This window comes from Dipodomys merriami, unplaced genomic scaffold (assembly GCF_024711535.1).
Source record: "Dipodomys merriami isolate MVZ:Mamm:240054 unplaced genomic scaffold, mDipMer1.0.p SCAF_8, whole genome shotgun sequence".
Classification (NCBI taxonomy): domain Eukaryota; kingdom Metazoa; phylum Chordata; class Mammalia; order Rodentia; family Heteromyidae; genus Dipodomys; species Dipodomys merriami.
In genome coordinates, this window is record NW_027206401.1 from 58,904,050 (window position 1) to 59,048,228 (window position 144,179).

Consider the following 144,179-nt stretch of genomic DNA (forward strand, 5'->3'; position numbering starts at 1 on the left):
TTGATTCCTGGAAAAAGTTAGTCTTTGTTTCTGAGTACTGATGACATGTTTGTATCATACAATGGGCAAAAATGTCATTAGTCACTGGAATTCCAGAAAACTTGTGGCAGGTTTTCATTATTAAAACTTAAACACACTTGAAGATATTTGTGCACAAGGGTGTGTGTGTGTGAATATGTTCAAAATAACCTGGTATTAGTAAAGTTAGTACAGTGGGTATGTAATTGAGTTAGCTATTGTTCTGATCTAAAGATTTTTTTTTAAGGCCACAATTAATACACTGTAAAACCAGTATCCCATTCTTTATGTCCATCTATAAAAGTAATTGATTGTATACTATTGTTTGTCATGTTTTTAATGACATAAAATTAACTAAGGCTAATTTTAAGGTTCACTTAGTGTTTATGTCAAGGTCCTTCAAATGAACAACTTTTAACTAAAACGGCTATTTTTTGTAGTCTAACTATGTCTGTTTCCCAACTATGTAAGATGCCTTGGCTACAGAGCTTGGATACAGAACCACAGAGGGACAGATGACTCTTACATGTTTGTCAGATTTAACTTCAAGTCTTAATAAGTTCCACTTAATAAGTTCCTGCTTTACAACTATTTCTATTGATTTCCTTGTTGCTTAAATTAGAAATACAAAGGTCTATTGGCACTGACTCTTACCCAAATTGTCCATCCCCCTCCCCCTCCAATGTGGGATTTAGCCAACTGCAACATGTCATCACAGCAATGAGCAAAAATGCCATCTGGGACATTATCCAAGCAAGGAGAAGACACCCACTGGGGCAAGGCCTGTCCTGGCAATGAGGGATTGTCCAGAAGCAGTTGGAAAAACTGCTTGCCCTTTCAAAACTAAAGCCAGGAGCTCATCAGTAAATAGTTCATAAGTATGTCTATCAAGTGCCCATAGCTGTGTGCCTTCTAACTGGACAGGAACTTATATCTATCAACTATCATGTCTATTTATAGTAAGTCCCCCCAAAATTCTAGGGTTGATAAATGGGGGATACTTTAAAAATTAACAAAAACCCAACCACCAGTAATTTCTCAAGGCCTAACTGGTAGTACATTTTATTCTGGCACCAGCCACAGGTGAAGAGGTCTTCATACAAAGCTATACAGATTCTAAATGCTTTCTTGGTATTACTATGTCCACGCAGACACTTTTAAAAAGGAGGTTTGTTGGGCTACTGATAACTTCCCAATAAACATGGACCCGAGATTTTGTCCCTATTAAAAGCTATCTGGAAACCTTCACAGATAACTGTAATATGTTGTGAGGGTCAGCAAAGATCAGGTTCCCCAGTCAGACAAGAAAATGCTTTTGAAAACTGGAGTGCTAAACAGGCTATACTGGCCTGCTGTATAAAAATGACTTTTACACTCCTTCAGATCAACTTTTGCCTAGATGTAAGGGACCCTATGCAGTTTATCTCTATACTCCTACAACTGTAACTCATTTTTACAGTGGCTCCCAACTTTAACAAAGCCTGCACCAATGCTAGCATTACAACATAGGTGGACTAGGTCTGTTTTCCCTCTGGTATGATCACCTGGCTCTGTCTCCATTTCATCTGCTGGACAGGAGGATGTCATATGGCATATGACATTTTCCAGCAAATACATCCAGTAAGCCTTCAATGATACTGCCAAGGGATCTCTTTGATTAATTCAGAGGTAAAAAAAAAATGATGAGACAAACTGTCCTTCAAAATAGTATGGTTTTAAGCATCCTTACTACAGCCCAAAAAGAAACTGATGCAGTAAAAAGTTAAATGTTGTGTGTATATTCCAGAAACTCAGAAAATGTCCCCTGAACTCTTCAGGATCTGAATACTCAGGTGAACACTGTATCTGCTCTTGGTTTAATAAGTTCCTTTCCTAATGGTTTTTCATTTTGGTACTAATATATGGGGGAATATTGACTGGTTGTTCCTTACACTGTTTCTGTTTCTTGTTATCCTCCCTAATTTCTCAGATAGCTCTCTTTCCAGTTTGGAATGGGAAAAAAATGCACCTAGTGACATCTGATCCTGGCAATCCAACAGATGAGTTTCCCATGTCACCCACTGGTAGTATAAAACTTCAAGTCTCTGGCTAGGCAAGGCCTGTACCCTTACTCACCTTAAAGCAGTTACAGAAGATGGATCTTTGCTCATCAACTTCTGTTAAGATTGAGGGACTAAAGTCATGTTTTTGGAAAAATGAGGCAGGATAGATTAGGAAAAATAGGCATGAGAAAACACTGGTGACAAGTGCAAACCATCTTGAATAGGGAGATAGCACTTACGAGAGATGGTTACAGGCCCAAGCCTTCTGTGTTTGCCCAGAAAAATTCTAGCCTTATTGGAGGTAATCTAACTACCAAAAGTTTGTCACCCTGTTACATTGTCCAGAGCATCAAATTCTGGTAGCCCAAGGAAATCACACAGCCAATGCCACTGCTGTCTTAAAACCAGTGGGGCCCCCTAAATTGACTATTCCAGTCCCAGCCTGTCATCCAAGCCAGCATACTCAGAAGAACAACTTTCAGCCAAGAAGTTGGGAGGAGAACAAAACTCTGAAGTGTGGTGGGTCTTACCTGACGGTAGGATTTTCTTACCCGAAGCTCTGGGCAGAACCTTGAGCGACCAGGTATACAAGCCACTCACTGGGGAACAAACTAAGACTGTGAGCCATCTAAAGGGACACTACTTTGTTCCTAAATTAGAACAGATAGCTGAAGTAATAACCTGTGCAAAACAGGGTAAAAAGACACCTCAGGAGTAAGGAGGGAAACATTCCCAAGGAGCACTGGGAGACTGACTGAAGTTAGGCCCATACCTTAGGTTTTAAATAACTCCTAGTTTTCATTGACCCCTTTTCAGGGAGGGTAGAAAAACTCAGTATACTTCCTATAAGGCGGGATTTACCCGATTCAAAATAATGTTTGGAATCCCCTCTCCCTTACTCCTCAGGCTTCTCTCTAAAATATTGGCTAGGGGCTGGGAAAGTGGCTCAGTGATAGAGTGCTTGTCTTGCATGTATGAGGCCCTGAGTTCGATTCCTCAGCACCACATAAACAAAAAAATCTGGAAGTGGTGCTATGGCTCAAGTGGTAGAGTGCTAGCCTTGAGCTGAAGGGCTGAGGGACAGCACCCAGGCCCAGAATTCAGGCCCCATAACCAACAACAACAACAGCAGCAGCAGCAAATAATAATAATAATAATTAATAAATAAAAATAAAATACTGGCTAAACTTAACCTTACTTAAGTTTCTGCAGATCTTACAGAAGGTGCATAAACAGGCCTGGGATATACGGTGACTGCCCAGCTCAGATCCCCATCCAATTTGGAGATTCTGTGTGGGTTTAAGATGGCCTCACTTGCATCTGAGAGGGAATCTACACATCACTTCAGATTCACTGAAACTAAGACTTTCGCATCATGCTGACCGTGATGCAACTCCCCAAAGCCTTCTTTGCTTGACATAGATTTGTAAACCTTACCCAGCCTGACCTGAGATAAGGTTGCTGGCTATGTTTAGGTTCAAAGCTTCCTTATTTATATGGGTATTGGTCATAGTGAGCCAACTCTGACTGCTGGAGACTCCTCAGATTGCAGTTGGGATCGGCGCGGGCAAAACCAAAGGGGGTTGCAGCTTCTGTTTCTCCAACAGGGTCTCCGCACAGCATGTTTTTATGCTAATGAAACCGATTTAATACAGGAGAGCCTCCCTGTGGGAAGACAAAACATAGAAATAAGAAAGCAGAGTTTGGAAATTTAATTGGTCTCCATGGCTAACAACTGTGATATCTGCAGCCATGGGGCTCTTAATTCTACTTCTCCTATGTACCCAAAGACCCAGGTCTTCTCAATTGCTTTATAAACTTTGCTCAAAATTATAGTAATCCAGTTAAGCTCATGGTCCTAAGGGCCCAATACTGTCCTCTCACTGATTTGATTTCATGTACATCAAACCAATGGGGAAGGAAAGATGGATACTGAGTCCAAGTAACATCATCTTGTCCTCACCACCATCCTGGCACCTTCATAGATGAGAACTTTCACCCAGTTCTGAAAACCCTAGAGGTAAAATAGGTCATTCTTTGAATTGCAGATGTGTCATGTTGTTTAGCTCCAGAAAAGTTTTGCTCCCTGCCCTTAGTTGTCCTTGTTTTTTCCCCCCAGATCACTGGTCCTTGATTGTCCCTGATTGTTCCCCCTAGATAGCTTGCTTGGCTTCTGTGAAACATGCTTTGCTAGTCCCCATACCATGTGACATCTGTCTTGATGTGGTTTTTGCCTTTATAAGCTTGGTAATAACTGCGTTCGATGCTACAAGTTTTGGTGGGGGAGACATGAGTCTACTTGCAGTTGCTGGCTTTGTAATAAAGACACCTGATTCAACCTCTCACTGTGTGGCTTCTCTGTATCTCATTGATTAAATTCCCATATAACATTATCTCCAATTAACCAATTGAAAGTTGAAAGTGCAAATGGGGCTTAAGTGGTAGAGCACCAGCTGTATCAAGCAAAAAGTAAGAGGCCCTGTGTTCCAGCCCCAGGACGGGGGTTGGGGGGAGGGGGGAGAGAAAGTAAGGAAAGTAGAAAGGAAAGAATGAAAAGACAGGCATAATACCGTGTGCCTGTACTCCCAGCTACTCCGGAAACTGAGGCAGGAGAATCACTGGAGCCCAGGATCCTGAGGTCAGGATAGGCAATATAGTGAGAGACCCTATTTCAAAACAAACAAAAATCCCCCAAAACATTTAAATAATTGAGTTTAAACTTTTTAACCCTTTGAAATCAGGATAATGGAAGAATCATTGGTATCTCCACACATGTGCATTGGGCCCTGGAGTTCTGCTAATGTGGGTATAATGCAGAATCCGGAAAAGGAAATGACAACAATGTTGCATTGACTTCCGCTACTCATTTCTTAAGTACAAATATTGACTTGTAATATCATGTACTTGGCTTACCTATACAATATACTCATGTACCATGATTTAATCTTTCCATACCCTTGTTTTGAGACTACACACACACAGCTGCCAAGACTCCTCAGCTTCTCCTCAGGGGATTCCCAACCTTCTTGAGCTTTCTTTCCATTCCCCACATGGTGGTGTTATATAGGAATTCAATCAGCTAGAGACAGAGAAGTGAAGCATTGAGAGGTCAAATTGGGAGTCTTTATTACAAAGCCAGTGACTGCAAGCAGGCTCATATCCCAAAGAACCTGCCACCCTGAATGTAGCTAGTACAACGTTTATACGGGCAAAAACCACATGGTTGAGGTGGGGAACTAAACCTAACAAAGGTGATATACATAAGTAAAGCAAATTTCTAGGGGAAACATGGGGGGAAATCAAGGGCCACTTACCTGGGGGAGGGGGCGGAGAGAGACAATCAAGGGCAAGCATTCCCTGGAGCAAACCTTTCCTGGAGCTAAACAACATGACACATCTGCAATGCAAAGAATGACTTATTTCACCATTAGGGTTTTTGGAACTGGATAAAAGTCCCTATCGCTTATGAAGATGCCAGAATGGCAGTGAGAACGAGATGGTGGTACTTAGACCCAGTTTCCATATTTTAACAGTAACTGATCGAAAGATAGCATGTTTTTTGTCACCGACTCTGAATTAAGAAACCTCTCTCCAATCTCCTACCACAGGGCACCTGCTGCACAAAATACCTGGGGATATGAACATCATTGACATCCAATCTCTGATGACAAACATCCAATTAAGACTGTATTTGCCAGAGAAATGGCATGTTCCTTTGTGTTGCTTTCAACAGTGCTGAGTTTGCACAAGGCTGTGGGATGTGGGTGTTAGAGCTAGTATTTCCTTAGCAGTGACCAAAGCTCTCACTATTTTTATATCCTTTGCTTCCACTTCATCTCTCCCACACATTGTGATTTTCTTTTCTTTCTTGTTTTTTGGTCGGTCATGGGGTTTGAAATTGCAGCTTGGGCTCTATCCCTGAGCTCTTTTGCTCAAGGTGAGCACTCTACCACTTGAGCCACAGCCCTACTTTTGGTTTTCTGGTGATTCATTGGAGATAAGAGTCTCATGGAGGGTTGGGAAGGTGGCTCAGTGGTAGAGCACTTGCCTTGCATGCATGAGGCCCTGGGTTCAATTCCTCAGCACCACATAAGAAAAAAGAAAAAAGCCAGAAGTGGTGCTGTGGCTCAAGTGGTAGAGCGCTAGCCTTGAGTTGAAGAGCTGAGGGACAGCGCCCAGGCCCAGAGTTCAGGTCCCACGACCTGACCCCCCCCCCCCCAAAAAAAAGAGTCTCATGGATTTTCCTGCCTGGGATAGCTTTGAACTGCAATCTTCAGATCTCAGCCTCCTGAGTAACTAGGATTACAGATATGAGTCACCTAGTGCCTGGCAATGATTTTAAAAAAGGAGGGGTGGGGGGAGAAGATACTGATTCAGAAGGTATGAAGCCATGCATAGGTGAGGAAAGTAAGATCCATTAAATTGCTGAGATTATACCATAGATGATAGCATCAGATTGCGGATGGCCTTCATCTCTCCTTACTCTTTGGTTTTGTTTTTAGTTTGCATTCTCAATTTTCATGTCACATTTCTCTCAAGATCTCTTGGCAGGTTCTTGCGTACCCAACTCTACTGGTCTTGGTCATGAACACGACAGTTTTCTGACGCTGTCCCACTTTATTACCTGACCCAAACCAATAATCACTGACTGCCAATCACCTGACTGTGAATCAGCAAACACCCTAGACTCTGAGGTCACTTCCTGAACCACCCCAGTCACACCTCCTTGGAGCAGTGAGAAGTTCCCAAGGCTCTGAGGTCACGTCTACATCTGCTGTGGTCACACCTTCCCGCCTTTCCCTATATAATCCCTCCCAACTGTAACTTCCCTCTCTTCCTCTCTTCTCTTCTCCCTCTGCACACCTCCATGTCAGGTGGGCCAACAGTTTGCTCTCCACTCAATAAACTCTTTTCTTCCTGAGCCATGTGGTAGTTTCCTTTTTGCCAAGCCTCACAATTAGAACTGCATGTTTTGCAGCAGGACACTCAGCTGTGCACATAAAAATCTTCTGAGATTGGGCTGGGAAGGTGGCTCAGTGGTAGAGCGCTTGCCTTGCATGCCTGAGGCCCTGGGTTCAATTCCTCAGCACCACATAAGCAAAAAAGAAAAAAGCCAAAAGTGGCGCTGTGGCTCAAGTGGTAGAGCACTAGCCTTGAGCTGACGAGCTGAGGGATAGCGCCCAGGCCCAGAGTTCAGGCCCCACGACTGGACCAAAAAAATCTGAGATGCATTGTACTCACATACTGACACTTGGAAATAAAGCCCCTTTGTACAACTACTCAAAGGTAAATTTGTACAACTTCTCAGAGGTAAATTTTTTAAAAATTGGTTTTCAACTAGGGGCTTGTGGCTCAAAGCTGAAATCCTAGCTGTGCAGGAGGCTGAGATCTGAGGGTCATTGTTTGAAGCCAGCATGGGAAAGGCTGTGAAACTTATCTCCAATGAACCACGGAAAAGCTGGGTGGAAGTGAAGTTGTGGCTCAAGTGGTAGAGTGGTAGTATTGAGCAAAAGAGCTCAGGGACAGGGCTCACACCCTGAGTTCAAGCCCCAACAGCAAAGAAACTGGGAAAGAAATTGAACAAGACTCGGCATATTAATTAGGGCACCTCCAACAACACATAACAAGATACATTTCAACATGGCTCACAAAAGTGTTGCGATTATTCTTGGCGCTATTACCTCATACACCAAGTGACAAAACCAACATGTGGCAGGTCAGTGAGTGGTCCACAGGTGTGGGCAATCAGCATAGAACCACTTTTCCCAGCCCCCACTGAGGGGGTGGGGTGGTAAGAACCCAATGAAGGGCTGGGAAGGTGGCTCAGTGGTAGAGCACTTGCCTTACATGCCTGAGGCCCTGAGATCAATTCCTCAGCACCACATAAGCAAAAAGAAAAAGCTGGAAGTGGCACTGTGGCTCAAGTGGTAGAGCACTAGCCTTGAGCTGAAGACTGAGGGACAGCTCCCAGGCCCAGGGTTTAGGCCCCACGACCGGACTCCCCTCCCCAAAAAAAGAACCCAGTGAAGCACAGAGGGGAAAGGGCTGCAGGGCTGGGGGAGTTGGGGGGGAGAGACGGAAAGCAGCAATTAGTGTCTGAAGAAGCAAAGTCCTGGAAAGCTTCACCTAGAACAACGTGCACCAGACGAAAGTATCTGGAGCTATCTGAAGAAAACCCCCAAGGAAGAGAAGAATGGAGCCAGGTCTGGGGATCACATTTGGTAATCACAGCTTGGCTCCAGGATACAGAGGTAGGAGAATGATCAATTCTAGGACAGCCTAAGGAAAGGGCGAAAAAAATCCATATCTTCTGACCAGCAGAATAAAGAGAATAAGGCACATTTATTTATTTATTTTCATGCTAGGAAAATAAAGCTACCTTCAATGAATTGTTTTTCTCCTCTTTTTCTAAAATGCTAAAAAAAAAAAAAAAAAAAAAAAACCCAGAGGGGTTACAGATAAGAGTCCATTTCCTTTTGGACACTGTCACCTCTTCTCCTGCTGTCTTCCAGTTTTTCCCTCCCATCCCCACCCATAAGTTGTTTAGTTCATTTTCCACATAATGTCCAGTGAGTACCACTACTTCAAGGAATTTTTTTTTTTTTTTGCCAGACCTGGGGCTTAAATTCAGGGCCTGGGCACTGTCCCTGAGCTTCTTTAGCTCAAGGCTAGCACTTTACCACTTGAGCCACAGCACCACTTCCAGCTTTTCCTGTTTATGTTGTACTGAGTAATTGAACCCAGGGCTTCGTGAATGTTAAGCAAGCACTCTACCACTAAGCCAAATTCCCAGCCCTTCAAGGAATTATTTTTAAGAGAAGTTTCTAGTCTATCTCCAACATTACTAATTCATTTTCTTTTCTTTTCTTTTCTTTTGGGGGGGGATGTCCACTCGTGGGGCCTGAACTCTGGGCCTGGGCACTGTCTCTCAGCTCTTCAGCTCAAAGCTAGCACTCTACCACTTGAGCCACAGCGCCACTTCTGGCTTTTTTCTTTTTGCTTATATGGTGCTGAGGAATCCAACCCAGGGCCTCATGCATGCAAGGCAAGCGCTCTACCACTGAGCCACCTTCCCAGCCCCTATGAACTCATTTTCTAAATAGTCTCTAAACTTTTCTCTAGGTTTGTCATTTTCCCTTTGTCTACTTTTCTCTATTTGTCATTTGCTCCTCAGCTTTCCAAGAAATCGGGGGTGTGGGGGAGGGGTGGAAATCAGTTCTGTGGTTGTGGACAGGGAGAGGGGAGGAGACAGCCTTAGATACAGGAGCTTTGTTGGGATGTCTGAGCAAAGCACTCAGAATTTGGGGGCCTTCAAACATTTGTTTTAATTTTTTTTAATTGCTCCAAACATCAAATATATTATCAGTGTTCTCACTCCCTTATTGTTGGCTATTCTTTTTAATATTTGAATGGTTATGTTCTGTAGTGTTTGACCTCCAGCCATAAGAGGCATGATACAGGGATGGTGCCAAGGGCAGGTCCTTTAGAGGCAGAGTGCATATGTGAGCCCCTGTCTGGTCCCCAGTGCCCCTCTGCCTACCACCAAGTTACTGAGCAAGAGACAGAGAGACAGAGACAAAGGGAGAGATGAAGGAAAGAGGAGGGAGGGAAGGAGGGAAGGAGGGAAAGAAAGAAAGAAAGAAAGAAAGAAAGAAAGAAAGAAAGAAAGAAAGAAAGAAAGAAAGAAAGAAAGAAAGAAAGAAAGAAAGGAAAGAAAGGAAAGAAAGAAAGAAAGGAAGGAAGGAAGGAAGGAAGGAAGGAAGGAAGGAAGGAAGGAAGGAAGGAAGGAAGGAAGGGGGAGGGAAGGAAAGGATGAACATAGAACTTGAAGTATAGGCCATGAAGTGCCAGGTCTGATCTAGAAATGGACCGATAGTGGTTTTTTTTTAAGTCCAGCTTTGCCAGCAAGTGTTGGGAGCCCACAGTAAAGCTCAAAGGTCATCTTGACCCCTGTGCTCACTTAAAGGCACATACAAGAAACTGGCTTACTTAAATAACACCAGGTGCCCGGAATTGCTTTGCTATGTCTGCAGAGTTTGTTTTACTTTCTGTCAGTTGACCTTGTCTTGTTTTTAACTACACTCTGTTTTTACTGAAAATTTCCTTGTTTTTCTGGACTACTGTAACCTTATGTTACCTCTTGACTTCTAATAGTATATATTAGGGAAAGTTAAAAATAAACACTGTTGCATTCTTGAGCTGCAGACCTCCCAACCCCATCCTTGGTCTTACATCTTTTTTTTTTCCTCATCCTCGCCCCCTAATTCAGGATTCCCTTTCGTTGCCTGCAGGCTCCAGCAAAACAAGAAAGGATCAGCCGGGTGCTGGTGGCTCACGTCTGTAATCCTAGCTACTTAGGAGACTGAGATCTGAGGATCGCGGTTCAAAGCCAGCCCGGGCAGGAGAGACTGTGAGACTCCTATCTCCAATAAACCACCAGAAAACCAGAAGTGGCGCTGTAGCTCAAGTGGTAGAGCGCTCGCCTTGAGCTGAAGAGCTGAGGGACAGCGCCCAGGCCCAGAGTTCAAGCCCCACGACCGACAAAAAAAAACAAGAAAGGATCACATCTTTAAAGTCAGAAAATCTCAAGGCCAGTTAAGTATAGGAGAAAATGCAAACTAACTGATGTTCATTGAAATTTTATTCCAAACCCTGTACTGTTTTTTTTTCATTTTGTTTTTACCATATTTAGTCCCCTATAATGACCTGTGACTAGATACAAAGCTGCTTTTTTTGCTGTTTTGAGGTTTGTTTATTTTTGTTGTTGGTGGTGGTGTGTGGTTTGAACTCAAGTCCTGGAGCTCTTTTGCTAGAGGCAAGCCCTCTATCATGTTGAACCACAGATCTACTTCTGATTTTGTGGGGTGTTTTTTTGGGGGGTCCTATTGTGGGACCTGAACTCTGGGTCTGGGTGCTGTCCCTCAGCTCTTCAGCTCAAGGCTAGCACTCTACCACTTGAGCCACAGAGCCACTTCCGGCTTTTTTTTTCTGCTTATGTGGCGCAGGGCCTCATGCATGCAAGGCAAGCGTTCTACCACTGAGGCATCTTCCCAGCCCATCTATTTCTGGGTTTTGAGTGCCTAATTGGAGTTAAGAGTCTCACAGGGATTTTTCTGCTGGGGCTGTCTTTGAACCACAATCCTCATGTTGTACAGTGAGAAAACACATTTTGAGAGGTCTAATTTTGAGCCTTTATTGGAGTGCCAGTGGTCTGTAGATGAATTCCTGTCACAAAGATCTGCAGCCCAGCTATGACACTTACACTGTTAGAAAACTGAGCCATGAGAACCACAGAGGAAAGAGGAGAAAAACCATACCAACAAAGCAGATCAGCTCCAATGGAGAGCTGAAGTGTTGACTAGGAGGAGCGCCAGGAGACAAAGAGCATGAACACAGAGACAGAAGGGCTGGCATAGCCGTGCCTGAGCTGGTCTGGGCCTAAATAGGGTCAGATCAGGGAGCAGGGTCACAGGGAGCTTGAGAGTTCATGACCCAACACTGGTAAGTCCAGTAACCTGCCCCTGCCTCGAGAAATTCTTCCTCCACCATGAAGACAAGATGGCGCCAGCTAAGCCCAATACTCTATTATCCACCACATGGCCAAGATGGCGCAGGCCAGACCTGGTCTCATCACTTATTTCAGATCTCAGCCTCCTGAGTAGCTACCAGCTTCCAGCTGAGATACAATGCTTTAGTCTGTAAAATGGGGATTTGAGCTGAGGCACTGAGCAGTTACATGACATTCCTAGGGTCACAAAGTGGCAGAATTCCAACCCAGATGCCACTTTTCCCATTAGAGCATCTTTATTAGAAAGTACTAATCAGACTGAAGTTTTATTGCAAAGCAGTAATGAAGATAACAGATATACAGACTTCTTGCTAAATGTCTGGCAACATGCTAAGCCTCTTTCAAGCATCATTGTATCTGCTCTTCAAAACAACCATGCTAGTTTTTATTACTACCACTTTATGGGTAAAAGAAGCCAGGGCTGTGAGCATGGTTCAAGTGGTAGAGCACTTGCCTAGTAAGTACAAGTTCCTGACTTCAAACCCCAGCATGGAGCTCCCAAAATAAAATAAAGCAAAATATTGAGTAAATAAGAAAAAACAGAATAAGCCAAGCCTATAATCCTAACTACTTAGGGGCTGAGTTCTGAGGATCATAGTTCAAAGCCAGTCCAGGCAGGAAAGCCCATGATGGGACTCTTCTTTTTTATTTTTTGTCAGTAGTAGGGCTTGAAGTCAGGGTCTGGGTGCTGTCCCTAAGCCTTTTCACTCAAGGCTGGCACTCTACCACTTGAGCCACAGCTCCACTTCTTGTTTTTTGGTAGTTCACTAAAGATGAGAATCTCATAGACTTTTTTGCCTGGGCTGACTTTGAACCTCGATCCTCAGATCTCAGCCTCCTGAGTAGCTAGGATTACAGGTATAAGCCACCAGTGCCTGGCTTGTTTGTTTCTTTTAATGGAAAAGACATTGTTTAAACAAACCAAAAATTAGACTTTTAATTAAAAATTGACTATTTAAACAAAAAATCAAAGATAAGATTCTTATCTCCAATTAACCAGCAAAATGTCAGAAATGGTGCTATAGCTCTGGTGGTAAAATGCCACACACAAGCCCCAGTTCAAGCCCCAGTACCAGCACACACACACACACACACACACACACACACACACACACACACACACCAACAAGCTTGGGCACTTTGGGTTTCCAGGTGTGTTTCCTAAACTTGTGTAATAATGGGAATACCTGATGCTCATTCTCAGGACCCACCCTAGATTCTAATTTAGAAAGCCTAGGGTGTGGCACTGGGAATCTGTTTTACACAAATACATCACCATTTCATATTATCAGGCCAGTTGTGCAAACATCTGGAGTAAAGGATAAGGACATAATTAGGCCTTGTAAGTGGAATACAAACTTGGATATTAGAAAAACCTCAAGAAGCATATCTTCTTTCTAGGGAAGCTAGATTCACAGGCATGAAATAAAGTCAATGTAAGGTAGACTGAGCAAGTGTGAAGGGGTAGATGCATTAGGCCCTAAAAGTCAAGAGTCCAGAATACATTCTGAGAGGAAGTTCAGAGTTAAGACACATCTGTGTTGCTAAAGATGCTCAGGACATGAGTAATTATGAGCTACACATGGGAGGAGCCCACAATGGCTGGAATGTCCAAGGAAAGGGAGTGGAGTTGCAGTTGATGGGATTGTGGAAGACCTGGAAGTCCAATGAGGTTAAGGATTAAGTTGGAACTCAGTCCTATAGGGAATGAGGAGTCTTCAATATTTGGGTGCTGAAGAGACAAATGATGAAACACTAGTGTTAGCAGGTGGATCTAGTCATCATGTTCCTCGGGGGTTTGGCCCCACTTAAATTATAGCATCCCACCCCCAAATTTCGGATACAGGAGGTCATGAAGCCTGTAAGAGTTTGCAAGTCTTAACAAGTTTTTAAATGAAACTTGAGACACAGGAGGGAAGGACGCAGGGGTTATACTTGGGAGTGTGTGTGTGTGTGTGTGTGTGTGTGTGTGTGTGTGTGTGTGTGTGTGTGTGTGTGTGTGTGTGTGCTGGGGCTTGAAATCGGGGCTTCTCGCTCTCACTTGGCTTCTTTCTCTGAAGGCTGGTGCTCTCCCACCTGAGGTGCACTTCCATTTTTAGCTTTTCTGTAGTTAACTGGGGAGATAAGCATCTCAAGGGCTTTCTTACTCAGGCTGGCTTCCAGCCAAGATCCTCAGATCTCCCCATCCTGAGTAGCTAGTACCGATGGCAACCACAGCACTGAGTTTAGTGTTGTTATACTGTATTACAGACCACTGTGAAGAGTGAGAACCGAGTGCAAGGATAAGGCTGGTGGTCTGAAAAGGGGCAGCACAGACACAAAAAGAAATCACCAAACCTAAGCACTCTGTTGTTGGAAGAGGGAAAAGAGGAGGTAAAAGGGGAAAACACCTAAAAGTTCAAACCTAACAGCAAGAACAAAGGGGAAGATTGCATGTAGTCATCCGGGAAGACTTTATTAAACTCGGTGTTCATCACAGTGAATTCCTGGTTGAATAGAATCCTTCCAGCTTTCGTCCATGTTGCTTCTGATGAGAGAAAATGAAGCAGCAAGGCCCAGCTGGTGAGGGAGGACAGCCTGAAAGAGAGACTGGCAGAGGTGCACCAAGAGTGCTGTGGGCATTCACAGGTTCAGTTGGGCAAGCTGTGATTGACGGTGCCATCCAATCTAACTTGACCCACTTACACGCCTGTCCCAGACTGAACCCTATAGCACTGTTTCAAATCAGCCATTTGCACAGACTCCACACCCAGACCAGAAATTCCTGCTCTCTGCACCCCCTCCTTCCCCCACACCCACCCTGGGGCTGGCTGGGATGAGAACTGGCAAGGTTGACTTACTAAGCCCCTGGCTCCCAACTCTGGGATGGGCCACACCCTCGGCACTTCTTGTCCTGACCGCCAGGGGGAGCCCTTTCCAGCCCTATGGAAAATCTGGGTAAAGCCAGGACTGGCAGTGGAGAACCATTCTGGTTTTGACAAGAGTCCTTGAGGACTGTCCAGCTGAGAGGGGAGCCAGGCCTCAGAGATGGTGACAGAGTGGAGGGGGAGGGCTACATCCGGGCCTCCTGTCCTCAGCCCTCCAGGATGGAGGGCATATACGAGCTCCAGTGCCCTGTCAACACCTGTGATTTGACTGCCATCGGTGATAGAGCCACAGATAAATCAACTGACCAAGTCCTTCTCCTTCTTACCACAGGAGGAATAAAACCACTGAAATAAATACTTGGAGGACAGGGGTTCAGTTTTATTCTTATTTTAACAGGGAAGTTCTTCATTTAGGACCATGCATCACATTGTATCTTTCTGGAAAAGCCAAGGCCTCATTCTGTACATTATCCACTCTGCCAAGGACATTGGCTGGAAAAAAAAAAAATGTGTGTGAGAGCCAATGTTTCATTTCTAGAATCTCAGAGTTGCAAGGCAGGCCATCTGGAAAGACCAGGCCTCATTCTTTTTGTTTGGAACATCAGAGGATTTTCTGATCTGCTCACTTATCGCTTCTCCATAAAACAATACACTTTATAACTTTTGTGTGTGTGGAGGGAGGAGGCAATACAGGGGCTCGAACTCAGAGCCTTGCAACTCTCACTTGGCTTTTTATCCCAAGACTGGCACTCTAGAACTTGAGCCATACATCCATATCCAGTGTTTTGCCAGCGACTTGACGATAGAATTTGTCTTGAATTTGTCCGCCCAGGCTGCCTTTGAACTATAGGCTCCTCAGATCTCAACTAGGATTACAGGCGTGAGCTACCTGTGCCTGACACATTTGATAATTCTTATTCAAGGAGAAAGAGTTTGGGGGAAGGGGAGAGGGATGTGGGAGTATGCTGGTATTGGGGCTGGAAGTTGGGCCTCTCACTCTTGCTTGGACTTTTCACTCTAGGCTGGCACTCTACCACTTGAGCCATATGTCCATTCCCAAGAAGGAGCTTTTCATTCAGAGATATATCAAGTACCAACTACGGAAGAGACATTGCACTAAGAACCATTATATGGTAGTGAAGAAAATAGGTAAGATGTTTCACAGACTGGAAGTGGAGATGAGGCTCAAGTGGTAAAGCTCCAGCATTGAGCGAAAAGAGCCAAGAGAGAGAAGGCCTGGAGTTCAAGGCTCAGTACCAGCACACACCACACACTCAAAAGGTTTCCCAGGTTGGTACCACCAGTGAGAGAACTGGTATTGCAGTCAATCACAGAGAAAATTGAAAAGACACATAGTACAAAAGCAGGAAAGAAAGAGGTTATGGAGCGTAGCAACCAGTCTTGAGTGGTAATATTACCAGTCTTGTCTGGTAATATTAAATGTACACTTGGAAGAAGAAAATGATGTTTGAATAAATGCTGGAAGGAGATGAGGGAAAAGGCCAAGTGACCACCGATGAATAACTATTCTGGAAGAGAGAAGTCTAGGAGCCACAGGCAATGTACCAGACACCTTCACAATACAGACCATGTGGCCGGCACGCACACCCTGAGCATTGCTTCCAGATTCCATGGGTCTGGATGGGGCAGAGGAGACAGGCGATCTGACTTGTGTTTGCACAAATCCCTTAATAGAATATTAAGTAAATACTAGAAAGCTCAAGGTTAGTCACCACCCTGAGGATGTTTTTAAGAGACAAGGTAAAAGTAAAATCAAACAGCATTTTTTTTTTAAAGCTAATCTCAGCCAGGTGCTGGTGGCTCACACCTGTAATCCTGGCTTTTCAGCAGGCTGAGATCTGAGGATCAAGATTTGAAGCTAGTCAGGGCAGGAAAGTCCATGAGATTCTTCTTACCTCCAATTGCCACCCCCACCCCTCCAAAGAAATCCAGAAGAGTAGCTATGGCTCAAGGGAGTGCTAGCCTTGAGACAAAAAGCTCAGGGACAGTGCCTAAGCCCTGAGTTCAAGTCCCAGCTAATCACAAATTGTTGGGTTTTTTTTTTTTTGGTAAGTTGTGGGGCCTGAACTCAGGGCCTGGGCACTGTTCTGAGCCTCTTTGTGCTCAAGGCTAGCGCTCTACAACTTAAAGCCACAGAGCTACTTTGGGCCTTTTTTGAGGAGTTTGTTGGAGATAATAGTCTCATAGGGACTTTTTTTTTTTTTTGCCCAGGCTAGCTTCAAACCTCTATCCTCAGAGCTTAGCCTCCTGAGCAGCTAGGATTACAGGTGTGAGCCACTGGCCCCTGGCCAAGTAAGTATATTTTGAGGCGTTAACATAAGCAGGCTTGAAACTGGTATCTTTTTTTTTTTTTTTTTTGTCGGTCGTGGGGCTTGAACTCTGGGCCTGGGCGCTGTCCCTCAGCTCTTCAGCTCAAGGCCAGCGCTCTACCACTTGAGCTACAGCGCCACTTCCGGTTTTCTGGTGGTTTATTGGAGATAGGAGTCTCACGGTTTCTCCTGCCCGGGCTGGCTTTGAACCGCAATCCTCAGATCTCAGCCTCCTGAGTAGCTAGGATTACAGGCGTGAGCCACCAGCGCCCGGCTTTGAAACTGATATCTTTAAGTGACCTCCTTGCAGGATTGGCCCATGGCTGAAGTCTGGGAGCTTGGGTACCAGTAGAGTTGCAGCTCCCTGTGCCTAGTCACTGCTTTCCTTCTGAGATAGGAAGTTCTGGTACAGGGAAAGCAAAGGGATCTGCATGACCAGTTCCCAATAAAAACGCCAGCTGCTCCAACATCACATGGGTGTGGGTACCAACAATGGGTGAGAAGCCTGTCCTTTGGAGAGCCAGTGAGAGGGAATCTTATGCAGAAGTGAGACGTACTAAGAATTCAGCAAGGTGGCTGGCTGCAAGTTTAAACAGTTCAAACCACAGAAACCTTGTATAGTTCCACAAAATAGCATCAAGAGGCTGGAGGCCCAGTAAACTGCCTCCTCCCAGCAAATAGCCGGGCCAGGTCCCTCTGCACGAGCCTTCAGGTGAGACCGCATGCACTCTGGAAATGGTCTGCAAGCCCCACGGAAGGCCCTAAACCAGAGGCACCACCTACCATGCGTTCATTACCCAGACCTGCAGAAACTGTGGCATCAAGCTTGTGGTTTTAAAGCCAATTTCTGGATTTCCTTTTGTGGATGGTGGGTAATGTTACGTAACAAAGGATAACTAAAAACCAGGAAGAATTAAGGGATCAAAGTATTAATGAAAGCTGGGCTCAGGACAACCGATTTCTGGGTCCCGTTGCTCATTCTCCTGAGTAGGCTTTACTTGTTAAATAAACTATTAACCCCTGATGATCCCTCCCCAATAAATGCAGGGTACACACCTGGGGAATTCTAGCAGGAGACTGAGATCTGAGAATCATGGTTTGAAGTCAGCCCAGGCGGTCAAATCCAAACAAAAAGCCAGAAGTAGAGGTGTGCCTCAAGTGGTAAAACACCAAATTTGAGAGTCAAATCTGAGAGCACCCTGGCCCTACATTCAAGCCCAAACACTTGCAAAAACAATATTGAGAACCCAGCAAGGTAAGTGCTACTGAGCATTTGCTAGTCTAGAAAAAACACCCAAGAAACCAGTCTGGAGGGGAGGAGGTCTGTCTTGCTGTTCCTTAAGATTCCTCATCATGCAGGTATGCGCTGGCTCCTGTCCTGGAATCCCAAGGTGCTTGTATTAACTTACAAGTAGAGACAGGAAGACCCGTGGTTGTCAGAGTTGGGGGTTAGGGAAAGGTACAGACAAAGACCAGAGGATTATCAAGACAGTGAGACCATCCTGGGACATCTGCCATTGAACTTGTCAAATGCTAGAATGTACAGCAGCAAGAATGGCTGTTGGGTGTTGAGCGTAGAATCCTGGATCATCACAAAAGCAATACTGTAGTACAGGATGCTGGCAGTTCTGAGTGATGGATGAGGTAAATACACAGGAATTCTGTATGTTCTGAGCAGTTTTGTTGTGAACATATGTAACTTTTCTTAAAAAAAAAGTCTAACGAGGAAACAGGCTGAGTGATCTATGTGGCAATGTGTGTGACTTACAAGTGCTTTGCCCCATTTTGTTCTGGTTTTGGAAAACCTGTATATACACAATGAAGTTCGTCAGGACAAGAACCATAATGAAACTTGTCTCATTAGACCCTACACACGTTATAAAATGTGTGTGTGTGTGTGTGTGTGTGTGTGTGTTGATTGCAATCAGTCACAGGGGCAGTTTTAAAATTTTCTGTGTAGGTGTGATTGTGTGTGTGTGAAAGACAAAATGGGCCCACGTTACCAAACCAAGCAGGCATTCAAAATATTCAAACCATGCCCTACACAATGTCCACCACAGAACCCAACAAGATTCTAAAAATCTTCCATGAATGCATTCATGAAACCAAGAAACACAACAAAGAATCACAGGCAGAACTGAAGGAGTCACATGAAGTCCTAAAACTATGGACTTCCTTAGTGCCACAATAGAACATCTATTTAGACAAACACTTTGGCAATTTCTTTTTAAAAGTTCTTCATATTTAATATAAAATTATACATATATATATATACATATACATATACACATATAGACTCCAAGATATGGAAACAAGAGATCTCTTTTTCTTTCTGTATTTTATTTTTTTGATGATTCTGTATTCCTTATATATGGTGTATTCATGTGTCTATCTCTGAGAGGGTAGAGAACTTGAGGAAAAAAGGTGGAAAAGTACAGCAGTAGATCTCACTGGACCCTTGTGGGTGGAGATAGGAGGGAGGGAGGGATTGGGAGTACATGAGAGAGAAGGGAAGACACTACACAAAAGGAATGCACTCATTACGTAATCACCGTTACAATAACAATGAAGTAAATTAATTAAAGTTTACTTAGTAAGGCCTAGTCCAGCTTTCTCTTCGTGCAACTTTTATTAAAAATTAGGCTAGCCTGTTAACAATATATTTGCTTTGAGAAAATAATTTTACCACTTTGAAATGTTATGGTCACTTTAGGCCACGAAGCTTTATTTACAGAGTCCTTCTGAATGTGTTGCAGTTGTGCACACATCAGTGTGAAATGCTGGCAAAGAGATTTGATTTACAGGAAAGCAGAAAAGAGGGAAATAAACAATTCTTTAATTTAATATATACAGTGCCATTAATGGCTGCTATTTTACAGTTTCCTCTTGAGGATAATCTACAGAATACTTTTTACAGTTCATAGCTCCGAGGTTCCAGAGTACCGTGGATGCACCCCACATACTTTATAGTGTTATCTGACAGGTTCTGAGTAGCTGCTCATCATTATTTTTCCCACTTTTTTTCACAAGTTTTAGATGACGAAGAATCATGACTTTCAGCACTATTATAGCGCTCGTATAAAGTCTGAAATGAAAAACACAAATCGGTTTTATAACTTTTTTTCAACGTAGTATCATATCCGTAAGGTAAAAACTGATGTATTTTAAAATCTACTAAGTTGTCTCATACAACTGAGAAATTACTTTATAAACCAGTGGAGCTAAGAATTCTCAACTTGGTCTTAAGAACTGGCTATCATAAAATGGTCCTCAGGATTTCCAAAAGAAAATATAGATATTCATAGACACACATGTAAATCTTCGAGGTCTTCTGAAGTTCCCTTACTTTTTCTTAAAGTTACTCTTAGAAAACTTCCTATATGGAAAGCATTTTCATTAAGAAACTTTGTATATTTAAACTAATAAGGAGGGTACTAAGTTATTACATACATAAATACAATTAGGTGTCAGGTGGAGTTGTCTGTTGTGTGTCTCCAGTATGGGATCCCCCTGTCCCCGCTCTGGACTCCTAAATCTGCAGAGGTTCTAGTCCTTTGATAAACTGTGTACTATTTGCACACATGCATGCACATGCACATACACACACATCCTTACATACTTTATGTCTAGATTACTAGATTGCTTTTCCTAATTAATACAATGTGAACATGATACAAATCATTTTTTTAGGAAAATAACAAGAAAACCTCTCCATGTGCAGTACACACGAGCTATTTCTGAACTGCAGCTGGTTGAATCAATGGATATAAACCCACAGTAAAATCTATGTAATTTTAAGGAACACTGAATGATAGCTGAGCCAACAGCTCATTTACAAAGATGGCTTATCTAACTTCAGTGATTCAAAGTGATCAAAATCCACCTTATTTATATTGATAAAAATATGGGAGGGAAAGGTGGCTCAGTGGTAGAGTGCTTGTCTCCCATGCATGAGTCCCTGGGTTCAATTCCTCAGCACAACATAAGCAGAAAAAGCCAGAAGTGGCGCTGTGGCGCATGTGGTAGAGTGCTAGCTTGAGCTGATGAGCTGAGGGACAGCACCCAGACCCAGAGTTCAGGCTCCCGATTGACAAAAAAAAAAGAAAATTTATATAAAATGCAAATCTAATAATGAATGTATAGTGATCTGGCTCAGAAAGGTATTCAAGCTCTTAGCACCTGTGGTTGACTATACTCTCTTAGCATTAAGAATGTTGTTAGCTCAAGCTTCCATTGTTTCAGAATGTTACAAATGAAACATATCAATTGATCAGCTGACCAATAAACTCTCACAGTGTTAACGTGTGTGTGTGTGTGTGTGTGTGTGTGTGTGTGTGTGTGTGTGTGTGTGTGTGTGTGTGTGTGTGTGTGTGTGTGTGTGTGTGTGTGTGTGTGTGTGTGTGTGTGTGTGTGTGTGTGTGTGTGTGTGTGTGTGTGTGTGTGTGTGTGTGTGTGTGTGTGTGTGTCCCCGTCCAAAATTGATGATTTAACAAGTTTTGTTTTTTGTTTTTGGTGTGTGTGTGTGTGTGCTAGTCTTAGAACTTGAACTCAGGGCCTTGGCACGGTACTTGAGCTCTTTTATGCTCAAGACTAGTGTTCTACCACTTCTGGTTTTTGCTGGATAATTGGAAATCTGAGTCTCAGGGACTTTGCTGCCTGGGCTGGCTTCAAACCACAATCCCTCAGACCTCAGTCTCTTGAGTAGCTAGGATTTACAGGCGTGAGCCACCAATAACCAGGTATTTTAACCCTAACGAGAGACTTGTGATTTGGAAAAAGTACCCATTGCTGTGTGGAGCTTTACAGAAGCCAGCATTATACCTGACAAATCCTGTTGTTTCCCTATGGTTTAATATGTATCAGTATGAAGAATGGTGTTGAGACAGAATGCTTTAAAAGATGTAATTCTGGATGAATTTAGTATAAGCTTTGACAGCAATCTTTCTTCCTCTTTCTTTCTTTTTAGGTCCAATTGTGGGACCTAAATTCTGGGCCTGGGCGCTGTCCCTCAGCTCTTCAGCTCAAGGCTAGCCCTCTACCACTTGAGCCACAACACCTGGTCCTGCTTTTTTCTTTTTGCTTATGTGGTGCTGAGGAATTGAACCCAGGGCCTCATACATGCAAGGCAAGTACGCTACCACTGAGCCACCTTCCCAGCCTCCCCTTTATTTATTTCTATTGTCTTTAACTAGCTGTACAAAAGGTTGTCAATTTATCATATCAGTTTATGAGTTCGATGCTGACAGAAATCTTTTGAATGGTCTTTGTAAGACCATGGACTCGAAACTGTGCTATACGTACAATGAGAATACAAATCAAAATGACCTGCAATTGTCAAAAAGCATCGTTAAATGTCTCAATGCGTAAATGCACATTACAATTGCTGTGATTGCTGGACCACTTTTCCTTTGGGTGACCTGTTTCTTTCAATGCCCAATTATATTGAGTGAACAAGTCGTTGTACAGAGCACACGCACTCACTTTAGCAGCTTTCAGGATGGAGTTAGGAGAATTGAGCCCAACAAGCTGACCCAGAAATTGCTTCATCTCATCAGTGCTGCCCTTCGTTACTTGGTTTCCTATAAAATAAACGAGAACATATGCAATCAACACACTGGCACGAGAAAGACAAAAATTCAGTTAAAAATAACACGTTCTGGAGGCTGAGACAGGAGGATCACAAGTTCTACTCGGCAAGCTCGATTTAAAACAAAAACAAAATCACTCACACAATATATACATTCAGTGGAACAGCACAATGACCTGCGTAGCCCTTACCTAGGCTAAGTAAAATGAAGAAAGACCATTTTATTTACTACTCGGCCTAACGGCAACTTCCTCAAGGAAGGAAGGAGGCAGGCAGGCTGCAAACAAGTAGCCAACCTAGCTTCTGGTTTTTGTTGTGACTAGCTGGTTGTTCATCTCAGTGACAAGGTGGAGCATTGTGTGGGCAGCAGTACCTGTGTGAGTTTGAATCTGGACGTAAGGATGTGCCAGGAGCTCGGCAATCGATATCCTCTGTTTAGGGTCTCTTATCAAGCAACACTATAAAAATAAAGATTGTTTTGTAAAAAGGTTTTCTCGTGTGATACCGGTATTTTTCTAGAACATATTACAGAAGTTGTATTATAGGTACCCCACTCAAACAATAAGTTTTGTTTTTTTTTAAATTTCAAGTCATTTGTGCAAAATTGCCAAGTAGTCGTTACATTTTTTAAAAACACCTTTAAATAAATAACGCTTTAAATTTCACTGCAGTCAGCAGTTCCCTTCAATAGCTGGTTGTATTTAATCCATTCATCCCATTCCAATCATTTCTACTAGTTCTTCTAAAAGAATTCTATGAAATGTGAAATATTATCTTTTGACTCTACTGTACTGTTGTTACCTTTAATACATCCTGAAGGTCTTTCTCTGGAATATCAGGAAATTCGATCTCATGATTAGGGTCGATTATGGCTTGTAATTTTACAATCTGATTAACTATATCCTGAAATGGAGTTTTCCCATAAGTCATATAGTACAAAATGCATCCTAAGGACCAAACATCACTTTTAGGGCTGATCTAAATAGGAAGAAAAAAAAAGAAAGTTGCTTTATTTTAATATAAAATATAAATGATATTTAAAAACGCAATTCCCATACAGTCATAGTTAAATCTCAATGGATGTGAAAGAAAGCACTAGACGATGCATGAAATAAAACATCTTGTTCTCATTACATGTGTTCTTGATGAAGGAAGGATACCAAGATGTGTTACAGTTTAAACCTTTGAACAAACTCATAATATTTCAAATGAAATAAAATGCTAAACTTTGTCAGCTTGTGACCATGGAAGACTGAAAAGGATAGCCAGAATTTTTTTCTGTTGTATTTTTGACTGTCTCCTTGTTATAAGCCCAGGCTGGCAACTCTCCAGCTTGAGCCTGCAAGTGCTAGGAGTACAAGCCCACACCCCCTGGCTTGGCACTGCAAACTCTGCTTTTCTCCTGAATTATGAGACTATAATAACTATAATAAATTTGTATATAAGGACACAGTATGTACAGATCTTTCTAAAGGTAGCTCAAATTGGACAACCCTAAACCTAACAACTGCAGAACTAGTTAGCAAGGCTTCTGTCCTCCCATCAGCAGCTGAGAATTACATGAGTCTGTTTATTCCTTTCTAAAACACGGGAGTAGATTCTAGAAGGGCACTGGGGGCTCTTAAGAAGTTTGGATCAACAGGATCAAGATTCAAAGCCAGTGGAGGCAGAAAAGTCTAAAAGATTTCATCTCCAAAAGTAATCAACAAAAAGCCGGGCTAGAAGCCTGGAAGAATGTAGCCAAACAAACAAACAAGCACAAAGCACCGAATTCAAACCTTGATAGCAAGAAAAAGAAAAGTACATTGTTGTGGGACAGGGGAGTCTAGCTCCATTTTATTGCACTTGCTAGCTTGTGCAAGTCCCTGAGTTCAATCCCTGGCACAGGAAAATAAAGAACATTAACATGAGCTCTAAATAACAATGAATACAGTTAATCACAGATAATAGTTTCTGGTAATAACAAGTACTCAATAAATACTATTACTAGTTTTTTCGCAAGTCAGTGCTGAGATGAAACCCCAGGTTCCAAGTATTCTAGGCAAGCACTCTATCGCTGTGCTACTAACAGCCAATATTTAGTATTCACAGCACTAAAACCACATTAGGAATAACCAAAGCAATATGGCTGCACACAGAACCTGGCAAGGCTGGACGTAGCAGGACGTCATTCGAGTTGAAGGGGTCCCTGGGTAACAGCCTGTGTGGTAGGCACTTGCTTACACTGCTGCTGCTGAGTTGCCCTTGAGAGTCTGGGATTATCTCTCATGACAAAATGGGCCCCTGATTGGGGGTGATGGAGGGTGGGGGCGGGGGAAATTGCCCAGGAAGCTCACACAAAGCTCAGAGACTGAAATAAGTCAGGGGGAAAGTAGACTGTGGCAGGCTAGGGAAATGACACGTGCAGCTATATTATGTGCAAATGTAGAATTCACAAATGAGTGTCTACAATGCAAAATACTAAGAGAGAAAACAAAAAAGACTTGAAGATTATTTTCATGTACCTAAGTCTGAGCTCATTTGTTAATATTTCCATGAATTTCAGAATTAAAAAAGAGATCTGTGGTTCCTTTTTCTTTTATTGGTAGGGCACACAGTGAAGGATCACAGTACCAAAGTAACAGTATTAAAGAATGAAAACATGTGAAACTGAACCCGTGACAACCTGCTTAAGAAGGCAACATCTCCCATGTCTGTACAATTTCAGAATATAAGGCTGAGAAGGCTACTGATGCCAGGTAAATTGGAAATAAAATTTATAATACCTTTGACGTGGATTTCCCCTCTCTTGAGGAAGACATGTTCTTGATTGCTTCTGGCGGCATGTAGTTAATGGTGCCAACCTATTTGCCAAGTCCCAAAAAACACAAACCAATGAAAATATGTCAATCTGCCTCAAATTGTTATAACATAAATAAATGCTCGATTTTTTTTGAACCTGGAGAATGACAGATTCAAGTGATATACTTGAAAAATTCAAGTAACTGCCAACAAAGTTAAGATATATATATCATATATGATCAAATTATAACTCCAACAAATTAAAACAACAAATTTAAAAACTGACTCGGAAGCTGGGCGCTGGTGGCTCACACCTATAATCATAGCGTCTCAGGAGGCTGAGATCTGAGGATTGTGGTTCAAAGCCAGACCAGGCAGGAAAGTCCATGAGACTCTTTAATTAACCACCAGAAAACCGGAAGTGGTGCTGTGGCTCAAGAGGTAGAGTGCTAGCCTTAAGCTGAAGAGCTCAGGGACAGCGCCCAAGTCCAGAGTTCAAGTCCCACGACTGACAAAAACAAACAAACAAAACTGACTCTTTACAGAATGTTTTGACTTTTCTATAATCGTATTAGGTAATTAGTAATAAATATCTGCTTTAAAAACTACCCAGGCTAAAATTTTACTATTAGTGGAAATCAACTTTGAGGGACTTCATTGTCTGAACAGAGTCAACATGTTTCATCCCTTTAATAAACAAATTAATATAAGCAAACAAAGAGCAATAGAAAAAGACCCAACTTTGTCTTCTGAGACTATTGGATCCCATGTGAACTGCTATGGGATGAGCACAGAGATCACACAGGAGTTTACAACATGCATTACACGGTGCTTCTTTTAAAATAAATGGTTCTGCTTCCAATAAATAGCACCTGTGCTTTAGTCTTGCTGAAGAAGTTATCTTCAAGCTGATTTACAACTCAATGCTTAGCCATACTTTTTTTTTCTTTTGTGTGCAGGTCCTGGGGGACTGTGCCTAGGATTTTTTGCTCAAGGCTAGTGCTCTATCACTTGAGCCACAGCTCTACTTCTGGCTTGGTGAGTAAATGGAGAGAAGATCTTCACAGACTTTCCTGCTGGGCTGGCTTCAAACCAAGATCATCAAATCTCAGCCTGCCAAGTAGCTAGGATTATAAATGTGAGACACTGGCACCCAGCTTGGTCCTATTTTTTATATAAAGCATAATGATCATTCAATAGAATTGATTTAAAGGCATGCTGTCCATCTATTCCTCTTCCTAAAGTCTATATTTACTCCAAGAATGGACACTTTATATTAGCTCCAAGGAAGATTATATTTTTTTAGCTAACCTGGTTATCATTTCCTTAGTTCTTATGAGGCAAGTTCATTACATTTGCTACTGCTGCCAAGTACAATATTTATTAAGGCATTTACACTCTGAAGACTCTCTTAAATTCTTTTTACAATTTGAAGGACAGGAAGAACTTTGCTTCTCTCAAAGCAGAGAAAGTTTCACTTCACACACAATGGAAACACATGTACATTACAATCCCCTTTTGTTGTGATCAGAAAAAAGAGCTAAATTTCAGGTCAATTTTAGAACATAACACAAACGATTTCCAAAGCAGGTCTTACTGCTTCTCTACCTAAGCAATGGCAAATCACTCAAAATTGCTTCATATATTTCTATCTAATCTTACCTTTCTTTTCTAAATCATACTGTCCATGATTTTCAATCTATTCATGGTTACAGTATCTATTCTTATCAAAAAGATTTCAAATGCTTTGCAAAATGACACAGTTAAGAATACTGACTAGCAAAATTATACTTAACTAAACTCTACTTTGTGGTATCAAACCACCAAATGTCTTACCTGAGAATCCTTAACAATGCTTGTTGCGTCTGGTTGCATTTGGTTTGCAATCCCAAAATCAATTAGCTTTAGCATTCCATCAACTATCAGAAAGTTAGCTGGCTTCAGATCACTATGAACAATGCCTTTAAAATAAACCCTCTATGTTAGATAATGTAAAATATTCTACACACAAAAGAAATTCACAATATACAGTTCAAGTCAACCAATTAAATATTCATTTATTATACAATCCATACTTTTGTAGCCCTTGCAGTCACCATTTGAAGTTTGTTGCTAATAATGAATTATTTCACCCTCAAGTGATATTAAGTAAGTACCATTATTATCCCCATTTTAAGGTAATGTTCAAGGTCACAAGGCCCAAGTGACAATGTCACAAGTTGAAGCCAGGCAGTTTGGCTGTAATCTATCATTACACACTGTGGTTCACTGCCCAACAGACAACACTGTAAATTACACTGCATCAGATGGTAATAAGCTTTTAATTTACAGGAAAAGAGACAGAGCAAGGGATATGTAAATTACCCAGGTTAAGAGTTTTGTTTTGGTAAGGTAAAGGCATAGAAAACTTCTTACAAGTATAAGGAAAAAATGTAAGGAAAAGCCAGAAGTTAACAGTAAAAAAATAAAATCTACCCTCACATAGGGCACAAGACACAGAATTATTGAGAGAATGAGGGAAATAAACACCTCCTATTTTTATGAGTCGTGAACCCTAACGTCTCAGATCTACTCCAAATATTTTAGAGATAAGGATCACAGATTATATTAATACAGAAAGACACAATTTACATTAGAGATGTAGAAATTTGAGTTCTCATATTATATCCTTTAGGATATAATTATATCCTTTAGAGTTTTAATAGCTGGCTTTGTTCCTTATATTTTCTTTAAAAAGCCTTCCAAGAAGTTAGTTCATCTAGTTAAAGATACCAGCAGTAAGATTATAGGTACCCTTCACTGAGATGACACTATTAACGCATATGTAACTTTACATATTTGAATACCATGCTGATGGATCGTGTGCACTGCTTCCAACATATTTTTCCAGTAACTCTTGCGTTCCCATGGATTAATGGATTTTTTCTTTTTCAGCCAACTGTTCAGGTCGATATTTCCACATTCCATTACCATGTAAATGTATTGGTCAGTAATTTCACTGTAATTAAAACCAAATAAAAGCAACAAAATCATAAGTGGCTCCATTATATTAAGGTTTACTCAATACTTATCTGAAATATTATAGGAAAAAAAAATTAAACAAAAAATGCTTACTAATCGAAAAGTCGGATGATCTTATCACTGTGCTGTTGCAGCTTATTCAAATAAGCTATTTCATTCCGGTAACTGTGAATAGTTTGGTTTTCTGCATCTTCTAAGCTCACATATTTTATAGCATATATCTGTTTCTTCTCATTCAGTACCTGAAATACCTATACAGGAAAACAATTTAGCATACATCGTTTACATATTATCACCAGGCTTCTTAGATTAATTTTATAATCTAGCATTCTGAAACACTGAGACTACATTGAGTGAAGAAAAAAAAATTGTGATATGAGAATAATAGCCCATTTCCCACCATCTTCAACAATGGACATTCAATAACTCAAAGGTTTTTGATATCAAGACAGAAGAAAAGCAATTTATTATCCCTTCCAAGGAGGGGGTAACAATGCTTGATAGGAAATGTACTCATTTCCTTACTCATGTAACTGTAATCTCTCTGTACAGCATCTTCACAATCAAATAAAAGTGTTGTTTGTTTTTTTTAAAAAGCAATTTAAATTTGCCATGTCCATAAATCTCTTGGTTAACCAGGTAAATTAATATAAAGAAAACTGTCAAATTGGTTAAGGCTGTGATAAATAGGTAATTCACTGTGCCTATGGTGTTGCTCCATTGTGTCTGGAGGTGCAGAGAAAAAAAGTGCATATACCAAACGTAAGCTGTGTATTCAGCTGTGTGTTCAAAGTGGACAAGAAAAAGATCCCAAGTGTATGGTCAGGAGTTCTAACATCAAAACAAAATGCACTGGTTATAATGAATTCTCTGTCTAAGTAATACTGACACAATGGAAAACATTTTATAAAGAAGAAAACATGGAAAATTGCCACAGTAAAAACATGGAAGGGGGGGTGATGCTTCAAGACTTCAATAATACAAATACAAAATGCCAATGTACACTGAAAAAATTACATTCATTTAACCCCTTTGTGTGTTAAAGTTTAAAGCCTTTGACTACACAGCAGATACTCAGAAGGAAGAGAAAGAGTCTAAGTGTACCATGTGTATATGGGGCTTGTGGGCTAAAGCCACACAAACCCCTAAGATCTGCCTCTAACTTTACATCCTAATGACAAAACTCCAAGTCAACGCACTCGTTTTACTTAGATACACAGCAAACTAGGAGACAAGACATGAAACATGACCGAGTAAGAGGCAGCAGAAAATGAAAACAAAGCAGATAATTTTAAAAACAGCAGCACAAAGCCATTTTGCACAGGGTAAAGTCTCAAAACTCTTTTTTGGGGGTCCGGTCCTAGGGCCTGAACTCTGGGCCTGGATGCTGTCCCTCAGCTCAAGGCTAGCACTCTACCACTTGAGCCACAGTGCCACTTCCGGCTTTTTTTTCTGCTTATGTGGTGCTGAGGAATCGAACCCAGGGCCTCATGCATGCAAGGCAAACACTCTAACCACTGAGCCACCTTCCCAGCCCAAGTCTCAAAACTCTTAATGAACACAGAGCGCCATGGCTGGGGTCCTGAAACCAGTCATCTACCCAATATGTATTCTCTATTTATTTCAGTATGAGGTGCTATGACATACCTTGTACTGTAATGAATGATAGAATGTAAAGATTACAGAAAAGACTGCATTCTCTCTTACACACACACACACACACACACACACACACGCACGCACGCACGCACGCACGCACGCACGCACACGGGAAATGTTTGCATCTGAATTCCAGGTCCGCCCCATCAGAGATCTAAGTTGGTCCAGTTCACCAATCTCTCAAAAGTAAAATTCTTGCTGGGCACTGGTAGCTAACACCTGTAATCCTAGGTACACATGAGATCTGATGACCGCAGTGCAAAATCAACCCAAGCAAGAAAGTTTGTGAGAATCTTATCTCCAATCTATCCCCAGAAAACCAGAAGTGGCACTGTGGCTCAAAATGGTAGAGTAAGAGCTCAGAGATAGTGCCAAAAATAAAATAAAATAATATTCTTAGTACCTACTACATAGAGTAGGAAGGTTGACTGAGGGCTGGGATATGTGTGGTATTCTACAGCATGTCCAGAGTATAGCAAAGTTTGTTAATCTCATTAAAAAACAATCAGACTCGAAAATTTTTAAATGTTGGAAGTTGTCAAGTATCTCAGAAAAAAAAATCGCAATATATTACATCTATACAAGATCCAAAAAGCAAAGGAAAAAATTTTAAATTGACTTTGTATGTATGCATTTCTCCCCTGGTGTCCCTAACACTGGAGAATTCTTGTAATAGAGTAATGTTTAAGAACTAGACTGGTTAAGGCTTACTTCTGTTTTGCAGAGGCCCAGGGTCAAGGGTTTGAGTTTTATTGTTTTTCTCTCCTTTTGTTTGGGAGGTGGCTCTCCCTAAGCTACCCGTCTAGCTTTGGACCCCTAGGCTCCAGCAGTCCTTCAACCCAGGCTACCAAGAACCTGGGATTATTTTGTTCTAAAAACCATTTTAGGTACCAGGGCTAACATCAATGAGGAAATCAACATCAGTATCTCCATGGAGTTCACATTTAAGTGCAAAGGGGCATACATAAATAAGTTAGAGAAAAAGCCGAGGGGGCTGGAGAATATTTCAGTTGGAGAGGTGGGAGTCACGGTTTCAAAGTGTTGTCAAGGGGAGTCCTGACTAAGATCCTGAGCAAAGACAGGAGCATGCCAGAGGAACAGCACTGTGGTAAAACAGACCAGGGGCGGAGGACTGAGTCAGGAAGAATTGTTAATCAGAAGGCCCCCGTAATAAACCAAGGGAAAAGATGAGAGCAGCTTTAGTCAAAGTTAGACTACTAGTGAAAAAAACAGATTTGGGAGATACTGAGCTAGAACAAATAAGACTTTGCTGATGGGTTGGTTGCATACATGAGAATAAGAGTAGTCCCTGGTTTGGGGCCTGGCAATTAGAAAACTGGAATTGCCATTTACTGAAGTGGGGAAAATTATGGAGGAAGAGCTGTTTATGTATTATATACAGTGTTTCAAATGCCTGGCAACCAAGATAAAATGATAAACAACCAACTAACACATGTTAAGTTCAAATTTAAAAGGAAAGTCTGAACTGGAAATGTATGTACATAGTGTTTAAAACTAGAAGATTGGAATACAATACTAGTGAGTCTGGATAGAGAATGAAAGATCACAAGTTGAGTGCTGGGACATTACACAACTGGGATCAGAAATGTAAGAAAGACTGAAAACAAGTTATCATATTGGGAGAATAAAAACAAAAGACAGTAGGAAAGAAAAAAAGTTTCAACACAGATGAATAAAAAAACCAAACTACTAATAAAAACCATAATTAAGCTAGGTGCTGCTGGTGGCTCACACCTGTAATCCTAGCTACTTAGGAGGCTGGAATCTAATGAGCTCGGTTTGAAGCCAGCCCTGGTAGGAAAGTTCATGAGACTCTTATCTCCAGTTAACCACTAAAATGTAAGAAGTGGAGCTGTGGCTCAAGTGAGGAGTGTCAGTCTTGAGCAAAAAGGCTCAGGGACAAGCACCCACGCCTTGCACCTGTTCAAGCCCCAGGACCAGCATACACACACAAAATGCATAATTAACTGTACCAAATACTCATTAATCTAAAATTCAAGGCTAAGAACTAGATTTCAAAAAAATATTGAGGTTTGTAATCTTGATTATAGAAAGCACAAGTGTGACTGCAAGATTTAACAATAGTTAAGTACTCCCTGGATCAATATTGCTTAAGGTCCTTTTTTCCGTAGAGAATCATATACATTTAGAACTCAGAGCCTGGAAAGGTAGCGTCAGTGGTAGAGCATTTGCTTGGTATATTCAGGCCTTGGGTTAGATCTCAAGCACAGAAAACAAAAAAAATCCTCAGGTGAATTTAGGAATAGTCTAGTATCAAAAACTCATCTGGTTCCTAAAACACTTTGAAAATTAAACAAACAAACTCAAACAAAATCCAGTAGTGAAAATCCTTGCTGAATAAGCACTATCAGTCAGTCATAAAGAACTCACATCAGGTTCTGACTGGCTTGTATAAAGATTCTTTCATGATGATACCTAAGGGTCACCTGGTAAATGCTCCAGAGAAGAGATCAGAAGTGGGGGGGAAGGGGCAGGGAGATGAAGCAGCTCTCATGGCACAAGGGCAGCACAGGAGCCTAAAAGCTAGGAACCATCACAGCTAAAAAGACAAAGAGCAAAGTTAAAAATAGTTTTATTCATTTCTTAAATGTTTAAGATACTTACCTTACTAGAACCTCCACTGCCTATCTGTTTTAATATGGCATACACTTTTCCTTTAACCGAAATGCATTCATTTGTTGAGGATCCTGAAAACTAAATAGTTACAATACATGAATAAAGATGCAAAGAACACACATAAGACACTAGCCTGGTATAATGGAATGTTCCCAGTTTGAAAACTACTCTAAATCTTCACAATTCCTTACTCCCACCTCCTGGGTATCAGGCAGGATTTGGACCTCTTTCCTTTTTCTATTTCTCCCTTACTTTATCCTGTCTTGCTAAAGAAATCCCAGCCCAACTTAAAAGAGAAATTATCTTAAATCTTAAGTGATGAGATACATTCTATTTTTAAAGGGGGAACTTGTACTTCCAATGAAAGAACAACAAGGCACATGCCTATAATCCTGACAGTAAGGAGGCTGAGACAGGTGAATTGAGGATTTGAGGCTAGTCTGGACCACATAGCCACCATGAGACTGTTCTCAATAAACAGCCAGGAATACAAAAATAATCGAAACAAGTGTTAAGAGATGACTACATGAACTTCTGTGATCTCTCCTTTAACTGGTTTTTCTTCTTATTGTCCAAAACCAAAAAAATAGCACTTCAATATTAAACACACAATTCCTAAGCTCTTGTTTTTCATCTTTTCCATCCTTTTTCCTTGTATCTCTTTCCTTAAGCAGAAACCAATTTCACTTTTTTTCTCATTATCATGATACTGTACCATAAGCAATGTGCATGATATCAGGAGCTCAAGAGTTATCAGATAAAGGCAAATTTTAGCATTGTATCCCCCCCCCCTTTGTGCTGAGTGATGTTTAGAAGTTGCTTAACTTCTCTGAACTTTAGTATCGTTCCCAGTCGACTTTCAACTGATGTACTATCATGAGAGCCCTTCATCCCTTCCTTAAGCTGCTCATCTGTGTACTTTCAGGTCCTGGAAGCAGATGGTATACTGAGAAGACCTGTGCTAACAGCTGAAGCTAAGAGGAAGGCTATCAGATCAAGAGGTAAAGAGCTTGTCTAGCATGCCAGAGAACAAGGTTCAATCCCCAGTACCAAAAGAAGAAAAAAAGGAAACAGCTTTGGACCAGCCAATTAGACCGAATCCATTTGGCAGAATTTCTCTCCTATAATCCTCAATTGAAATACAAGGAGATAAAGAGTCTAATTTGTTTACTATCTAGGATTAAGAGATACTTGGTGGGATTGGGAATGTGGTAGAGTGCTTGCCTACTATGCATGAAGCCCTGGGCTCGATTCCTTGGTACAACATATACGAAAAAGCCGGAAGTGGTGCTGTAGTTCAAGTGGTAGAGTGCTAGCCTTGAGCAAACAAAGCTCAAGAACAGTGCCCAGGCCCTGAGTTCAAGCCCCAACCCCAGGACTGGTAAAAAAAACAAACAAACAAGAGACACTGCTGGGTCATGAAATCCACTCCTGGGTCTTCGCTCTGCTTTCCCTTGAAAGCCCAGTTTGGTGTCCTTTCTCATGGACTGACTGCTGGCAGTACTTTTATTTTAGTTTAATTATTTATTCTGCCAGTCTTGGGGCTTGAGCTTTGTCCCTGAGCTTTTTTGTTCAAGGCTAGTGTTCTACCGCTTGAGCCAAAGCTCCAGTTCAGGCTTTCTGGTGATTAATGAGGGAAGAGTCTCACAGACATTCCTGTCCAGGCTGGCTTCCAACTATGATCCTCAGATCTCATCCTCCTGAATAGGATTACAAGCATGTGCCTTGGGCACTAGGCAGTGTTTTAAATAATTCCAGTTCATTCTAATTCCATGTAAGTCTTCTGCCCAGAACATCCTGTCCCCTCAATGTGAGGGGTTTTCAAGCTGCTAATCACACTCTCTACCTCCACTGCTTTAACCTCTTCCAGCTTCCTAGTCCTACCAGGGTAGAACTGGAGAGGCCCTGAAGAAGCTGGGTGTTCTGACCTTCCCTTCTGCACTCTGACCTTCCCTTCCGCGAGCTCCGCTGCACACAAGCCTCCTGACATGGGCTTCCTCTTAGACTGTTTCTCTAGGCATTTCTAATGCATAGGCAAATCTGATCACCTTTCTTTTTTTCTATTATATTGTTTCAATCCTCAATATACCCTCACTTCTTTTCATAGCTAATAGAAGCTTGTCAGCTGCTTTTATACATTATTTTAAGGTGTGGGAACATGTACATATCCTACACGGTACCATTTGACCCATCTTCAATACCATGCAGTGCTATTGAGTACATCCACGTGGCTGTCCAACCACCATCCATCTTCAGAACATTTTCCTCCTTCACACTAAGCAACAACTCCCTGTCTTCCATTCAGCTCGGTAACCACTCTCCTACTTTCTGTCCATTTTTTCATCAATTGGTTTTTATAGGTACTTGTTCTTTTTCTCCTGTTTCATTTCGGTAACAACTGCTAATCTTATTATGTTCTAAGTACCATGAGGCACAAATATTATTAATATGTTGCACTAATGTAACTTTACAGACGTTCTATGGGTAAGTAGCCTCATTTCACCATTTCATTAGGGTCATGAAATGGGTGTGAAGAGTTTGGGAAACTTGCAAGAGGTGAGGCCAGGATTCACATCCAGGGCCTGTGTCTACGAGGCCCATGTTTCTACCATTCTCAGGCTGCCTCCAAGAGGTGACATGAACTTACTGTATTGTTAGTGTCAAGTACTGGATTTCTTTATGGAAACAATGCAGTTGTCTCACCAGTATTGTTGTTGTTGTTAGTTTATAATATTATACTGTAGCAGTACATTTGGTTGCTGATAGTTTTGAAAGAGTTACTTTTCTAAATGAATCATTAATCAGCGAATGAAATGAAGCTGATTATGAATGGCTGGCTTGAATAAACAGAAGAGAAAGAAACCTCAAGAACAAGGGAAAATTGATCCAGAGGTTCACATGGAACGCTGGGTCCTGATTACCAAAAGCAGCCTCAATTCATGTTTTCAGTAAGAAACCGCTCACAATTCAGGAGTCATCCTTGGGTGGGAAATCCAAACGGTTTTTTTGCCTACTGGGAAGGATGGACATGTTACTAAGACCTTTCCTGACAACTTGATCTTATAAATACAAAATCTAGGAAACTGGCTATGCCTTCTGGTAAACATTATGAACAAAGCTCATCGAACCTGTAAGTTTTGTAGAGGAGTAGCAGGAACTTGCTGCTGGAAACAAGTGCGCTGGCCATAAGGAATCGATGACGGATAGGCCGGTGGCAAGTCATTCTTTACAACTGGAGTTCTAAAACTAGAATGATTTCTTCATTTATAAGTTGAATTTTTTTTTTAAAGAAAATAAGATTCTGATTAAGTTCACATATGTTTTAAAAGGCTGGTAGTAACTGAAAGTTCTACATCAGTCAGACCACAAGTTCGTTTTCATAACACAGCTGCTATATATTTATTCTAGTTTCTTTACCACCAAATATTTTAACTTAGGGAATTCTTTCTATAATGGTCGTCTAGAAATATCTGACAGCCAATGACATCCTCAGAGGAGCTTGGTCTCTGAGTCTGTATTTGCTCTACATTCATTTACATTGGCTTCGCCTTGTTTGCTATTACGCAAAATCTAATGCCACAAAAAATACCTGCCTTATTGTCTGGTTAGCAATCTTCCTTTAAAATATGTTATATACAGTAAAATAATGAAAATTACACTGAAATTGTATTAAGTAGATAAGGCCCTGGGCTTAAAATTTTATGACCACTAAACCATCTAGCTGAAGGTTATCCAGTTAACTGCAGGTTATTTCTGTTCTCTGGAAGGTCATTTATTTGCTTTTATTTTAATACTCCTGTGTTTTCTTTTAGTGAAGACTGACAATTTAACTTCTTCACTATCCCTCATCCCTATCCACTTAAGTCTTTAACTCCTTCAAACACTTTAAGAACTATGCGAACTATACAACAAAATCTTCCGTGGAATCATCACCTTCCAATGAACACCTCCCATGCTAAAATACTAAAAAGTATTTATCCACTTTTGTTTTACTCTCAGAATGCTAACCTCCTTTACTATCGTTTTCTCAAAATGAGATCTCCATCTAGCAATGCATGGTTGTTGGGGATTGCATCCATTGCTTCAGACTGTAAATACTGACTCCAACTAACACAGAAGACTCTATTTGTTGCAATCTTTAAAAACATGTATTACTGCAACTACCTTCACATGAACATTGCATAGATGGTAAAAGCAAATGCTGAGAAAGTGACCACTTGCGAAGTCTTTAAAGTAACAAACACATGCAGATCTATTTGGTCCCACAGCCTGTCTTCTATTTTACCACTCTGAGTTCTGAACAGGTGCAAAAAGTAATTACCAGCTCATGTAATCATCCAAGGTATCTCTACTTGGTGTTTTACAGATAGACTTTGGATCAATCCATTTAGGTGCGGATACTGATGGTGACTGCTTTGAAATGGGCAAGACAGGTTGTTCAATCGTGGCACGTTTCTGCTAAAAGAAAAATTTAAATGCTATGACCAAGTTTTCAGATGAGTCACACAACAGCTAGCAAACATAACCTTTAAAAGAAAATAATAAAACTATTATGAATACGAGAAGCATACTAAAACAGGTGGGCATATGTGTTTTGTTGACTTTCAATAACTTTTTAGTTCAATTCTTTTACTCCACATTCTTAAACCTAACAGACTGCTCAAATTGATTACGATCATCAGAAAAGCACACAAAACTGTCTTAACAAAATAGGACCTGAAGTCATCTCCTAATCAGATACATTATAATGTATATTGAACTTCTGTAACTAAGACAAATGGTTTCCTTCAATGGTACAACAGGTCTATTAGCATTGATGAGGACCTGGGTTCACTCCCCAGCAAAAACAGAGTTCCTTAGTAAAACTACTAATGTGATCAAATACTAATTATTTAGCAGAGAGAGAAAGGAGAGAAAGAGAGAAATAGTAGATGCCACTGTGTGCTCCTCTTGTGAGAGATACACAACCTGCAGATTTCAGCTTGTTACAAACCCCACATGATAATGAATGCACACTGTCTACAGCCTGGAGGCAGAACCTGGCCTGCCACCTATTTCTGTAACAGTTTTTGGAACAGGGCTATGTCCATTGGCTTACACAGTTTGTAACTATTTCATGCTCTGATAACAGAGTTGAGTAGGCGAAGCCTACCAACCCTCAATTTACCAATCCCTGCTCTACAGCATCTGAAATACTTTAGAGTGCTTAGTTAAACACTCTACATCTACAGATGTTCACTTTAATTTGGGGAAAATTTTACTCATTAAGTAGTAACTTGCAGGTAGTTTAAAAAACTGACTTCTATTGTAATTTCAACCCGTTTCCTCCATATGCTTTCAAGAATCACAATAGATAAATCTATCCTACTTTCTACACTGAAGTCCTCAGTTTTGAAGATAGTTGGTAAATCTCTTTTCCTGGGTAAATTTTCCCTTTAAGATGTGTGTGTACACATACATACATTAGAATTATGGTATGTGATTAAGAAACCTGTAGAAAGATAAAGGAAAACAAAATACATGGGTAAGAATGGGATAGTTGCATTTGATATTTAGCAGTCAGAAGTGAAAAATACAGGAGTGAATAGCTGATGTGAATGAAGGGAACGGTTGTTAGAAGGAAGAAGTTAGGGACCAGTGATACACAGGGTGTAGAAGACAGCAAAAACATGGCAGTGATTGGGCTTTGAGTGACCCACGGGCTCATTTCTTGATGGAATGAATAGGAGTTGCTAGGATTTTCAGGGGTGGAAGAACCAAGTAAGGAATATGATGATGTTATCTGGAGGGAAGATGCCTCAGAAGAGTAGGCTGTTTGCAAGAAAGGGAGAATGAAATAGGGTGGACAATAGGAGCTCATAGCTAGAAGGAAAGAGCAGCAAGACAAAAATAACCTCTCCATGAGACAAGATTACGGGACCAACAATGGATGCAAGAAACTGGTTGTTGTTTATTTTCTATATGCCCAAGAGTTTTCCTAGTCACCACTGTCTAACTTTAGAATCCTTTCGTCACCCAGAAGGCATCCATTTGCCCATTCCTCCCATTCTCCATTCCCCAACAACTACTTGTCTACTTTTCATGTCTATAGATTTGCATCTTTTGATTACTTATGCAAATAAGATTGTACAATACATGGCTTTTGCTGATGGGCTTCTTTCACTTGGCATGGTCCAAAGGCCCATTCATATTGGAGCCTATACAAGTACTTCAATATTTGTCAGTGAATAACATTCCATTCTATGAGCCCACCATATTACACACCATTAGCAGATATTTTGTCATTTCTACTGTAGGGCAATTATGAAAATGTCATAAGCATTTATGCACAAATAATGTGGATATGTTTTCAATGCTCTTGATTATAAACCTAGGAGTAGAATTAATTAGATCATGTGAGAACTCTGTGCATACCATTCTGAGTAACTTTCAGACTGTTTTCTAAACTGAATATATCATTTTCCACTCCAAGAGAATGTTATAACTCTCTAGATCCTCACCAACATGTTATTGTCTCTGATTACTACCACCCTCATTGGTATGAAGTAGTATATAACATAGTTTCAATCTGCATCTTTCTAATTACCTACTATGTTTTCTTTTCTTTTTTTTTTTTTTTTTTGGGGGGGGTCCGGTCATGGGGCTTGAACTCTGGGCCTGGGCACTGTCCCTCAGCTCTTCAGCTCAAGGCTAGCGCTCTACCACTTGAGCCACTGCGCCATTTCCGGCTTTTTTCTTTTTCTTTTTGCTTATGTGGTGCTGAGGAATCGAACCCAGGGCCTCATGCATGCAAGGCAAGCGCTCTAGCACTGAGCCACCTTCCCAGCCCCTATGTTTTTTTTTTTTAACACAACACCCCTTCTGTAAAGAACCGTATTTATACAAACAAGTTAGGGACTAGTTTTGGGCCACAGGCTTTAGTTTATCAACTCCTGTGCCAAACACATCAACAGTCTAGAAATACTACTGGAAATAAATTCAGTCTGATATGTTTTCACTATAGCTGCTATTTACCATTGTATTCCAAATGATTTTTTTAAAGGCATTTTTATAAGGAAACTATCCCACGATAGATGGCACATTAAGATTCACAAATGAAAACATTTAACCAGATCATCAAAATTCAGACATGCATATGAACAACAGCAAAGCTGAACTTTAAGGGAAAAGAAAGTTACCTCTGTGTCAAGCTTTGGAGTTGCTTCAGGAATATGCCGCTGATTTGAAAATACAGGGTTCTGGTTCACACATTCTGACTTTTTCATTGACTGCCACTGTTTCTTTGTACTTCCTATAATCTTTGGATCTTGATACTCTTTACCTTCTGAAATTAAAAAGTAAGAATAAGACAGGTGCCAGGGGTTCATGTCTATGATCCTAGACACACAGGCTGAGATCTGAGGATCACCCAGACAGCAAAGTCCAGACTCGCACCTCCAATCAACTCTAGATCAAAAGTGGAGCTATGGCTCAAGTGACAGATCACTAGTCCTGACCAAAAAAAACAAACAACAATAACAACAAAAGTTCAGGAACAGCACCCAGGCTCTGAATTTAAGCATCAGGACTAGCACAAGGAAGGAAGGAAGGAAGGAAGGAAGGGAGAGACAGAGAGAGACAGAGAGACAGAGAGAAAGAAAGAAAGAAAGAAAGAAAGAAAGAAAGAAAGAAAGAAAGAAAGATTGAAAGAAAGAAAGGAAGGAAGGAAGCAGAGAGACAGAGAGACAGAAAGACAGACAGACAGACAGACAGAAAGAAAGAAAGAAAGAAAGATTGAAAGAAAGAAAGGAAGGAAGGAAGGAAGCAGAGAGACAGAGAGACAGAAAGAAAGACAGAAAGAAAGAAAGAAAGAAAGAAAGAAAGAAAGAAAGAAAGAAAGAAAGAAAGAAAGAAAGAAAGGTAGGAGACAGACAGAAAGACAGACAGAAAGAAAGACAGAAAGACAGAAAGAAAGACAGAAAGAAAGAAAGAAAGAGAGAGAGAGAGAGAGAGAGAAAGGGAAGAATGTGATAAAAACATAAATAAGGCCAGGTTTGGTGGTATTCTGTAGTCCCAGTTACATGTCACAAACTCCCATCAGATTTTTGTTGTTAAAAAAAGGAAAGAAGCTGGGCGCTGGTGGCTCATGCAGATAATTCTAGCTCCTCAGGAGGCTGAGATCTGGGGATCGTGGTTCAAAGCCAGCCTGGACAGGAAAGTCAATTAGACTCTAATCTCCAATAAACCACTCAGAAAACCAGAGGTGGAGCTTTGGCTCAAGTGGTAGAACACTTGCCTTGAGCTGAAGAGCTGAGGGACAGGGCCCAGCCCAGAGTTCAAGACCCACAATTGACACACCAAAATAAAAAAAAAGGAAAGAATTTTTATCAGAGACCCATCTTTGATTTAACTGCTGATATTTATCAGTAAACAAATAAAATGTACAAATATAGATGTTAAAGTCTTGCTAATGAAAGGAAGATAATTTGCCTATAATTTATGTTATGTTACAAGGGCCTATAATTTACTTATAAGGGCATTATAAAAAAAAGGCTCAATATTATATTTATGCCATATAAATATGATAATCTTATTCCTTTCATGTTAACAGAAGAATTCTACATAAAATACTAGCAATTAGTATGCAAAAAGATGATAAAACTATATCCACATGGAGTATTCCTAAATTCAAAGTTTACTTACTTGAAAATCAGTGTAATTTGTCATAACGAAATAGGGAAAGAAAATGTATGACTAACTTAACAGATGCAGAAAAAGCAGTCACAAGTACTATTAGTGAACTAAATATAAGACAGAAGTCTAAAATTTACAGCAATCATTAAGATACATAAAATCTTCCCTTAAAATAAAAACACAACAATGTTAATTATCATCTTTTCCTTTTTTTGGGGGGGGGGTCAGTTGTGGGGGTTGAACTTGGGGCCTGGGTGCTGTCCTTGAGTTCTTTTGCTCAAGGATAGCACTCTACCACTTTGAGCCACAGTACCATTTGCAGTTTTCTGGTAGTTAACTGGAGATAAGAGTTTTATGGGCTTTCCTGCCTGAGAGGGCTTTGAACTGTGATCCTCAGATCTTAGCCTCCTGAGAAGCTAGTATTACAGGCATGAGACACCACTGCCCGGTTCTATCTTTTCTATATATCATTTTACTGAGGGTCTTAGCAACTACGGTAAGACAAAACCATATACCTACATGGAATTATCTAATTTATAACAATTCGAAGAGGGAAAAGGGTCTCTTCAATAAATGCTATTGAGCAAATGGATATCCACTGGGGAGGGGGAAAGAGTATTAAAACCTGATCTTACACATGTAAAGTTATTAAGTTCAAGTAAAATGTAAGTCTAATTGTGAAGTTACAGTGACATCTAAAATATATGAATGTATCTCAGAGCTGAGGAAAATTTGTTTAAAAACACAAAAAGTATCACGAGGCAAAGATTACTAAATTAAAATATATTAAAATTGGAACCTTCTTTCTATTGCAGGAAGTATGACTCAAGTGATAGAGGAAAGTACCCGCCTAGCAAGCATAAGACTTGGGTTCGTATGCCAGTATAGCAAAAAATAGAAAAATAAGTAATATGAGTGTTTGTGTGTGTATCAGATGTCTCTAGGCTTTTGTTGAGATGACTTCAGAACCAGTAAAGCTGTTGCCACTAATGAAGCAGAACAAACTACTATTATTGATTTTTCTATATATTAGTTATATATACCCTTACATCACAGCTCCTAAGTAATCTTTTTTTTTTTTTTCTCAAATTGTAACATGGTCTTCTTAACTAAAGAAATAAATCACTTTTACCTTCTAATTTAGTTAGAAGAGTTGGCTCAGTTTTATTCTTCAGGGTTATCGAATCAGTAAGAAATTCAGAATTCTTTTCATCTGATACTACAGGCTCCTTGGGATGGATATTTTGAACAGACTGTATATAAAATGCAAAAAAGAAAGATTTAGAGTACCATCAACAGTGAAAAGCAAAATTAACTATTGAGAACAAATGAGAACTACCTAAATTACTGAATAGAACAATAGCAAGATTATAAAGATAAATTTAGGACATTTGCATTGCAATAGACAATATTACTCAATTGCTAAATGTTTGCTACATATTATTTAACTTACAAGAAAAAGTATTAGGTAGTTAGTAAGAGTCTAACAGAATGCAGACCCATGACAACAAAACATTGAAGTATTTCTGTTTCCATGACAGTACTTTCGCTATGCCCTTTCCCACTCCCACCCCCAGAACTTGGTTATCTGACACTCTCACTCACTAACTGCAGCTCTACACCATCTGAGCCAGGCCTCCAATCCTTGCCTTTTTTTCCTTGTAATGCTGGGAACTGAGCCGAGGGACTTGACAGTCCCAAGCACTCTACCAGTGAGCTGTATTTCCCAGCCCAGATGGCTATTTTATTACTAAAAACAAGTACATTAATAAAAATCAACATTTGTATAACTAGATAGTAGCTATTCTAGTAGTAAACTTCTTACACAAGCCTATTCTCTATGAGAGCTAGAAGCACAAAAAAACAAATAAAATTTAATACATAGGTCACAAAAGCAAAAGGTATTCACACAGACTATAAAACTGAAAAGACTCATATTTCTATGTCAGAGTAAGTTTAAGCCAAGTATAGAAGATTCCTAGAACCCCTAAAAGAAAATAACAAAAAGCAGACAGTGCGTGTGGAACTAAAATAATTTTCCATCTGTGAACCAGTAAGTCAGACTTGACTACTTATGTCCCAACATACTCTCTAGTTGTTGTGTGAGATGTGGAAACACATCAGAAAACACATTTGGCAGTAACAACAGCTCCTCCAGCAGCTCCCAAACTCAAGTCAACTACTCCAGAGAAACACAAAGGCCTAATACATGCTCCTCATGGTCCCAGAGGTGATGGCTGACCCTTGCTCTGCGTCATTAACGGCTGAGGAACAGTGGAGGACCTGTGCCCCACTCGCCACTGGTGGTCTCCTTACAGTTTTGCCAGCACTGTTGGAAATACTTAAACCTCCATCCCTGTCCCCAAAGAAAACTGCACAAACCCTTCATCAGGAACCCTTGCTTCCTATCAAGATAAAAGAATCCAAATACCTTCAAAACTCTTGATTCATAGGAATCATTTCCACCAGGTTTAGATCCAGACACAATCAAATCTCGGCATTCTGATCCAGAATTCTGTCTGTTACACAGGAAATAAATCATTTCAATATTTAATTTGAAGTCAATATTTTCAATATATTTTTTCCCTCTTAAGCCTGTTTTTTATTTTGTATAAACTATAGGAACCGGGAATTTTAACTCTATGGATGATAGCAGACTTTATGCTTCATGTTGATTTTTTTTTTTTTTTTGCCGGTTGTAGGGCTTGAACTCAGGGCCCAGATGCTGTCCATCCTTATGCTCAAGGCTAGCACTCTAACACTTAAGCCATAGGGTCACTCCTGGTTTTTGAGTGCTTAACTGGAGATAGGAGTCTCATGGGACTTTTCTGTCCAGGCCTGCTTTGAACAGCAATCCTCAGATCTCAGCCTCCTGAGTAGCTAGGATTATGGGCATGAGCCACTGGCACCGGCTTCAATATTTAAAAAAAAAAAATGTTTCCTAACTTTTAAATAGTGCCTTTAATAAATACTTCCAATGAGTGAAAAACAAAACATTTCTCTACTCAGCTTTGCTTCATGATGGCACTTAGGAACTCAGAAACGTATTGCTGGGCATTGTGGCATATACCCGTAATCCTAGCATTCAAGAAGCTGAGGGAGGAGAACAACAAGGTTCCATACCACCCTGGATTACATAGCAAGAAAGAACAAAAAGAAGGAAAAAAAACCACAACAAAAAGAAACTCAATAACTTCTAATACTGAAGGAAAATTTAATCACAATTACTGTTGCTAAGTTAAAAATTAAAGACCATTCTTCCGTAAATCTTTAAACAAATTTAAAAAGTTAAAAGTCCAACATACCTTTTTTTAAAAGCTGGCACAACTGAGCTATCCATCTTCCCTTGATAATCTGGGCTGTTTAGAAGGTTAATTGGAACTCTTCCAAATGGGCAAGACTGAAATGGTTTGAAAGATTAAGTAACCAGTAACCAAGAGACAGGGATGTGGCAACTATCACCTTAATCAAAGCAGACTCAAAGTAACTTACCACTTTAGTTTTGTTAGTTTGCTTCAAAGGATTTCGAGGACCTATTTCTGCCTCTTGTGAGGGTATATTCTCTCTAAACAGAAAGAAAATGCCTCTACTTTTTCAAAGAATGTTAACATGCATTTCTTTACTGCTACACATCACTATCACATTTACAAGCAACTGTATCTGGAGATAATTTACATAAATTATGAGCATGCAAAGAATCAATGAGGTTTTCTTACCCATTAAATAACCAGGCTTTAGTGGCCAGTCCTCTGGAGTCACTGCCAATGTCCCTATTCGGCACATGTCCAAGAGAACCAGAGGAGGATTCTTGGGCTGTTAACATGGTAGAACCTGTGAAAACATCCAAGCTATGATCAAGTTTGTAAGGACATTAAAATAAAAGAAGAAATTATCTTACTTAATTAAGAATATTTTTTAAAATCAATATACAATAAATAACTGGCCTCATGCAAGATACATAGACAAGATGTTCCAAGATGATACTGTCCAATGACCTTGTCAAATCCTCAGTAAGTACATAATGGTCTCCCTTGAGGTAAAAGCAGGCTCTATATCTAAAAGGAAAAGGCCAGCCCTGGCTTCAACAAAGTTGCTTTTTAAAGTTTTACCAATGAAAGTGCGATCACACACACACTCAAAAATTCCAACAAGGGGAAGCCTTTTTAACTTCTAAAAGTCTTCTATCTTTTACTATCTGCAATTAACTTCTGTTTTTCTACAAACCACTATCCCGACTCCTTTTGCAACCCTACTTGCCATGGAAAGGCAGCAGCATACACTGAAAGTTACCTGACAGACTCTTCTTCTCCTCCTCTGAAAGCAGTTGCTTTTTTTTGAGGTTTAGGTTACATATGGCAATTTCCAGCATTTCCAATGGGACTGCTCCACTTTCCACAGCTTTGTGCAGAAGTTGTTTACTTTTTCTGAAATTACCTAACAAAGTTAAACAAAAGGAAAACCTGTTGTTTTATGCAGCATACCCCAAATATTTCATTAAAACCTAAGAAAAACTTATTTCTTCCAAGATTCATAGCAAATAGGAATGCCTCACTTCTTGTGCACATAATCAACTCTCTTTGGCTAACAACAATTCATGTTAAAAATAGTTTCAACAGCCAGGAGATGGTGGTTCATGCCTGTAATCCTAGCTACTCAGGAGGCTGAGATCTGAGGATTGCAGTCAAAGTTACCCCAGGCAGAAAAGTCCCCAAGAGACTCTTCTCTCCAATGAGATTCTTATCTCCAATTAACCACTCAAAAATCAGAAGTGGAGCTGTAGCTCAAAGTGGTAGAGTGCTAGCTTGAGCTTAAAAGAGCTCAGGGACAATGCGCAGGCCCTGAGTTCAAGCTCCACAACCAACAACAACAACAAAGAGCTCAACACGTAAGAATATACAATTGACCTATTGGTGTAGTCAATTATTGTGGTCCACTGTCAGAAGTTACAAAAAGCACAAAGCAGTACAAAAGAAAAAGCAAAGTCCAACTACAGCAGTTAGAAAAAACAAGAGGTAATTCTGGATGTTAAAGTAGTTCTAAGAGCAGCTTATCTCTTACAACCGACTATAAAAGTATCTTTCAAGCTGGAGACTGTGGTACACACCTGTAATCCTAGCCTTCTGGAAGGCAGAGATCGGGAGGGATAACAGTTTGTAGGTTAAAAAGAAAAGACAAAACAAGACCCCATCCAACCAACAAAAAGCTGGCCATGCAACTGTCAGCCCAATTACAAGACAAATAAAAATAGAGGGATCTTGATCCAGGCCAGCCAGACTAGAAAGATAAAAGGTGAAACCCTCTTTGAAGAGTAATGAAAGCAAAAGGGGCTGGGGTCTAAGTTGTAAAGCACCTGTCTAGAAGTATAAAGTCCTAAATTCAAACCCCAATACCACAAGAATCATTCACAATAACATTCAGACATAAAAACAAGGCTGACACCTTTTTTTTTTTTTCTGATTATGTGGTGCTGAGGAATCAAACCCAGGGCCTCATGCATGCAAGGCAAGCGCTCTACCACTGAGCCACCTTCCCAGCCAAGGCTGACACCTTTTGCGAAAAGGAATCATCCATCAAAATGATCTGTGTAAACTACTTTGTACAACTATTTAAATATAATAGTTTTAAATGACCTATGTCAACATTTCAGCTGTAGGACTCAAATTACAAAATAGCTGAGCAACACTGATTATTGCTTGACTACTGATAGTGATTAAATCCACAAATTTATTGATAGTGATACGATCAGAATTTTAGGTCAACAAGTTTAGACAAGAGGTAATTTGAGAGCTTAAGATCATAGATCCCTTTGAGAACCTAATAAAAGATTAGTAAGAGGAGACACTGCATGAGTGCATGCATACGTGCACACCCACCCACACATCAGACTCTACACAGGATCTTGAGAAGTAGTACATTTCCTAGCAACCTATCTATCACTCCTGCTTAGAATAATGACACATGCAGATTTGCGTATACTGCTACATTGTGGTGTTTTTTTGTGTCCAAAGATGTTAAGTTTTACAATTGCTCTTGAAAGGTTATAACACTTCCAAAAGATTTTTAAGTAGAAGGGAAGGATACAAGTTGTAAAGGCCTGGTGACCAAACCTACAATTACAAAGGGATGAATTTAGGGGACAGGAAAAGGAATAGCTTTTTGTTTGCCAGCCCAGGAGCTTGAACTTTGGGCCTGGGCACTGTCCCTGAGCTCCTTTTACTCAAGGCTTGTACTCTACCACTTAAACCACAGTGTCACTTAAGCGTTTCCAGAGTAGTTTAATAGAGATAAAGAATCTCTTGTACTTTACTGCCCAAGCTGGCTTTGAACCATAACCCTCAGATCTCAGCCTCCAGAGCAGCTAGGATGACAGGTTCCCCATCAGGAATAGCTTTTTAACAAGCACCCTGACACTACACACAATAGACTGAAGAAGCATTAAGATTAGTTCATGAATAAACATCTCCATAGGTCAAAGTTCATCGTCTCAAACCATCTGAATTGTATAATTCTCTTCTCCAATCCTGGAGCATATGGAGTAATGAACAATCGCTGGGATTGTGCCAGCAAGGATGTTTATCACAGATTAGTACCTGGGACCAGAGCAGAGCTGAAGCACGAACAAGGCAAAATGACGAAAAGAGCAAAGACTAAAGAATGGCCAGACTAAACGTGATTGAGGTAGACATACCTGATCAAATTCAAAAAGCCCAGACTACTAAGAAACATAAAATGTTTTTATTGTTGTATATGAAATCACAGTTTAAGTTCTGGCTTAATCCCCCTATGTCCTTCACTCTACAAATACTCAGGAAAGAAACAAGTTTCCTTTAGATATTTCCTGAACCACAGCCTAAACACTATGTTCATGCTTCTCTCTCTAGATCATTGCTTATAAACACAGCACCTAGTATAATGAGCTTCCGTATTTATGCTCAAGAATCACCCACCTTGGGGCTGGGAAGGTGGCTCAGTAGTATAGTGCATGCATGAGGCCCTGGGTTCCATTCCTCAGCACCACATAAGCAGAAAAAGCCAGAAGTGGCACGGTGGCTCAAGTGGTAAAGCACTAGCCTTGAGCTGAAGAACTGAGGAACAGTGCCCAGGTCCAGAGTTCAAACCCCACAACCGACAAAAAAAAAAAAAGAAAAAAAAGAAAGAAATCACCCACTTGGCCCCCTGACTAACTTGTTTGTTTTTTGGCTTAACTCTACACAGATGATTTAATATTAGGGTGTTAGTAATACAAAAAATGATGCTTCTTTACTGAAAGGTAAGTTTGACATTTTCAGATTACCTTGAGAAAGCTCATACTGTGCAAAAGATATGTGCACAAAAGCAAACTTCTTGCAGTTTGCTCTGGCCATCTGAAAGTAGTCACGTGCATCATCAGGCTCTTGAATACTGGAATAGAAGATCAGAGTTAATTTCCCTTCTTCTAAAACAGATACCACTACCTAAACTTGCTAACTTTTTTCCCCTCAAAGACCTAAGGTATTGCTTTGCTGTGTGTATAAAATTCAAAGGTAAGTTATTTCTTTAAATCTTTAGGCAGTCTAAAACATGTAACTTTTTTGGAAACATGTATATAGGAAAGTTTGTGTTAGTCCCTTCTAACATAAATTAGTTTGCATTAAAAAAAAAGTCATTTGACAAGTTTCACTTTTCCTCTTGGCAACAGAGTTAAAATGTTAAAACTCTTTTACTTAAAATGTAAGAGAGTTATTCTTATGTGTGTATATGTGAAGCTTGAACTCAGAGCTCAGACACTGTCTCTTGAGCAGTTTTGCTCAAGGCTAGCTAGTGCTCTACTGCTAAAGCCAAGGTTCCATTTTGAGCCTTTTTGGTCATTAAACGGAGATAGGAGTCCCAAGGGGGCTTCTCAGCCAGGCTGCAATCAAACTGCAACCCTCAGATCTCAGCCTCCTGAGTAGTTAGAATATAGGCATGAGCCACCAATTAAGAGTTAAGGCTGACACTTAACCACTTTAAGCCACAGTGCCACTTCTGGTTTTCTGGTGGTTAATTGGAGATAGGAATCTTAGTCTCACAGACATTCCTGCCCAGGCTGGCTTCAATCCAAGATCCTCAGCTTTCAGCCTGCTGAGTAGCAAGGATTACGGGGTGAGCCACTGGCACTGGGGAAGAGATGTTCTTTACTTACGCTTTTAACTCAGCAAATCTCGTTTGAATTTGAGCAAAACTCTCATTTTTTCCATATTTATCAGGAGGTAGTGCTTCAATAGCTTGACTGTAACGACCAATCAATTTATTTAAAAGAGCGTCATCTAAGGGGGCACTGTTTTTCTCTAATTTGAGCAAGAAATTCAACCAGTCCTCGGGGTTGTTCGCCATCATTATAATATGGTTAACAGTTCCTGAGTTATCTGGAAGGAAAAAACAAATCAATATATATATATCACATCAGGGATGGACAAAAAGCAATGCCAAATTCCATTTCTCCTTCAGATTATGGCTAAATATTTGCAGAATCAGTTTCAATGTCCACAAACTCATTGTAGTAAAACTTAACAACTCATATGGGAAAATTCTCTATCAATCATTTAATTCATTAAAAATTCAGAAACTTAACACTTTGGTATATTTTCTTTACCAGCCTACCCATCCAAGAATATTTCCAGATACCTCAAACTTACTTGCAAAACAACTAAACAAAATCCGCTTTGCAAACTATTAAAAAAAAGGTGACATTATTTTTTTTTCTTCCCCCAAGTTACCAACGTTTCTCACAGAGGCCTTGCTAATTTTCTGGTCTCACTATGCCCTTTGGAATTTTTTTTAGCTATTCTTTCCTTTGTGGAACCCTAACCTATAGAAACATCAAAACTAAACTTCAGATATAATTTTTACATTGTAATGCATTTTTACTTTATTGTTGTTTTAAAATCTTAGATATTCAATGGGTGAAATCTGATTAGTGTAAACATGTATACAGAAGTAACAAACGAAATGCTCCCCATAACTATTACATGCTTAAACAAACAAACAAGAAGAACAACCTTGAATGTCAGTTTCCTATTTGGAAATATTTGGGATATTTTAGTAATTATTAAACAGTTTTAAATTCAGATAAGTTCAGATTTTCCAGAAGCTATCATTCCTTTTATCAGATTTAATAACTTGAAGCAAAATCTAAATCTATAATACTGCAAGCAAAACTAATTTGTGTTTTCTACTAACCACAGTGCATTCATTACTTGTCATTTTTGTTTTAACTGTAACTTGGCCTGGCTGTGGCTGTATAGCTTTGCTAACAAATTGGTTAGTGAAGTGTTTAGAAAACTACAGGGGAAATCAGGAGTCTAGTTCCTCAAGCCCCAGGGCATCTATCCTTCCTCCTATTCATACAACACAGAGTACCAGTGTCATTGGTATGCAAAATATCACCAGAGGCCTTCTAGACTGACAAATCTGGAAGTGAAAGTACTTGTTCCCACCACCTCATAACTTTCTCCTGCACTCCAGGTCTAAGATCTGCATCTTGAGCACAAGACTGCTTATAGTTTTGAGCTAAGAATCAGTAGAGGTGTGGGCAAGTACCCAACTACCTTGGCTTACAAGCTGTGAGACAATCTAAAGCATAGTAATATTCTATTAAGACTTAAGAAAAGAAAAAAAAGACTTTTTACACTGTTATTTTCTTGGTTGGATCCCCAACATGATTAGATCACACCTTTTCCTGATAACTTACTTTTAATTCCTCAGCTATTTAATGGTTAGTAGTGAGGAAATACATCTAGAAGTCACCATTCAAATGACCTCACCAATTTGAAATATAATAAACCAGGCTTCTGCACTAATACTTAAAAAAATAAAAACAAAAACCCCTAAAACTAGTGTATTAAGCTTTGGGCACATTTACTCTTCAGCATTCAATAAATGTTTTGAGCGCCTACTGCATACCAAGTATCATTCTATTCCACATAACAAAACAGACCAAAAACTATACCCTCCTAGAGTTCATGTCCCAGAAGATAATAACCAAAACCATAAGTTAATCGCATACAAAATGACTAGTACCATAGAAACAAATAATATAAAGAAGAAAAATAGGGACACATATTGAACAGGCAAGTTAGAGAAAGCCACAGTGAAATGGCATTTACAGAGACCTAGCGGCAAGAGGGGGCAAATATTTGGGCATAGTACTCAAGGCACAGGCCAAAGAAAAAAGGAGTGGGAAATGAGCTGCTCTAGGATACAGAGAGACATAAGAAAGCCACTATGTCTAGACCAGAGGACAGAAACAAATAACAATTGGCCAGAAAATAATAAGCGAATTCTTCAAGTACTTGATATCAAACTTATTTTTAACTACTAGAATTGGTAAGGCTTCAAGTCACATACACCAAAAACAAAAAACAAAAAAAAAAAAAAACAGACCTATTGCTGAATCTGGACAGTAATGGAAGTGCAAATACCTCTAAGCACTTTAATAATAGTATCTGTTTCTCTTCATCTCCCTCCCATTTACAAATCTTCCCTTTCTTACTCTCTGAGTCAGGTTTCACTATGACCAGTACTGGCCTTGAACTTGCTCTACAACCCCAGCTGCCTCAGGACTCTATACACCCCTTCCTCAGCCTTCTGGGATTAGAGGAGCACTACTGGCACCCAGCTGATTTTTTTTCTTCTATTCCCTCCTTCCCCTCTGCTGGGGTTTGAAAAGGACTTAAACTTGCTCAGCTAGCTAGCTTGCCTGGTGCTCTGCTGGTTATTTTGGAGAGGCAGCATACTGAACTTTTCTGCCAGGGTTTGTGTCCATTTGCCACCCTCCTGTTATCAGCTTCCTGAGCAGCAAGGATTATAGGTGTATGTCATCAAGTACACAGCTGAGTTTTAATTTCTTTACCTTTTTTTTTTTGTCTGACACCAAGAATCAAACTCAGTATTTTGCTCATACTCAAACTCACTTATTGGCTAGCACTTTACCAACTAAGCCATGCCTCCATTCCTGAATTTTAATTTAAGAAAGCAGACAATTTTGAAATGTTTCTAAACAGGTTAAAATATAAAGTTCACTTTAATACATGAGCATCCGTTACTTAAAAAATTATATTAGCACAGTTGTTGACATCTCATTCCTTTACTTCAGGGACATGCAATAAATGGTTATTTTTTAAAAGGGGAAGTAGCTGGGTAGTACTTGTAAAACATATTTGAGTCCCTGAGTTACACTCCCAGCATCTCTCAGTAAATAAATGGAAGATACTAAAATAAAAATAGCTTACCTGTAGTATCAGCAGAGACTTTAGTCAAGCTTAGATCATCACTAAGGCCTTCATTTTTAAATTTATTCTTAATATCTCTCACTTTGCTCATGATGGAATCAATGGTCAATTCTCTGCCACTCCCATCTTCAGCCTCCATTTCTAAGGTGCAACTAGTCTTTTAGAACCCAGAAGAAAACACATTAATTTTGAGAGCATATCTAAATGCAGCTATTATTAAATTATCTGTAGGCATATCTAAATGCAGCTATATTACTACTTGTGAGCACATCTAAATGCACTTATTATTAGACCTAAGAGAAATTATTATTAGAGATTAAGAGTTGTGTGCCCCAAAGCAACAGTCATGGTCTGTGATTTATCAGGGAAGTTTCAGGAGGCCAAATGCACCTTTTCTTCCCAATATAACTTTAGTGAAGTTACATTCTTGTGTGGGTACTGGGGCTTGAACTCAGGGTCTTGACACTGTCCCTTAACTTTTCCTCTCAAGGTGGTTCTCTTACCAGTTGAGTGAGTCACACCTCCACATCCAACTTTCTGATGATCAACTGCAGGTAAGTCTTAAGGACTTTCCAGCCCAAGCTGGCTTCAAACCACCATCCTCATATCTCAGCCTCCAGAGTGGCTAGGATCAGAGGCGAGTGCCACTGGTAGCTGGCAATGTTACACTCTTGAAGTCACTGCAAGACACAAAATTTGCTGTCCTCTTTAAACTTTACAATTTCCTTCCACACGCTTGAAGGTCTTCCTTTCAATTTCTCTGGACTTACTTTCTCTGGCTATCTGCACATTTTGAAATTCATATATGTGTGTGTATGTGCATATCTATGTATACACACACACATATATATCCTATTCTCAATAGATAGACACAGGATGTTTGCATGGATTCTCGGAATGACAAATGACAAAATGAATCCTTTGGATACTGAGATCAACTGTTTCTTTAGTCATCTACTGTATTTGATTAAACTTCACACTGGTAAATTTCCAAAGCAGAATATGAACATCACCGCCCTTTCCTGGTGATGGAGCCCTCTGCACATTTGTTCTCGAGTATATTTCGTAGACTCTGACTTGCTACCTCAGTCCAATACCTGAGCCTAAGGTACTTCCACAGTAGTGAGCACTTGGTCACCTGCAGGCCCGAGTATTAAGTAAGCAAACTGCCTGCCATCTTTCTCCTGTTCCACCCCATCTTTGTTATTTATTAAACATCAACCGGGTCACTCGGGGTCACCGAGAGGGATGTCTTCCGCTCTTGGGATTTCACAATAAAGAGGCCATCGAGTGGGCCGCGGGTTCCCTCCCTACCTCTGGGGTGGGATTAGAAGGTTCTCCGAGCCGCCGCGGGCCCCAGATTGAAACCGGCAGGACCCACGGGGTCGACGGGGTATTGCAGCGGCGCGGCCCGGTCCGCACCGCCTCCCCCATTCCCGCAGCGCCCCAGGCCCACAAGGCCGCGACACCTCCGCTCCTCCCACGGCTCCTTCACCGCGCCCCGAGTCCGCTACTCGGCCCCTTCATCCCCCCCGCATTCCTCACCGGCCAGCGATGCCCCACAGACCCTAGTCCGGCCGCGGCTCCCGGGGCGCGTCCGCGAGGCTGTACCGGCCTCCCGGAAGCCACAAGGAGAAAAAGGTGGAAGCCACACTCCGCCCCGTAAACACGTTTGAATTACCCCGCCGTGATCGCCGCGGCCTCCTATTGGTCAAGGCGCGCCACGTGGCAGCGTCTGCAGCGATTGGCTCCGGCTCCTGGGAGCCGCACCGCCCCCTCCTCCCCCCGCCCCCGCCCGGCGAGCCCTGCCTAGGGAAGACGCTCATCCGGACCAGCACCGCTCCTGTGCCGCGCCTGAGGGTAGAGGAGGAGGGGTGCGGTGAGAGGAATGGGGTGAAGGGTGGGGGTACCGAATCGGGCTGGTGTTCCTGGCGCCACTCGGCTGACTCTCCCGCACTTTCTAGTTCAACCAGGCCTAATTTCTGCCGGGGAGGTGGCTACCACACCCAGGTGACAGAAAAATCCGCATACGAACCGCCGGAATGTAAGGCAGCGCTCCCGCCCTCCCGCAGCCACGCCCAGCCAATGGCCACGCCCCCTTCTTATGCCACGCCCCTGGGCCCCGCCCCCACGCCGCTGGTCCTGAGTTACGGCGCCCCTCCCTCGCCGCCCCTCCCTGGTCATCCCCAGGCGTGCGTGGTCCCGCCCCTCCCTGGTCATCGCCAGGCGTGCGTGGTCCCGCTGCTGAGCCTATGGTTTCTGTCCTCTGAAGAGGAAGGCCCTGCGGAACCCGGATTCTGACAGGTGCTTTGCGGCGGGGGTGCCCGCCTTGGAGGCCTGGTTCCCCAGCCTGCCTGAGACTCCCACTTCGGCCCCCTCCGTCCAAAGCCTCGAGATGCATGCACGTTCTCTCTTCCACATGGCACAGATGGGCAGGACCCCACATACAGATTACTCCTCCATGACTCGCAACGCTTAATTCCGTGTAAATATGCTAGAAACGGCTGATAAGCGGTACTATTGGGGGAATAATGACCCCCATCACCCTGTCCTCAATGCATTTGTAACTTTCAGAGAATATTTTTGATTTGTAAGTGATTGAATCCATGGATATGGAGCCCATAGCAGAGACCATTTGTCCTGGAATAGCTGGTGGCTCACACTTGTAATGCCAGCCACTCGGGGCGCTGAGATCTCAGTTCAAAGCAAGCCCAGCCAGAAAAGTCCACGAGACTCGTATCTCCCAATTAATCCAAAAACCCAGAGTGGAGCTGTGGCTCAAGTGGTAGAGGCCTCAGACTGCAACACTGAGTTCAAGCCCTGCTACTGATGCAGTGAGGTGGGGGAAGGCGGAGGTGTAGGGAAGGAGAGATTAAAATATCTGGCATCTCCAAGTACTAGTGGCTCACACCTGTAATCCTAGCTATTCAGAAGGCTGTTCAAAGCCAGCCCAGGCAGGAAAGCTTGTGAGGCTCATCTCAAACTATCAAAAAGCCAAAAGTGGAGGGGCTGGGAAGATGGCTCAGTGGTAGAGCACTTGCCTTGCATGCATGAGGCCCTGGGTTTGATTCCTCAGCACCACATAAGCAAAATGAAAAAAGCCGGAAGTGGTGCTGTGGCTCAAGTGGTAGAGCGCTAGCCTTGAGCTGAAGAGCTGAGGGACAGTGCCCAGGCCCAGAGTTCAGGCCCCACGACCGGACCCAAAAAAAAATTAATAAATAAATAATTTTTTTTTTAAAAAGCCAAAAGTGGAGGGGCTGGGAAGTTGGCTCAGTGGTAGAGTGCTTCCCTTGCATGCATGAGGCCGTGGGTTCCATTCTTCAGCACCACATAAGAAGAAAAAGCCGGATATGGTGCTGTGGCTCAAGTGGTAGAGCGCTGGCCTTGAGCTGAAGAGCTGAGGGACAGTGCATAGGCCCTGAGTTCAGGCCCCACGACCGACAAAAAAAAAAAAAAGAGAGAGAGCCAAAAGTGGAGCTGTGGCTTAAAGGATAGAACACTAGTCTTGAGCAAAAGAGCTCAGAGACAGCTCGTGGGCCCTAAGTTTTGTGCCCAGGACTGACACAAAAAGAAAATAAATTATATGGCATGCAACTGAACAAAATACCAGATACTCAGCACCAGAAAATGTAACTCTAAGTGAGGGAAGGTTACCAATCAGTTGTAATACATCCATCTAGAACTAAACAGTAAGTATAACTATATTTCATAAATTACTGGAAGCTATCGACATGTTACAGAGAAATGCAGAGTATGTAAAAAAAAAAAAAAGACCCCAGATATATGTCCATAGAGAGGAAAAATACAATGTCTGCAAAAAAACTTACAGGCATAGGATTAGCAGGAGATTTGTCTCTGGGAAACAAGATTGATAACTTGAAAATACAGCAATACAAATCTGTATCGTAACTTTACAACTTTGAGAGGGGTGAGAAGTGAAGTACTGGAAGGAAGGGATAATGGGAGAACAACAAAGGAGGGAGTATCAATGCTCAACAAGAAATTGCCTTACTCATGTAACTGTAACCCCTCTGTATAGCATCTTTACAATAAAATAAACAAAAATTTATGGTACAGGGAGAAACAAAAATGGACAAAACTTCAGGAGTTGTGGAGCAATGTAAAAAGCCTAATGTGCATCACTCTGAAGTTTTCTCAGGAAAAGAGAAATTGAAAAATATAGTTAAGAAGCCAAAGTTTATGCAACATAATGAAAATATAAATCAACAGATTAAAGAAGTTCAGCAAGTCACAAACAAAAGTTGATTTAAAAAAAAAACTTCATTTAGGTACTAATTGAATTTTTTTTTTTGAAACTGACGATGAGGAGAAAAAAATCCTAAATACAACCAAAGATTAAAAACACAGTATATTAAACATAGAAAAGCAAAGAAGATAAGGCAGGAGAAATAAGAGTAATAGAGGATTGTAAATATGATCATGTTACATGCATGTATGGAGCTATCACAATGAAACTCCCTTAAACTCTATAACTAATATTCACTAATGACATAAATAAATACAAATGAATAAGAGAAAAATAACAGCAAATTTCTTGTCAGAAACAATGTAAGCAGATCCATCTGTAAAAAAAATCACTCTAAATTTGTATATAAGAAAAAAGTCATGTTAGAATTGTATATGGAGGGGCTGGGAAGGTGGTTCAGTGGTAGAGCGCTTGCCTTGTATGCATGAGGCCCTGGGTTCGATTCCTCAGCACCACATAAGCAAAAAGAAAAAAAGCCGGAAGTGGCGCTGTGACTCAAGTGGTAGAGTGCTAGCCTTGAGCTGAAGAGCTGAGGGACAGCACCCAGGCCCAGAGTTGAGGCCCCACGACCGGACCCCCCCCCAAAAAAAGAATTGTATATGGAGATAAAATGTTTATTGTAAGCAAAAATAAAAATATTTTCTGACATATGAAAACTAAAAAAATTATCAAAAGGATTACAACACAAGAAATATTGAAGAGTTCTTTAAGCCAGATAATTAGGAATCTATGAAAGAATACAGAATGTTAGAAATAAACATTAAATATGTAGATATGTGTGCATATGTGTGTGTGTGTATTAAAGACAGGGTCTCACTATGTGGCCTAGTCTAGAACTTGTAATCCTCCTGCTTCTTTTTAAATGCTGGGATTCTAGGTATGTGTCATCATGCTCAGCATAAAGAAATAATTTATTTCCTGTTTTTTACCTTTTTTAAAGATGGTAACTAGGACAACCAACCAAGATAATGTGTTTTCCTTTGTAACACATAGATGTAAAACATATAACAATAGTAGTAGTGGTGTTGGGAGTAGGAAACAGAAGTATAGGTATTTCTTCTACATGTGTTACATAGTATTAGTTATGATATTAAAGCAGCATTCCATAAACCTTCATCATCCTTCTTGGTAGCCACTACCCACTTGACGTTCCTGAACCCTTAAACTGTGACTGGTTTAAAATGAAACTTGGTGTCAGAATAAAACATAAACCAGACTTCAGACATAATATGAAAAATATTACAAATTTTCTTATTAATTTTTATGCTAACATAGATTGAAATATAATTTGCATATATTGGTTTAACAAAAATAGTAATAAAATTTCACCTTTTAACTTACTTAAATGTTGCTTTCATGAAATTTACATTATATACATGGATCACTTAGCTATCAGGCCGTCTTGTTAAAAATAAACTTGAAACAATCACTATAAACAACATCAAATAAAACAACAACCAGACAAATAGAAACAAAGAGTTAGAGGAACAAAGAATAGAGGAAAAATGAAAAATATACAAAATGAAAGAGGGAACAGAAGAATGAAAATAGCACATGGTAGATTTAAATCCAACTATTAAATGTTCATGAGCTAAATGTTCCCTAAAAGATGGAGATTTTCAGATTGAATTTTAAGTCTACGATGTCCACTTCCTTTAAGAAGCCTAATATACTTAGTTTGGGTTTTCTTTTGTTTGGTTTCTTTTTGTCTTGATAATAGTCCCTTCCTGTGTTGTCTAGGCTGGCCTCAAATTCCTGGGCTTAAGAATTCCTCTTGGGCTGGGAAGGTGGCTCAGTGGTAGAGCGCTTGCCTTGCATACATGAGGTCCTGGGTTCGATTCCTCAGCACCACATAAGCAGAAAAAAAAAAGCTGGAAGTGGTGCTATGGTTCAAGTGGTAGCGCGCTAGCCTTGAGCTGAAGAGCTGAGGAACATCACCCAGGCCCAGAGTTCAGGCCCCACGACCGGACCAAAAAAAAAAAAAAAAAAAAAGAATTCCTCTTGTCCCAGCCTCCCCAGTAGCTGAAACTATAGGAGTAACCCACCATACTAAGTTACTCAATCCATTTAAGATTTTCATAGCATATAATCATTGCATAAGCTAGTATTTGATTGTGACATTCCTATTCATACATACAGTGTACCCTACAGATATTCAAGTTAAATGACATAACTAGCTAAAAATAAAAGAATAAAAAGGATAGATTATACTAAACTACTAAAATACTGAAGTCCAGAAGTCCCTTCCCAGAGTTCTTGAAAAACATCTAAGAGGTGAATCTCAGTCACATGCTTTAGGATCTAGTCCCACATTCTGTAGCAGGAGATCTTAGATGGTTGTGACGGTAAGCACTGTCCTCTGATGGACCAGGAGAGTGTGCGACATATTTCATAACCATTGGTAACACATAATTTACCAAACCAGACCTAGATAGTTTGGAGTAACAAATAAACTTCTGGATAGAGTAATGAGAGGTAATTATTTTAATAATCACATCACTGGAAGGAGAACGAACAACACAGAACAGGATCCATCCTTCACCATGACCCCATATCATCCAGCCAGCCAGGAAAACTGAAAATAAAGCAAAGATTAGAGAAGGAAGAGAGGTACTGGATTGAAAGGGCAGATGACATCTCTTTTTTTCCTAACATAATCAGAATTTCCAGACATGAAAGCAAGGTCTTCAGGATGGCAGTAAGAATTGGCCAGCTAAGCTTCCAGCCACAAGATGCATGGCTTCAACAGCATTTATTTTCTCACGGTCTCGAGGCTGGAAGATCTAGGTGCCAGCACGGTTGGTTTGTAGTGAACCTATGCTTAGCTTGCAGATGGGGCCTCTGTGTCTTCACAGGTTTTTTCTCTCCTGTGGGAGGGCAGAGAAAAATACCTGGCACCTCTTTCTTTCTTCTTTTTTTAGGCCACTAGAATTATTGGATTAGGGCCTCACCCTTATAATTTCTCTTCATCATAATTACCTCTATATAGGCCTTATCACAGTGGGTTATCTTTGAGGAAGACTCAATTCAGTCTGTAGGAAAATCTACCTAGGGAATGTGATAAAAATCAGTTTAGTGTTTACAAGTTGATGGTCTCTAAGCAATACTTTTTTATTGTTTTAAAATGATGGAGATTGAATATAGGGTCTTGCACTAAGTGCACCACCCCCAAGTACAGTTTATTAACTAATGAATGTGTAGGATATAAAACTACTGTAGTTTGGTGTCAGTGGCTCACACCTGGAATCCCAGCCCAAGTTCAAAGCCAGCCCAAGCAAGACTGTGAGATTCTTATCTCCAATAAACTACTCAGAAAAAGCCAGAAGTGGCGTTGTTGCTCAGTGGTAGAGTGCTAGTCTTGAGCTCAGAGAGGCTTGGGACAAGACCCAGGCTCTGAGTTCAAGCTCCAGGATTGGGGGAAAAATCCAACTAAGTACTTTAATCTACCAAGCCATAAAAGAATAAAGCAATGCAAAACTGCAAAAATACCCTTCTGATTTTTACATCATCTTTGAAACCTCTCATTTTAATGGAGCTACAAACATAACCAGGCCTCATTCATACTAGGTTTAAGACGCCACCTCTGAGCTCCAGCCCAAGATCATGGTCTCTCCTTTTCTCCTGTCATTATTCTATCACAGTCTCCTCACAGGAAATAACAATAATGTTTTCACAATTTGTCCTTCACATTGAATCTTATCTTCCTTTCAAGGATCTTTCAGAAACAAATTGTTAAGGTCTTTGGTGGCTTTCCTATTGTGTTCTGTTAGTAGTAGTAGTAGTAGTACTTGCCAGTACTGGGGCTTGAACTCACTTAAGGCCTAGTGTTCTCACTTGGCTCTTTTCTGCTCAAGGCAGCTGCTACCGCTTGAGCCACACCTCCAGTTCTATTTTTTTTTTTTACAATCCCAACGAATTTATTGTCACCTGATGATAACACAAGGTCATCAGAACTGTGCACACTAACAATAGGTCTCATCAAACAATATGAACAGATGTTTTCTTAGGTTCCCAGCAAAGAACACTAAAACACAAACAAACAAAAAAAACACTGTATAAGATTCTTGATATTCTCACTTTGATCATTTCTAGTTGGAGACACTTTTTAGTAGAGTAATATTATCTCCTTTGAACATGATGCGACCCAGTTGTTTTCTTGACTTTGTTTTAGAATGAATTTCTTCTGCATCATCTAACACAAGGTTCATGTATTCATTAAAGCCAATGATGCAGCTCTCTATCCGAATATTCACCTGCTCATACAGCCACACCTGAATCCGAGATCTATTTTGTAAATATCTGAAGATAAGGTTGATGGGCTGCAGCACCATCACCTTTTGCACCTTTTGGCCCTGGCCGCGGTACGCCATGGTGGAATCTTACAAAGGCCACACGGATCAGCACGCCACCCTACGAGGCACCTTCTGAACTCTCCTATTGTTTTTAAACTAGAGCCTAAACTTAATTCGGTCGGTGAGGCTCTACCCAATCCAGTCCCTACCTTCCTCTTGAGCTGAATATTAAATCCCCCCCTATCGCTCTTCAGTGCACTATAATGGTGATTGTTTTATCGCTGCTATGATCAATTACTTGACAGAAACAACTTACAGAAAGAAAGATGTATTTTGGCTGACAGCTTCAGAGATTTCAGTTCATGAATTGTGGCACCATGATGAGGCAGAGCATCCCAATCGCAGGAGGATGAAGGAGAGGCTGCTAACTCATGATGGCCAGGAAACAGAAAGGGGTAGGGAGCAGCTGGGTGAACACATGATGGTCAAAGAACTTTCCTCCGTGACCCCCTTTCTCCTGGTAAGCCCACTTCCCAGTACCTTCCAAAGGAACTTCCACTTCCAACCCATGAGTCTGTAATGTACCTTTCTGATTCAAGCCATGACGTTAGCCGAGCTGGGTTTCTGGTTTCCATAACAGGCGTCCTTCCCACCTGTTCTTTTCCTGGTATTATCCTCCTCATTCTCCAGCATGTACCAGTTGTCCATTAAGCTGCTGGTTTAGATCTCTTCATTGCTCTGTCTTTGCACACTTGATTCTAGATCTTGGAGGGGGGGAGGGAAGCAAACTCTGGCCCAGAGATCAGTTGCTGAGGCTCTAGCCTTAATTCTTGTCTGAGTCACTGCGTTTCTGGGCCTCTGGGGTCGGAAGGCATTTGTAGAGTGAATGTTCTCAGACTCTCCAAAATCAGAAAATGCAAGGGATAGGTGCAGAGCCACGTGGAAACCCTAATTCAATTTTACAGTCCTTTTCTAGAAACACATATGGTAGGGAACTGGGCAAAGCCATAGATTTTGGGGTTCAATACTGCTTGTTCATCAATGTAAAAGAATGTAAACCAACCTAATAAGCTTTTGAAGAAAAAAATGAATATATAAAACATGATATAAAAATAGTTTTATACTGAGGAGGCAGAGAACTACACAGCTACACAGGAAAGTTTATGAGATTCTTATCTTCAGTAAACTACTTAGAAAATCAAGAAGTGGTGCTGTGGCTCAACTGGTAGAGTGCTAGCCTTGAACAAAAGAAGCTCAGGGACAGGGCCCAGGACCTGAGTTCAAGCTCCAGGACCAGCATACAAAAAAAGTTTTATTTAGGCATTATGACAATATGACAATTGTGCAATTTAATGTTTTGACAGATGTATTCAATCATGAAACTAAGATAGTACACATGTCCATGCCACCAAATTTTCCTTATACCCCTTGTCTTGCTCCCTCCAGGGAGCCACTAATCTGCCGTTAGATACATTAGCTTCCATTTCCTATAATTTAATATAAGTGGAATTATACAGTATATATTTATTTGTGCTGGCTTTTTTCACTCAGTTATGTTTATTTGAGGGTTTTTTTGTGATGTTATGTATATCTGTAGTTCAATTCCACTTCAGTGTTGAGTAGTGTTCCACTTTACCACCTTACAATTGTATCATAGTCTTCATAGTTTCCATTTCCCCGATGAAGTGCATTTAGGTTGTGCTATAACAGAGAAACTTGGCAAGAGAATTTATAGGCAAGTCCTTGAATGAGCTGTGTCAAGTTTGCTCTTGAGTGAGCATGCAGGGTTTGTCATATGGCAGGTGGATATATCGACACATTGTTCATCAAAGTAGTGATCATTACTGTATACCTCATCAATCAGCATGATATACCAGTTCCATTCTACATTTTGGTCCTCTCTTAGTGTGGCTAATCTTTTTAATTTTAACTATTTATCTTTTTAATTTTAACTATTTATTTTTAGGCTGGAGCTGGGGCTTGAACTCTGAGCCTGGGTGCTGTCTCTTAGCTTTTTAGCACAAGCCTGGCACTTTATCACTTGAGCCATACCTCCACTTCTGGCTGTTTTGGTGGTTAACTGGAGATAAGAGACTGTTGGACTTTCCTGCCCAGCTGATGTCAAACCTCAATCGTCAGATCAAATTCTGACCCTGGATCAGAATTACAGTGTGAGCCTCTATGCTGGGCCTAGGTGTCTGCTCAGACACCTCTCTTCAACAAGGCCTCATCTAACTCTCTTACTCAAGATGACCCCATCTCCTCTCAGTTGTTCTTATCATATCACTATAATTATCCCCTTCAAAGTATTTAGTCTGTAAATCTGTGGAGAGCTGCGGGAGCCGACCAAAGATGGCGTGGCCGCATGGCGCGGCCACGACCAAAGATGGTGCTGGCTTCCGCCTTCCGCCTTCCCGATGGCGAGTGCTCTCTGTGAAAAACAACTCCTTATAGGCTATGGCTTGGCTACTGGCTTGCTTCCGTGTTTGCGACCCTATTGGTATACGCTACGTGGCACCTCAGGATTGGCCATCCAGGAGGCTTATAACCGGAGCGCAGGTGCGGGCGAGAGAGAAGCTAGCAAACAAGGTTCCTAAATAAACTGCTTTGAGAAGAATCCCGGGTCGTGTCTTCCTTGCTGGTCGAGGTGGTTGTGACATAAATCAATAAATGTTTACTTATTTGTGTGTTTATCATTTGTTTCTTCTTATCACAGAAGTTCTTTGAGAATGAGATTCTTGCTTACTTGGTCAATATTATGCCCTCAAACACTGTTAGTCTATTATTGTAGTCTAATGAAGTATTTAACAAAAATTGTTGAATGAACTAGGAGAACCAGGTGCCAGTGGCTCATGCCTGTAACCCTAACTACTCAAGAGGCTGAGATCTGAGGATCACAGTTCAAAGTCAGCTGGGGCAGGAAAGTCTAAGAGTATTTCATCTCCAATGAATCACCAAAAAGCCGGAAGTAGAGCTGTAGATCACGTGGTTAAGCATTAATCTTAGGAGACAGTGACCAGGCCCTGAGTTCAAGCACCAAGACCAGCACCCACACAAAAAAGTTGTTGGATGAATCTGTCTGTGTGTGGTGTGTACCAGGCTATAAGTTTTATAATAACTGGACTGAGTTATGTCTTGCTCATCCCTGCATGTTCACTCAGAGGGTGGACTGAGTATGTGCTGAGCAAAAATGAAAAAAATAATACTGTCAAGAGATATACAGCAGCCTGGCGCTGGTGGCTCTCACCTGTGATCCTACCTACTCACAAGGCTGAGATCTGAAGATCTTGGTTCTAAGCCAGCCCAGGCAGGAAAACCCAGGAGACTCTCTTTTTCTTTTTTCTTTTTTTTTTGGGTCCGGTCATGGGGCCTGAACTCTGGGCCTGGGCACTGTCCCTCAGCTCTTCAGCTCAAGGCTAGTGCTCTACCACTTGAGCCACAGCGCCACTTCCAACTTTTTTCTTTTTTCTTATGTGGTGCTGAGGAATCGAATCCAGGGCCTCAGGCATGCAAGGCAAGCGCTCTACCACTGAGCCACCTTCCCAGCCCCACAGGAGACTCTTATCACCAATGAATCACCAAAAACTACAAGTGGAAGTCTGATAAAGTGCCAGCCTTGTGCAAAACAGCTAAAGAACAGCTCACAGGCTGTTTTATAACACAATTATAAAGCCAGCAGCACTATAATCAAGAGTGCCAGAGCCTTCTGAGCAGAGCATAGGGAATTGTCTCAGCACCCGCAGGAGCCCTCAGCCTCGCCAATTATGGGACATCCCAGCTCACAGGAAGACTGCCTGTAGTTCCTGGCTTGTTTTCCTTGTCTACTGGTTTCCAACCCCTACCAGAAAGTGCCTTCCCTGCATTCATGAAAATCCTCAGAGAGCTTCTTACTTATGATCAGAAACAGATCTAGGCCTGGTAGACACCAAATTCTCTGAGAATTTGGTCACTGCTGCTTTTCTGTCTCCTTTCTCCAACCATCCAATTCTTTGATATCACTTGGCTAACATATGAACTTTGTCATACCCCATGCACATCTTTTTCAACCTTTTTAATTATTATTATTATTATTATTATTATTATTATTATTATTATTATTATTATTATTATTATTATTATTATTTTTACCCGTCTTGGGCTTCAACTCAGGGGCTGGGTGCTGTCTCTGAGCTTTTCCACCTCTACCGCTTGAGCCACAGCTCTGTTTTGATGCGTGTGTGTGTGTGTGTGTGTGTGTGTGTGTGTGTGTGTGTGTGTGTGTGTGTGTGTGATTAGTTTTTATTTTTATTTTATTTATTATTTTATTTTTTACCAGTCCTGGGGCATGGACTCCGGGCTTGGGAGCTGTCCTTGATCTTTTTTTTGCTCAAGGCTGGAGCTCTACTACCTGAGCCACAATGCCACTTTTGGCTTTTTCTGTCAATGTGGTGCTGAGGAATCGAACCCAGGGCTTCATGCATGCTAGGCAAGCACTATACCACTGAGCCACCTTCCCAGCTCCTGTGTGTATATGTGTGTGTGTGTGTGTGTGTGTGTGTGTGTGTGTGTGTGTGTGTGTGTGTGTGTGTGTGTGTGTGTGTGTGTGTGATTAATTGGAGATAAGAGTCTTGTGGAACTTTTCTGCTGGTTGTCTGGCTTTGAATGTCGCTCTTCAGATCTCAGCCTCCTAAGTAGCTAGGAGTTTGGATTTTCACTCCAGGTCTGAGCCACCAGTGCCTGGCTCTTTTTAATTACCTTTAAGTAGTTGTATGAAGAAGTTTCAATTCAACGTGTTAGTTTATGAGTCCTGTTCATCTTGATTACTGTCATCCATTGCGTCCTTCTCAACCATCTCGCCCCAACCCCATCTGGCTTCTCATTTGCCTGTCATTAAATGCTCACAGCAACAAATCTTGGTTATCTATGGCAAACCCCAGTTTGCTTCTGCTTCTTTCTATAGTAGGGTGATAAAGTTGGGCCTCAAGGAGCCTCCGTACCACGTAAAGCAAACCCCAACTTGATGTGTGAAGAGAGCAAGCCCCTGAGTGTCAGCCAGTTGAGCTGCTGTCAGAGGCCACCAAGGCTAACACCACGACTGCAGCCAGGGGCTGGAAACTTGGGTAAGTTGTTCTTTTGAACACCTTTCTCCCCTTCCAACCTGGGATGAAACCAGTGCAGCCGACATGGGCGCGTGCCTCAATGCTCTGCAGAGTGCTCAGGCAGTGTGTTGGGGGTTTTGCTCCAGGCCTTCTCTTTGCCTCTGGAGGACCGAGCTGAGGATGCACATGAGGACCAGCCAGGCACAAAGCTAACCTCTGAATCTGTCTTCTTTGCCCACTTCGAGGATGAGTTTCCTCCCAGGACACTGTCATCCCCAGCTGCCTAGAAGCCCACGGAGGAGACCAAGCTCAAGGTCTTTCTTACAGGCTCTTCACACTCAAGACAAAGACTCCCCAGACATGCGCACACACGCCTCCATCTGTGCCGGCGGCAGCACAGGGTCAAGCTGAGACTTGCTGCACGAGTTGAGTCTCCACATGAACTCAGCAGGAAGAAGCCTTACAAAAACACGCAGCCACTGTGGCAAGAAAGCCAGCTAGATGCCACCAAGGCTGTGAAGTGGTGGGCAGAGTCACTTGAAGACCACCAAAGGGAAAAGAGAAGCCAAGCAGCACCCCTGTCCCCCACCTCTCCCCCCTCCCCCCCAGCACTCTCTGCCAAGAGCAGGAAGGGATTTGGGAACTGAACACTTCTGCCAGACACTTCTCAAGCTGGGATTGCATGTCATCTGTGCTTCACATCCAAGGATGTGAAATTAGTGTCTATGTTCGGTTACTGCATGGGTTTTTGGTGGTGTTATATGTTGGTGAGTCTAACTGTTCTAGGATTATCAGCAAGGCAATAACAGATAGTTCAAGCCAGGAATGGATCGTTAGTTCTTTCCTACCCCTTGCTCTGTTGGTGAGTTTCTGTGTTCACATCTGACACAGGAAAAATTAGATAGGCCAAGAATTGTTGCATGAGCCACAAGAAGGCTGAGGAGGGGAGAACACCGGAGCCCCAAAAGTCAAGGACAGCCTGGGCAGTGTCATGAGACTTCTACCTCACAAGTAAGGGTGAACACCTTGTTCATCCTCACAAGATGGGGTGAACAAATGCAGCAGTGGTACTCTGCTAGGCACTATGTTGAAAACGAACTACACAACTTGTGGGCAGGGATGGGAGGGAAAAACTGGGAGAGAACAAGGGAAAGGGTGATACTGTCCCAAAAGAAATGTACTTCTTTGCCTGATTTATGTAACGGTCACCTCTGTTTTTAGCATTGTCTAACAAAAGTAATTTTAAAAAGCAATGTACTCATTACCTGACTTATGAAATGACAGGCCTGTATATCGTGTTTATAATAACAATAAAAAATATATGTTAAAAAATAGGTGAGTACCAGTGACTCACCTGTGTGATCCTAACTATTTATGAGGCTGAGATCTGAGGCTCGAGGTTCTTAGCCAGCTTAGGCAGGGCCCCCATGCTCTTGCCTAACTTTCTTGTTCAAGGCTGAAGTACTATCACGTGAGCCACACAGATCCACTTTTGGCTCAGCTTCCTGAGTAACCAGGATTACAAGCATGAGCCATCAGTTCTTGGCCGAGTTCCCTCCTTAAATAATGAGATGGGTATCTTTTATTGATAAAAGGGAGGTCTTAATCATTTCCTTCATATAGCTCATATACATTTCACATCTAAAATGTATATATAAATGAATATATAAATATAAAATGTATACACACATATACATATTAAGGCTTTCTGAGGGTTGTTACACAGAGACAGCAAGGATTTCCTGAAGGGTGGAGAGCAGAGCCAGCTCCTCCCTGCCTCTTGCTCAACACGGAGCAGGTCTGCTGAGAATCCTACTTACACATGGACCCCAGGAGTGAGGAGGCTCCTGCCTGAGGCTCACTCCCTGCCTTATCTGATAGAGCAACGTGGCGACTGGTCCCATCAGAACCCACACATACCTCTAGGGGGAAGAAGTGGGCAACAGTTTTTTCAAGAGTTCCTTCCTCTCATAAAACATTCAGGACCAGAGCAGCTGTTGATGGCTGCATGGTGGAGATGGACAGAACTAAAACATAAACTAGGTAAATGATGGCATTTATTTGGACAACAAAATACATGTTTCTCCTACAGAAAACAAACCATCTAATTTGTGTGTGTCTGTATGTGGGAGGGGGGGTTGAATTCAGGGCTTTGTACTTTTGCTTGGCCTTTTTTGCTCAAGGCTGGTACTCTGCTAGACTTCAGCCTTCCAAGTAGCTAAGGTTACTGGCATGAGTGATCAGTACCAGCCCATCTGAAATTTAAAACTAAAATATGAGGGCTGGGAAGGTGGCTCAGTGGTAGAGTGCTTGCCTTGCATACATGAGGCCCTGGGTTCGATTCCTCAGTACCACATAAGCAGGGGGAAAAAAAGCCAGAAGTGGTGCTATGGCTCAAGTGGTAGAGTGCTAGCCTTGAGCTGAAGAGCTGAGGGACAGCACCCAGGCCCAGAGTTCAGGACCATGACTGGACCCAAAAAATAAAAAAAATAAATAAATAAAAATAAAAAATGATGGGGAAGGACATAGAATTGAATGGGGAAACAGCCCTTTTAAGGTAGTGAGTGCAACGGATGAGGTTCTACAAGAACAATAACAAACAAAAACCCAAAAAGGTTCTTTTTTTTCTTTTAAAAGGTAAACAGAGTGATTTATTTGAAGGCAAAAGAAGAGCCATGAAAGAAAGTAAGGAAAATTATCAGGCTCCCCGAGTAGGGAGGGGACCTCTGGATCACTTTGTGATGGACAACCAAAAAGGCTCTTTGAAATCGTATTTTGACACCTTGAAGTGGTAATCTATAATTTGGAATTGTGGTCATTTAAGAAAGCAATGTATCTTTTAAAAATCATTAATTGTTATGTTTAATCCATTACAGATGGCACTGGGAAGAAAAGCATCAAATACAATGACACCTCATGAGAATCCTGTAATTTTAATACATGAGACATTAGGGCACCGGATCCCACATCTTATTTTAACTTGCTTTGCCTTACAGGCAGCTACTGAGAAACAGGACTTTCTTTATAAAATTTATCACATTGAGTTTTTCAAAACCTGATAATTTGCACTGATCCAATTGTCTTTGTTCCACCTTAGCATGTGAAAGTGATTTGTTTTTTTTCCAAGAAATAAATGTATTTCTACTAATCCCATAAAAATGAGAGCAATACTGATAATACTGAGTCCTGACTTCCTAAAGGACAGTGTTTTATATTTGCTAATCCAAAATGACAGTGTTTTATATTTGCAGACCACTTTATAAACAGTGAACACACATGTCCTTTGATCTCCATACTAGATCTGTTCATTTGTTTTGTGTCCATACTGGTGCTGGAACTTGGGGACTGGGGCACTTTACTTTAGGTTTTAGCTCAAGGTTGGTGCTCTACCATCTAAGCCACTGGATTTCCAGCTTTTGGTGGCTTATTGAAAAAGAGACTCTTGGATTTGTCTGCATGAGCTGACCTTAAATCATGATTCTCACATCTGAGCTTCCTGAATAGCTATGATTAGAGGACAAGTGTGAGCCACCAGTGCCCAGCTCCCCTTACCGTTTATGAAGAAGGCCGTAAGAAAATGAAATGTAGACTATTTTACTGACTTGCCTTTGGCTGAAAAAAGTCAAAAGTGGGGCTGGAGGCCTGTGGCTCACACCTGTAGTCTTAGCTACTTAGGAGGCTGAGATCTGAGGATCACAGTTTGAAGTCTGTGAGGAAAGTCTGTGAGACTCTTATCTCCAATTAACCAGCAAAAAACCAGAAGAGCACTAGCCCCGAGCGCAACAGCTCAGGGACAGTACCCAGACCCGCCCCCCAAGACTGGTACCAGAAAAAAAAAGTGAAAAATGGGACTAGAACTCTGGATATTGGCTTCTTCACCCATTTTTTGAGTGGAAAGGTTATTCATAACTGTACAGATCGTGTCACTGAAAACCTCTTCCATTTCTAGAGATGAGTAAAACGTGCCCAAAGACATGTGATTCCTAGTATTTGTGCATACTTTCCTGGTGTAATTCATGGCCATGGGTTTTCATGCACTGTTGGAATAACATGTAAATCACGCTGGTAAACAGCTCAGCTCTTTGGCTTCTCCAGGAGATGGAGGCCCTGGTAGTGCTTAGTTGGCAGATCTGACTTAGAAAAGCACTTCGGCCTACTCCACCCTTTGACCCAGTTTCTGCCAGAAGTTGGCACCACCGCTCCCGAGTGGCACCCACCGCAGGTGCTCTGCACTTGCTCCATCCTGCCTTGGCAATGTTCAGGCCTCCCTCATTCACCCTGCAAAGAGCAGGAGGAGGGCAGCTCCTGTGCAGACCAGGTCAGGTTCATCTCTCCGCCACCCATTTCCTAGATTCATCCCCCTCCATTGGGCCTCTAACTCCTACCTGTGTGCTACAGGCTACGCTGACAGGGGACACACAGATTGTCACCTTGGAAGCATGTTTAGAAACCACAAGAGCTTCACACCTGCTTCCCTTAGGGCTTTCTGGTTACCCTAGATCCCTTTTATGATAAGGAAAGACAGACCCCACCCCCCAATGTGTGAGTTCTAGAGAGAGAGTGCAAACAGATGCCCAGCTAATATTTATCTTTACATATTTACATATTAATTATTAAATAATAATTTAAGATACTTAATTGGATGCTACCAGTTTCATTTTATTTTCATATTCATTATAATTTAATATTTATTTTCAATTTAATATAAATAGCTAATTTGGGGAATATTGATAAAATAGTTAAATATTTCAATGTCGGGTAACTAGCTGTAAAATAAAATGTGTTCTTTCTGCCGACTGCAGACAGGGTATGCCAGAAATAAAAGTTATGGTTTTGGGGCGGGGGGAGGATTGGGTGGGGGGGCGGGGGGAGGATGGGAAGGGTAAACAAAGGAGGAGGCTACAATGCTTGATAAGAAATGTACTCATTATCTTGCCCATGTAATTGTAACCCTTCTGTACAGTATTTTCACAATAAAAAAGTTATGGTTTTATGTACTGATTTTTGGCAAGATATTACATTAATCAGCCAGTTATGCAGGAATAATAACATTTTATGTTACTGACAGAATGATTTCTTCTATAAAGTTATTGTTGTAATTTTCACAGCTGAGCATGGTGGGATACAACTATAATCCCAGCACTTGGAAGGCAGAGACAGGAGAAGCATGAGTTCAAGGACAGTCTGGGCTATATAGTAAAACACACACCCCATCTTAACTGTTTAAGATCAATGACAGCAAAAGGCTTTCCTGTAACTTGTGCTCTATTGACAGTGATGAGCTAACACACACACACACACACACACACACACACACACACACACACACACACACACTAGTTGTATTCAAAGAGTAAAAAATTGAAATGTATTTTCAGCAAACAAAAATAAAATGAAAATTATTTTACACGTATTTTCATTATTGAGAAGCTTGGTGAAGAACAGAAAAAAATAAGGCAATTTCAGATGTATCGATTCCTCCCCTCTCTCTCTCCATATTTCTCTTCTTTATTCCTTTCTTTCCTTCTTCAATTGTTTAAACTATCTTGAAGTACTTGTACAGAGGGATTTCAATTCAACATGTCAGTTTATGTCCAGCAGTGGATCATGCTCCTCCATCTCTCCCAACCCCACCCTTCCCCTCAAGTTACTGGTTCCATTTCCACCATGTATAGTGAATATTGTGACTGCACTTACCCTCCCTTGATATCTTATCTGTCCCCTCTCCTTAATCTTACCCTCCCACCCCATCACCTCAGGCTCCACCTTCCTGGTTGTCATTTTGTTTGACTCTAAGGAGTTACACTACTGGAATTCTCCCCTGCATGTATCAGTAGCAGTTTCCTTCCCTACACAAAAGCAGTAGTTTTGGGTTCTCCATTTAAAGGCAATTTGCTGTGGGAATTGTACTTTCCTGTCACTTGCTAGGAAATGTCTGAGTAGAGTACATGAAATCCGAAGAAAAGAAGTATTTGTTGTCAACAAACATAAAAATTCTGGAGGGGGGCCGAGAAGGTGGCTCAGTGGTAGAGCGTTTGCCTTGCATGCAGGAGGCTCTGGGTTCGATTCCTCAGCACCACATAAGCAAAAAGAAAAAAGCCGGAAGTGGCGCTGTGGCTCAAGTGGTAGAATGCTAGCCTTGAGCTGAAGATCTGAGGGACAGCGCCCAGGTCCAGAGTTCAGGCCCCACGACCAGACCTAAAAAAAAAAATTCTGGAGGGCATTACATCCCTTGATAATTCTATAAGGCAGAAAATAGTGTTAATGCAATATCAAATCAAAGATTAGGGAGTATAATTCACATTAATTTTCAAGAACAATAAAAACAATGAACAATTCTAACTTATATAAATTATATTCATAGTTGCTCCATGTTGCTCTTAGTATTTTCAACACAAGATTATACTGTAGAATACCTACGTGACTATGTTTCTCCATAGTAGGAAAGTTATCAATGCTTATTTCCTGTAGGTTTTAGAACATTATACATGATTATTTAATTCAATTATTAATGAAGACAGATCATAATATCTTTAAAAAATTTTTCTCAGTGGAGTGTGACAGTGCATACCGGTAACCTCAGCACTTAGGAAGCTAAGGCAGGAGGATTGTAAGTTCAAAGCCAGCCTAGGCTACAGTATGACTTCGAGGCTAGCCTGTGACATTCTTTACCTTGAGAAGTCTTTCAATTTCAATGGTGCATATATTCCCTCTGAAGTAGTCCATTAACAATGGACTATTTATAAGTTATTTATATAAGTAAACACAAATGTATGTATGTATGTGTACATATATTTATATGTGTATATATGTATGCATACATATATGTATATATATATGTATGTGTATATATATATATATATATTTGCTGAGGTCCTATAACCCAGACTCTATGCTGGGAGAAAAGGAATTTTCATTCCAGTAGAGAGAAAGATGATCAAGTAAGGTCATTTTGGCTAATGGTGAGGACTGTGGGGGAGGGAATAAATGGTTAACAATGGAGTTCACCTTCAGCAGGCCTTCCAAGGTCTCTTGAGCTGAGACCAGGAGAGCTTAAGCCAGAATATTCCAGGCAAAGGGAAGGAGAAGCTGGGTGTTTGAGAGGAGACTGGTGTGGGTGGGCTGTGTGGGGAAGAGTAGGGGGAGGGCAGCCTGGCCCAGATGCAGGGATTCTGCACTCTGAACTTACTGGGAGGGGAGCAGGGGAGCAGGGGAGCAGGTGTGCCGCAAGCAGGCCAAGGTGACCTTGGGGGAGGAGAAACCGATTGGAAGGCTGTAGTGAGTGTTAGAACCAGCGCCCCTCCTTCAAGTTCTGCTGCCAGGGTACAAGCACCTCAGGAGGCTGAGATCTGAGGACTGAGGTTTGAAGCCAACCCCAGGCAGGAAAGTCACTGAGATGCTTATCTTCCAATCATCACCAAGAAAGCCAGAAGGGAAGCTATGGCTCAAGTGGTTCAGCACCAGGCTTGAGCAAAAGGGCCCAGGTACTGAGTTCAAGCACCAGGCCAGGCACACACACACAGGGCCCCCTGGACTTACAGGGTGGAGGGAATGTTCCCATGTAAGAAATTGGAGAATGGGCAGGAAAGGCACAAGCTCCATCAGATGTTTGTCAGCACCTCTCCTGCATCGAGGCAAAGGAGAAGAATCAATGCTGACATGTTGGACACAGATGTCTGCCAAGAAAACCTTCCAAAATATTAGCTAGTTCTTCTGTTTATAATCCTCTATACCTATTGTGTACCAGAAAAATCCAAATGCACATCTTCCTTCTTTGCAGTAGTGGTGTTTGAACTTAGGGCCTCCTCACCTGAAAGACAGGCAAGCTACTCATAAAGCCACACTGCCAGGTCTCAATTGCTTCACACTTTGAATATATATATTCTTATTCTATATGAGAATCATTTGTATTCTTTACATATATTCATATTCTCTATACATATCTACATATATTCTATACATATCTATAAACATCTAGATATATTTAACTATATCTATCTATATTTATCTATCTGTAGATATAGGTATCTATACATATATATCTAGGTATAGATCAATATGTATAATGTTTATTAACTGATATTTAAGTTCTCAGCCAGAAATATGCACTCATTGTGTTCAATTAAGTTGGTTCTCTTGGGAGCATATTGTGGCTCTGCTTAGAATACTTAAGCTGATGTTATAAAGTGTTGATATATACAAGTGTAATGCATTTTATAGGGAATCTCCCTTTGAGGAATAAAAATTATTAACACATGTGTTTACCAGGAACTCCTTCTCTAGGCTAGTTTACCTCTTCTCATCTAGAACCCAAGAATCTTCGAGGCAAAAACAGCCTGGCATACCAAGCAAACACAACATAGTAGATACTCAGTGGCTATTTGTTGAATGAACAAAATAATTGCTATCTATTTATGGTGCACATGTTAGTTATTACCTTTTCCAGTAAGCCACAAACACCCTCAAAGTTAGATCCTTTTGTTGTATTCTACCATACTGCAGTCTTCGTCTTGTCATTGATGCTGAGGTTTGAGGTTAAAATCACCTATGTCTCCATTATTGCAATACTTACTGGATGCCAAAGGCTGTAGTGGTGAGATTAACTCATTTTCCAAAGTAACACAGAATACAAGGAGTCACTTACCATAAATGACTACATTTTATTAAATTCCCCTTTATACTTATCTCTTTGATACTGTCAACTCTTTGAAGACAGTGCTTGCCTCATAACAGAACAGTGGCAAGCAACATTTATTGAGAAGCTTGAATAAGCTTCTTTGAATATTTGACTTTATTTGAGCACCATAAAATGCTAATGTTGTAGGTACTATTATATTATCAAACCTAAAGATATACACAATAGTTGTTTCTCTGGAATAAATACCTAGAAGTAAAATTACTGCAAAAGGCTAATTTTTTTAACTTTTTATTTCTTCTTTATAATGTGAAAGTCTTCATCTTTAGATTGGTTACAGATGTATTTGCAAAGTGAATACAAAGTTCCCATATGCCTCACACCCAGCTCCCTTATCGCTTATACCACTCATTAATGTGGTACCTTGTCACGATTACTGAACAAATATTGAATCCCTATGTCATTCAGGTCTTTCTTTTTTTCTTCCTTTCTTCCTTCCTTCTTTCTTTCCTTCGTGCCAGTCCTGGGGCTGGACATTGTCCCTTGTGCACAGGGCTAACGCTCTACCACTTGAATCAGAGTTCTGTTTTCAGGGTTTTTGGGTGGTTAATTGGAAATAAGCCTTATGGATTTTCCTACCTGGGCTGGATTCTGATAACACTCTTCAGAACTCAGCCTCCTGAGTAGCTAGGATTATAGGTGTGAGCTACCATTTTAAGGAGTACTAGTTAGCTATTTTGTAGACTGTCCAAATAAGTGGAACTTTTCTGATATTTTTCTCATGATTAGAGTTTAGGAGAGAAAGACCACAGAGGAAAACTCATTTTCATCACATGAGAAGAAAAATATATATTATGACTATTTCTTACCTCTGTTGACATTGATCATTTGTTTGTGGCAGCATTACACGCGTTTATCTGTTTTAGTATTAGTTTCTTTCCTGTTTTAATTCTGCACATTTAGAAAGAAGTCTCTATGTGAAGCCCACACTGAAGAAGTTGATATCTTTACCTCCTTGAAGATGGCGTATCTGCATAAATTATTTGCAAAGGAATTTTTTTCTTTTTGTAGTGCTAGAGTGTAACCCACGCTTCATGCATACATGTGCTCTACCATTGAGCCCATCCCTACCACTGCAAACAAGGTCTGTCCATCCGTCTGTCTGTCTATCTATGTATCTATCTATCTTCACATTATTATTTACATATTTATTTTCTCTAGTGCTGAGCATTGAACACCAACATCTTTGTCACAGTACTTTATAAATATCACATCTATACACAACTATAGTATCTATGTTAAGCCAATAATGAGTGTATAGTAATGTATTCCATTCTATTTATCTCTATTCTATTTATCCACGAGTCTTTTTCCTCCTCCTCCTCCTCCTCCTCCTCCTCCTCCACCTCTTCCTCCTCCTTCTTTTGCTGATGCTGGAGCTTGAACTCAGGGCCTGCACGCTGTCCCTTAACTTTTTCTCTCAAGTCTGGTACTGTACCATTTGAGCCACAGCTTCACTTCTAGCTTTTGGATGATGAATTGGAGATAAGAGTCTCATAGACTTTCCTGCCAGGGTTGGGTCTAAGCTCATATCCTGAGATTTCAGCCTCCTGAGTAGCTAGGATTACAGGAGTGAGCTACTGGCACTTGGTTGGGAAGCTTGTTTCTTTATATGGCTGAGTAATATCTCATTGATGATGTGCAACACTTAACCCATTCACCTATCAGAGGACATCTTGGCCACTTCTGATTTGGGAAGATTTTGAATAAAACTCCAATAAGCATCCATGTGCAGGTGTGTGTGTGTGTGTGTGTGTGTGTGTGTGTGTGTGTGTGTGTGTGTGTGTGTGTGTGTGTGTGCATGCACGTACTCACGCACATGCATGCACGTACTCACGCACACTACTGGGGATTGAACCCAAGGTGTGTGCTTGTTTGTTGACATGTTTGGTTTGTTTCTGAGACAGCATCTTGTTATGTAACACAAACTGGCCTCCACCTCATAACCATTTTCCTGCCTTTTGCTCTCAAGAGCTGGGATACAGGTGTATCTCACCATACCTGGCTGAGGAAAATTTTTTCTTTCTTTTTTCTTTCTTTGCTGTATTGGTGTTTGAATTTACCTTTGTTAGGCAGGTTTGTTACTACTTGATCCATGGCTCCAAACCCTTCCCAAGAGAACAAATACACCTTTACTTAAGTTTGCATACCTTTTAATCCTGGGGACACAGCACCACATAATTCTATTGTCCAATGGTCTTGGCTTTGGACAAAGTTACTTCTCAATTTAACCCAAATTATGCCACTGTTTTCATGGCTCCAACTTCCCCAGATGATTCTGCTTTTGTGCCATTTGCTGCCAGGAGCACCCATATTGTGTTGTTGTCCTTGGCTTTGTATATATAGGCACAACTCTTGCTTGAGTAGAATTCAGCTTTGTTTTTGTGAATATTTACTTTCGCAAATGCCGTTTTGGCAATTTGAGGATTTTTACTACCGGTCACATGCTTGCCACATGGGTTTTTACACTAGAGTCTCCTGGTCACTGGTTTTGTTTTTCAGGCAGGGTGTATTTTTGCTTAGGGCTGGCTTCGAACCAGCATCTCCCTACCTTTGCCTCCCAAGCAGCTAGGTTTACAGGCACATACCATCATGTCCAACTCATTGATTGTGACAGGAGTCTCAATAACTTATTTTTCCTAGGTAGCAAGTAACCATTCTGATCTCTACCTCCCAAGTACTTGGGATTATAGGTGTGAACCACTAAACACCTTCTTCTAGAAGTATATATTCCCTTTGGTTCTGGAAGCCCAGCAAAAATGGCCACAGACCACAGCATTCTAGCTATATTTTCCTTATTTATTTATATTTATTTTTAATTTGTGCCAGACCTGGGGCTTGAAACCAGAGCCTGGGCACTGTCCCTTAGTTTTTTTGCTCAAGGGTGGTACTCTACCACTTGTCCCGCAGCTTCACTTCTGGCTTCTGGGTGGTTAATTGGAAACGAGAATTTCATACACCTTCCTGCCTGGCCTGGCTTTGAACTGTGATTCTCAGATCTCAGCCTCCAGAGTAGTTGGGGTTATAGGCATAAGCACTAGCACCCTCCTGGCTCATTTTGGTTTTGAGAAGTTTTAATCACAGTTGCCTTCCCTAAGCTCTGAAATGTTGGAAGAGAATATGGAGCAGAGGTTTCCAATATCTTGTTCTGTGTGGTTGAAAGTAGCTGGGCAGCTCGTTCAATATTTTGCTTATGAATTTCTTCTACTATATGTCTAAGCTCATTCCTCATAATCTTGTCTTGAAATGCTTGAGTATGGTCCAGTTTAGCCAAGTTAGAAGCCAGCCCAGGAAGGAAAGTTCAAGAGGCTTTTAGCTTCAATTAGCCACCTATAAGCCAGAAGTGGAGCTGTGGCTCAAGGGGTAGTGTGCTAGCCTTGAGCAAAAAAAATCTCAGGGATAGGGCTCAGGCTCTGAGTTCAAGCCCCTGGGCTGGCACACACACACACACACACACACACACACACACACACACGAAGTCTCTGGGCTGGTGTATGTGGTTCATTGCTCCTGCAAGTTCAAGGCTGAGTGCAAACCCATGTTATTAAAGAGACTCAGATTTCCCCCAGTTTTCTTTTCTGTACTATCATCTGCACTGCCTTAAGTGCTGTATTCAGGGAAACCTTGGCTTTTTCCAGTCTGTTCCTTGAAACTCCTCCAGCTTCTGCCCATGACCCAGTTCCAACAACCAATTCTCAATACAAATCTCTGTCTTTTCTGTTTTTGTGCTGCAAAAATGCAATACACAATATTGGATAATTTTTGGAGAACAGGGACTCACTTCTTACGGTTCTGAAGTTGGGAATTACAAGATGTGCCTAGTGAATAGATGGCTTGCTGGCTGCATCTGTCTATAATGGAATACACTGCTCATGCCTGAGTTCAAACACAGCATTAAGAACTTCATAAACGGCATTAGTCATTCATGAAGGCTCTGTCCTCAGGACCCAAATCTCCCATGGCTCTCACCTCTCAACTCTGTCCTGTTAGTGGTTCATTTCCAACACTATGAAAGACATAAACAAAGCACAGAAGGGATTCTTGGTTCTAGGCAGTCACTGTGTCAGTCATTTGGGAACTGATTTCAGACTTTGGACTTCATATCAGGCAAGAGGGCTTCTGAGTCGGGTGATTTCCACAGCTCTGTTTCTTGGTGTGTGTTTGAACTGTTCATAAATAAATACAATAGTACTTTTTGAGATAGAATGTGGACACGAGGATCCAAGTTCACCTGCCTCTCCTAAATTCTGTTGGTTTTGTCTGATTTTTTTAAATATGTGACTCGCGCCCCCTAGTGAACAAAAAACTTAGGTTGCCCTCCAGTTGAAGCCAAGGGAAAACCAGGTGCTGTTCATGTTGTATTATATGTATTATGATGTTTGTATGTGTGACTGAAAGCAACGTGCTCTCCCTAAGTTAGGATTCCACATATATAAGAAATAGTTTTGTAAGCAATGTACAACTGAATCTGTACTCCTTTATTTCCAATTAACCAGCAAAAAGCTGGAAGTGGAGGTGTGGCTCAGGTGGTAGAGTGCTAGCTTGGGGAAAACAAAAACAAAACAAATGAGTGCATGACACTTTGAGTTCAAGCCCCAGTACCAGCCCAAGGGGAAAAAAAAGTAGATTGTTATCCCATTTCCAAATGAAAAAAACTTGACTTCAGGTCCTGGATACTTCTTAGAGCTTCTCTGCTCAGGGAGCATGCTACCACTTGAGCCACAGTGCAAATTCAGGCTTTTTTTTGTGTGTGTGTGGTTTAACGGAGATAAAACCTTATGGGCTTTCCAGCAAGGCTGATCTTGAATCTCAATGCTCAGATCTCAGCCTCCAAGTAGCTAGGATTACAGGTGTGAGCTGCCAGCACCTGGCTTGACTAATTTATTTAAACAAATATTTGACAAATAAATTACATCTTGATTGGTTGATGACAAGAACAAGTATTTCAAGAAGACTAATTGAGTTATACAATAAATCGGTTACTTTTAAGGACCTGTTCTCCCTAGATTTTCAATCACTTAAATAATCAGTTATGCCCTGAAAGTAGTGTGTTATAATTATCATATATATATATAATTACTATTTATAGCCTTGGGTTAGGGCTTCATCCAGTGACAATCATTGTTTTAGTATGCTCCCAATATAAAACATAAAGGACATATAACAAGTCCATGGAAAAGAAATCAATCTAATACGATAAGAGGTAGCTTCCAGATTTCTTTCACAATGTCAAAGGACTAAAGCAACCACACACTTGACTCAGCAGCCTTGAAAATGACACATCCTATATCAGTGGAGAAAAGTTTAGAGAAAAAGGTAGGCGGCATATTAGAAATAGATGAAAGTGCCTTTAGATTTGTGTCAGAAACGATCAGATTATGAGTTGGATGTAGTATATTTTTTGCTACTTTTCAGGGGTCACCTCTCCTAATTGCCTCCCAGTTTTTGGGAGAGAACAATGCTTATTTTTATCTATTTTGCTGGTTCTGGGGTTTGCTGAACTCGGGGCCTGGGCGCTATCCCTGGGCCTCTGTGTGCTCAGGGCTGGCGCTCTACCACTTGGGCCACAGCGCCACTTCCATCCACAGTGCCACTTTCATCCAGCTTTCTTGGTACTTTACTGGTGATAAGAGTCTCACAGACTTTCCTGCCCGGGCTGGCTTCGAACCGCGATCCTCAGATCGCAGCCTCCCCTCCACTCGGGAGACTAAGTGTGAGCCACCAGCGTCTGGCTAAATTTTTTTTTTTTAATTAAAACCAAAATGTCCTTTCCCTTCCCGGAGGCGGCGGTCCTTGATCTCCGAGGCCCTAGGTCCGTTCGCTGCACTGCCTCCGGGGCCAGGAGAACCCGGAGGCCCTGGGCTGGCACACTCGGATCCGGGGACCATCGGCTGCACGTCGACCGTGTCCACCGACCAGGGGCGGGCGAGCGTCGGCGCCCACGCGGGGTTCGGCAGCTCAGGGGTCCCGGGCACGCGCGGGGGGCGGGACGGCGCCGGTGCAGGTGCGGGAGGCCGGCCGCCAGGGACTGCGGGCGGGTGACGACACCCGGGCGCCTCGCCCACTGCCTCATCGGTTTCCCAGGGCGACTCCGGGAGGTGTGCCAGGTCCCCCGCGGCGAGGCTGAACCTCCTCGTCCTCCTCCTCGGGGGTGGGGGGTGCAGGACAGGGCCCGGGTGGCGGGAGGAGGGGCCCAGGCTGCAGGACCGGCCGTCGGAGGGGGGGGGGGGCGGGGTGTGGGCCGCAGTGCGCCTGCGTGCAGCATCCCCGCGCCGTGGAGAGGCGTCGCGCGCGCGCGTGCAGGCGGAAGAGGGGCGCGCCGCCGTCCTCCCCGCCCCGCCCCCCTGCGGCCCCCCCCCGCCCCGCGCGCAGTCACGTGACGCCGGCGGAGGAGATTGGAGCCGCGGCGGCGCGGGAGGCTCAGTGGTGCAGCGCCTGGCGCGCGCGGCGGGTCCTCCTCCTCCTTCTCCTCCTCCTCCTCATCTTCCTCGTCTCCCGGGAACCCGGGCCGCACCTCCGGCCCCGCGCTCCGGCCGCCGCCTTCGCATCCCCGGCCGCCGCGGCGCCGGGAGGAGGAGGAGACGCCGCAGGCCGCCGCCCGCCGCCCGCCGCCCGCCGCTCCTCGGCCTCCGCGGTCACCGACCCGAGGGGTCTCCGTGCGCCCGCCGCCCGCCGCCTGCCGCGATGGGGCTCCCGGACTCGGAGTCGGGCGGGGTCCTCAGCGCGATGTCCACGGCGCTCAACGACACGGTGGAGTTCTACCGCTGGACCTGGTCCATCGCAGGTACCGGCGCCGCGCCCCGCCCCGTCCTCGCCCGGCCTCGGTCCCCGGCCCCCGGGCTGCCCCGGCCGCCCCGCGGCTGTTAGGGCCCGGGTCCGAGCCGGTGGCGGCGGCGCGGAGGCGCCCGGTCCTCCCCACCGAACGTTAAGGCCTCCCCGACCCCGACTCGGGGCGAGCGCGTCTCCCCGGGCTCCCGCGCTCATCCTCTCGCGCCTCGGGTGGGGATCCAGCCGGTCAGGTGCAGCCGGGGCCGGCGCTCCCTGTCCGGCGCCCCCCCAACCCATCCGCGCTCATCCCCGGCTGCCGGTACCCGGGCACGGGGGCGGAGAGGCGGAGAGACGGCTGGAGAGGACCCGGGACCCCGCGGGAGCTGTCCCTCGGCTCCCCGGGCCTCCCATTGCTTTGACCAAGCTCCGGGAGTGATTCTTGCTCCGGGCCGCCCATCCGGTGTGTATGTATAAGAATTGGGCCGAAAAGTGAGGCTTTCCAGAAGCAAATCCGCATAAGGCGCTGGTCCGCTCGGCCGTGCGCACTGCAGCGCACTCGGGGAGGGGGCCGGCGGCGGGGAGGGGGCCGGCGGCGGGGAGGGGGGAGCTCTCTCCGGACCCCCGAGCGCGTCCAGGGTTCTCCTAAGGCAGCCAGCAATCCCCGCTGTTCAGTTTGACAGGACTGTCATTTGGTTGATTCCTTCCCCCTCCCCTCCCCTTTGGGTAGCTTTCCCAGCCGAAGCGATTGTGATTCCCATTTTGCCATTTGCTCTTCCTTTGCTCTGTTGCGTTTGGTGTCAAGCCACCCTTGAAATCTGAAACACGAGGCTGGAAGGACTTGGGAGGCCATCTTCTGAATTCGGTTTTCACACGTTTGCAGTGTGGCACCGCATCTCAGCAGGAGATCGGGCCCCTTAGGCCCGGGAAGAGATGAATGGGGTTGATATGGTTAGAGCGTGCGAGAGGGATGAGCAGGACGGTGAGATGCGGGAAGGATTCCGTTGTGGGTAAGGTGCTTCCTGGACTTTCGCATGAGACAAATGATTTTTTGACATCCACACTGCATTGATTTTTGAAAGAGCATCATGTTTTAGAATTCACATTTGACACACACTCAGAGATAAGCTATGTAAGAAGGCCTTAGAACTGAAAAGGCAAGTGGTTTTGCCTATTGATTTAACATCAGGGTCCCTCTGGGTACCCCAGGCTGGCTGTGATTCCCCTTGCCTAGGCCTCTTAAGTTCTGGGACTGTGGGTGTGTACCACCACACTTGTTACAGAGGTTGGCGGTGGTCGGGTGCTGCTGCTTGGAGTCTGTCACACTGATGTCAGGTCGGGCCTGCCCACCCAGGAAGATGTCCCCTTCACTCCATCTCTGTGACTCCGCATGGGACATTGCATCAGAGTTCTGTTGTGCAACTGTTCTGAGCTGTATAGCAGACAAGTTTCTCCAGCAGGTAATATCAGTTTGTATACTCCGAGTGAGACATTGTTGAGGTCCTCCAATATCCTTCCAGCCAGAGCCACACCTAGGAGTTCTCAGCCATCTGTCATTCCCTTCCTGTCCTGGAGCTTTCTCACGTTCTGCGTCTCAGAAAGAAAAATCGAGAGCAGAGGTAGAACACAAACCTTTCTGAGATGGTTAATTCCTTCCTAGTGATGTTTGGATGAAAAAGATCATGGATGGAAGAGGAAGTTCTGTGTGCTCCGCTCTTGTGAAGACTGCAGGACATGTAAAGTAATAGAATATCACAGGTCAAGAAGTGAGACTATCAGCGGAACTCAAGTGACCTCTCACTAGCAGGTGGGAGGGAAAGCATTCACCTGCACTCTTGTGATCTGCTTACGAAACCTGAGACCATGCCCTGGTCTCAGTCTTGAGCTACCTTGTGTAGGCGGAGATGACTTTTCTCCCAGAGAGGCCCCTTCTCCTTGCTGCTGTTGTAAGGATGACCATTCATTTCTGGTTGATACAAATGGATATAAACGGAGTTCAGGGGAATGCCTCTCTCCTTCCATGTCCCTCTCTCTCTGCTTCCTCTGGTCCTTCCATTAGCCTCAACCATGCTGCTCCCCTTCTTAGAACAGCTCTTCTGTAATCTCGTGAAAATCTGGCTGAGGTGGCTTCGGGCTTATTAGACAAGGTAGAAGAAAAGTTGGCAAGTCAGGTATTTGGACAAAGAGAAATCAGAGAGGGTAGGAGAGAAAAGGCAGTGTGATGGTCAGATGCAAATTATTCAGGAAGAACAATAAAGGAGCCAAGTCTCGTTCCCTGGGTCTTTTTAGTCCTAGGACTGTGGTTGCAGCTTTTCCTTCCTCTTTTTATTCTTTCATATACGTTTTTCTCTATCAATGTGCAAATCAACTACAGCCACTTTACACTATCAGAAAAGAAGCACTTACAGATTTGTAGAGTATATTTGAGAGTCTAGGCAATTCTTTTTTTTTTTGCCATAGGGCAAATAGTTTCTAGAAAAAAAAGATCATTTTGATCTTTTATACCAAATTGTTTTTTAACAAACCATACCCAAAGCAAGGTGATAAAAGCAGGCTTTTCCAAAGCACATACTGGCAAATACAGAATAGGATCCGCAGCGTGCTGACACAGAGCGTGTTGCCTTTCATGTAGTAGCAGTGCAGTGTACACTGGAAAAGCTGTTCTTTAGGAAAACAGTCAAAATACTTTGTGACTTTCCTAAATGGTATGTTTAGATATTTAGAACAAGGAAGGTAATGTCGATCTAAGATAAGAAATTGTAGACTCACGTGGGACTTTTTATTCCTTCATCCTCTTTATTTTTCCTGTTTATGTTATGAATACATCCGAATGATTAGGACTACGACCCTAGACCTAGTTTCTACTTAAGAAGTATTCAGATTTTAAACTGACAAATCTAAATATTCCTCATTATATAAATACCCATAGTATTTACTTGCATTCAATTTTGTTACTTCAATAAAGGTTTCTCTGCACCCAACATTTAGCATAGAACTGCAGTAAATCCAGGTGTCTCCTAAGCTGCCATGTTTTTTTCTGGCCAAGTGGTTTTATGTAGGTCTTGTTTGTGGGTGCAAATTTATGTTGGGTGGGGAGCAATTGACATTAATCCTCTGTACTTTGATGGTAAGTTTTCATATTTTATTTGGTAGTTGAAGTGAAGACATGAAAGGCCAACTTAGGTCAGGCTTTTCATTTGTTTGTTTGTGCTGGTACTGGCAATTTAAACTCAGTCCTCGTGCTTTCCCTTAGCTTTTTTATTCAAGTCTGATGCTCTACCACTTGAGCCACACCTCTACTTCTTGCTCTTTGCTGGTTAATTGGAATAAGAGTTTCAGGGGTATTTTTGCCCAGGCTGGCTTCAAACCTCAATCCTCAGATCTCAGCCTCTTGAATAACTAGGATTATGGACATGAGCCTCCAGCTCCCAGTCGTAGTTGAGTTGTTGAGTTTTACTTTGGCGTGAGTGATAAGAGAGGAAGAATTCCTATAAGACGATGGTGCAGTCTGGAAGCCAGCCTCAGATGGCCCTTCAGGGGCACAGGTCTGGAGGACACTAGGCTGAGTTTACAAAGCACCCAGCTTGAGGTGACCTGTTCACAGTAAGGCCTAGTGGAAGACCTAGGGAAGTGCAGGAAAGTCTTTCTCTACGGTAACCTCTGCTGTCCAGCTACACCTCTGTCTTGAGTTGGGAAAGGAAGGGCCATTTGGGGATTTTTTTCCCCCTACAGCAACTAGTGGGTCATCCAGTTCTGATGTGGGCCCCCAGCCCACTCCAATAAGCTGGAGCAAAGGCAGCTTTATCCTAGGGATGGCAAGGTCCCAGAGGAGCCTGAAGCTCACACGTAAGCATGCTGCTGTCCATCTGACTGGCTGTCAGTTACTGTTCAGCTTTTCATCTGCCTTACTATCTGAAACAGGTTTGGTTTGTTTGGCTTAACCTGGATCATGCCTTCTTTTTATTTCACATTCTGCCTGTTTTAATTAGTAATCATTCATTTTACATCATATGCGAGTATGGGGTTTCATTTACATACCTCAGCATACCCATCTGTAGGCCATGGCTTCTAACATGGACTTCCCCTTGGTCAGGATTTTTTTTCGTCAGTGATGTCTCAGCTCCTTTGCAGTGTCCATGTTAGGTGTTCTTTGGTTTGTGTGCTTTGTTTTGAGTTTTTCTTTCACCCCAACTTTCCTGACAGTCTCCCATCCACTCCCTGGCCACAGCTTGCAATGAAACATGGGATTGCACATGGAATCTTAGGGGGCTCAGCCATGGGGTTCTGAGACTAGTGTCAGGGCACGGTTTGAGGCATATGGGTTCTTTTTCTTTGGTTCAGGGAGGCAGAGATAAGAAGAATTAAACCAAACTCCAGAAGTGCTTTTGTGGTCTTCAGTCACAAAGCGCTTCACTTTCCTTTTCAAATTCAGTCTCCAAAGGGGATTTTTTTTTCTCAAGTCATATGATATCATTTGTAAATGATTTAACACTAAACATGGATTAGCGCAATGAGTTACTTTTCATTTAAGGCCTTTCTTTAGAGTTAGGTATGTCTTAGCACAAAGAGAAGCATTTAGTAAGTCTGTCTTTTCTCACTTTAGATGTCTATTTTCTCCATGTCATTAGAGATTTTGCATGTGACAAATCCAGGTGCTATTATTACTTCTCCTGAGAATGAGAATGTATGAAAACAAACTATTTTTAAAAATCACTTGAGTTGGACTTTTTAGAAAAAAAGAAGAGGAGGAAGTACTTAGGGCTTTCAGGAGCAGCATCCTAGTTATCTTTCTGTCTTGGACAATCAGAGTTCCCCTGCCCCTTGGCCTGCAGCACTAGTCAGGGTGAACAACTCAGTTGTTCAGGAGAGAAGATGTGCCTGGCCACGTGTACTTTGTGTTTTTTTTTTCTTTTTTTTGGTCTGGTCGTGGGGCCTGAACTCTGGGCCTGGACACTGTCCCTCAGCTATTCAGCTCAAGGCTAGTGCTCTACCACTTGAGCCACAGTGCCACTTCTGGCTTTTTTCTTTTTTTTGCTTATGTGGTGCTGAGGAATTGAACCCAGGGCCTCAGGCATGCAAGGCAAGCGCTCTACCACTGAGCCACCTTCCCAGCCCCGCCACGTGTACTTTGTTCCTTCCCCTTGCCTTTCCCCTGTTCCCCTCTCTAGATGCCCTGTATCCCATCCCTGCTTTCCAAGGCCGTTTCTGACCAGGGTACGCTGGAACAAGTGAACACATGCATAAATCATGAACACACGATGCAATTCTGCACTATTGCCTCCTCATTATGTTGCTTACCTCTTTGTATTTTTCTCTCCAGCACTAGTCTCACTGTGCATTCATTCCAGACTGGCCTCAAACTCCAGGTCCTCCCAGGGGATTGCCTCCCCAGGGGAGTTTTGCCTCCCAGGGGATTGAATTGCAGGCATGTACCCACCTCACTCCACTAATCTGCATACATTTGAATAGTGACACAGTATGATTGCTAAACACTAATACAGCTTTAGACCAAACCAATTACAAATTCTTTTTTTAAAAATATTTTTCTTCATGTGTTCCCCTTTATTCCATTTTACTTTCATATACTTTTTTTTTTTTTGATTGTTTGTGAGGCTTGAACTCTGGGCCTGGGCGCTGTCCCTCAGCTCTTCAGATCAAGGCAAGCACTTTACCTCTTGAGCCACGTGCCACTTCTACAAATTTTTTTAAATGATTTTTATCCTCACTTGATTGTAAGTTTAATTGATGTTGACTAAATATACTGAATGAATCAACATAGTAAGTCATTCAGTAGCACAAAAGAGATATAAAAATCAGAATTACTCTTTTCTCTTTTTTGTATATGCCAAAGCTTTGCAGTGGGTATGGAAATGGGGGCATAACCTTGTCCCGTGAACGGGAAGAATTCTGGCATTTTGGTGGCCCTGCTTTCCTCTGGGGGCTACTGCTAAATAGTCACACGAGCTGGAAAACGCCCTTTGCTTTTCCCAACCTCACCTTTTCCAGGATATCTTCACCACTGCCTGGCTTTATTCTTTGAGCAGATAAAGCAATGTCAAGTAATGTAACATTGATTGTTAGTTGAAAAAATCTCACTTAAATATTTTTCCTGCAAAACTGCTATCAACAATGTCCAAAAACAAAGAATAGCAGATTTGTACTTAGTCCTTTCGGCTTCATCTTATAGCTTCCACAAGAAATATGTAAGGGAGTAGGGAGAGGATGGAAGCACTTAGGCACCTGCTGCAAAATAGCTCTATGCCTATTTAACTTTATCACAGTTCCTTAAGATAAGTAAGAGCTGAAGTCTGTATAGATCAATATAGTTTATATCATGCACTTTATTGAGTTCTTTTATTTCCTAAAGACTTAGATATCCATCTATACTCAATCTCACATTCTTCATCTTTTTTTCTATAGAGAATACAAAATTTTATCATCATCATTACAGAAAGTTTCAGTTACAGACACTTTATATTTGACTATTTCTAGGTATCAAAGATCAGGAAGATTTCAGTTTCAGCCAAAAAGTTAGTGAGACCCCATCTCAATGAGTAAGCTGAGTGAGGTGGGTAGTGACTGTCATCTAAACCATGTAGGAGGGATAACTTAGAGAATCATAGTCCAAAGCTGGACCAGGCAAAAACACAAGAATCTATTTGAAAAAGAACTAAAACAGAAAGGACTGGAGGCATGGCTCAAGTGGTAGCAAGCATGATTCCCTAAGTTTCAGTCCTAATACTCCACTAATAGGTTTTTTAAAATATAATTTCTGATTTTAAGTTTGGTAGCGTAGCTTAAATTTTTTTTATGACATTGCCTAGAAGAGGAAGGTTTTGTGGTAAGGAGAAAGCAGTAGAAGTTGAATGATTTTAGCACAGAGGATTGATTGACTGGAACACAAGTGTGAAAATGTTACAATGAAATCCCCTGTTGTGTAGCTTCTGTATGCTAATTACGTCTGTAATCCTAGCTACTCAGGAGGCTGAGATCTGAGGATTGTGATTCATAGCCAGCCTGGACAGGAAGGTTATAAGACTCTTATCTTCAATAAACTACTCAAAAAAAGCCAGAAGTATGATGCGGCTCAAGTGGTAGAGCACTAGCATTGAGCAGAAAGCCTAGGGACAGAGCCCAGGCCCCAGGCAAAAAACAAAACCAAAACCAAAATCCCCAAACAACAACAACAAAAAACTTTTGTCATGGATCATTGTCATCCTTAAATATCTTAATGCAGGATTTTACTTATAATTTTATATTTAATAGAATCAGTTTTGACATTTATGAGACATATTAAGGCACTGAAGGAATTGGTTATTCACATTTCTGCATTAAATTATTCACATTAAGCATTTGTGATTTAGAGCTAGAAAATTTGAAGGAGCAAGCTTTTTAAAAATTGAATTTATTAAAAAATTATCTTTAGCTAGGCACTGGTGGCTCATGCCTGTAATGCTGGCTACTCAGGAGGCTGAGAGCTGAGAATCACAGTTTGGAGCCAGCCTAGGCAGGAAAGTCTCTGAGACTCGGATCTCCAGTCAATCACAGAAAAAGCCAGAATTGGAGCTGTGGCTCAAAGTGGTGGAGTGCTAGCCTTGAACAAAAGAAGCTCAGTGACAGCGCCCAGGCTCAGAGTTCAAACTATAGGACTAGCAAAAAAAAAGAAAAGAAAAATTATCTTGAAATAGCTGTACAAAGGGGTTTCAATTCAACATATCACTCTATGAGAACAATAAATATGCTTATTGCATCCCCTCAAGTTACCTCCTTCCATTTATTGCACTCATGTACGTGGAGTATTACGACTGCCTTTGATCATCATTCCTCTCCCCATTCAGCCCTAACCTCCTCGGACAGCTTCCTGGGCTTCCTGGTCCTTGTTTTGTTAAACTGTCAGTTATTCAAAGGAGTGACACCACAGGCATCCTCTGTGCATGCCGTACTTTAATCAGTGTGTATGCTTGTGGTCCTGTGTGTTTTCATCTATGTTTATAATTTAGTTCTAATGCTCACATATGGGAGAAAACATGTCCTTTGTCTCTCTGAGCCTGATTTCCTTCAATGTAATTTTTTCCTGGACCATCCATTTTGATGCAATTGGCATAATGTCATTCTTCTGATGTATGAATAAAATTCCCTTGCCTGTGTCTGTGTGTGTGTGTCTGTGTGTGTGTTCATACTAAAAGAAAAAGATGAAAGCTGCACTCCCTCTCCTTCTTTCTTAAGTTCCTGTCTCTATCCTTCTCTCATGGGTGACTGTTAAACAACTGAGTTAGTAGAACACCTTTGCTCCCTGTAACTCCTGCTGAACTTCCCTGAGCATCTTCTCCCTCATGCCCTCAGTCATGTACCTTATGCCTTCCTTGCTGGTGAAGGTTTCCCTTCCTTCCTTCTCTAATGTCTTCCGCCATTTTGCCACCCAGCAGCTGATCCCCCCCACCCCCCTTATTTTTGGTTGGTCATGGGGCTTGAACTCTGGGTCTGGGCGCTGTCCCTGAGCTCTTCAGCTCAAGATGAGCATTCTACCACTTGAACCACAACGTCACTTCCAGTTTTCTGGTGATTAATTGGAGATAAGAGTCTCACGGGGCGCTGGTGGCTCACGCCTGTAATCCTAGCTACTCAGGAGGCTGAGATCTGAGGATCGTGGTTCAAAGCCAGCCCGGGCAGGAGAGACCATGAGATTCCTATCTCCAATAAACCACCAGAAAACGGGAAGTGGTGCTGTAGCTCAAGTGGTAGAGCACTCGCCTTGAGCTGAAGAGCTGAGGGACAGCGCCCAGGCCCAGAGTTCAAGCCCCACCGCCGACCAAAAAAAAAAAAATAAAATAAAATAAAAAAAATAAAAATAAAATAAAAAAATAAAATAAAAAAAAAGAGTCTCACGGACTTTGCTGCCTGGGCTGGCTTTGAACCTCAATCTTCAGGTCTCAGCCTCCTGAGTTGCTAGGATTACAGGCATGAGCCTCCGGTGCCTGTGGCACCTGCCCTTTCTTTACCATTCTTTCAGGGGCCATTTGGTCTTTCTCTCTGAGTAGTAGGGGCTGGAGACATTTTCTCTGCTAAGCATATGATTCTGTCTTTCCTTGAATATGCTGGTGTTCAGAATGTATGCTTTATTCTAGACTACATCCCACATCACCACCTGCCCCATTTGGTCCAGTTCTGCCTCTTTCGCTTCATTGATGCACAAGGTCTAACTTACTTGAGCAGTATAGTGAATATCATATTTTAGGTTTTACTCAAGAGGCCTGACAGTGATATTTCAGTTATTATTTTATAGAAGGTTTCGTTCTCGGATTCAACTTGAAAACTGTTGCCTACATTCTCTATATACCAGGTATTGTTATAAAGATACAGCAAGGACCTTAGCCCTTGTAACATTTAGGATAGAAAAAGACTTGATGTTTACCTTTGGAGTACGTACAATCTATAGTGGAAGTTGTGCTGCTAATAGCCTTTATTTTTGTGTGGTCCATAAAGGCAAATAGTTTTTTGGCAATATTTCTTAGTGTATTAGTGGTGATTGCTAGTCAGATGTTTGAGGGAAGAGACTTGATTTGCAGCTATTGGTTCTAGTTTAAGAAGGATAGAGAGTAGGGTGTATACCATACTTCTTGATTTTTTTGTTTGTTATATATTTTTATTAGCATATTTTAGTTGTCCAAAGGATTTTATTGTGGTAATTTCAAACATGCATGTAATATATTTTGATCAAATCCACCCCCTCTTTTACTCTTACTCTTCCTTCCCAGTTTTTGAATAGTGTTTCATAGATTTCATTGTTCTATTTTGATTCATGCTGATAAAATACTTTGGTCGTATTCATTCCCCATTTCCCCTTCTTGATGTCTTGAACATACTCCTGAAGCTACATGGGGTTTAGTGATAGCTAGGCTGTGGTTTTGTTTATGATAGATTAAACAGGTGTCAGTGCTGTTTAAAGTAAAGCAAGCAACTGACTCCTTCCAGTAGATGATAGAAGCAAACCAAAATTTTATTTTATGACATGATTACAGGTTACTTAGAGGAGGCTTAGATTTGTGAGCACCCCTGAGCACTTCTTTGTCTTTAAAGCATAAATCACCTTGTAATCTTACTAAAATGCAGATTTTGGCCTGAGATTCTGAATCTCCTAGGTGATCTTTTCTGTTTTTTTTTAACCTGGTTCATGGGCCAAACATTCAATAGTCAAGGAATGGAGTATTCACACACACACACACACACACACACACACACACACACACACACACACACACACACACACACACACACACACACACACACACACACACACACACACACACACACACACACACACACGCAACCATCTACAATTATGGAAAAGAAGTTTTAAATGTGTGTATTAATTTAAAAGAATCAAGTGATGATCCAGGTGTGGCACATATCTGTAATCCTAACACTCAAGAGACTAAAAAGTTTGAGTTCAAGGCCAGTCTGGGCTACATAGCAGGTTCCAAGCCAGCATAGGTGATGTAGCATAACTCTTGTCTCTAGAAAACAAAGGCAACCAAACAAATGATGGCCTGTTTTGGAGTAGAATATTAAACTTCATTTTACCCTAACAGAGATTTTGATTAGCTTTGAAAAAAATAAAATATTGGTCAGTAACTTTTGTTCATTTTCCAGAATCAAAAAGACAGTAGCTGAACACGAGTGGCTCACACTTGTAAGCTACATGGGAAGCTGAGATCTGAGGATCATGATTTGAAGCCAGCCCAAGCAGAAAAGTCTAGGAAAGCTCAAGAGACTCTTACTTCTAACTACCAAAAAGCCAGAAATGGAGCTGTAGCCGAAGTGTAGAGTGCTAGCCTTGTGCATGAAAGCTTAGTGACAGTACCCAGGATGAGTTCAAGCCCAAGGACTGGAGTGCGCACACGCATGCACGCACACACGTGCGCGCACACACACACACACGTGTGCACGCACACACACAAGGCAGTGATTTGGATGATCTTCCTATTAATAGGAAGGTTTTACAAAGTTTTACAAAGTTTTAAAAATGACAGCTGGAGTTGGAATCTAATTACACACACACACACAACACAAACACACACACATATATGTGAGATATAGATAGATAGATAGGACAGAACCCCACTTTGCTGCCTTTGTTTCCCAGTCTAGCTGAGAATTCCTGCCTCTTGTCTCGGCCAACACGTCCTGGAGTCTAGTTCTTTTGTTTGTGCAGTTTGTTTGTGCACTGGGGTTTGAACTCGGGACTCCTGCTTGTTGGGCAGGTGTTGTGCAACTTGAGCCATACCTCCCTGCCCAACCATGTTTCTCTCTTGCTGGTGCTAGTCCAAGACCCCAGTCCTCCTGCTGCTTCCTCCCACATGATTAGGGGTGAGTGCACATTTGGCCTGATTTTTGAGGGTGCTAGAATCATGCTAAGTTTGCCCCAGTCTGGTGTCCAGCCATGACCGCCCCCCTCCCTGTCCTCCCTCTGGGGGTCTCACGCCAGTGTGGTGGACAGGGACTCCCCTGCGGCATCCTCTTCAGCAGCTCAGCTCTTTAAGTAGCACATGTTGACTGTGGGCCGGCAGGCGTGTCCCCCTGACCTGCCCTCTCCCTGGAAAACCTGTCCTAGATCCTGACGTCCTGTCTGTGTCAGCTGCTAGGCCACGGGCCAGGCATGGTCTTGCCACAAGTCCCTCTCACATCCGCAACACGCCACATCGGCCAGACACCTGCTCCGGCCGTCCGCAGTGCCCTGAGTCCTGGCTTCGGGGGTCTCGTGCATCATTCCGGACTCCTACTCTGGCCACTGTCACTGGGGGACTATGATCATAGTGCAGGAGGATGGGGACCCAGCAAATCTGGGTACGGCTAGCAGCCTGGGAACAGGTGTTTGGGAACCACAGACCCAACGGGTTTCCCTCTTCCTCCTTTACTATATCCCTTATTGCCTCCACCATGAACTCTTAGAAAAACCCAACCTAGCTGGGCACCAGTGGCTCATGCCTGTAATCCTAGCTACCTGGGAGGCTGAGATCTGAGGATCCACTCTGGACAGGAAAGTCCTGGGACTTGAGCTCAAGTCCCAGAAACTGTCCTTGAGCTTCTTTTGCTCAAGGCTAGCATTCTAGCACTTGATCCACAGAACCACTTCTGGCTTTTTCTGTTTGTGTGGTACTGAGGACTTGAACACAGGGCTTCATGCATGCTAGGCAAGCACTCTACCACTAAGCCACATTCCCAGCCCTCCATGAGATTCTCATCTCCTGTTAACCAGCAAAACGTTGGTAGTAGAGCTGTGGCTCAAGTGCTAGAGTGCCAACCTTGAGTGAAAAAGCTAATGCCCAGGCCCTGAGTTTAAGGCCCAGTACCAGGACACACAGACACACAGACACACAGACACACACACCCCAAGCAGACAAGTACTACCAGCTTATGAATGCAATGAATTGTGAGCCCCTCATCAGGACTGTGAAGAATCTTCGCTTACTTCCTGCCCTCTGCCCTTGTACATATCCCATACTCCTGCTCTGTTTCCTTTCCAAAATAAAGGTTTTTAGTTCTTTTCAAATATCTATACATTTGGGTCTTTCAGATGTTTTTGTTTCTGTATCCCTTGTCATTCTGCTAAGAGGATTTTTGTAAGTTCTCTAATTCTGCCCTCTGAGAAAAGACCTTTCTGCAGCATGTCTGTTGGGCAGAGGTTTCTTCTTTGAGAGGAAGTTCAAGTGTCCCCTCTACCATGGGACAGCTCTGCCTGAACTCCGGTAGCACAGCGATTGGGTTTTGAAATCTGTCTCTTCTGACAGATAATGAGCTTTGTGAGGTCAGGAACCAAGCTGTCACGTGACCCAAACCACTTCGCTGTGAAGGCATGTAGTTGTCAGGCTTCAATGACATCTAAAGATACAAGTCACAAGAGGATCGAATGTGTTAGTAGATGTTCAAGGAAATGCCATTTCAGGTGGACCATTCTTCCTACCTTCCCATTTTTCATAAAGATACAATAGTCATACAATTATTAAATCTGTATTATGTGACTTCTTCAGATAGATAAAATTACACCACTGCTGTCCAAATTAATATTTGTAAACAGATGGGTCCAACTTGCTCTGAGTTTCATAAAACAATGCAACTCTTCTCAGTGGGAGCTATTTCCTAAGAAAAGATAATCCATCAGGATCAAGGAGGGTGAACTGAAGCCAGAGGCTGGCCGGTGGTGACACCTGTAATCCTGGCACTCAGGACCAGAGGTGGGAGGATCTGACCCAGCCTGGATTACATACTGAGATTACCTCAAAAAAAGAGAAGGGAATATTAGTAATTAGTCTGAGTAATTCTCATTATTAACTTTTTACTTTGGACCTCCATGTGCTATACTATTTGGCTTTAGGATTATTTAAATTTAATTAAAACAAGGATAAGAAACATTACCAAAGGAGAACACAGAGGGAAAGATCCAGTGCTTAGAAATGTTCAGAATTTAGATGAAGATGAAATTTACTTTCTTGTAACTTTTTCTCATTGGATCTAATTCTGTCCTTTGAAAATAAAAAGTAAATCTGATATTTCATGATTTCTCTTAGTCTTCAATGAGTCCTGTCTCTTTTCCAGGATCGACATTTACACACACACACACACACACACACACACACACACACACACACACGTGTGTCTTCATGAAGTGTCTTCATTTCCAAAGCATTTACAATCCTACACCAAGCCTTCAAGTCATGGCACCTGAGAAATTACAAGACATGGCTGGCTTGAGTATCTCTTGTCCTGCTACTAAGGGAACTTTACTAGGTCTCTCTTATTTACTTTTTCTCTTAAAAGACCAGTTTTTTTTTGCACCTGCATTTAGAAAAATAAATGGAGAGGAAATTTCTCCCTTAAAATAACTGAATGAACGAATGCTGCTAAAATAGCTGTGGCATCTACAAGACACAAGATGCCTAAGAACCTCATTTGATAAGATAATGGGATCATTCCTTTTATCTTTTTTATAATCTTTATTATTTTATATAACTTTAAAATTATCTTTAATAGTTGTATAAATGAGTTTCAGTGTAAAGGGATTATTCCTAAAGCTGAAATGTGCAATTCTAGTAAAGGCCTATATGACAACATGAAAGGCTTAGAACTATTATTAAATGGTCTCAAGTGCAAAATCGTTGAGATCTTACAGTGCAATAAGCATAATATGAAATACAGATGTAGGACAGTTCAAAAAACAAATTGACAACAGTCATAGCTCTGTTATTTTTGATCCTCCCAGAAAAACTTTCTGAGAATTCCCAAACATTACAGAAACATGTTTGGATCTTGACACACTTTGATGAGAGTCTGACTTCATTGATGACAGACAGGATAGAATTTCATTTGGTGTCCAGATAAATTTGTAATATGGAATTCCACCTATAAGAGTTTAGCATTAGGCCACTGACAGTATGTTAAGATATATCTTTGATATTTCCATTATTTGTCTTCAATTGGATATGGACACATGCAACTCAGTTTATTTAACTTTAAAATATTTATATTGAAATATTTGCAGCCAGGCACTGGTGATGTATGTCTATAATTCTAGCTACTCAGGAAGTTAAGATATGTATGACTGAGTTTCAGATCCAGCCTGGCCAGAAAAGTCTGAGACTCCACCTCTAATTAACTAGCAAAAAGCATGGTTAGAAGGTGTGGTTCAGGTAGTAGAGTGTCAACCATGAGCAAGTAAGCTTAAAGACTGCATAGTCCTGAGTTAAAGTCCTGGTACCAGAACAAAATTCATATTAATGAAAATATGGGGAATTTATCATCTTAATGCATTCAAAGGCTATATAAGTGCATAAAATTTTGCAGCTCATGATGTTCCTTTACTGTTTTAGTCCCCCAACAATCATGTTCAGGTCTTGGGGAGCTTGTTAGTAATTGTGTTTGTCCAAATTCCCATGTGGGACTGTTGTTTGTTGCATTCATTTCTTCCTTTTTAGTGGCAAAGAAGAAGACATAGCAGATATAGGCTATTTGAATCACATCAGAAGCTGTGAGGGCACAAGTAAATACAGAAACACAGTTTGAAACACACACACAGTTTGTGGAGTCACACTTAGAGGCATGGAGAAGTTCTGAGGCCAGTTGTCTGGGTGGGCATTGTTACTCTGTGGTGTAGGTGTAAGTCTGGCTGCACCCCATGCACCCCGGTGATGCCAGCGGCCTCTGACTCATAAGAGCTCATCTGACTCTCAAGAACTGGAAGGGCTGCTCTGAGCTGGGTGGCTTTTTAAAGCTGGAAAGCAGGGATTTGCGCAGTGGTTGCTGAGTGGATGTAGGGCTTGCATTGCTGGGGAAAAAAGGGGAAGCAATAGAGTGAGCAAGGACATACGTGACAGGATGCCTTAGCGAGCGAGCACCTGCACCTCATTCTGAGGCTGAAGTGCCTGCATTTTTGCAGGGAAGAGCGGCTGGCACTGAAGAAGCCAGATGGTTAGCAACTAGGCTGCCAGATTTGACCAAAGGGAAATAGTGAACATCATTCTCTACTGCTAGTAGATGTGCAGGCACCTTGGTAGGCCTTGCAAGACCACACCCCTGAAATAAGACCATTCCCCTTTCCACCCCCCCCCCAATATAAGACCATGCCCCTGCCATCTGGGACGTAGCTCCAGAAATGGGGAGGTCTAGGGCCGTGTGATGAGCACTGGGATGGAACCGGACAGGAAAGGGGCTCAAAATGCAAAACTGGTTTCCTGACCAAGCCAAGTTCCTCTGTCTAGTTTCCTTCAACTTCAACCCACTCTTCCTCCTAATTATTATTTGAAATACAAAATATGCCTTTCAGAAGGTGATAGGCTATGAGACTGTTGATTTAAAAAAAAAAAAAACAACTTGTGCCAATACTGGGACTTGAACTCAGGGTCAGGACAATGAACCTCAACTATTTTGCTCAAGGCTGGCACTCTACCACTTGAGCCACAGTGCCACTTCAGGTCTTTTGGTGGTTAGTTGGAGATCAGAGTCTTCCTGGGCTGGCTTCACACTGGCAGCCCTCAGATCTCAGCCTCCTGATGAGTTTGGGTTATAGGTGTGAGACTCTTCTGGTGACCGGCTGAGATGATTGAACTTCTTACTGCTTAGGGTGGTCCAGGGATGATGACAAAGCATCCAGTTGAAGCTTCCCAGAAAATGCACCCTCTTGTGCCCCCTTGGGGCTTCTGTACGGCAGCAGGGCTGTGCTAGATAGAATTCAGCCAGTCTGCCCACACATAGACTCACATCCTTTCTGATACCTCTATTTCCTCCATCTTTGCCTTTACTCTTCTGTTGGCTGCCCTTCGCTATTTATATTGAGAGACCATCAGCCTCTCATTCAGGTCTCTGTCTGCTCTGTTAGGCCTCTCTAAATGTCCTTATTGAATGAGAGAATATTACAGTCATGATAAAACCAGAGCAAGCTGGGCAGGGTGGTACATGCCTGCCGTTTCCACTCCTTGGAAGTTGAGGCAGCGGGGATTCAAGGCCAGCCTGGACTACAGTGGGAGAGCCTCAGCTCAGAACAAACTTTTAAAATGATTCTTTAAAAATTCTTAATTTCTGGCAAGATTATGAACCAGCCTGCCTTGCCTAGCTTCTGTCCCTCCCATCCTCCCTCCCTAATGCTTCCCTCCCTCCCTCCCTCGCCTTCTCCTTCCTCCTTCCCTTCCCCCCTTTCCTCCCCCCTCCCTTCCTCCTTCCCTCCCTTCCTTTCTTTTCTTCTTTCTTTTCTTTAATTCTCTTTTCTTTTCTTTTCTCCTACTTTCTGCTCAAACCTTTCTTTGCGGGTAGGATTCATCCATGCGACCAGGAATGAGAAACCAGCCATAATGAGAGAGACCAGACGAACTCACCTTCCTTCCTTTCTTACAGAGATGACCCCACTCACAGTGCTTTTCCTCTGCTTCACAGTGTGTACTTTAGTGGAGAAGACACAACAGATTAGAACAAAGCTTTAGTCTTTAGGAGTTTATCTAAATCAGTGAAGGCCCTTTGACTCAGGAAGGTACAGTCATAGGAGAATAATTAACAAGGAAGGATAACATGTCATTAAACTGTAAGTAGTCACTGAGAAAACCGGGGTGGCCCGGATACAAGTCCGGCGCTCCATCTTCATCATGTCCTATTGTGTTTTCACTTTGGAATGTGTTTGATTCAACCAATTGAACAATGATCTCCAAGAACAATAGATCTGGCCTTGAACTTGTGATCCTCCTGCTTGAGTCAGAAGGATCTCAGCTTTTTAACGAGTTTCATTGAAACGGTAGTAATTTCAGCACTTCCTGATTTGGGAGATTAATTAGGGGTGTCTTAATAGTTTGTGTTTTATTTTCCATCACCTCATTTTTTCAGTGCTAGAGTTAGAACCAGGGCCTTGAGTGGTAGGCAAGCACTCCACCGCTGAGATACCCTCCTAGCCACACCTACATTAGTATATTTTAAATAAGATATTTTAGTGCTAAGTTTTTTAACCCAGAACTATTTTGCATATACATAGTTTTAGTCAACAAGACAGTTTAAATAGGGCTTTCTTGTCATTGGCAATTACCTTAATTCATTTGAATATTCATTTGAATATTATGGACACCCAGGATCATGTGGTTAATCATATTTGCACACATGTAAGTTTTAAGCACACAAATTGACTATGTGTGGGAGAGTAAATAGATGTATGTACTCAGTGGAAAAGTAAAATCTTGAATCTTATTACCATTGAGTTGAATTGTAGGGAACACTTCTGTCCCTCAGTAAAACTGCATTTTTATTTTCATTATTTCTTCTATCTCATTGCTAACTGGCATTAGAGATAAATGCAATTTCCAGTATGCACTTGACATACTGACCAGTTTCCCATGTAACAGTGGGTTGCCTTAAAATATGTATTTTCAGTCTACAACATCATTTTTCTCTTTCTCTTCCCCCATTCTCTCCTTTCCTCCCTCTTTTCCAACCTCCTTCTTTCTCTCTCTCCCCTCCCTCCCTCCCTCCCTCCCTCCCTCCCTCCCTCCCTCCCTCCCTCCCTCCCTTCCCTCCCTCCCTCCCTCCCTCCCTTCCATCCCTCCCTCTCTCCCTCCCTCCCTCTCTCCCTCCCTTCCTTCCTTCCTTCCTTCCTTCCTTCCTTCCTTCCTTCCTTCCTTCCTTCCTTCCTTCCTTCCTTCCTTCTCTTATGCTAGGGTTTGCCCCACTGATACTCTACCACTTAAGCCATGCCTCCAGCCCAGCCTTTTGCTGGTTAGTTGATGGAATTTCATGGACTTCTCTACCCAGTCTGGCTTTGAACCATAATCCTCCAGGTCTCAGCCTCCTGAGTAGTTTAGTATTACAGGCATAAGCCATCAGTACCGAGTCTCAGGAACTTTTCATCTCAAGAGTATCTGCTGTGTTTTTAAGAGCCCTTTAGTTCTTGTGTTAATTTTTCGAGTTCTCTATAAAACACAACTCACAACATGAGCACCCACAACAATTTTCAAAAGCAACTTGTGGGACTCAATGTTGTGTCTTTGGTTTTTATGTCACTGGAGCTTGTATGTGGTGGAAGTAGGAACTTAAGTGAACACACTCTTCCTTTCTCCAAGCTTGGTTTTGTAATGCCCGTGTTGCTGAGTGAATACGCTGTGATCTCTTTCCCTGCAGATAAGCGAGTGGAAGACTGGCCTCTGATGCAGTCCCCCTGGCCCACGCTGAGTATAAGTACTCTCTACCTCCTGTTCGTGTGGCTGGGTCCAAAGTGGATGAAGGACAGGGAGCCATTTCAGATGCGCTTTGTGCTCATCGTCTATAATTTCGGGATGGTTTTACTTAACCTCTTCATCTTCAGAGAGGTAAGTCTGTGAAGGTCACTGTGTGACACTTCTCCAGGGTTACTGCTGAACTGTATTGCAGTCTTGGATCCCAAGATAACTGTTAGCTACATATGAACCATCTCAGGTTGTTAGAAGTAAAGTTAAATTGATAACAGATTTTTATCTTGGTGGTTGGTCCAGTGCGTACTAAGCAGCCAAACACCTGCCGAGCAAGTGTGAGGTCCTGAGTTCAAACCTCATTATCACCATAAAAAATTTTTTAAAGCAATTACTTACTTAAAATCCTATTTAGTCTCAGGCTTGGATAACAGATTTAAATATAAAGAAGTAAATACCAATTTCAAGTTTAATCTTCTTAGGTACTTTTACTGTATTTTATGGGGAACTCAAACTAGTTAACTGTCATCTATGTCTTCTTTTATGGTTTTTGTTGTTGTTGTTGTTTGTTTAATACTGGGGGGAGGCCCAGGACCCCAGGACAAAGCAAATTCTCTACTCTAGTCCAACTCTACGCCTCCCAAAGGAGCCCTCTTGTCATTGTTAACAGCTGTCCTGCTTTTTTGGATGCTAGCAAATTGCCCAAGTATAAAGGAAATCTAAAGGCTAGTTTGGCATAGCCTTTTTTTCAGTGCTGAATTTTGAACTTAGGATCTTGAGTTTACTTGTCAGTACTCTTTTTTTTTTTTTTTTTTTTTTGTCGTGGGATTGAACTCTGGGCCTGGGCTCTGTCCCTGCACTCATCAGCTCAAGGCAAGCGCTCTACCGCTTGAGCCACAGCACCACTTCCAGTTTTCTGGTGGTTTATTGGAGATAAGAGTTTCACGGACTTCCTGTCTGGGCTGGCTTTGAACCGTGATCCTTAGATCTCAGTCTCCTGAGTAGCTAGGATTACAGGCATGGAACACCGGCGCCCAGCTTGACAGTACTCTTGTTTTTTGTGACTGAATTGAATCTCAAAGTCTGCTGTGGCTTTCTTCGAACCTTGATCTTCTGGATCTCGGCTTCCTGAGTAGTGAGGATTATAGGTGTGAGCCATTGGTGCAGCTTATAGAGCCATTTTCTGTTACAAGAGTCTACAGAAGCTAGGTGTGATGGCACATGCCTGTAATCCCAGCATTTGGGAGACAGAGTCAGGAGAGTCAGGAGTTTGAGACCACTCTGGGTTATGGAGTGCCAATTAGTTTACCCAGTTTGGATACCTTTGTTAGCTATGACTATTCTGGTAAAGACTAGATGTGAATTAAGGCAGGACAACTCTTGGATCTAAATCATGGCTATGGAAAGTTCGCTTAGTATTATGAAGTAGGTGCAGATAATGTCTTGCTCCAAAGATTACATTTGATTTTTAGTATATATTGCAATTCCAGAACAGAATTGACATACCATAACAGTTAGAAATTTCAGTGCATTAAATGATTAAAGGGTGAGGTAGAGCTCAGGGGAGAGCACCTGCCTAGCAGGTAGAGGGAGGCCTGGGTGTGACCCACAGCCTGACAAGAAAGGAAAAAATCAAAATAACAAATATTCAATGGATGTGAAAACTTTGAAAGAGGATATTACTTTAAAAATAATTTGAGAAGCTGCTTTATCAAGTTGAAGGTATTTAACACTGTAGCTAATAAAACTTTCAATATTCTTCTTTTCTTGCAGTTGTTCATGGGATCATATAATGCAGGCTACAGCTATATTTGCCAGACTGTAGACTATTCCAATAATGTTAATGAAGTCAGAGTAAGTATGCTAAAATACTGTTCATATCTTAATAATTAAAATTTTTATTATAAAGATAATGTACAGAAGGAACAGTTATGTAAGTCATTTGGACAATGTCACCCCTTCCCTCGCTTCCAGTAACTATTTTATTTACATGGGTAAAAATTATACTTCAGTATGATTTTAGAATTATGCTGAGTTGTTTGGAGTCAATAAAATTCTAGCTATCCCTCTTTCTCTTGATCCCTTTCTCTTTGTCGTCAATCTCTCAATCTTTCTGTCTCTGTCTATCTGTCTCTTTTAAAACCTGTTTTCATACCACCAGTATGTTTTTTTATTTGGCAGCATGAGTAAATATGTAGTACTTTACATGTGTTATGTAAAAATATTATTTTTTACTTTTTTGGGGGGGGGTCCGGTCGTGGGGCCTGAACTCTGGGCTTGGGTGCTGTCCCTCAGCTCTTCAGCTCAAGGCTAGCACTCTACCACTTGAGCCACAGCGCCACTTCCGGCTTTTTTTTTTCTGCTTTTGTGGTGCTGAGGAATCGAACCCAGGGCCTCATGCATGCAAGGCAAGCGCTCTACCGCTGAGCCACCTTCCCAGCCTCTTATTTTTGACTTTTTGTTGTTTGGAGTCAAGAATAGAAAAATCAGAAAGAGAATTTAACTCATTTGGTAAGAAAAATCTGAGGAAAACATGTTACGAACCCGATGATATTTAGGAAATTAAACAGTAATTTGTATAGGTAAACTTGGTCTTTATTAAATTTGTAGAAAAATTACTAGTAATATGTTTTATAATGTTTAGTAATGTGTTTTAAGTTACCATGAAATATAAGTGGAAGAAACAATAAATCATTTTAATTAGTATTTAGTGAGCTGCTGTGTATTGCTTCATATTAGGTGGGCACCAGTGGCTCATGCTGGTAATCCAGGCTGAGATCTGAGGATCCCTGTTTGAGACAGCTTGGGCAGACAAATTTGAGAGATTCTTTTTTCTTTATTTTATTTTTTTTTATTTTTATTTTTTGTGAACACACTGTACAGAGGGGTTACAATTACATGGGCAGGTTAATGCGTACATTTCTTATCAAGCATTGCAGCCTCCTCCTTTGTTTACCCTTCACATCCCTTCCCAGCCTCCCCCCCACCCCAATCCTCCCCGCCGGGGGGGCCCCCCCCCTGCACCAACATTGTAAAGCTGGTTTTCAACATGACAACTTGTACTTCTCATTGTTGCAACAGGTCCACCTGTATCCTTAAACGACTTGTTTTTCCCCATCTCCTCTACAAGTTATACTGACATCAAATATAGTGAAAGCAGGGGTTATACTGTGGGGGAGGAACATACAAAGCAACAAAGAGATAATCTTATAAATGCGTTAGAAACACATGCATGAAAGGAAAAAAACATTAAAATACATATCTAAGGGTTCATTTTCCTAACATCACATTATCTGACCTTTTCTGCTTGACTCATATACTAGATATTGCAAATAAGGGAAACCATGGGACCTATGTTTCTTTGGGCCTGGCTTATTTCACTTAATATAATTTTTTCCAAGTTTTTCCATTTCCTAACAAATGGGGCAATGTCATTCTTTCTGATGGAGAAATTTGAGAGATTCTTATCTTCAGTTTGCAACCAAAGTCCAGAAGTAAGGCTTTGGCTCCAGTACCAGAATTTTGAGAAAAGTTGAGGGACAATACCTAGATCTTGAAGTCAAGCCCAGTACCAGCGCAAACAACACAAAACAAACAAAAACAAAGCAGAAACAAACATAATGTAATTCGCAAACTAGGAGAACCATTTATCATTATAAATGAACTGTGGCTAGCTTACAGGCACAAGTGGAGGAAAAAATAAGACATTGTCTCTATCCTAGAATTTTCTATGCCAAAATGGTTTCATTTATTTTAAAAGTATTAACATCATAATGAATATTAAGTATAGTGTCCATGCTCGGAAACTATTTAAAGCCTATATTTCAACCTATTATTATTATTATTATTATTATTATTATTATTATTATTATTATTATTATTTGTTGGTTGTGGGGCTTGAACTCTGAGCCTGGGCACTGTCCCTCAGCTCTTCAGCTCAAGGCTAGGCTCTGTTCATTTGAGCCATAGCGTCACTTCTGGTTTTCTGGTGGTTTATTGGAGATAAAGTCTCATGGCCTTTCCTGCCCAGGCTGGCTTTGAACCGCGATCCTCAAATCTCAGCCTTTCGAGTAGTGAGGATTACAGGTGTGAGCCACTGGTGCCTAGCTCAACCAATTATTGTCAGGAAATGACAATCAATAAACACAAGACTTTGTTCTTTCTCCTTACTTCCTCTCTATGCTTTAAAATTGTAATTTTGGGTAATACTTGTTGGGTTTTATGGATTGTAGAGTTGCTTGATTCCAGGTTTGAAAGTAAAGCCAGTTATGATCTTTAAATTGAAATAGGCCCAAGGTCCATCCCATTCCCCAACATCAATACAAAAAATAAAATTGTCATTTTGATCTAAACAGCATACCCCTCCCCCCCCCAAAATACAACAAAACTCATGACATCACTAGATGGAGCTATAAAGCGAGGAAGGATGTTTTTCAACTCTGATACATCTATACCTGTCTGTGAGTGAATCTGTCACACCCCTAACACACAAAGGTGTATAAATGGATAGCAGTTATATACCAACCTGGTGGTTATTTTTACATATGATGTGTATGAAAATACCTCCTTTTTGAAGAAGTAACTTTCAATTACTGTTAAAATAAGATCACTCATCCCATCTACTTATCTTGACCGCCTCTTCGGAGGTCACCTCCTGCAGATCCCTCCTCTCAGAGTGTAATATAATCTTTCTGCACCATCTGGTGTCTTAATTAGAGCCCAGGAAAAGAAAAGACTTACTCCCTGTAAGCAGGATTATATTAATGACCTAGGGAATATTTGTTTTGTGTGTCTGTCTGATCATTTTAAAGACTTTTAAAACTATTTGCTACAAACTGCCACATAGGACCCATAGGCAGACATGAGTTAGATACCAGTTGCTTTATCTGAGGTTTGGTAGGGGTTATGTACCCATGCTTGAAATGTCTTTAAAAAGTAGACATCTACATTTCTCTGCCAGATTGGAAAGCAGAGCAGCGTTACTGTATTTGCAAGTGTGCATCCACCTGTGTAATCTGCAAACCTTCTCTAGTTTATTGGTACTGCAGAGATAGTGTGGAATTCTCTTTCATAATAGATGCCTCGGCTTCAAACCTACTCATGCCAAAAAAAAAAAAAAAAGATGTGATGTCCGTACACTTGGCTGTATAATATAGCTTAGACTTACTAACTCTGGGGATAAGCCACAATAAAACAATGTTTGGTGCTTATAACATCCTTTCCATCTTTTTTACAGATAGCTGCTGCCTTGTGGTGGTACTTTGTGTCTAAAGGAGTGGAGTATTTGGACACAGTGTTTTTTATCCTGAGGAAGAAAAACAATCAAGTTTCTTTCCTCCATGTGTATCATCACTGTACCATGTTCACACTGTGGTGGATTGGAATTAAGTGGGTTGCAGGGGGACAAGGTGAGGAATGCATCTGTGTGAATCAGATTATGCAAAAGGTTGGGTTGAAGCTGGGCACCAGTGGCTCATGCCTGTAATCCCAGCTATTCAGAAGGCTGAGATCTGAGGTTCTGGGCTCAGAGCCAGCCCAGGCAGGAAAGTGTGCGCGTGCGCGCGCACACACACACACACACACACACACACACACACAAACACACACACACACACACACACACACACAAAACACCTGGAGTTTACTTGGCCTAGCCTTGAGCTTGCTTTCGTAGTAAGAGGTTGGAGTTTGTGTAGTGTTTTGTTGAACTTGGTTGACTATTGAAGTTTTTGTAGTGACTCATTCATGTTCAGTTCTTTAAAAAATTTGTTTTTGGAGAAAGAAAAGCTTCACTTAAAAAAAATTGGTTAAGCTGGGCACTGGTGGCTCACGCCTGTAATCCTAGCTACTCAGGAGGCTGAGATCTGAGCATCACGGTTCAAAGCCAGCTCAGGCAGGAAAGTTTGTGAGACTCTTATCTCCAATAAACCACTAGAAAACCAGAAGTGGTGTTGTGGCCTCAAGCTGAAGAGCGCAGTGACAGCACCCAAGCCCAGAGTTCAAGCCCTACAACGGGCCAAAAAAAAAAAAATCCGTTAAAACCTCTTAACTACTAAAAATTTACCCAGAAATGCACATAACCACAATAGTTTTGATGCAAAGGACACCCACATGCAAACTTGCAGTGCAAAGCTTCTTCCAAGTCCTTTCCTGGAGCTGCCCAGGCTGCAGCAGTACCAGCGGTCCGGAAATGAAGCTGTGTGTGATGCCATCCATGCTAAAGTGGGTGCGGTCTGACCAACACAGACCTGCAGTCTTCTCATGCCTGGAGGTCAAGTATGGCTTACATTGATCCTCCTTGGGTGAGGACTTGGGTTTGAGTTGTCCTGGGAAATGGGTTTCTGTTGATTTGTGGCACTTGATGACATAGGCAGTTCACACTTAGGAATTATTATCAGAGGCTTGGTACAAGATCATACAGTTACAGTCAAACTGAACGTAAAAGACATTTGTAAGTCTGGACTGACCCTTGTATCACTCCATGACAAGCTTCCTGATTACCTCTATACTTGGATTTGATGAATATTCTGAACAGAAAGAATACTATTGATATCGACTAACTGGAATATCTCTGTAGATAGGCATATACTAAATAGAGCATTCAGAGCGTGCACTGCCATTATATTCAAAGCTATGGAAACCCAAGAAATGAGTAGCATTTTGTCATTGGTATGCATATTTACACATCTAACAGCAGTAACAAAGCATTTACAAATCTACTTAAACACTTAGTTGTACTATAACCTATTCAAGCTAGTATCGGGGGTTGAACTCAGGGCCTTGGCAATGAGTGTGTAAGGCCTGGGTGCTCAGCTTTTTACTATACCCCTTGAGCCACTGCTCCAGTTCTGGCTTTCTGGTGGTTAATTGGAGATGAGTCTCGTGGATTTTTCTTCCTGGGCTGACTTTGACTCTCCATCCTTAGATCTCAGTCTTCTGAGTAGCTAAGATTACAGGAACGAGCCATTGGTGCCTGGCTTTGTACTATAACTTTTGTCCTGAACAATATTAGAAGCAGAAGTCATATAGGCAGTATTTTTATGTTAAAGCAAACTTCAGCTTACTGACATACTTCAATTGGAACTTACCATTTTGAAAGCTCTTTGCACTTGAAAAATATACCTTGCTTTCTTTTTTTTTCTTTTGGCTCTGGTCCTGGGGCTTAAACTCGAGGCCTGGGTACTGTCCCTGAGCTTTGCTGTTCAAGGCTGGCTCTTTGCCACTCTCAGCTTTTTTGGTGATTACGTAGAGCTAAGAGTCTCCCAGACTTTCTAGCCTAGGCTGACTTTGAACTGCAGTCCTCAGATCTCAGTCTTCTGATTAGCTAAGATGACAGGCATAAGCCATTGTTGCCTGGCCAAACAATATACACGTTTAATTTTTAGGGTAGAAAACTCAACTCTAAACTTTAAAAAAAGATCCAGTTTAATTTGAGAGGATAGGTTTTCATCCGTACTCAAGATTAAATGTTAGAAAATAAAGTGAAATTCCTTTATGTTTTACTTAGTATCTCACGACCTACTAACGTTTTCTATGTTTTGGAATTGCCCCTTGTTTCTCTGCAGCATTTTTCGGGGCCCAGATGAACTCCTTCATCCATGTGATCATGTACTCCTATTACGGACTCACGGCCTTTGGCCCTTGGATCCAGAAGTACTTGTGGTGGAAGCGGTACCTCACCATGCTGCAGCTCGTGAGTTCACAGCTCCTTCTCCTTTCACCCATGCAGCTGTCTACAGTGCCAGATGCTTTATGAATCATAAGACTGCACAGTTTTTCATCATAAAATGTATCCTCAGGCTACTGTAGCATTTCCTATACGTGGCTTTATTGGCCATGGTAACCTGATTAAAAAAACTAGACCCAGCACTTTCCTGTTAAGAGACACAGTCATTAAAAATACCTCTAGCAGCTGATGGCTCAAACCTGTAATCCTCAAACACTATCATTGAAAAAATATATATATATATTTTGCCGGTACTGAGGTTTGAACCCGAGCAGGGTTCTCTCAATTAGCTTTTTCACTCAAGGCTGGCACTCTACTACAGGAGCCACACCTCCACTTCAGTCTTTCTGGTGGCTGATAAGAAAAGTTTCATGGGCTGGGAAGGTGGCTCAGTGGTAGAGTACTTGCCTTGCATGCCTGAGGCCCTGGGTTTGATTCCTCAGCACCACATAAGCAAAAAGAAAAAAAACTTGGAAGTGGCACTGTGGCTCAAGTGGTAGAGCGCTAGCCTTGAGCTGAAGAGCTGAGGGACAGCGCCCAGGCCCAGAGTTCAGGCCCCACTACCAGACCTCCCCCCCCCCCCCCAAAAAAAAAGAAAAGTTTCATGAACTTTCCTGCCTGAGCTGGTTTGGAACCAGAATCTTCATCTCACCCTCCTGAGTAGCTAGGATTACAGATGTAAACCACCAGCTTAAATAATTTTTTTAACTTAAAATTTACCTCTTTCTTCATCTTGTCCTTGCTTAAATTTTCTGGGTTTTACTCCCTTTTTCAGTCCCATAAACTTGGAATGTAACATTGAGAAGAAGCATTTAATAAAGAAAGTATTAGGGCCAGACAATACCTTTTCACTCTCTGCACTGTGTTCAAATGCTCTGTTCAGATCAGACACTTTTAGCAGACAGACTAGACAGAGTTTTGGTGTCTTCTGACAGCATCAGAGCGCCATTCAGAGCTCCGCTCTGGCTAGTCATTAATCTCCAAGCTTTAGAGTTTATTATAATTTGCATTAATCATAGTGTACACAGTTTTTTTTATTGTGAAAATTCTGTACAGAGGGGTTACAATTACATGGGCAAGATAATGAGTACATTTCTTATCAAGCATTGTAGCCTCCTCCTTTGTTTCCCCTTCCCATCCCTTCCCATCCTCTCCCCTTCCCCTACCCAATCCTCCCCCCCACCCCCGCAAAGTTGTAAAGTTCGTTTTCGACATAACGACTTGTAGTGTACACAGTTTCATCAGTGGAATCACATGTGGAAATATCCACATCTCCCTTAATGTTGCTGACACCTGCCTAACCAAACAGGAAGCACAGCTTTCAGGGGTGGGTCTGAGGAGTCACTTCTGTCATGAACTGTCAGGAAGCTTCCTCCAGGCTTGTAGCAGCTGTTTACACAGCATGTGTCATTCCTTTCCCTCACCTGGTAGTAGTGCAGGCATCAGAGGGCTGACCGCTCCCCTGGCTCCTCGTGAGTTACACCCTGCACATACCCTTTGCCCCAGTGCAGGTGCCCAGCACCATTGTGAAACCAGAAGTTCTGAACATGTGGAATTTTGCCATGGGAATTGTAAAAGCTGCTCCATACAAATTTCTTGCATATGTAGAATAAGTTATTTTAATAATATTCAGTATAACATTAAGATTTGATAATGAGAAAGAAGCCATAATGGCCTGTTCCAAATTGGATGTTGAATTTGTGTAAGCCAGAAGTTCTCAGAACAGTTGATACTTATAAATACCATAGACTTTGCTATTACCACTATTATTATTATTATTATTATTATTATTATTATTACTAGTGCTGGTACTGGAGCTTAAACTCAGGGCTTGAACTCTCATGTGGCCTTTAAAATCTCAAGGCTGGTACTTTGCCACTTGAGCCACACCTCTACTTCTGGCTTTTTGCTGGTTAATTGGCAATAAGAATCTCATGGGCTTTACTGCGTATAGGCAGGTCTCAGCCTCCTGAGTAGTCAGGATTACAAGTGAGCCACCAAGTGCCTGGCTGCAGATTTTGCCATTCTTAATATCAGAAACCACTGACTTACTGCTACTTTAGAATTTAGAGTCTTATTTTGAGCATCTCAGTTTTGGGATTTTCTCTTTTTAAGAACTCTTAAAATTGAAAACTCTGTTTTTATCCTTATTTTCAAATCCCGGTGAATTGTAGGCAGAATATTTAGTATTTAAAGAACTGTTCACTTAAATTAAAATTCTCCTGTGTACTTTCTGTATGAAACAAGAAATGAATCTTTTTGGTGAGTTTGGTTTTTGAAAGTGTATGTACTTGCTTGCTGACAGTTTGGTAGGAAAAAAATCAGTCTCAAATATAGGAGGAAGACCTTTAGTATGACTGCTTTTCTTTTCCAAGCCATTGATTTTCTCTCATTAGAATAGCAATTTTCAACAGATATTTAGAGAGTCCAAATTGGTGCCAGGTCTAGCAGTGAGCAGGACAAAGGCTTGCCTTCTGGAGTTCTAGTCTAATAGAAAGACGGCCAGTGAAGAATCCCAAAAGACAACTTGAGAGAATTAGAATTCTGCTATAGCACTCAATGAACCCCCACCTGTCTGTGGCCTGGGAACTGGCATACACATTGGTTTATTTGGAAGCCCTTGCTAGGCTGATGGCATTCGAGTTGTGACCTGAATGAGATACAACAAAGAAAGCATTCAGCTTTTCAAACATATGCCCATAATTGGGGCCCGTGATAGTCTGTAGAAGGTTCTGGTGCTATGTTACCTGTGGGATGAAGTCTGTTAATCCAGTCCTGTTGCTTTTGTCTCCCAGGTCCAGTTCCATGTGACCATTGGACACACGGCGCTGTCTCTGTACACTGACTGCCCCTTTCCCAAGTGGATGCACTGGGCCCTCATCGCCTATGCAATCAGCTTCATATTCCTCTTCCTCAACTTCTACGTGCGGACATACAATGAGCCTAAGCAAGCCAAACATGGGAAAGTAGCCACGAATGGTATTGCAGCCAATGGTGTGAGCAAAGCAGAAAAACAGCTAGTGTTAGAAAATGGCAAAAGCCAGAGAAACGGAAAGGCAAAAGGAGAGTAAATGGAACGGGGCCTTAACTGTGCTTAGCAGTGAGAAAACGCCTATGTCACATACAATTTCAGGGACATCAGAAGAAGAGGGGTTGGGGTGGGGAGAAAAGGCAAATGTGCTCTGTGTACTAGAAACCTTTAGACTGAGTAAAGTATTCCATACAATACCCAGATGTTTTATTTATAAAGTTTTTATTTTAGACCTTTTTTTTATTAGCCTTGATCTTATCCATACCAAAGCAGTCCTATTGTGGCTTTGGATGTTCCCGTCACTCACGTCCACTCGTCGGATGGGTGAAGGTCTCATGTGTCTCACAGTCACTCATCCTTCAGTCTGGATTTTTAGATGATCACAGAAACACAACCTTTATGAATTTTTTTTTATTTTAGCTAACTCCCCAATGGTACTTACTAATTAAAATCAATTACCTTCCATTTTCTTGCCCAAAGATGGAAATGTGTATGGCGACATTTGAATTTGTGCATTTGAATTTGTTTCTTGTCCATGATGTTCAGCTCTCTCCACCTCTGTAGTTAGAAGATACCCTTTTGGTTGTAATTAAATTTTTAAAAATCTGCTGATCTCTGTAGAATCTTAGAGGCTTGATGATGATGGTGTTGGTGAAAAAATATGAAAGACCAGGAAGATCCCTTCCTGGTGACCTGCAGGTCACCAGATGCGTGGCACAAATCATTGTGGGAAACATTTTTTTTCTTTTTGATGAAAAGGCAGCCTTTGAATAGTCATATCATTAGCAAAAATCTATTATGAAAGTTAAGATTATTGTCTGATTGAAACATGAAACAACTCATAGCTTACTAGTGACACCATAAAATAGTTACATTCATGTACAGTTAGAAATCTGAGAGCATGTTGATTTTTATCAGGCTTTCCTTGTTTTGATTTGCGGCTGTTATTGATTTTTCATATGTGGAAATATACCTACCTCTTCTGTTGGAAAGAACATTTAAAATGAAATAAATTTTAATTTAAAAATATCAAGGAGTCTTCTAATGTAAATTTTAACTTTCATTTTAACTTACAATTCCTTGGAGAAATATATACATATATATATGTGTCTATATATGTATATATGTATAGCTTTACAAATAGCATACACTCAACATTTTTTGTCAATCTTTATCTGTGCTGTCAGTATATTTAATTTGGGAGTGATACTTCCCATGTGACTAAGTTGCAACGTCTTATTTATTAATGAGATATGAAGTATAAACCTATCTTCTTGGTGCAATTGTCTTGACTCCTTGGTGCTAATGATTGTTCACTTCAGTGCTGGATGTTACAAAGTATTTATTGTTAAAAGAAAAGATGAAAAAACTGAGAGCAGTCTGATCAAGTTAAATTTTCTGTTTGCAAATGAAATATTTCACGTAGTAAGAATGAGCAACTGGAAGTAAAGTAGAAAAGAACTGATTAACACCAATTCGTTCCTTAGGAGACGATGTCACAGGGATCTTTATGGAAAGAGAAAAATGTGACAAAAATAGCATGAATATTTCTAAGTATCTCAACAAACATGTAAAACCTGCATGGGTAAGATGTATGCTATTTGTACAAACTCTTTGACGCTATTTTGTAAAGCTATAAAATATTTATTGTGCATTAACATGACATACTTTCCCCTGCAAGGCATGTAGTCATGAAAATTACCTAAAAGTTGGAGCACAGATGATAAGTTTGTAAGATTCCATACCCGCGTCTCACTCCGAGTGTGTAATGACTAGAGATTTGTAATTCTTTACGAACATTCTGTATTAGTTGAAAAGCTTCTTTCCCAGCACTTGATTTCAGCATAATAAATATACTACTGATGTAGGAAAAATGACATTTTTCTTAGTCAGTTTATTATGTAAATTGCTTGCTAGATACTTATTTATAAACTAACCTTAATTCTTTTCTGCTGCTTATGTAAAAAGAAATGTAACTAGATCTTGAGGGAATTACAGGTTGTTTTTGTCTGTTTGTTTGTTTTTGTACTGATCCTGGGGCTTGAACTCAGGACTTGGATGCTGTCCCTGACCTTTTTTGCTCAAGGCTAGTATTTTTACCACTTGAGCCACAGCTGCACTTTCAGCTTTTTGGTGGTTAATTGGAGATAAGACTCTCATGGATTTTCCTGCCTGGGCTGGCTTTGAACTGCAGTCCTTAAATCTCAACCTCCTGAGTAGCTAGGATTACATGTGTGAGCCACTGGTGCCCGGCCAGTTTTTATTTTGATGGTAGCATATTTACTTCAAAAGTTAGTTGTCTTTGCATTCAGACATAAAACATATTTAAAATTTTTCTTACACACACAGGTTGCTCTTATGGTCTCAAATCATTCGGCCCTTACAATAAATTTTGTAATACTTTTGTTGGAATTAAAAATTATCTTTAAATAATCTTACACACTTATGTGTACAGTGTGTCTTGATTAGTGACCCCTCTTCCATTGTTCTTCTACTTCTCTCCTTACCCATGCCCTCAAGTTTCCTACTTGTGTTTTCAAGCACAAAAGTTAGGTACTCGACTGTACTGGCCTGTCCTTCTTCTCTTCATTGCCCCACCCCAGCCCCACCCCCCACAGGTTCCTAGTATTCATTTTGTTAAACTTCCCTTGATTATTCAAAGATGTACACAAACCATATGCCATGATCTGATCCTGTATGTATACATTCGACCCTGTATATGTTTAATATGATGATGTTTTAGGTCTAACTTCATTATATGGGAGAAAACATGGCTCTCTGTCGCTCTGAGCCTGTGATTAACTTCGCTCAACCTTTTTAGTGGTACTGGGGCATGACGTCAGAGTCATGCACTTCCTAGGCAGGCGCTCTGTCCCTGAGTTAGGCCTCCAGCCCTGTAAGTTTCCTTATTAACTATGACTTGGATAAGCTATGATGGCTGTGGTACTTTCTAATAGCTTTCATAAATGCTCTGTTTCAAGCATAAGTCACAGGAATTGTTCCTAAAAACTCAATAAGTCATATTCCCTCTTTGGCAAAACTTTGCCACCTAAATACTACAATACACTTCTCAAATAGAAAATGGAAAAGTTTTGATATATTAGACAAGAAATACATGAACCTTCAAGTGTGTTTCCTCATGGAGTCAGGTATTAATAGCTTTTTCTTTTGTTACTCTTCACTCTTTTTAAGAGACATTGAAGAGTTTCAGTTTTACCATGATTCCGTCTTGTCTGTTTCTGTTTCTTTTGTGCCAGTCCTGGGGCTTACCCTCAGAGCCGGAGTACTGTCCCTTAGCTTTCTCACTCAAGGCTGGCATTCTGTCCTTTGGCCACAGCTCCATTTGTAGCCTTTTTGGTGGTTAATTGGAAATAAGTGTCTCACAGTCTTTCCCACCCAGGCTGGCTTTGAACCGAGATCCTAGGATCTCAGCCACCTGAGTAGCTGGGATTACAGGTGTGAGCTACCAGTGCCTGGTGATTCATTCTCTTTGATTCCACATTCTAGACATTCAAAAGTATTTTAATACTGATTATGAGGTTCACATTTGAAAGCATGGGATCTGTATGTGTCTTCTTGGGGTTATGACTTTGTTCCTTTGTGGCTGAGGGCTGTTACTTACCCAGGAAGAAAGCCAGGACTATCTCAAAATGATTTCTGACAGCTCATAGGAGAATTTAATGAGACACCTTGAAGACGCTGAGTGATTTTCAAGTGTAATCTCCAAGGATCAGGGGGAAAGGACATAGAAACAGGACCCCCTCCTCCACCCCTACCTTTTTAACCTCAGCTTTCCACATCCTCTTGGGAGGGGGGCGGTTCATGTCACAGCAGAGTTAACAGGTGTCTTCCTTCATGAGGCAGGACCCCGCGGTGACACAGCCTGCAGGCAGAGAGGTGGTGTCTGCAGCAAGGCCCACAAGGGAGTTGGGCAGTAATTCCTTAATAGTGGAGGGGCCCATGCTTCATTCCTGGGGTGCTCAGCGGATAAGGGTGACCATCTGAGAAGGGAGAAAAGGGGAAACACATTTATTTCTTAGTTCAAAACAGTGCAAATCGTGTGTTAGGGGGTAAGTGTACTAGTATAAATGCCAAAGGGAATGTGTGTGTGTGTGTGTGTGTGAGTGATATGGTGTGTGTAATGTGAGCAGGGCCTGGGGCTTGAACTCCGGGCCTGGGCACTGTCTCTGAGCTTTTTGGTTCAAGGCTAGAGCTCTATCACTTAAGCCACAACTCTACTTCTGCCTTTTCGTTGTTGTTGGTTGTGGGGCTTGAATCTGGGCCTGGGCGCTGTCCCTGAGCTCTTTTTGCTCAGAGTTAGCACTCTACTACTTTGAGCCACAGCACTACTTCTGGTTTTCTGGTGGTTCATTGGAAAGAAGAGTCTCATGGACTTCTCTGCCTGGGCTTAGGCAGGCATCACACTGAGATCCTCAGATCCCAGCCTCCTGAGTAGGATTATAGGGTGAGCCACTGGTGCCCAGTTGTGCCTTTTTTGGGGGTGCTTGATTGGAGATAAGAATCTCACAGATTTGTTGTCTGCCTGAGCTAGTTTCAAAACTCCCATCCTCAAATCTCAGCCTCCTGAGTAGTGAAGATTACAGGCAGCACCGGCTGCATTTACTGATTTTTGTCTTCCTTCTCACGGGCCAGGCTCTCCTGGGACTGTGTCCTTAAAGCAGTGGCTCCTCTGAGTCCCGGTGCAGGCTAAGGCACATCACCCACATTGGCCTGATTATGTAATGCAGTTCCTGTCACAGCCACCTAGTACTCAAACATGTCCATGTTAAAAGCTGTCCTATATAAAAAGAAACCCTGGAAGGTTTAACTAACGTAGACATTTGTGAAAAGACAGGATCTTGACATGACTTTCTCAGTTCACATACAAGACTATGAGTTTATAAGAAGCATAACATTGATCCATAAGCATTTTCCAGATAGGTCTCTAGGTGATCCTGAATCTCTCTCCCTCTCTGTCCCTACCCCCTCTCTCTATTTTCCATGGTGACAAAAGCTTCAGTTGCAGTTCTTTGTCATCTGTGAGGTATCCTATTTAAATTAACTGCCCCTCCCTGTGAGAAAACTAGGCTATGAACCAGTCTTTCAGGAATAATCATTACCAGCGATTTGGTAATGAGGGAGTGGAGAGAGGCTGAGACTGGCATGATAGCTAGCCTTATGTCAGCAGCAGACTGGCCTCACCTTCATGGTTTCTGTTCAAATTTCCTTAGTCTGGAGATCATATACTATATGTGTGTGTGTGTGTGTGTGTGTGTGTGTGTGTGTGTGTGTGTGTGTGTGTGTGTGTGTGTGTGTGTGTGTGTGTGTGTGTATACACACACACATATACTCATCTGAATATTATACAATAAGAGTGCTGTTCATATATAGTTTGTATACCTAGCATCTATCTGTGTGTATATGCCCATATATGCATATACATAAACATTGGATCTTATGTGGTGCTGGGAATAGAACAAACTTGCTACCACTCAGCTGGAGTCCCCAGATTTCCAATATGTTGGGTTGAGCCTTTTTGATTAAGGCTGGTGCTCCACCACTTGAGCCACAGTTCCACTTCTGGCTTCCTGCTGGTTAAACGGAGCTAAGAGCTGCACTGACTTTTCTACCAGGGTTGGTAATGAGCTGGAATCTTCAGATCTCTGGGTCCTGAGTGGCTAAGATGATAGGTCTGAGCCACCAGCTTCTGACAAGGACTTGAAGTAGTGTGTTCCAGTGGTACTGGGACTTCAGGCTCCCAAGTACTACCTGGAGCTCCTCAAGTGAATGGACATTGAGTGAAGAAAATTCCCTAAGGTGAGGCCATTGACTAGATGATAAATTGATTTCCTAGCTTTCACCAAAAGAAAATCGGGAAACAGATTTGTGTGTGTGAGAGGCATGGGGGCATGCAGCTCATGCCAGTCATTGTTCCTACAGCCAACATGGAGGCTTATGGAGACCAAGTGACAAACGTAAGCTTGTTCTGGAGTTGGTCTCACAGTGGCCCACTGGACACTCAAATACCTCCTCCCTAAGGTGGCAGTAGACCAAAGGCAATCCACGGTCCTCAGTTGATGTCAAGGCCCATGTTCCCATTTAACTATCCTGTTAGACTGGAACAGAAATTTGAGAGACTTGGGGAATGGCAGCTCATTACCATCAACCTAATCGTGTGCCCACAAGTGCACCCGCTCAGGCTTACCTGAGGAAAACCCACCTTTTAGCAGTCATCATTCAGCTAACTAGCCACCAAAATGGCTCCTTTCCAGGAGAGAGAACCAGTCATTTCTTTGACTTGGCAGTATAAGTTGTGTATCTTTCCATCTCACCTCAGAACAATGTCAGAATTCCATTTTCTATAAGAATCTGGTCCAGAGATGTCACTTTAGGGCTGAGTGTAGCAGTTCATGCCTGTGATCCCAGCTACTGGGGAGGTGGAGATAGGAGGATTAAGGTTTGAGGCCAGTCCAGGCAAAAGCTGGAGACTATCTAAAAACCAGCTAAGAGCTAAAGGGCTAGGGGTGTGGCTCAAATGGGACAAAAGCTTCCCTATCTGGAGCAAGGCCCCAAGTTCAATACCAGCTTTCACCCACCAAAACCGAACACATAGAAGTGAAAACCATCCTCTGGGTCATTTCCTGGATAGCATAATGCAATTTGGTGAGGGCAGCAAGACACAAACCCACTGCTGGCTACTCTCTAGATGGTTCTTCAAGCCACATACACATTTGAAGGTGCTGCTGTACCTCGTTTATCAGCAAACCCACTGGAGCATCAGTTCCATATGGGGTCCATGCAGCACGAGGAAAAGATCTGTGACTATTGAGAAGCGCAGTCCCTGCCACTCTGCTGCTGGGGACTTGAGATCTAACAGATTCCATGGTGCTTGACGTGTGTTCTGCAGATTTAGAATTACACACATCACCCAGTTCCCGACAATGTGTGAAGAAACAGATCCTAGGTTTCTTCCCAGCCCTGCTGGAGATCTGTGCATTTTACCATACGCTAGGAAAGGCTTGTGTAAGCTGGGCACTAGGCAGGAAGACCCAGATCTGAAGATCACGGTTCAAAGCCAGCCTGGGCAAGAAAGTCTATGAGACCCTGATCACCAATTAACCACCAGAAAACCAGAAGTGGTGCTTTGGCTCAATATGATAGAGTGTTAGCCTGGAGCAAAAGAGCTCAGGGGCAGCAGCCAGGCCCTGAGTTCAAGCTCTATGACCGACAAGAGAAAATTAAAGCAAAGGCTATGTATGCCACGAGCGGTTCTTGCCACACTGAGTGTTACCTCATCCACAAGTTCAGAACCAGGGCGCTCACAGCTATCTTCCTGAGGTGCAAAGTGACGAAACACAGGGCCAGTGGGCAGAACAAGCCTCAGATTCCACTGTGCACATCTTTCTCCCTCTGTGCCCACGTCTGATTTCAAGGAAGTGTCAATGACAGGTTGGCCTCAGTGTGTTTGCACACACCTCTGATCCCTTTGGAGATTTGTGTCCAGAAATACTGCAACGGGTCATCCAGCTTCCAGCCTGACATGTGGGACACGTGACCCTCGGAGTTGTATAGTGATGGCATGTGGGCTATTTTGGGAGGTTACTGGGTCAGGAAGACACACCCCTCCTGAGCCAAGGAATCCATGCATGTTGATGGGTTAGCTCCGAGTGCCTGGTTCCATGTGTGAGCGCTCTGGCTAGCCCGTGTGGTCTCACCTTGGGGTACACTAAGCTGTCACTTGGACTGGCAGGCAGGCTCTCAACAGATGTCAAGCAGGGGCTGGTTCCATGCTGTTGGACTTGTAGAGTCATGAGTTAAGTAGCCTTTTCGTTTTTCTTTTTAAAATCCTCAGCCTGTGGGATTTAGCTATAGCTACAGAAAGAAGACTAAGAGAGGCAGCTCCCTTAACAATGATTTCCGGTTGATTCCAATCCATTAGAGATCCAAAGATTCCTGTGGGGTGGGGCATTCCCTCACCCTTTCTCTCCTTTGCTCCCCAGCTCCCACTCCCATAGCTCCCACAGAAGTCTTTACTTCATTGTTCTCATCTTCTTGAACTCAGGACAGAATCTTCTCCCCTTCCCCCCCCCCACGTCTCTAGAGATGATGTCAGTCTCACACTCTTGCTAGTTTCCTGATCACTTACTATCTCCTGTTTGTTCCTGTATCTCTGCCTCTACTTCCATCTGTGGTTCTTTAACCCAGATGGGTTCTAATTTGCACAAGGCCTTTCCCTGAGAAGCTGAAAAAGGAAATAACTCAGTTTCTTTTACAAATGAGTCTACAAAATATACAAAACACTAAGCTGGAAATGGGCCATGGCAGCATTACAAGTTCACTTAAGGATCAGTCCCAGAATATGTGTGGCAGGAAATCTCTGGAGTCCTGGGATTACAGACATGCACAAATATACCCTCTTCCTAATTGGAGAGTTTGCCATTTTGTTTATTTGTTGAATCCTTTGTGTCCTCTAAGGTCAGATGTTCAGTGGAACTATCTCCTCCCCTTCTACCTGGCACCCATGTGATCTGGGGCCTGACATTCATATTTAAGCAGGACATATGATAAGGGGTAATTGATGTCTGCCCATGGCAGGGGCCCTCTATGAGCAGACTCAAGCTGGTTATTCTACTGGGGGCTTACCAATGCCAGACTATAACTATAGGCAGTAGCACCTACACTGGTTGGTCTAATTCTTCTTGTTGTTGTTGTTGTTTGTGGGGCCTAAACTTTGGGCCTGGGCACTGTCCCTCAGCTCTTCAGCTTAAGTCTAGCGCTCTACCACTTGAGCCACAGCACCACTTCCTGCTTTTTCTGCTTATGTGGTGCTGAGGAATTGAACCCAGGGCCTCATGCATGCAAGGCAAGCACTCTACCACTGAGCTACCTTCCCAGCCCCTGGTCTAGTTCTTAGCACCTATTTTTTAAATTTTTTTTAAAAGAACTGTCTTTTTTCAGTGAGGATATAAATAAAAGTTAACTGCTATAATGTAATATGAACTTTTCTGTGCTTGAATTCAGGGTCTTTCACTTTCTCTTGGCTTCTTTGACCGGCGGTCCCTTCAATAAAGATTCTTGAGCCACCGCTCTACGTCTTGCTTTTTGCTCATTAATTGCATTTGTCAGCTTGGGCTGGCCTTGCATCAAGATAGTCAAATCTCAGCCTCCGAGGTAGCTAGGATTACAGGTATGAGCCACCAGCCCCTAGCTTAATGACTTGATTTTGTGGATGTGGTTGGTAGGAGTTAGTGGTTTGACTTTCATATGCAAACTTCCCTAAACCCAATTTTTTAAAATACAACTTCTCATTTCCGACACTTCAGCAGTCTGAAGCGATGGTGGCTGCCTTGTCACTGATCTTAATGGCTGCTTCCTGTACTCTGCTTCATGATTCAATAAGTTAAATACCTGCTTTCCACCATACAAAAGGCTATTGAAATCTTTGATCTGCTATTTGATCTATTTTCCCTATTGTTGTGGGCTTAGACCTTTTGTTAATTTTTATTATATATTTAACCGAGCTTGCAGAAGAATAGAAAAACAAGTAAGTGAGTTCTGTAAATGTTTCTTAAAAATAAAACCTTCTTGGCTGGGCATTGGTGGCTCTGGCCTATAATCCTAGTTACTCAGGAGGCAAAGATCTGAAGATCAAGGGTTAAAGCCTACCTGGACAGGAAAGTCCATGAGACTCTTATCTTCAATTAACCACGAAAATTATGGAAGTGGCGTTGTGGCTCAAAGTGGTAGAGTGTAAGCCTTGAACAAAAAGTAGTTCAGTGACAGTGCACAGGCCCTGAGTTCAAGCCACACAATTGACAAAAAGAAAAAAAAAAACTTCTTGAAGGCAATCTTAATTCAAAGGAGATTTAAATCTGACTCTGGAACAAGTTACTTAGTCTTTCCGGGTTTGTTACTTTACATGGAAAATGTAGATAATAATATCTAGCTCAGTAGATGAGATTTAAATTACTACATAAATGAAGGTGCTTAGGCCTGTGTGACACACATGAATTCCTGGCATTTTTCTTAATCATCTCCTTCAAAGTCCATTTACCCCTGAGGCTGTTAAAAACGGTCTGATGTTTATTTATTACTTGACTTTATGACACAAATGAAGAAGGTTCATAGTTTGTAAACGCATTATTGTTTCTACAGCTATAAAAAGAAAGAAAAATCTGTGCTCCAGGCTATTATTTAATTGTAAATGACCCATGCCCTGTTTTATTTTTAAATTTCATTTCCATTTAGGGTCATTCTCTAGTCCTGGCAAGAAACAAATCATTCATTACTTATTTAAGCCCATATCATGACTTTTCTTCTTGTTTTTTATAAAAAGCCTAAAAAGCATCCTTCTGACATGGTTCCACTACTGTGAAAAAATTGTAGTGCCTTCCTTGTGAATCGATTGTACTATGCATTTTTTTGGGGGGGGGGTGGTACTGGGATTTGAATTCAGGGCTTCATGTTTGCTAGGCAGGCACTGTACCACTGAGTAATGGCTCCAGTGATGGTCACTTTGTGAGATAGGGTCTCCCATCATGTGCTGTAGATAGCAAACCACCTGTTGTAGACTTCCAGTGATTGCTAAGAGGCACAGGTGAGCATGGCTAGCTTCCCTTATTGAGGTGGAGGATGTCTGACTTCAGCTGAGGCTGCCTGGATCTGTGATCTTCCCCATGCTAGTCTCCCACATAACTCAAGAGGACGGAGGTATGCCAATGGGCCTACCTGTGTGTTGAGACAGGGCCTTGTGAACTTTTCTTCCCAGTCTGGTTTTCAATTGTGGTCCTCCTTTCTCAGCTTCCCAATGTATTAAACTAATATATTGCAAATATTAGCCATCTCATGGAGGATCTAGTGCCTTGGTACCTGTGAATCTATCTATACTATCATCTATTTCATCTATCAATCCTATCTGTCTATCTATTGATCTACTATGGTAGTGGCATTTGAACTCAGGGCCTTCAGTATGCTAGGTAGGCACTCTTATCTCTGAGCTATAGCTGTAGACTACTGCATGACATCATAAACTTGTTAGCATGATGCTATGAATTTGAATTACCCTGGGAAAATATACATAATTAGATGCAGATAATAAAATCCTTTGCAGAGAGAAAATTCCAATTAAAGGAGTTATTGGGGCATTCATTGTATCTCTGCTGTCCTGATATTATTGATTGTGCATTAATAGATTCTAATTTGAAGTTGGGCAAGGAAAATCACTATAAGAAGTAACATGGTTTTTAACTCAAGTACTGATGCGTTTAAACATTTATTTCATTGCAAAATAAATTTTGAGAATCTTCTACATTAGCGTATGTTGTTTTTATGTTAGAAATGAATTTGTGCTTATAACAAGGCACTGGTAGAATGGCTCTGGTTAGAATAGCAGGAGAGATAATCAGATTAAGGGCTCATGGCCAAACACAGTGGTAAAAATAGAAATTAATGACCCTAAATCCAGGAGTGTCTGCCATAGTCCATCCCTGGCTTAAACAACAGCACTAATTCTATGCCCTTCTCTGTATAGGTCTCCAAAATCCCCTACAGCTTTCACTACGAGTGCTTCAAAAATATTTCTTACCTTGAATCATGGCACAAGCCTGTAGTCCCAGCTACTCTCGACCCTGAGACTGGAACATCACTTCAGCCCAGGACTGCGGCAACATAAAAAGCTGCTACCTTTCCCCCCACATTCAAAAAAATTACCTTAGTGAAGGTAAACCAAGGAAAAGTTATTGTATCATTGAAGCTGTTAAAGATTCACTAATTTTTTGGAAGTGATCCCTTAAAATTTTCCTAGAGCCGGGCACTGGTGACTCATGCCTGTAATCCTAGCTACTCAGGAGGCTGAGATCTGAGGATCATAGTTCAAAGCCAGCCTGCAGGAAAGTCTGTGAGACTCTTGTCTCTAATTCATCACAGAAAGAGTTGGTGGAGCCATGGCTCAAGTGGTAGAGCTGTATAGCTTTGAGCAAAAGGAGCTCAGGATAGTGCCTAGGCCCACACTTCAAGCCCCAGGACCAGCCAAAAACACCTCAAAAAACAACCCACTAGAAGTCATATTTTTAAAAGTAGAAAGGCTATGGCAGGAAATGAATGACAGAGTTCTTACTCTGCATACACAAGGCTCTGAGTTCCATACCAGCACTACATAAATACACAAATAAATACATAAATATATACACACAAACAAATACTGCAAAATAAAAAATTAAATTTATTTATTTACTTACTTTTGTTGGTCCTGGTCCTGGGGCTTGAACTCAGGGTCTTGATACTGTCCCTGAGTCTCCCTGTGCTCAAGGCTAGAGTTCTATTGCTGGAGTCACAGCGCCACTTCTGGCTTTTGAGAATAGTTTATTAGAGATAAGAATCTCATAGGGACTTTTCTGCCCAGGCTGGCTTTGAACCATGATCCTCAGACCTCAGCCTCCTGAGTAGCTAGGATTACAGGAGTGAGCCACTGGTGCTAGCTTATTTTTAGAAACACTTTGTGAACTGAAAAGTTGAGCAGAAATTATGGAAGGTTTCATATACTCCCACCCCCACTTCACATATAACTTCCATGGGTTTTTTGGTGGTGGTTGTTTGTTTTTTGTTTTTAACAAATCAACTAGTACTCCAAGATCCCCTTTGGGTCTCTTTGTTGGAATGGTCTGTATTCTATGGGTTTTGAAAAATGTAAGTGACATGTCTAGCACGGCAGGGTTACACAAATAGTCTTACCGCCAAGTTGGCTGCCACCGTGGCCATACCATTTTGCATTCCTACCTGCAATGAACAAGCAAGCGTTCCTGTTGCTCCACATTCACAAGTGACATTGAATGTTGTCAGTGTTCCAGATTTGTGCCATTCTAATAGGTGTGTAGTAGTATTTCATTTTTAATATGAATGTCCGTGATGACAGATGTGGTGAAGAATCTTTCTGCATCTAATTTGTCATTTGTACTTCTCTTGTGAGGTGCCTATTCTCACCTTTTCCTCATTTTCAACTGGATTAAAAAGAACCTTCTTTTTCTTTTATTCTGTGTGTGTGTGTGTGTGTGTGTGTGTGTGTGTGTGTGTGTGTAAGCACGTATGTGCATGTGTGCGTGCACGAGTTCCAGTCTTAGGACTTGAACTCACATCTTGGGATCTGTCCCTGAGTTTCTTTAGTTCAAGGCTATCACTCTTTCATTTGAGCCACTGCTCCATTTCTGGCCTTGGAGGTGGTTAACTGGTGATAAGAATCTCACAGACCTTCCTGCTCAGGCTGGCTTTGAACCATGATCCTCAGATCTCAGCCTCCTGTGTGGATAGGATTACAGGCATGAGCCACTGACACCCAGCTTCTTGGGTTGTTCATTTTCTGATTGTTAAGTTTTCAGAGTTCTCTGGGAATTTTGGGTAATAGACCTTTAACAGATATATTTTTACGAGTTTTCTTCTTGTCTGTTATTTATCATTTCATTCTCTTAATTTGTATCTATATCTGCAATATCTATATTTTATATCACCTTGATAGATCTATCTATCTATCTGTCTGTCTATCTATCTATCTATCTATCTATCTATCTATCTATCTATCTATCTATCTATCTATCTATCTATCTATATCTGTGCAGGTGTAGCTGTACCAATACTGGGACTTAAATTCAGGGCCCAGTGCCTCATGCTCTCACTTGGCTTTTTTAATCATAACTGGGTCCCTGCCACTTGCGCCACACTTCTACTTCCAGCTTTTTGCTGGTTTGTTGCAGATAAGAATCTCTATGGTTTATCTGCACGGACTGGCTTTGATCCTTAATTCTCATTTCTCAGTCTTCTGAGAAGCTAGGATTACAGGCATGAGCCACAGGTGCCTGGCTATAAATAATATTTTCAAGTTAACTAATTTAGCAAGACAAAATCTTGCACAGTATTAGAATATATTTGGGGAAATTATGATCTCATATTAAGGCATAAGAACTTTACACCTAGACCACTGTTAAAGCAACAGCATCTGATTGTGACATGATCAATCCTAGATATTTAGATGTAATCTCTCATGCTTCTTATATTTTTTTCATGGAGACAATGAGTTTCATTTAGCCATTGTTGAAGCAAATCACCATTTTTATGCTGTTGTGTGGTAGACTGGGCAGGGGTGGGAGGGAGGTACTTGTTCCTTATGGGAAATTAAGGCTCTTTAGAGCCCCCAAATATGGGGGGCTTGGCATATTTCATTTTTGTATTTAAAATTCATGTTTGTGGTCTGAGAAGACCACAATCAAGTGGTCAGGAGCAAAGTTTTATGAGTATTCACCCAACTCGGCCATAGAAGTGTTGATTATAAATGACAATCTGTTTCACCAGGCGTGTTCTTCAGTTACCATGTCTCTATAAATTATTGAATTATGAAACACAAGAACTCTGAGGCAAGAAACACTGTAGGCATACACTGCTCATAAGGACCCATTTCCTCTCCTCTTTCAGAGACCCAGGGCCTCACGTCCTCCTCCTGACTGCCGACCGAGGACTCATCTGCAGATAGGAGCTGAGCAATTAGATGCCTTTTAGATTCCTCCTCCATGCAGGAGGAGGTTAATCACATTGGTGTGTTTAGCAGGGTGGAACCTAGTGTCTGCGTCCTCATCGTACCTTGGGACAAAAGCTCCCCACTGTCCAGAGACAAGAAATAAAGTTTTTACTCTGATATGTGCTAACTTTTGAGACTGACAGCATTGTTAGTGTACCCTGACTCATACAGGACCCCAAAGACAAATCTGATCAGTGGTGGTCGAGGAGGAAGAAAGGGGGGAGGGGAACCCCCCTAAAATCAGGTATATGTTAGTGACCAGGGTGATAGATGGTTATGTTGAGTCAAAGAGCAGAGGACAATGTTAATTATGTAGGCAAAGATAAGCCTAACCGTGGGAATTCATTTCAGACCTAAAGAAAGCCAGGGTTTGTACATACTGCAGTATCTTTTTGGCAAAGATTGTGAAATTTCTTTCTCATGAAGATAGAGATCCACCTCCAGCAATTATAGTGTGCAAAGCAATCATGTTGAAACTTATAACATTTTTTGTATTCAAAATTCGAGGCTGATTTCAAAGTCACAGCTAACAATCAGATTGTTATTTGTGTGGGTCCGGGTCAACCTTGGTGACACGGATGCCCACGGACCCAAGCTCGCGCCCCGGTGGGTTTTGGGCTGGGATTTCTATCAGGAGCACTATTTGTCAGAGGAGAAAGTGATCCAGTGTGGAATGTCGTGTGGCTGTGGTGGTCAGACTGGATTATTCCACACTTCTTGTCATTTATGATCAAACCATGCATGTGTATATGTGCATGTATGTGTGTGCGTGTGTGTGAGCACATGTGCATGTGTGTGTGTGCATGCACACATGTGCGTGCCAGTTCTGGGATTTGAACTCAGAGCCTCTCTTCCTTGGCTTTTTTCACTAAAGACTTACCCTCTACCACTTAAGCCATACCTCTCCACATCTAGGGTTTCGAGGGTTGACTGAAGTCAAGTGTTTCATGAACTGTGCTGCATGGGCTGGCTTTGAACAGTGGTCCTCACATTTCAGCCTCCTGAGTGGCTAGGATTTACAGGCATGAGCCACCAGTGCCCAGCTTGCTGCTGATTTTGTATTAGTGCAGCCCCAGGATCTCATAACAAGTGTCTGTACTTCATGAACACGTTGTTATCAGCTATGAGATTAAGGTGTGTGTGGTTTGGTGGGGGAAGGGGGGTCAGCTGGTGGAGGTAGGAACCCTGGCTTGACACTTACTGTGGGAATTAGGGCAGTGTCACTCCAGGGGGGTCTCAGGTGTGAAGGATATGAATGAGAGTTCCATAGGAGATTGAAATCAATTAGCCAAAGGCCTAGCAAATATTACATGTTCCATAAATGGTAAGTGTTACTATTATAGGGCTTCTAGATCAGTGCGACAATGACAGTATTCCTGTCACATAATTGTAAGACTGGATGGTTATTTTGATGTATAATTTGCCTCATTCTCATTGATGTTTAACCACCAGTTAGAAAGTGGCTCTTACCTGAAGTGACATAATCAAGTGCCGCATGGCCAGCTCAGTTCAGCATGGGCTTTACCTTTGCTCAACACTGGACCCAGAGCCTATTTTAGGTAGCAGCTCTGGGGATAAGTAGGGTGCCTGTTATATGCAACTAGAAGAAAATTCTGGTTTCCCTATTCATGAGATTATAGAAAGTGAGTCACCCTTGATCTGAGATACTCCTTATCATCATGAATGAGGAATATTAATTATTTTCTAGTATGAGGAAAAAACACAGTTGGGTAGCATGCAGAGAAGTAAATTCATGTCATATTTTTCTCATAGATCTATGAAATAATTTAATACATTTAACCTTACTATATTTTTCCCTTATGTCCATAATTGTGCTACTTAAAATACTTAGATATGGCTACCGGATTGCACTACTACTCCAAGTAAACCATGCCCCAAAGAATTATTGTTGTTGTTATCATCATCATCATCAAAATCATCATCATCATCATCATCATCATCATCATCATCATCATCATTCCAAGTTCTGGGGCTGTCCTGTGCTCTGTCCCTGGCCTCCTTTTTTTGCTCAAGGCTAGTGCTCTACCACTTAAGCCACAGTGCCACTTCTGGATTTCTGGTGGTTTATTGGAGATAAGATTCTCACGGACTTTCCTGCCCAAGTTGGCTCTGAATCGTGATTCTCAGATCTCACCCTCCTGAGTAGCTAGGATTACAGGTGTGAGCCACCAGCACTGGACAATTATTATTTTTGAGCCAGTACTGGGGCTTAAACTCAGGGCCTGAGCACTGTCCCTTAGCTTTTTCACTCAAGACTAATGCTCTACCAATTGAGCCATTGCTCCACTTTCAGCTTTTTGCTGATTAATTTGGAAATGGATTCTTATGGGCTTTTCTGCTGAGAATGACTTAGAACCTTGATCCTCAGGTCTCAGCCTCTTGACTAGCTAGGATTAAAGGCATGAACCACCAGTTCCCAGTTAAGAATGATTTTTAAACAACTTCCAGGATGATTAAAAGACAATATACAATATTTATACTTTCATATTCAGATTTTTAGTTGGAGGTTTCCTAACTGTAACTGAAATCTATTTAGACATTTAGCAGACAGCAGTATAAGTTTAGAAACAAGGCATTGCTTGTCAAGAAGTACCACGCTTCTCCCAGACCATAGATAATGCTAATTATACTTTATACCCTCAGATTACTGTTGAATACACTCATTCAACAAATATGAACTGCATTCCTTGTATGTACCAATTGTTGTACAAGCCTCAGGAAGATAATAGTATACATTCCAAATCTTTGAAGAAGACATTGACCGGGCCAGAAGATTTAGCACAGAAAGGAATACTTACATTCCAAGTCTAGATGAAGGCCAGGGAGTTAGAATTACATCACAAATCTTGGCATCTTAGTGAGGCATTGATATCTCACATTTGTAATCCTAGCTACCCAGGAGGCTGAGATCTAAGGATTAGGGTTTGAGGCCAGACTGAGTAGAAAAGTCCATAAGACTCCATCTTCAACATAACCAGCAACAAACTTGGAGTGGAGACATGGCTCAAGTGGTAGTATGCCAGCTTCGAGAAAGAAAACCCAGTGAGAGCTAGATCTTGAGTTCAAGTTTACTCATGTACTGAAAAAAATCTCCTTACATTTTATTGACTGACAACTTTTATGAACACATAGTCACAGTATATTATTCAGTCATTTATATTAATATTAGCATAGTATATATCCATTATATATGTATTTATTTTCCAATAGAGCACTATATTGAAATGTACTATTCCCTATCAATAAAGAATTCATTGACCAAAATACGCATTTAAGGAAATATCCAACTAAAGCTCGCCTTATTTTGTATGTATATAAAAATATTAGGACATAAATTAGGAATATTTTGGCCAAGTTCTCACAGCCTGAGCTAGACTTCAGGGCTTCTCTTTCTTTCCTATGGGGCTCTTTAAAGATCAGAGATCAATTACATATGTCAAAAAGAGAAAAAAAAATAGTGGCCTAAACAAGTATGTAACGTGTTACTTTGTTTCATATCTTCTGGGAATGAAACTGTTTTAACACAAGAACACTGGTGACTTTCAAGAACATTTACAATAAGTACACTAGACTACTATTCATTATAGATTTTTAGAGTTAATGGTACAATAATAAGACTACTAATATGGTGCTAGAAAGGACAATCAATTTAAAATTTATTTTTATTACTATCTTTAAGTAGGTGTACAAAGGGTTTCAATTCAATATATCAGTGTGTGAGTAGGATGCATCTTGAGCAATGTCACCTTTCCATCATTCTCCCCAGTCTCTCCCAACCCCACCCATCCCCTTCAATTTAGGACAATAAACTTTAATCCATTCTTTTAATATGTAATGATAGTAAAATGATCAAATGCCTAACATCACTAAAAGACAGTTTATAATGAAAACTTATGAACATTAAGGAATATTTTAATATATTAAAAATAAGAGCTAAGGTGGTACCTATACATAATGGAATTTTACACAGCCATTAGAAAGAATAATATGTCATTTGCAGGAAAATGGATAGGCCTAGAAAAAATCATGTTAAGTGGTCTCAGAGAGACTAGTGGTGCATGTTTTCTCTCATATGTCGAAGCTAGATCTAAAATACACTGGGACATGATAAATTATACTAAGGAGAGTATTCTTAGAAGAGGAACACAAAGGCACAATATCTTTGTGCCTCTGATAACATGAAATAATACTTATTGAAATGAATGCCAGGAACTGAAAACAATAAGTTTTCTGTCATGTTAAAAAAAAAAGAGCTGAGATCAAGTTAAGCCAAGATATGTTGTAATTATTAATTAGTGCAATAGTCACAGGCTGGATATTTGTTATCCACAAAGAATGGTGGCAGAGTTTTCCCTGCTAAGCAAGTTTCAATTCATTGCTACTAGTTTAAGTTGAGACAATGGGATTGTTCCTGAGGCATATTGTAATGATTACTTAAGTCGCCTACTATGCACAAGGCAACCAGTATCCCAGTTATGGTTGGATTATGTTCTGAAAGTCTGTTGATCATTCATTTAGCATTCCTGTTGAAATAAAAACATACATGGGCATTAAAACCGATTTATCCACAGGACCTATTGACTGTAGAGTTTATCTGAACTAGTGATGAAAAAGTTCCAATAGAAGCCTAACTGTCAAGGGAGAATCAGCCATGCTTATTTGCTGTCTTACTTGATTTTGACTTGGAGTTTAAGGCCTTGGAGTCTGGCAGAAACAGCATTTTTTTTTAACATGGTAGCTATGAATTGAGTAATATTAGCTGACATCATTAATAGAGAATTCATCCTACCAGTAAATTAACAGCTTGGACCAATTCCATGAACTGAAATACAAATGGGTGCTAACTTGGAAAGTTGTTTCAAAATGCTTCATATCTTAGAAATAAAAACCAACATTCTCAGCTGGGTGCTGATGGCTCAGACCTGTAACCCTAACTACTCAGGAGGCTGAGATCTTAGGACCAAGGTTCCAAGGCAGCCTGGGTAGAAAGTCTATGAGACTCTTTAACCACCAAAAGACCAGAGGTGAAGCTGTGGAGAGCCACCAAAAATGCTCAAGGACAGTACCCAGGCCCTGAGTTCAAGCCCCAGGACCAGCATGCACATAGTAATGACTGTATTGAGATACTTGTCCTAGTTATGGAGTGTGTGTGTGTGTGTGTGTGTGTGTGTGTGCGCACACGCGCACATGTGTGTCCCCTCTTCTGTGACTGGCGAAGGCCTCATCTGATCCCTGCTTGCCCTTTCCAGTGAGTAACACAATCTTTTTTGACTGCATGAAAGCAGATCGTTTTCTGAATCTGTATCCGGAACGATTTTTCAGTGCTCTGACACTTCCACATGAGGAGAGATGGGTCAGAAACAGGAGACCCAAACAGATTCAAGTTTGTTGAACCACTGGAAACGAGAGTGAAAGGGCCCAGCCTTCTGCAAATTGCCATAACAGACAGGATGATGAAGCGCGGGAGAGCAGAAACTCGTAGCTCTGCCTTCACCCTCCAGACTCTGTGAGCTGCAAACCCAATCATCAATCCTGTTACCATCTGCTTCTTCACTCCTAAAATGAAAGTCACTAAAGTCCCCCGTGTTGTGCTCCAGGGTGCTAGGCAGACCTAAGGACCCAGAGCCAGGCAAGGGCTTCTCAGAGATGCAGGTATGAAAGCGATTCCTAAACTATAGAGTGTTTAGCTAGAGGCAGAAGTACCAAAGGGAACCACCATGATCAAGGCCAGCCCTCCATCTTGTCACCTAAACCCTGGCATCACATGAATGGCAAAGATAAGGGTGCGGAGTTTTCAGGACAGGCCCTTGTGAAGGCTGGGAAAGAGGAGGGAAGGGGGGGGAGGAGGGAGAGGGGAGGAGGAGGGAAAGAAAGGGGAGGGAGAGAGGGAGGAGGGGGAAAGGGAGAGAGGAGGGAGAGGGATAAGGGAAAGGGAGGGGAAAAGACTTGATAGGGGAAAAATAATAGGTGCACAGGGAGGGAGGACGGAGGGAGGAAATGAAAAGGAGCTTGGTGTGAGGTGTGGATACTTTGGAGGAGACTAGTAGAACTAGCATTTCCAGGCTCTCCTGGTGGGGTGTGGTTCCATCAACAAACCTCAACGTGTCAGACTGGCCAGGTTTTCTCAATTCCAGTTGGTTTTGCCTGTGGTAGAGAGAGCCACCAGCTTCACAGAGGCTGGGATGAGAACAGGAAAACTGTGAGGCAAGAATTACTCAACGGTGTTTACCAATAAGTAAAGGATCTCTGAAAATATTTAGTTCAAGCTGACACCATTTAGGGAGAATCGTTATGGACTTTGGAACTCCATGAAGCCCCTGGAATGCACGAAGTCCTTCCCCCACCCCACTTTCCAAATCAAATTCCTTCTCTAAAACTTTTCCATTCTTATGAAACTAAAATTTTGCTAAGCACCACCCGGGTTTTCATTACTACACCTGCTCATTACCTAATTATTAGCTGTTATGCAGTGCAACTTAGGCTCTAATGGCAGAAGGGAGTTTAATTGGAAAACAACTAAGACATTGAGAGAGAACTGAAATTTACTCAACTACTAAGTCTCCTAGCACATGAAGACACAGTGCAAGTGTATGATGCATCACAATCACATCTGTATTTTTTATTTTTTATTTTTCATTTGTGTGTGTGTGTGTGTGTGTGTGTGTGTGTGTGTGTGTGTGTGTGTGTGTGTGTGTGCTGGTCTTGGGGCTTGAATTCAGGACCTTTTGTTCTCCCCTGGCTTTTCCATTAAGGCTCGCTTTACCACTTGAGCCACAATTCCACTTCGAATTTCTTTGCTGGTTAATTGGAACTTGGAGTTTTATGGATTTGTCTGCCTGGGCTATTTTTTGAACCCTGATCCTCAGATTGCAGCCTCCTGAGTAGCCAGGAATACAGATGTGAGCTGCCAGCACCAGGCTTCCATATCTGTATGTATATCCATATACATATATACATATCATTTTTTATTTTTGGTGCCAGTCCTGGGGCTTGAACTCAGGGCCTGGGCACTGTCCCTGAGCTCTTTTTGCTCAAGCTTAGCACTCTACCACTTTGAGCCACAGCTCCACTTCCAGTTCTTGAGTAGTTAATTGGAGATAAGAGTCTCACAGGTTCTGCCTAGGCTAACTTTGAACCATGATTCTCAGATCTCAGCCTCCTGGGTAGTCAGAATTACAGCCACCAGTGCCAAGACTTATACTTCTAGTTTTCTGGAAGTTTCTTGGAGATCAGAATCTCACAGACTTTCATTACCCAAGCTGGCTTAGAACCCTGATGCTCAGATTTTGGCCTCCTTATGTTGTAAGGTGAATTCAGTAGTGAGAAAATGGAGAAGCCACATTTTGAAAGATCGAATTGGGAGTCTTTATTAAAAGGCTGGTGACTGCGTGGTAGACTCCTGCCTCAAAGACCAGCAGCCAACAAGTACACTTAACACTGTTAGGAAACTAAGCTATGAAGGTCCTAGAGGAAAGAAAGAACAAAACAATATCAACAAACCACTTTAGCTCCAATGAAAAGCTGAAGTGGGGTGCCATGGTGACTGGAGAAGGGCTAGAAGACAGGAGACAAGATAGAAACATAGAGACATGTGGCATGGCATAATGTTCCTGAGCTGGTCTGAGCCTAAATAGAGTCGGTCAGGGGGCAGAGTTATAGGAAACTCAAGCAGTCTTCCATCAGGAATTCGCCATGTGTGAAGGAGCCAGGCAGGAGTCCTGTCTGCTTTCACCATGGTGGAGGTGATCAGGATGATGACATACTTATCCAGATGACGGTCAAGCCATCCTTGAACTCTACCCAAATGGAGTCTCCATGTTGGAAGAGATTATCTGGACAGCAGCAGTGTCTCCCAGTGGCTCCGGTGCAGTGTCACACATCTTGCTGGGTTGCCTGCAAATTTCTACACACACTGGTGAAAGAAACTCAACTTAAGGCAGGAGTCTGGCTTTAGTGAAATCTCCCAGTATTTTCCTGGTTGCTTTCTCTGAGCACAACACTTATTCTCTAGGAATACAGGTGTAATCCACAAGCACCAGCCTTCACATCTGTTATTTTTAAGGAGACCAATTTTCCCAGCTTTTCTATGGGTTGACCCTAAAAAATCTTGAAGGTTATTTACAACATTTCCAAATTTACTCAAACTGTTCTCTGGTTTGCATAAAACCATTTTGGCTGGTTTCTGCTGGACTCTACCCAAAAGAAGAATTAAATTCTAGTAACCAGATTGGAGTAGTGAGATGAATTCTCAAGCAAAATTACTCTATCACCCTCACCCTGATATATTTCCTAAAGCCTGGCTACTCCTCATGAAGACAGCAGGAATTCATCTTGATTGTTGAGTCCCAGACCAATAGTGACCTCTCTTAATTCCTGGAAGGAGAAAAGTGTGTTTGGAGCGACATTTTTTGGATGATTTTTAAATTGTTATAATAGTGATGTACAGAGATGTTATAGTTACATAAGTCAGGTAATAAGTACATTTCCTTTTGGACAATGTCACACCTTCCTTCACTCTCTCCCAGTTTCCCCTCCATCCCCCTCCCTACCCACAAGTTATATAGTTCATTTTCCACATAGTGTCTAGTGAGTATCACTGCTGTATTTGTTGGAAAGACTTAGTCCCTCCAAAATTTAAAATTAGGAGTATGTGCATCATTGTCAGTGATAACTTGGGAATTTTAATGGGCAATAATCTGTCACAGAAGGTGGCACCAGAGCTGGTGGTGTAATCCTGCAGTCACAGCCACACAGGAGGCCATAGGTAGGAGGATCATGGTCTGAGGCTTTCCCTGGGACAAAAGTGTAAAACTCTATCTGAAAAAAGAATTAAGCAGAACAGGGCCGAGGCGTCTGGCTCAAGTGGTAGAGGATCTTCCTGGCAAGTGAGAGGCCCTGAGTTTAAAATCCTAACACTCCCTCCCTCCCCCACCCCCCCACTACCCACACTACAGAGGAAAACTTCAGCATTGTTTGTGGAGAGATTTTATATGTCTTGTCATGATTCCCTGATGAATACACCTGGCCACTGCTGCGTAGCATTTCTGTTTTGATTAGGTCTTATATGGAATCTAGAGATAAGTCAAGTACATGGGGGGACGTGTGGGTTCTAGGCAGCCATTATGCCATTGTATATGAAGGGCCTTGGACATGGGAGAAATTTGACACCCTGAATATGGAGGGATTGAGAGGAAAAGGAAAAGGTGGGCAGAGAAGAGAGGGTGACTTGGGATGGAGTAACACCCCTCTTCTTCCTGGGGACCCTGGAAAGCCAAGATGAGGACCTCCACCAAGGCAGAGCCCCTGAGACCCTGCCCAGTAGCAGATCCCAGCATGTGACTCAGTCAGACACTGGAGCGATGGTTGGTAACAGAACCCCGCCCCCCCCCCCACCACAGACCTCCATGAGCACTGCCGATTTCCAAACCCCACTCCTGCTCTCTCACACTGAGAAGTGTGTCCTCCTCCTTCTCTTCCTCCTCCTCTCCTTCCTCCTCCTTCTCCTCCCCCTTTGCTCCCCTCCCCTCCTCCTCCTCCTCCTCTTCTTCCTCCTTCTCCTCCTCCTCCTCCTCCTTCTCCTCCTCCTCCTCTCTTCTCCTTTTCCTCTTCCTCCTCTTCCTCAAAGCATGTGGCTGTGACCTCATTTGGTACATGGCAGCCCTCCTTATTGAAAGTCTGATTGGGGGCTTATGGCCCACCCCACCCCCAATAGCTAAGAGGCTTTTCCTCAGTTTCCCCTCACATCTCACTCTTACTTTCGAATAAACTGTGTCTCACCAGAGATAGGTGAAGGTGTGTGATATTTCCCTCTAAAAGCAGGGACTCTTCACTTAGGGATCTTGACTTTGATCTCAGAATAAGAATTTCTGGACAAGTCAGAAGGTAAAAAAAAAATGCTTGACAGAGCTTGATTGAATAAGTAAGCAAGCAAACAAGCAGAAAGGAGGAGACACACTCTAAGAGTGTAGTGCTCTCAAAGGGAGAGCCACACAGCTCTTTGGTATCAGGGGTATTTATATAAGAAGGCAGGGGTCTGACTTCAAAGTTATGCAAAGATAGTTGTTTCATCTTTGCTCTAATCACTCCTGGTATTACGCTTCTGGATGTTTTGGGCATTTCTTCCAGGTGAGAATGCATCCTGCCATAAAGCAGATGTCGATCCTAAGAAGGCCTCCTGTTGTCTCCCTCAGAAGCAAAGATAGTGCATCTACGTTTCTAAATACCTTGTTTCTGAGTTGTTTTCCGTAATTTGTCCTGCCTCATTTTCCCCTAAAACGACTTTGGTCCCTTAATCGTTAGGGAAGTGGATAAGTGAATATCTCCTGTATTTGCTTTAATTTTTTTTAAAATCCCTGCCAGCCATTTGCTGTGCCTCATTTTCCCTAGTCCATGCTGTGTCACGCCCACTTTACCTGCCCCATGATTCTGTGTGGAGAGAAAGAAGCCCAAGACTCCTAGATAGTATCTGTGTGACCGAATACATTTTCTGAGAACATAGATTTACATGGCTGCTGTGGTATGATACAAACTGTGGATGAAGCATGCTCGGTTTAGTGAACTTATTTTTGCTTCCTTGGAGTTTGGGAATCTCAAGCAAGAAAGTGGCCCCTCTGGGGAACAATTTCTTCTTTTTTTGGTCAGTTGTGGGGCTTGAACTCAGGGCCTGGACATTGTTTCTGAGCTTATTTGCTTAAGGCTAGTGCTCTACTACCTGAGACAAAACACCCCTTCTAGTTTATTTTTCTGAGAAGTTTATTGGAGATAAGAATCTCATGGACTTTCCTGCCTGGGCTGGAAACCCAGGGTCCTCAGATCTCAGCCTCCTGAGTAGCTAAGATTACAGGTGTGAGTCACTGGCGCCTGGTGGGAACAAATATTTAACCCACAATTCATACAATACTGAGCACCAGACTCAGAAGGTTAAGGAGGAAAAGAAGGCCAAGAAAACAAAGCACAGGGGGAGATGTTCATCTGAGAGTCTGTTCTGAGCCTGGCTACACAGTCTAAAGTTAGATGGAAATTTGGCTTATTAATTCCTCAGTTCTTATGGGTCAGAAATGTGCTCTCCTATAAAGCATTTGAGATATCCTCTCCCCATGGCTGTATTTCTCATTTCCAGTGTCTGGGTTCCATCACCCAAGCTCCCTATCCCTGTGGCTTATCTAAAGATAGCTTGAGTCCAGTGAATGGACAGTAAGCTTTGGCTACATTGCCGAAGGACAAATAGATCACCGAATGGCTCCCAAACCTTAGCTTGTATAAGAATCACCTGAAGAGATAAACCCATGTGGAGCATTTGTGGTGGCCCCACCTTTAGAGTCTGTAAGACTGGGTGGGGCCCATGGATTTGCATTTTTGACAACTCCCTGGTGATGGAAATGCTACTTGTCAGCCACCCACACTTCAGGAGTCGTGAACTGGTGAGCCAGCTCCAGGACCAGGGGACTTGAAGGTAGCTTGTTATTTTCCTTGTCATCCTTCAGCCACTACCTTCATGTTTTCCAGGGAGATGTAGTTATGAGTTAGAGTGTGAGGAATGGAGAGTGAGGTGCAGAATTGCTCCTGAGAATGGGGATTAGAAAGAGGGGAGAGGTCACTCGGGCAGGTCAAGTCTACTTAGATCTCTGGTGTAGGATGGTAGGAGGAACGGTGCTTTGATTATTGTGGCTTTATAATACAGGCTGTGGACTGTTAAGTCCTTCTGATGGACTTCTTTAAATATATATATATGTATATTTATATACATATATATATATATATATATTTGTAGCCAGGTGTGGTAGCTAAAGCCTATAATATATATTTGTAGCCAGGTGCAGTGGCTGAAGCCTGTAATCCTAGTTGCTTAGAAGGTGGAGCTCTGGGGATGGATGCCCTAGGTCAGTCTAGCTGGAAAATGAAGTTCTTGAGATTCCATCTCAATCAATGGCATAGTGCAGTGATGAGTGTCTGCCGAGCCCAGCGCTATGGAAAGCACAAGGTTCAGCCCAGACTGGGGAAGGCATATACTGAAGCTGGAGCTAAAAACAAACAATACAAAAAAGGTGCTTGAGGCGTGACTCAGCTGGTAAAATACCCACCATGCAAGTACGAGGTTGAGTTCAATCCCCATTACTGTATATTCACATACCCCCCCCACACACACACTTTGCTCATTTGCCACTTTGTCTTATGAATTTCAGCATCCAGTTTTTCATTATTTTCAAAATGTTATTTTGTGTAATCCTGGCTGCTCAGGATGAGATCTGAGGATTGTGGTTCAAAGCCAGCCCAGACAAGAAAGTCTGTGAGACTCTTATCTCCAATTAACCACCAGAAAACCAGAAGTGGTGCCATGGCTCAAGTGGTAGAACACTTGTCATGATTTGAAGCGCTGGGGATAGCACCCAAGCCCAGAGTTCAAGACCCATGACCAACCAAAAAGAAAAAAAAAGTTATTTTGGAAAGAAGATACAGTTGTCTGTCAGTATCTCTTTTTACTTCAATTTCTTTTTAGAAATTTTGGATCTCTAGGAATGGCTGTGTCTCTTATTGTTGTTAAATGTTTTGCTATTAATTTATGACTTTTTAAATTATAATAAAAGGATGTGGCTAGAATTATTTCTACACATTGGATTTCTTTGGAAATTTTCCTTGTTTCACAATTAGCATTTTTTTCTCCCTAGACAATTACATTATCCAATTTTTAAAAACTCTGTCCTATCACATAGTTTTGACATCTTAATCCTGTTTTACCTTTGTAGTTCTTGTGCAATTCTATTTTATCTCCTGTTGGTTTTACTTTATGTTTTCCTTTTCTTTCTTGGCTTTTCTTTATATATATTCTGTAATGTTTAAACTTTGTACATACTTTTATGTGTGTCTTATAGAAACTGTATTTTGATTTAGTAATTTGCTCCAATCCAAAGACTTTGTTTTGTTTTCCTTTTAAGTAAGAGGTTGGAATTTTTTATATTTATTATCAATTATCCAAAACATCAAAACTGGTATTTGTTGATCATTTTAATGATTCCATTATTTTGTGCTCTTTCTTCTTATTGTTATATCTGCCTCTTCAGTATTACATATTTAACAATTCTAGTATTTTGAAAGGTATGTTGCATAGTTTTCTTTTGGAAGCATGAAGTTCCAAATAGAAAAAAAAATCATTTGCCTTTATTTCACTCAAGCTTTAAACTTCAAATATGAGAAATAGTTACTTAGCTCCTAAGTAAAAATAAGGAAAGTAGCCCAAGTGGGTGCCAGTAGCTCATGCTTGTAACCCTAGCTCTCAGGAGCCTGAGATATAAGGACTAAAGTTTGGAGTCAGCTCAGGCAGGAAGGTCCAGTACACTCTTATCTCCAATAAACTACTGTAAGGCTAGAAGTGGAGCTGTGGCTCAAGTGGTAGAGCACGAGCCCTGAGCAAAAGAAACTCAGGACAAGCTCCAAGATTGGCACCATAAAAAATGTAGTCTGATGACGTGCAGCCCAGAGAACCAGCCAGGCAGACTCTCCTGAAATGCTTGGCCCACGGAGGCCTAGGGAAACAGCCTGGTGGCACTGATTTATGTGCCCTGGGATCCAGGCAGGCAACCAGTCCTAAGTATGTGGGCCTCCAAGTCCCCAGGACCCACTCACTCATGGCCCAGGGAAGCAGCTGCAGGCTGGCCCCTGGCGCTCTGCAAGGTGAGTGTGCAGCCCATAGACGCCCTTCCTCAGGCCCAGCGCAGCGCTGACAGGCATGGATGATACTCGTCCCCAGGTACAGTGGCCAGAGCACACCTGGCCTGCCCAGCTGCCCGTCACACACACACACACCAGAAAGGGAGACTTTTCCTGCACCTGCCACTAAGTGGCAAACCACAACCCTAGCCATTGGTGAACCAGCTCTGCCTAAGAAAGCCACATCTCTGCTGGGGGACCAACCCCCTCTCCTTCCCTCCTCCCCGCCCCCCCCCCCCCCCCCCCCCCCCCCCCCCCGCCACTGTGACGTCCACAGGCATGGGAATATTCCTTATAGCTGAAGACACTGCATAGATGCAACACTAGCCTCTCCCATCTGGAACCTCAGCCCCCAGAGCGGGCACCCATCTCCAGGGAAAATGCCTCTCACCACCAAAGAAAGCCACCCTGTAAAATGAGCCACTGTTTTGCCTTTGTATCAATTAGTGTGTTGATCAATATGAGCAGCACAAAAAAGGCACGGGAGTGCAAGTTCTGTAGGCATGCAATAACTCTTCAGCAATGAAGCCCACAGGAAAGGCTGATGGCCAATGCATGCACAGCGTGAGAAATCCACCAGACATCACCGCCTTCAAACACACAACCAAAAGAAATATTACAGAAGCCAAACAATCCACTACATGAATATGTTGGAGATTTCTGAGCTTGAAGGAAGATCTTTTGAGATAACCCAGTCAGACAAAAAACAGCAAGACAAAGAAAATAAAGAAGGAAAGGAGGGAAATAGGGAGGGAGAAAGGAAGGAAGGAAGGAAGGAAGGAAGGAAGGAAGGAAGGAAGGAAGGAAGGAAGGAAGGAAGGAAGGAAGGAAGGAAGGGAGGAAGGAAGGAAGGAAGGAAGGGAGGAAGGAAGGGAGGGAGGGAGGAGGGAGGGAGAGGGGAAAGGAAGGAAAGAGGGAAGGAAGTAGAAGTAGAAGAAGGAAGGAGGGAGAAAGGTAGAAGGAGTCTTAGAGGGATACCATTAGGTGAATAAACATTAGCATTATGGATTTTCTACAAGAGAAGGGAAAGGCATGGAAACACATTTTAAAAGACAAGGGCCAAAAATTGGCTAAAACTTTGGGGAAAAAGTTACAGAATCTAGGTCCTGTAACACCCCTTAATAGAGCAGGTCTCATTAAGAAAAAGAGAGAGAGAGAGGGGGCAAGGAGAGGAGAGAGATTGATTTCAACTAAGCAACCAAATGAAAGTAACTCAAAGAATTAGGAAACCAAAGGCAACTCAACACAGCAGAAGACAATCGCAAAGTTCAGGCTGTGGCATGGATATTGTTGGGCTTTTAGACAAGCTTAAAGTGAGAATTATAAAAAGAAAACAGAGTAGAAAAGTTCCCTCAACTCGCAGCTTGCTCAGAAAAGAAGCATGTAAAGTTTGGGCCAAGTAAGGCATGGCTACTGCAGAGATTAAGGCCTGGTAAAAGAATCCTCGCTGAGCAACAGTGGCTCACATCTGTAATCCTAGTTATTTTAAAACCTGAAAATGGGAGGATCATAGTTCAAAGCCAGTCCAGGCTAAAAGTTCACGAGACAATTCAACTCCTAGCTGGGTACAGTGGCTGAGAACAGGAGGACTGCAGTTCCAAGACAATCTGGGCAGAAACTCAGCTTCTATTGAGGGAAGGTACATACAGTAGGGGGTACCCGTGGTCCCAGAAAAGACAGGAAGGCTAAAGCAAGCAGACTGTGGTCAGGAGAACATCCAGTGGGCAAGCAAGACTCTATCCTAAAAATGACCATCCAAAAACAGGACAGGGGGCATGGCTCAGTGGTTTCATCCTAGAGTAAGAAGCCAGAGGCTCTAAGTTCAATCCCCAGTGCTAACCTATGGGGTATTTTGTCCTGGGATAATAGGAAGAACAACTTGAGGGCACCTCAGGAGTTGGTAAGCACACATCTATGGCTGGCTCAAGGATGCAAAGATTTGAACGCATTGGAAAGACTTGTTTTGGTAGGTGTGCTGGTCCTGGGGCTGAGGCCCATCTAGGGAACTTGACAGGGGCCGTCGGCCTCTGTGCTCAGATTCCAGCTTGAGGGCGGTTTCCCCACAGCAGCCACTTCAAACTCACCCTGGAAACGGCTGTCACCTGCACCTGCACCCGCATGTGACAGCTTGGGAGTGTGTGGTTTGGAAAACTTACCTGGTCTCCTTCAGACTTCTCCCTTCAGAGAGCGCCTCCTGCTTCTCTATCAGCTTGCTGCCTGAGCCCTCAGCTAACCTTTTCCTATCATCTATCTATCTATCTATCTATCTATCTATCTATCATCTATCTATCTATCTATCTATCTATCTATCTATCATCTATCTATCTGTCTATCTGTCTGTCTGTCTGTCTGTCTGTCTGCCTAGCTATCTTTCTGTCTGTCTGTCTATCTACCTTTCTATCTCTCTGTCTGTCTGTCTGTCTGTCTGTCTGTCTGTCCGTCCGTCCATCTGTCCGTCCGTCCATCCATCCATCCATCCACCTACCTGTCTGTCTGTCCGTCCGTCCGTCCATCTATCCATCTATCTCTCTCTCTCTCTCTCTGTCTCTCTCTCTCTCTACCTACCTACCTACCTACCTATCTTTCTCTCTCTCTCTCTCTCTCTCTATCTATATATCTATATATCTATATATCTCTATCTACCTATCTATCTATCTATCTATCTATCTATCTATCTATCTATCTATCTATCTATCTATCTATCTATCTATCTATCTATCTATCTATCTGTCTATCTACCTACCTACCTATCTTTCTGTCTGTCTATCTGTCTGCCTGTCTGTCTGTCTGTCTAGCTGTCATCTAGCTGTCTGACTAGCTGTATTTCTGCATTGTTGTGTCAAGTGCAATGTGAGATGTGACAGCTAGTATCAGTACTGACAATGGGAGCACAGAGAACCTGCGTTGACAAGGGCCTAAGCTATCAAGTCATCGCTACTCTACTGGGCAAATGAACGCCAATGAAGTGTCTGTGACTTTGTAGTGTTACTGAGTAAACTCTGACACAAGAAAAAGACAGAGTGCTGTCCAGCCTAGGTTTCTAACATAGTTTGCTTGTGACTCAAATGTCTCCCCTTGTCCACATCCAGTCACTCCAAGGCCCCTGCAGCCATGGCCCTGGGGCCTGGATGCTGTCCAGGATGACTCGGCCCTTAGCCTCATCCTGGTGCAGGGTTTATACAGCGATCAGGATGCTGGCACTCTGGGTCTTGGAGGCAGTGCAGGCAGCTGGGAGGGAAAAGCCTCAGAGGCAAGAGAACAGCCATCGGCAGCAAGGGGAGCTGCTCGGAGCGGAGGGAGAGGCGGAGGTGCTGCCAGGCTGCAGGGGTCGGGGGGAATCCCCAAAGCCGTGGTCATGAGCTCCACTGCAAAGCGTGGTGCAGGCCACGGAGGTGCAGGACTGAATGCTTGGCCTCCTGGGCTTCCAGCTCATTTTGGGCCCATCTTTTCATGTTTGCTTTTTGTGTTTCTGTGTGTGTGTGTGTGTGTGTGTGTGTGTGTGTGTGTGTGTGTGTGTGTGTGTGTGTGTGTGTGTGTGTGTTCAGGGACTTGAACTCAGGGCCTGAGCTGTCACTGAGCTTTTGGGCGCCAGGCTAGTGCTTTACCATTTGAGCCACAATTCCACTTCTGGCTTTTTGTTGATTCATTAGAGCTAAGAGTCTCACAGACTTAATGTCAAAACTGGCTTCAAACTGCAGTCCTCAGATCCTAGCCTCTTGAGTAGCTAGGATTATAGGCATGCGCCTCCAACATCTGGTCTCCATATTTCCTTTTTCTTTCTTTTTTTTCTTCTCTTTTCTCTTTCTTTCTTTCTTTCTTTCTTTCTTTCTTTCTTTCTTTCTTTCTTTCTTTCTTTCTTTCTTTCTTTTTCTTTCTTTCTTTCTTCTCTCTCTCTCTTTCTTTCTTTCTTTTTCCTTCCTCCCTCCCTTCCTTCCTTCTTTCCTTCCTTCCTTCCTTGCTTCCTTGCTTCCTTGCTTCCTTGCTTCCTTTTCTTTTTTTTTTTTTTTGGTACTGGTCCTGAGTCTTGAACTCAGGGCCCAGATGCTGTCCCTGAGCATCTTTTGCTCAAGGCTAGCACTCTACCACTTGAGCCACTGTGCCACTTCCAGCTTTTGCTGACCCACAGATTTCCTGTCTTGGCTGGCTTTGAACTGCAATTCTCAGATCTCAGCCTCCTGAGTAGCTAGGATTACAGATGTGAGCCACTGGTGCCTGGTCCATCTTTTTTTGGATGCTTCTATTCTTCCCTTGTGGAATGGGGCGGGGTGAGTCTAGCAGGACACTTGCACTTGGGACAACATTGGACTCTTGAAGATGGATGCCCTGTATCTTGCGTCATGAACTGGGTGTGAGTACTTTGGGGTCCATGGTTGAATGTTCTGGGCTTAAGAAGATGTGCTTGACTGTCATACTGCTGAGGAGTGCTGCTGTGATGATTCATCTTGTGAAGTTGATTGGATTAAGAAACACCTAGGAGGGGCTGGGAAGGTGGCTCAGTGGTAGAGCGCTTGCCTTGCATGCCTGAGGCCCTGGGTTCGATTCCTCAGCACCACATAAGCAAAAAGAAAAAAGCCAAAAGTGCCGCTGTGGCTCAAGTGGTAGAGTGCTAGCCTTGAGCTGAAGAGCTGAAGGACAGCGCCCAGGCCCAGAGTTCAGGCCCCACAACCAGACCCCCCCCCCCAAAAAAAGAAAGAAGCACCTAGAAAGTAGGTGCTGATAGCTCACGCCTGTAATCCTAAGTATGCAGGCAGCTGAGATCTGAGGATCTGGGTTCAAAGCTAGTCAGAGCAGCAAATTCTGTGAGACTCTTAGCTCCAATTAATCAGCAAAAAAACTCCAGAAATGGATGTGTAGCTTAAATGGTAGAGCACCATCCCAGTACTGGTATGTGTGTGCAT

The 144,179-nt window shown here is 42.1% G+C and overlaps 3 protein-coding genes across 6 annotated transcripts; 1 reads left to right on the forward strand and 2 right to left on the reverse strand.

Moving 5' to 3' along the window:
* Nucleotides 1-19,641: 19,641 nt before the first annotated feature.
* On the reverse strand, nucleotides 19,642-54,492 carry Ttk (TTK protein kinase). Of its 3 annotated transcripts, none has more exons than XM_070010111.1 (23): nucleotides 54,364-54,492; nucleotides 52,957-53,133; nucleotides 52,454-52,610; nucleotides 49,366-49,588; nucleotides 48,499-48,605; nucleotides 45,495-45,638; nucleotides 44,921-45,035; nucleotides 44,697-44,769; nucleotides 44,510-44,604; nucleotides 43,636-43,723; nucleotides 42,337-42,457; nucleotides 39,710-39,855; nucleotides 36,853-36,986; nucleotides 35,660-35,777; nucleotides 32,520-32,609; nucleotides 28,308-28,465; nucleotides 28,040-28,191; nucleotides 27,030-27,154; nucleotides 25,178-25,255; nucleotides 23,214-23,390; nucleotides 22,786-22,870; nucleotides 22,307-22,404; nucleotides 19,642-19,910 (listed from the first exon to the last, which is right to left on the reverse strand). In XM_070010111.1, the coding sequence occupies exons 3-23, from the start codon at nucleotides 52,590-52,592 to the stop codon at nucleotides 19,830-19,832; spliced, it is 2,547 nt and encodes an 848-aa protein (XP_069866212.1). In that variant the 5' UTR covers nucleotides 52,593-52,610; nucleotides 52,957-53,133; nucleotides 54,364-54,492; the 3' UTR covers nucleotides 19,642-19,829. The 3 variants fall into 3 exon arrangements, with proteins under 3 accessions (XP_069866212.1, XP_069866210.1, XP_069866211.1); XM_070010109.1 differs by having other exon boundaries at nucleotides 36,853-36,989; nucleotides 54,364-54,491; XM_070010110.1 differs by lacking the exon at nucleotides 54,364-54,492 and adding an exon at nucleotides 53,999-54,078 and having other exon boundaries at nucleotides 36,853-36,989.
* Nucleotides 54,493-60,808: 6,316 nt separating this feature from the next.
* LOC138819282 (small nuclear ribonucleoprotein E-like) lies at nucleotides 60,809-61,090 on the reverse strand. Its single transcript, XM_070010686.1, has one exon. The coding sequence runs from the start codon at nucleotides 61,088-61,090 to the stop codon at nucleotides 60,809-60,811; it is 282 nt and encodes a 93-aa protein (XP_069866787.1).
* Nucleotides 61,091-81,179: 20,089 nt separating this feature from the next.
* Nucleotides 81,180-112,023, forward strand: Elovl4 (ELOVL fatty acid elongase 4). 2 transcript variants are annotated; one of them, XM_070010210.1, is made up of 6 exons: nucleotides 81,180-81,569; nucleotides 100,193-100,380; nucleotides 102,013-102,093; nucleotides 105,476-105,647; nucleotides 107,805-107,932; nucleotides 110,761-112,023. In XM_070010210.1, the coding sequence occupies exons 1-6, from the start codon at nucleotides 81,470-81,472 to the stop codon at nucleotides 111,034-111,036; spliced, it is 945 nt and encodes a 314-aa protein (XP_069866311.1). In that variant the 5' UTR covers nucleotides 81,180-81,469; the 3' UTR covers nucleotides 111,037-112,023. The 2 variants fall into 2 exon arrangements, with proteins under 2 accessions (XP_069866311.1, XP_069866312.1); XM_070010211.1 differs by lacking the exon at nucleotides 81,180-81,569 and adding an exon at nucleotides 82,468-82,560.
* Nucleotides 112,024-144,179: the final 32,156 nt, after the last annotated feature.

Excerpts from the sequence above, each read along its gene's own strand:
- LOC138819282 (XM_070010686.1), bottom strand. The coding sequence starts at position 61,090 with ATGGCGTACCGCGGCCAGGGCCAAAAGGTGCAAAAGGTGATGGTGCTG.
- Ttk (XM_070010109.1), bottom strand. The coding sequence starts at position 52,592 with ATGGAGGCTGAAGATGGGAGTGGCAGAGAATTGACCATTGATTCCATC. Across the intron at positions 45,036-45,494 it reads GGAGAAGAAGAGTCTGTCAG|GTTCTACCATGTTAACAGCC; the intron begins GTAACTTTCAGT and ends ATGTTTTCACAG. Across the intron at positions 42,458-43,635 it reads ATGAATCAAGAGTTTTGAAG|TCTGTTCAAAATATCCATCC; the intron begins GTATTTGGATTC and ends TTTTATATACAG.
- Elovl4 (XM_070010210.1), top strand. The coding sequence starts at position 81,470 with ATGGGGCTCCCGGACTCGGAGTCGGGCGGGGTCCTCAGCGCGATGTCC. Across the intron at positions 81,570-100,192 it reads CTGGACCTGGTCCATCGCAG|ATAAGCGAGTGGAAGACTGG; the intron begins GTACCGGCGCCG and ends CTTTCCCTGCAG. Across the intron at positions 107,933-110,760 it reads ACCTCACCATGCTGCAGCTC|GTCCAGTTCCATGTGACCAT; the intron begins GTGAGTTCACAG and ends TTTGTCTCCCAG.